General features: G+C 42.3%; 6 protein-coding genes and 1 non-coding gene across 15 annotated transcripts; 3 read left to right on the forward strand and 4 right to left on the reverse strand.

The window, feature by feature from the left end:
- Positions 1–2,291: 2,291 nt before the first annotated feature.
- Positions 2,292–2,363, reverse strand: trnap-agg (transfer RNA proline (anticodon AGG)). Its single transcript has one exon. It is a non-coding gene; the product is annotated as a tRNA-Pro (tRNA).
- Positions 2,364–3,417: 1,054 nt separating this feature from the next.
- On the forward strand, positions 3,418–10,315 carry spred3 (sprouty related EVH1 domain containing 3). Its single transcript, XM_068713805.1, has 6 exons — positions 3,418–3,564; positions 5,257–5,422; positions 5,590–5,758; positions 5,846–5,907; positions 6,036–6,194; positions 6,692–10,315. Exons 1-6 carry the CDS (start codon positions 3,554–3,556, stop codon positions 7,697–7,699), a joined length of 1,575 nt encoding a protein of 524 aa, XP_068569906.1. The 5' UTR covers positions 3,418–3,553; the 3' UTR covers positions 7,700–10,315.
- A 769-nt stretch (positions 10,316–11,084) lies between these two features.
- On the reverse strand, positions 11,085–19,570 carry dhx34 (DEAH (Asp-Glu-Ala-His) box polypeptide 34). Its single transcript, XM_068713815.1, has 16 exons — positions 18,580–19,570; positions 17,616–17,927; positions 17,102–17,356; positions 16,893–16,995; positions 16,397–16,614; positions 16,120–16,294; positions 15,669–15,862; positions 15,464–15,565; positions 15,077–15,343; positions 14,632–14,805; positions 14,392–14,497; positions 13,608–13,714; positions 12,667–12,933; positions 12,247–12,438; positions 11,511–11,655; positions 11,085–11,376 (listed from the first exon to the last, which is right to left on the reverse strand). Exons 1-16 carry the CDS (start codon positions 19,270–19,272, stop codon positions 11,234–11,236), a joined length of 3,453 nt encoding a protein of 1,150 aa, XP_068569916.1. The 5' UTR covers positions 19,273–19,570; the 3' UTR covers positions 11,085–11,233.
- Positions 19,571–20,460: 890 nt separating this feature from the next.
- On the reverse strand, positions 20,461–31,618 carry st14a (ST14 transmembrane serine protease matriptase a). Its single transcript, XM_068713824.1, has 19 exons — positions 31,212–31,618; positions 28,609–28,768; positions 27,993–28,123; positions 27,808–27,878; positions 27,131–27,297; positions 26,943–26,978; positions 26,127–26,361; positions 25,479–25,621; positions 25,282–25,385; positions 25,042–25,154; positions 24,820–24,956; positions 24,629–24,733; positions 24,420–24,527; positions 24,211–24,327; positions 23,511–23,633; positions 23,118–23,301; positions 21,865–22,136; positions 21,321–21,457; positions 20,461–20,991 (listed from the first exon to the last, which is right to left on the reverse strand). The coding sequence occupies exons 1-19, from the start codon at positions 31,251–31,253 to the stop codon at positions 20,833–20,835; spliced, it is 2,544 nt and encodes an 847-aa protein (XP_068569925.1). The 5' UTR covers positions 31,254–31,618; the 3' UTR covers positions 20,461–20,832.
- Positions 31,619–32,962: 1,344 nt separating this feature from the next.
- Positions 32,963–84,179, reverse strand: aplp2 (amyloid beta (A4) precursor-like protein 2). 5 transcript variants are annotated; one of them, XM_068713835.1, is made up of 18 exons: positions 83,871–84,177; positions 58,955–59,128; positions 57,085–57,214; positions 51,566–51,678; positions 49,589–49,812; positions 49,176–49,369; positions 48,533–48,700; positions 46,367–46,500; positions 45,964–46,038; positions 45,454–45,612; positions 44,486–44,614; positions 41,662–41,761; positions 40,760–40,933; positions 40,032–40,067; positions 38,252–38,334; positions 37,131–37,208; positions 35,474–35,629; positions 32,963–35,206 (listed from the first exon to the last, which is right to left on the reverse strand). In XM_068713835.1, the coding sequence occupies exons 1-18, from the start codon at positions 83,940–83,942 to the stop codon at positions 35,105–35,107; spliced, it is 2,301 nt and encodes a 766-aa protein (XP_068569936.1). In that variant the 5' UTR covers positions 83,943–84,177; the 3' UTR covers positions 32,963–35,104. The 5 variants fall into 5 exon arrangements, with proteins under 5 accessions (XP_068569936.1, XP_068569954.1, XP_068569966.1 ...); XM_068713853.1 differs by lacking the exon at positions 37,131–37,208 and having other exon boundaries at positions 83,871–84,178; XM_068713865.1 differs by lacking the exon at positions 48,533–48,700.
- A 5,701-nt stretch (positions 84,180–89,880) lies between these two features.
- prdm10 (PR domain containing 10) lies at positions 89,881–101,404 on the forward strand. Of its 4 annotated transcripts, none has more exons than XM_068713887.1 (23): positions 89,881–89,905; positions 91,015–91,150; positions 91,474–91,635; positions 91,944–92,003; positions 92,087–92,191; positions 92,550–92,724; positions 93,218–93,459; positions 93,934–94,134; positions 94,483–94,555; positions 94,901–95,018; positions 95,117–95,237; positions 95,333–95,602; positions 95,966–96,310; positions 96,651–96,806; positions 96,900–97,079; positions 97,169–97,279; positions 97,462–97,662; positions 97,788–97,931; positions 98,159–98,329; positions 98,552–98,689; positions 98,789–98,990; positions 99,101–99,198; positions 99,923–101,404. In XM_068713887.1, the coding sequence occupies exons 2-23, from the start codon at positions 91,079–91,081 to the stop codon at positions 100,109–100,111; spliced, it is 3,534 nt and encodes a 1,177-aa protein (XP_068569988.1). In that variant the 5' UTR covers positions 89,881–89,905; positions 91,015–91,078; the 3' UTR covers positions 100,112–101,404. The 4 variants fall into 4 exon arrangements, with proteins under 4 accessions (XP_068569988.1, XP_068569980.1, XP_068569996.1 ...); XM_068713879.1 differs by lacking the exon at positions 89,881–89,905 and adding an exon at positions 90,120–90,178; XM_068713895.1 differs by lacking the exon at positions 89,881–89,905 and adding an exon at positions 90,189–90,543.
- Positions 101,405–101,947: 543 nt separating this feature from the next.
- On the forward strand, positions 101,948–106,182 carry si:ch211-151h10.2 (uncharacterized protein LOC567699 homolog). 2 transcript variants are annotated; one of them, XM_068724875.1, is made up of 9 exons: positions 101,948–102,110; positions 102,841–103,099; positions 103,188–103,252; positions 103,546–103,684; positions 104,764–104,882; positions 104,969–105,149; positions 105,414–105,497; positions 105,583–105,678; positions 105,750–106,182. In XM_068724875.1, exons 1-9 carry the CDS (start codon positions 101,974–101,976, stop codon positions 106,095–106,097), a joined length of 1,428 nt encoding a protein of 475 aa, XP_068580976.1. In that variant the 5' UTR covers positions 101,948–101,973; the 3' UTR covers positions 106,098–106,182. The 2 variants fall into 2 exon arrangements, with proteins under 2 accessions (XP_068580976.1, XP_068580983.1); XM_068724882.1 differs by having other exon boundaries at positions 102,844–103,099.
- Positions 106,183–143,452: the final 37,270 nt, after the last annotated feature.

Below are 143,452 nucleotides of genomic sequence, written 5' to 3' on the forward strand. Positions count from 1 at the left end.
CAGGTTATTACAAGACTTTCTGTAAAAACGTTTGCTCCTCTAACTAATGTGCTCAGCCCGAATGTCATTTTTAAATTTTTAATTTTTTTAAAATATCAAAGCACTTTTGGTTCGGGCTTCCATTCTGGGAGCCTTCTACTTTAGTCTAGCCTTTAAACTCTCTGTTTATGGAATTGATTTGGGTGCTTGAGCTGTCCTTCTCCAGGATGACACATTGGGAGTTGAGCATCTTGTTTGCTACGACCCCAAGAAGTTTGACTGCCATCATCACCATTGCTTCACTATTGAGAAAGAAGGTTCTTGCCCTAATCCTTGCCCTTGCACACTTCACTTTGGTGTTTCCATAGGTTCTTCCAGTACTTGGTTGTGGTTTACACTGACCACAACCCTTTGGTGTTCTTACATAACATGACCAACTCAAATCACCATGAATCTACTACAGGGTCTTAGCTACATGTAGCTTTCTCACTAATGTATAGCTCTGCTTAGATATAAGTGTTGTAAATAACAGCTTAGATATTTACTTATTATTTAAGTGGCTAATGTGTAATTTCGGTAAGTATTATGTTGATTTTTTAGATTGCTTAGTGGGCAACTTTAAGGGTAGGGTTGTTTTATCCAAGGACATTGCTTTCTCTGTCGGTCTGCAGGTCATCCAGGAGCAGATTCTTGTCTACCAGCCCTAATTGTTGATGCATGGCACCTACTCTGGGTGCCTGAATTCAAAAGCCCCTCCTTCACCCAGCAGCAGTCTTTCTCAACCACTCTCCCTGCCAGCTGGCTTGGAAAGTATGTTCCTGGTATTGTTTATGTAATAAATTCTAAGTTGGTTGATTCAACTTTGTTCCTTCCTTCATGTTGCTTCCCTTGAATCAGGGCTGTAACAACCTGTCCCTAAGTTATGTCGACAGCACGTCTTGGGGGAACAGGACTGATTCACTGTAAATGGGTGCCAGTGACCCTCAGCACAAAGCTGTGGGTGTTCCGGTCATGCTCAAGTCTACGGCAATGCCCTGCCGCTGCTGCAATCAGACTCTACTGTATGTGGTTGGCTAGAGGTTATGCAGGGATGTTTCTGGGGGCTCGCTGGAGGCAAGGAGGCACAGGAGAACCAGAACCAGGGCTGAGTGGTGCAGACTGTCAGACCTGTGCTGCAGTAAAATGAAAGGTTTTCCAAAGGGACTCTGTTGCTCAGAAATACTTCCACTTTTGTCCACAGGGACTGCCAAAATCAACACAAAATGAAAGTTCCTTGTAGTAGCTTTAATATTGTGGCGCATATTCCTAAATTAAGTTTTGTTTAACCAAACTGCCTCAAACTACCTGGCTAAAAGACAACCAGGTGGGGCAAATGGTATTTTGTTTGAAAACTTTTGTTTCTGGGTGCCTGGGAATTTCTGTGCCATGTTTATTCAGCTGTCTTGTTGTTCCCACTGGGACATTGAAGGTAACAGAGATAATGCACATAGGCCTACCCAAAACACAGAGTGAGGGGGGTGGTGTTGGTAAAGTGAGATGAGCTACCTTTACATCTTAAACTGTCCATGCATAAATACAAGGAAGTGAAATGCTAGAGTAATGAGAGAGTTATCTCTATTGCCTTATATGTTATCCAAAAATGGTGATAGTAACATCTATAAAAATATGTGATCTAAAATATCCTTTAGATTTGCTGGTGAATCACTAACACCTCAATTTGGTCATCAGTAATTTCATAATTAAATCTCTAGTGACAAAAAATTGAATGGGTCACAGATCAATCATAATGCTGTTTCCTCAATGAGCCTTTTGTAAAATAGCATCCTTAGGATATTTATTATTGATTTATTGTTGATTTCAAGCATGATTTATGTTCATTTTGTGATATTATAATGGGCAACCATGCAAAATTATAACATGATTTCATTTAGATTTGACGGTAAACGTGATGACATCCAAAAGTAGCTGTATTTAGTTAGTATTATCTTTTTAGTATATATTTACTGTTTCCGTGGATAACATGTTGCTTTATCTCAATCATTTCCCAATTTGGGATTAATAGAGTACATCAAACCAACTGTCTATCCGTAAGTTTGTACAATTGTGTTATAAAGGCTGTACGGTGCTGAAATATATTTGGCTGTTGAAGAACGGAAGGAGCCATTTTAAAAATGTAAGAAATTAACCTAAACAATATGGTTGATGGATTTGATCCAGAAAATGCTGTCTTATATTGAATATGTTGCCAGAACACCACAATGTTGCTTTAGATTTGGCGATTGTTAGTAATGGTCAAAGACACAAGCTAAAGTGGGCTCGTCCGGGATTTGAACCCGGGACCTCTCGCACCCTAAGCGAGAATCATACCCCTAGACCAACGAGCCATATAACTCTGCGATTTTGACGCAGTTTTTGACCAGAATAAACAAACTCTCCTAACAATTTGTCAAGAATTGTTTGGGCATTTACTTCTAACCCACTGCGCACCGTAATATATTATGTTGTGCGTACGCAATGTATGCTCATTGTAGCCTGTAAGATACTCTTTACTTTTACAGTGGATTCCTGTTACAAATAATGTGTGTAATTCTTACGCTAGTTTAATGTTTACTGGCAGTAAAATGGCAAGATGTGGAGCACAATCTAAAAACAACAATACAATATCCTGACAGAAATGCGATATCAGGTTCGTAGATTTGAAGTTAGGCTAAGTAAAGTCAAAGTAACATAGTGTAACTTTATACTTAGACTGGAGTTCCGCAGATGCAGTTTTATTCGAATAAGGGCAGTGATTTCATCTATGAATAAGCCCCAAACGTCGAAGATGTGTCTTTATTAGACCCAAAAGAGGTATCGCTGTCCATGGTGCTGAAACCTTTGTTGCTGACAGGACCAACGCTAGAATCCTATGGGGCACTGGTTTGTGTTATTTGTTGTACAGTTGAGAATTAAATAAGCATAGGAACACAACAATAAACCCAACTTATACTTGTTTAAAAAAACACAAATGCTAGCAAAGCTGCAATGAAGGGCAAATGGTATTTTATTTTACCTATATTTTATGTTGCTCCATAGAATTTGTTTGCCCCGTTACTCTTTTTCATTTTCAATCATTTAAAATGACATGGACAAACCCTATAGCACACCCAAAGCCACGATGCTGTCAATGATTAGTGCGGATGTGTTGGCACAGGGCAGGTAGAGTGAGAAAGAGAATAAGCGAGGGAGTGATTTGGAGCGAGAGGGAGCGAGAGAGAGAGAGAGAGAGAGAGAGAGAGAGAGAAAAGGAGGGAGGGAGGGAGAGAGGGAGAGAGAGGGAGGATGCTGCCAGCGGAAAATGGCTGCTGCAACCTCAAGCCTATCCTGATACACCGAAACGACATCAAGGTGGAGAGAGAGAGCGAGAGGAAGAGAGAGAGGAAGAGAGAGAAAGATTAGGAAAATGAGAGCAGATAGAGAGAGAATGTGAGTGAGCCTGTGAGTGTTTCCTGAAAGGAGGATAAAAAGAGAGAGAGAGAGAGAGAGAGAGGAGACCCTGGGGTGGGCTGCTGCAAGCGGCGGGCAACACCGAGCCATGGAGGGCGAGTAAGTCCTTACATTTTCATTTTTAACATTGCACATATATATTCAGCCATCCGCCAAAACGGATAGAAAGAACGCCACCGCCATCAATGTTACACCAATCCAGCATCATGCACTATTCTCACAATCGGTGCTCTTCAATTTAGCAGGCTGCCGAGAATAAAAACACCATTACGTAGTCTTGAATCAACAGCATACACCCCATTTCCGATATATCCATGCCAATATGTGATAAATGTTAAGCCACCTACATGTGGACCTGTGCTTTTAGACGACTGGCACAAAAACCTACACGCAAGAAAAGAAATTACAATAACAACATATTACACAAACAACAGAAGCTATGCAACAATTCAGAACTAAATGCGTGGTCAGCGATTGGTTAAAACAGTCACGAAATAAGTCAATGTATAAAATGTATGGGGAAAAAAAGCGAAATATGGCGAGTTTGGGGCCAGCATCGCGTCATTCAAGACATGGCTACAGTCAAACGAGGGAGGGATGGAGGCGTTGTGATTTTTATCAACGTGTCTCGGGGTTTCATTATGATTTTTTAAAGCCAAACTTTATGAATGAAATGTGATTTTTTTCTCTCTCGCTCGCTCTCCCTCATCCTCACCCCTCCTCTCCTCCTTCCCTTTTCTAATCGGCCCCCTCCCCCCATCTCCCGTTTCCATCCTCTCACCCACTCGTTCCCTTTTTCCTTCCCTTTTTCACACGCGATTGCATTGTATTTAGGCCTTATACACATTCCGGCGAAACAACTAACGCACAGCGCGATGTCGAAGCCAGTCTTGCGCTACCCCATTCATAAAAACATATAACATAATATCGGGGTGTGTTAATGAGTGCGTGCAGCAGGGGCGGAATGGAGAAAAGCAGCGCCTGGGAAAAATAATTGCAACACTTAAAATTCAGTGTGATTTGAAAATAACAAAAAGACGCGTCTGTGCCTGCATTACATGCACATGTCGAACTGCGGTGCTGAATTATTCAGCCGATTGGCGAGGGCAGAGCTTCTTTTTGCAAGAATGCCGGGGCCTCTGATGGCGAATGGGTGCGTTCATTGATACATCTATCTGGGAAACACTCATTCTTCCTCCCTCCTCCCATTTGGCCGTATCTATCCTCCTCAACGCTGGCTTTCTTTCTATCCATTTGCTCAATATACTTCCTTTATTCTCAGTGCATATAGCCCACAGTCAGTCCCAGGTTTAATTGTCAGAATTATGCTCCTTAACTTAATTATGCATAAATAACGCCAAACCACAGTGTCCAAATATTTCTTGATTTTACATATTTGTTTACCATCACCGCATGCTAATTACAGGGTATTTACCTCAATCACGTGATCATAGATTGGTAAATACTGCCCTGACTATAGGGCTACTCTATGATAGGCCTTTGAGCTGTCACATGTTGCAACGCCAATACTCATAGGCCAAACTGTCAATTCTGTCTTCTTTGTGTGAATTTCATCATGCTATCTGAGAGCTGAAACAGTTGCTTCACACTGTAATTAATACTGCATTTTTGTATTGTGCAAGCTGATCACTTTTCTCAACTGAATGAATGAATGTGCGTATCGGTGCATGCATGTTTGCGTGTATTTGTGTGTGTTTGACAGTGCAGCCTATATCATTGCGTTGTTTAATCAGCCTGGGCCTCTGCTCACTCTCTTGGCTTCCCTGGCAGTGTGCGTGTTCGTGCAGTGGTGATGACACGTGATGACTCCAGTGGCGGTTGGGTGCCCCTTGGAGGTGGCGGCCTCAGTCATGTGGTGATATGTAAAGGGCGGAGTCATGACGGCAGGGGGCGGAGAGAATACATCATACGTGGAGAACGGCTGCGAGATCGAGCAGTGAGTGTGTGCGTGTGTGTTATGGCTGTCTTTGGTGCCACATTGCTCCTCAATGCCACCTAAAGACTGTAGATTCATGCTATGTGGGGCCATGATTTGAGGAAACGCTACGTCCTGGTTGGTGAACTAACTTCTCTTGTTGCTGCGATTGCCATTTGTGTCTCTAGCCGGTGTTGGAGTGTGCAGTGCAAAGGGGGCTAGTGTACAATAAGGTGAACCCCATCTTCCATCACTGGCGAGTAGAAGATCGAAAGTTTGGCCTTATGTTCCAGAGCCCTGCCGATGCCATCTCCTTTGAGAAAAGGCTGCAGCTCGTCATAGACAAGCTCGACAGAGGTAGAGATACACAAGTCACATATAAGAACTTTCTCCAGTTAGGTTCGAATTGGCAAAGCCTAAATCCTCTCTATTAATGTTATCAAGGCTCTGACTCGCCCTCGTCCTCCACACCAGAAGAGGCCGACACTGAGGATGATGGACAAGCTGTGAGTATCTGAGCAGTTTGTCGGTTGAGCATTTATTCTCTAGAAAGGGCTCATTTGCTCTGCCACTTGGCCCCCCATGCCGTTATTGGTGTTTTTTGACTTGTGGGATGACGTGTAGCCTCTGCCAGTCTCATACAGGAAGTGAGTCGTCATCCAACAGCAGAAAGGAGATGCTTCCCAAACCCATCACCATAGTGACAAGCGAGTCGTCGTCTACCTGCTTCGTACGGTCGGAAGAATTTAGTTTTGGATCCAGCCATGCTGTCACAACTCAGACACCTGCTCAGGTAACACCTGCCGCTCCGAGTCTATTATTGGTTCTTCATTGTGATAATAAGATGATCAAAGGAACAGACACATGTTACATTTTTCAGTTAATCTGTCACGTTACATGTTCCTGTTACACTTGTGAGCTCCATTGATGATTACTAAGAATAGTTCTTAAAGATGTGGTAACCTCCTTGGGTCTTTGGGGTTCCCTTGGAAAATCAGCGATATTTGAAATTTAGACATTTAGAGCAATAAAAAAGAGATGGGAGGTTGATTATTTCCACCCCTCTGTCTCCACCCTAAGTCCACAACTAGACTTTTATTTATTCTACATGAAGTAATGTTCAAATTGAAACAACCCACTGCCATCTCATAGAATAAAATCCTATCTAAATTGTGGTTCTCGATCATTTGAGCTTCTATTCGTGCTGTGCTAGAGACAAAACCTTCTGTAACTGCTGCCACGGTACACACTGTTCCTGACTCACTCTGTAATTCTATACCCTCTCCACAGATCCACACTAGGCCGGGACAGCACCAGCTCTCACAAATGACGGCTGTGTTGAATCCGCCAACACCCCCACCCCCGCCTCCTGCTCCACCTACCCCTCCTGTGGGTCAACCAGCCTCATCTCATCTGTCCCCCCTCTCACCCACTATTTCTCTGCTGGAGGAAGGGGACCTACGCATTGTGGATCCTTGCAAAGACCTGTGGGGTTCTCGAGGTTATGAGGACTACCGACGGGCAGGGGCCACTAGGACTATGGTTGGGGGGCTGACCGGGGGTGTGGTTGTCAGTGGTGGAGGGAGCCTGCAGGACAAGTCAGAGCTGTGCGTGGTTCGCTTTGAGAAAGACCTGGCAGGAGTGGGGACGGCAGGCTGTGACGTGACGGTGAGCCTGGACAGTAAAGCTTCCCAGCGGCTGTCCTCGTCATCGCCCACCTGTATGTCCATGCCCAACGCTGTGTCAGGCTCGTCCTCAGCTGCCGGCTCACCCCAAGAGACATGCAAAGGATCACCCTCTCCCTGCTGCATCCACACCTCACTGGCCACGCCCCGGTCGCGGACTCGTAAGAGAGGAGGAGGGGCCAGCAGCGGTGGGAGCGACCCGGGGGTAGTCTCCCCCGACGACGACAGCCCGTGTCCTCAGGCCTCATCGTCATGTTCATCACGCTGTGTGTACTGCCGCTCTGTTTTCAGCGTTTCGGAGAACGGGCGGGGCCGCTGCAGAGATGCCCCAGACCCGGCCCTGCACTGTCTGCGCCAGTGGACCTGTGTGTGGTGCGCAGAGAGTCTGCTCTACCACTGCATGTCGGACTCTGAGGGAGAGTTCTGGGAGCCCTGCTCGTGTGATGACTCGTTGGGGGGCCACCCGCACCCCCTATGCTGTGCCCGCTGGTTGGCCCTCCTGGCCCTGTCGCTCTTCGTGCCCTGCATGTGCTGCTACCTGCCTTTGCGCGCCTGCCTGCGGTGTGGGGAGAGGTGTGGCTGCTGTGGGGGAAAGCACAAGGCGGTCCGATGAGGCCAGGCTAGGGGGTGGGAGTGGTTCCCTGGACCAAGGAGGTCTAGGTGTTGGGGAGAGTATCTGTCGGGACGCAGGAGGTGGAGCTTAGCAGGTGGAACACTGCTCTCAGTAGACCCAGACCTCCGATGTGGCCCTCCAAAGCCCCACAGCCTTCCACTGCATTCCGCTCGTTCTCTTTTCAACCTGGGGCCTTCCTCACTGGTCCTTGCCTGTTGATGGTGCACTCAGACCAGGCTCTGTGGGAGTCATCTGGAGCCTTCATAGTGGATTTACTGAGGGTTGGCTGATCTAGAATTAGCGGTCATAGACTTTATTACAGTAAGAGAGTGGCAGAGGCAACGATGATGTGTACACTGTTTCAAATGTCTGGTTTTTTTTTATTTAGAAAGAAAAAAACTAAAAACTAAAGATGTTTATATATATGATTGTTATAATTTCAATTGGTATATTTTATTAAATGTAAAACATATTGACAGAATCCCCCAATGGCACACACTATCACGTATTACAAACAAGAGATCTTGGGGAAGTTATTTGTTTCATGTTGGCCTGTTTATCAGTCAGATGAACAGATGTCACCCTTTACCTCTAATTTTACCTCAGATGTTACTCGACCCTGGTTCAGAAATGAAAAGAAGGAAGGGGAGAGAGGTTTGGAGAGCGTGAGCATGAGTGAGTGCAGTCTTCAAGACAGTACGATCATCTGAAACTACTCGTGTTGTTTTTTCGGTTAAAGTAGTAGACCACAGTGGAAGGAAGGTTATCAAATGCAAAGGGACAATTAATGTTAAGGGAAGTTGCAATGACAACCACAAAGACTTAAAAGTCATAATGTGATTCATTATGGTCCTTTGTAACCAAACACAAGGTTATTTTGTTTTCTAAAAAAAAAAGAAAAGAAAATTAAGAATGTGTGTCGAACATTAAACACCCTCACTTTACGCATTGTTTTTTCCATCTTTCCATGTATTTTCAATATTAATAATAGAAAACATCCCATCTCACCACTGTACTTGTTGAATCAGTCAAGGTGCTTACAACTGAGGCCTCTGAGCGAGTCTATTCTACCTAATGTACACAAAGACCAGTACAGTCCCAACCCCAAAGAAAAACAAAACAGGACCCCATGCTTACCAATCTGCAGATGTGTTTAGGCCTTTGGATGAGACGCCACCAAAAAAAAGATGAAGTGCAATGAACAATGTATTGAAAGAGTATTTTTGTACCAGTCGCTCAAGTTAGGAATCGAAAAAAGTGTTGGAACTGAATACTGTAGTGTGTTACTGTGTTCGATATCAAGCAGAAATGATAAATAGGAACACAAACTTGTCTTTGAGCAGCAGCAGCATGCAGCTCACATGTGTGACATTTACACGTGCGTGCTGTAGTATGTTGACCCCGAGATGAGAAAAGAGACACATTAACTTGAAAAAGGTGAATGGCGGTAGGTTTTTGTTTGGGCACAGTGGCACATGTGTTTGCTGAATGTTGCTTGAAGTATGAAGTCAAAAAGCTGCTATTTTAAGTCCTGTCCTAACCCTATTCAAAGTTTCCCGCTGCCTCTTAGCAATCGATGAGGTGGTGTGGTAAAGTCAAACAGACCTTGAAGTTCTTACTCCACTCAAGGTGCTGAGGAAGCTAAATAGTGTGTGAGGAAGGTTTTTGTAAGTTTATAACTGGGCTTAAAGATAAATTCACCCCATTTAAAAAAATAAATGGTGATGTACCTTGCATTTCTGTGTCTATTTTGCTGATTGGTGGTATATTTTTCTACTCTAAGTAAATAACTGACCATGGGTGGATTTAAAGCAGCTAAATCACAGCTCCAACTGATTTTGTCCACACAATGTTTTTCAGAAATCTTAATATGTCAATGAATCTAAGAGCACAGGCTTTTTGTATAGCCTCCCCACACCAATGTTTAACAATCATTGAAGGTAAATATATATTCTAGAAGAGGGAGAGACACCAGATGCTCTACAAAAAATAGCCTCTTGACCAAAATGCAATGCATACATAAGATTCATAAAATCACAATTTTTGTGAAAAACGGAGGCTCTAATATCAAATACTGAATGCAAAATGCTTACACCTGGTTTTCTTTGAGTAGTTGAAAGATTTCCTAAAAAAAAAAAATAACTCATGAAATGCACTGAACATCACAGATTGATGATATCCCAAGAGTGTAGAGAATCTGTTGGGGGATTACTCTAAATCCTTTCAAATTTAATTTGAGAATACTTACAGTACGCTCAGTATAAGGAAGTCACCTGGTAATCTTTGAATTATGGCAGAATGAACCTTTCAGAAGCTTCACCAGATTATTTACATTTTAGGTTTAGCCAAGAACTTTTTTTATCCAAAGTGACTTAACGTGAGTGAACAGGCAGTAAGTAGGGTTCAGAGTCAGGACACACAACTGCTGATGAACACGACCCTTGACCTCTCGGTTATGGGACAGTCATCTTCACTTCGAGGCCAGCCTGCCAACATTGTCCACTTAAAAAAAAACAAAAGACATGCTGTCACAATGGCAGGAAACACACACTCAGTCACCAGACTGCCATTCCCTGATCCTAAATTAACCCCCCCCCCCCCCCCCCCACACACACACACACACACACACACACACACACACACACACACACAATCCCCACAAATCTGCAATGCATAGACCTGCACACAGACACACACGTTCACTCGATGGTGCAGATATACAGAACTAGTAAAGCCATTGCACACAGTTTGCTACTTCTGGTTCAGAAATGGTGTTAGGGTACAGTACTGACAGTCATGCGGTCACAATTGCAGGCCCCATTCTTACATCTTAATAAATGTGCCTTTTGATTTGAGTAATCAATAACTTATGATTTTTAAGTAACTCTGTGTTAAGTACTATTTACTTTTTGGGTTATTGATTTCTGCCAATGTGCATATTTTCAAATGTACGTATTTATTAGTTTCAAAGTAATTAATGAGATATTACCTGTTTATTTATTTATTGAGATATTTATTCTGATTTATTTTTTTGAGACAGGTTTTTATCTTCCGTGCTGTCTTACTTCTGACTTTGTGCCAATGTGCTGCTTTGAGGTGTTACATATCGTGGGTTTGTATCATTATTAAACCCTCACTCTATATTTTAAATCAGTGTCTTCTTCTCTCTCACATGTGCATGTCATTAACTTACTGTGCCTTTTCCCTCACAATGGATGAAAGTTGTGATCTATAATCATTCAACAATGCAAGGAATTTGAGAATAATTAGGAATTTGTTGTTTTGTTTGGGAGAGTAGATTTTACAAATGTGGATATTTCATAAAAGAATAGAACTGTGGAGAGGGCTACTGAAAGAAATACACCTAGTGACCATTATAGGAAAGTAATAGCACTTTAATAAAATTCCTCAAGTACAAATGGGAAGAAGAACGGTGACACAAATGTTACAACAACCTCATTCTATGAACTCAAATCTGTCCTTGCCAGAACAGACACATGTTGTGAGTAGCTGTTCTTTAGATGCGGAAGTCAGTTACTTGGCAGAATACATGTGCTGCCTTTTGTGTTTGAGGATCTCAGTGGAGGTGAGGGTCAGGTCTTCATCACACACGTCACAGTGATAAACTCTGGTGAGACTGGACACTGAGGAGGAGCCTGCCTTTCCACCTTCTGGCTCTGAAAACACAAACCCACAATTAGCCTTAAATTATTCATCTCTTACCAAGTGTCAAATCAGCTGGTGTATGTGTTCAAGTGATCGAACACCAACAGATACCTCAAAATGAATAGCAACATAAGGAATTGCTGACCTTCCACTGGCTGCTGCTGTTCTCCTGCTGGCCTGCAGGAGGCCTCGTGCTGCATGCGTTCCAGAGGAGTCAGCGGCATGTAGAGGTCACAGTTAGGACAGCTCCAGAAAGTGCGTAAACACTCACTGTAGAGATCCTTTGAGTCCTGCAAATTAGAAAGTGGAAAACACAAAGATCAGAGACACGTTTTGTCAGATGTGGAGATCAGTTTGTTTCAAGTTAAATGCCTTTAACAAGGAAGGCTGAATGATTTAATTACAAAATTCTATATATTACTTCAGGGAAAAGCTTAACTAGCTAGCAACTATTTTGTTAGTGGTAGATATTTTGTTGGGGAGTTAAACTCTTCGGTTTTATTTAATAGTAACCTGTATTTATTCAGGAAAAGTATGTCGCCACATGACCCTGTTTTACATTCATACATTAGCACAATACTTCACATGGAAGCTGATCTGTTCAACCTGTAGTCTGATGTCAACCAGCAGCTCTGCTGGGGCAGTTTGGTTCAGCTGTTGCGGTAATGTGGAGCCTCAAGCTGTAACATAAGTTAAGTCCAGGCTACTTCTTTTCAACATCGACCTCTACCAATACACAATTTCCCACAAAATAAACATAACGGGAATTTCATATCCAGATGTGGGACAATTTTGCTAGCAGCTGTAACATTTATTGTCCATCTCTTTCTAACTTTTAAGAGAAGGCTTGACTAGATTGCCACCGTTTCAGACAGACTTACAGCCAGACAGTTGTAGTTGAAGAAGCCGGCGACACGCAGGCCTCCTTTAATGGGGTCCGGCTTGGCCTCGACTCCTGGAAACAGCGGGTTTACATCTGGAGCTTTGGTGTCAGACAGATCAGACTGAGACCGAGGGCCGATGTACAGGTTCTGGGTCTGGAAAGCTGTGAGTCGCCGTAGGCTGTAAGTTACCTGGGAAGAAAGGTAAGAAGTATGTTATTAATAGAGTATATTAACAGAGAATGTAAAATGTGAGTCACTGAGAAATGTCAAGAAAGGAGAAATTAACAATATTGACACATACAGTAGTTCACACATAACCAGTGTTATTTGCATCAAGAATATGTGTATAGTGTACTTTTCAGGCCCGTTTCTGGGGTGCTTGATACTGTAACCACCAAGTCAGCACAGCATCACTACCTCATTGTACAGCAGGAAGCGGACCAGGCCTTCGCTCAGCTTCTCCATGACTTTGCGGGACACCCCCTGGACCGCAGGTCCCCCCATTGTGCTCTGTCCCAGCTGGGCCAACAGGAGGCGCTCCCACTCAGACCGGAGTGAAAGAGCTGTGGACAGCACCTTCAGGGCCTCCTCTGGCTCCCTCAGCTCCAGCTCCAGCCAGCCGTCCACCACCAGACGCGTACAGTCAGCGTTGCTGTCCACAGAGTTTGCTACCAGCAGCAGAGCCTAGTGAGCACACAGACATTTAATACTACTGCATGATGCATGAGTGGACCAGAGCTGGGAATATGGGAGAGATCACAATACAAGAAAACAATGCCTAAAACAATGATGGTCTGTGACACACTATGAGTTTCACATAATATAGAAATATGTAACTATGTAAGTAATTCACAATATAAATATTTGTGTCTAAATCTAATTATAAAAGTAAAATCTGGTGGTCTACTACAGGTCACTAACATGCCATGAACAGCAGCATTCCCAGTTTGGATCCGGCTCTGTAATCTTTGTTTCAAGTCATTTTCCTTTTCTCTCACTGATGTACAATAAACAGCTTGTTTGCATTTTCTGTCCATCTGTGTAATATACCCTTAACATGGAAAACATTTTTTCCCTAATAGGAATCATTCTTATACTACATTTTCTCATTATCACAGACATTTCTGAAATGAATATGTTTTAATCTGTGAAAGAGAACAAACAACTCAACTAGCCATCAACAACCTTGGTGCCGATGTATCAATAACGTTAAATTACTGGAACCAGTGAAATGATTATGGATCACATTATTTGACTACTTAAACATAATACAGAACTTTATCAGAGTTAATCCAAGACGATTCAAAAAAACCATTTAGTTGTGGTGGGAAGGGGCACATCCCACATCTGGTACTAACTTGCAGTGCAGGAACCCGCACGCAGTTGGACAAATATGGCTTGTTGGTCTCCAACAGAGTGACAAAGGCTAGCAGCTGGTGTCTGCTGCTGTCCCGCCTGTCAGGCCCTGCCGGCAGGAAGCAAAGACAAAGAGGGAGAGACAAAAGAGACATGATGAGATGTGCACAACAAGAAGAGTGGAAGGAAGAGACAAAACAAAAAGACTTCATCAGTGGATCAGGAGGCCAAGGAATAGATTTTACACAGAGCAATTTGGAGTGCATTACTTCCAATACAGTTGTTTAACTGCAAACACAGAATACCACTGCTGTTCTTCAAGTGCAGAACAAGCAGTTGGAAAAGATGTTGGATTAAATGGGCTTGAATTTTAAAGAAACATCACAAACAACCGATGTGATCTACTCTAGAATTAAAAGTAACTTCCAGAAAGAAAATGTTTTGGTTAGTAGCTGATTAATAATTAAATAATTCAGACAGTGCTTAAAATCATTCAGATATAAAGTGTGAATTGTTAGTGAGTTTAAATTAAAGTTGAATTTCATAAGTAAGGTTGATCTCCCATTGAAACTTAAAGGTGTGTTTTGTTCTTATGAACAGTAAATGTCTACAAAGTATGACTCTGTTTTATTGCTGTTCATTTTCTTTTCCCTTGGGAAAAATTGGAATTTTTTTTTTTTCGTGTTACCTTTTAACGTTGTGGCTTTCACAGCAGAGTTATGAGTTTTGAATATACCTAAAAATCTACATGTAGTACTTTTGAAAGAAGTCGTTCGAGATGTTTACCAATTTCTCTGGTGTCATCCTCAGGCACTTGTAACACCTCTGGGTCGCTGGCAAACACACCGGTTGGGTGGATCACCACTCCCTGCTTATTCTTTGTGTGAAACACCTATACGTTGTAAAATCACAAAGGAAAAGTGGACCAATACGACATTATAGAAACAACTGGTTTACTGACACACACAGACTTTTATTGTACCATCTAAACTTAGAAGCTAGGGTGGGTGCAGCAGGAGGCCTGACCTGGTCGGAGTCCTTGCGGGTGGAGTTGTGTTCATCGGGCAGTGCCAGCTGAGGGTAGAGGCCGCGGCAAAGCAGCAGCTTGAGCAAAGCCTGCTGGCGGGAGGACATGTCCTGACTGACGCTTGCCGCCTCCTGCAGCTCTGACACGTTGTGACGCAACTTGAACTTCACCTCCTGTTGCAGGCCAAACAGCACCACAGAGAGACCACTGATCAGTGTAACTGTGCCAAACTTACACAAAAACACAAACATATCCACCTCTGTAAAGATGACTATCTTAATACTATTAGTGCTGGCCTTTTAACAACTGTCATACACATTTAGTATCCAGTCAAGTATACCTCAAAATAGCACAAAGAAAAGTGGACAGAGTTTCAAGTTGAGTGTTAAATGTTGGTGTTGAGGTTTAGGGTGCTTTGTGTGTAGCAACCTTTTTCCATGTTACCTGTATGTCCAAGTTCTGTCCTGATCCCCCCTTGTCCTTCTTGCCTTTGCCGGCTCCCTCTGTGTCTGATCCTGAGGAGAACTCTCCGTCCTGGCCCTCGTCCATCCTCAGGACTTTACGTCTGCTGCTCTCCTGCTGCTCGTGTTCTCTCTTCATCTGATGCAGCTTCCTCCTCTCCTTTAACCTTTCCCTACGCTGCCCGCGGTCACCACCAGAGGGAGTGCTGCTCTCCACCAATTCCAGCAGGCCGTGGCTCCTCAACAAGTCCTGTGAACCAGAGAGGAAGCTCATTAAGGTAAAATAGTGATCACACATAAAAAAAAATTGTCAAATGTTTTTTTTTTTTTTTTTTTTTCCAATGTGTGAACTACTGTGTCAGTTGCCTACCTTGAACTGTCTGCGTAGGTTGACCATCTCGTATAGACGCTGCTCCTCCAGGCCTCTCCTCCTGCACCACTTCCTTGAGCCACCACCTCTCTCTCCCTTCACCTGTTGATGAACAGTTTTAAGTACAATAAGACCATCTTATATGATATCTGACTATTCTGTTCATGTCAAAAAGCCAATGTCAAACAATGTTTCCATTACTGACCTCCACCCAGGCATTGAAGGTGTTGAGCAGGGTAAAGGGGTCCCCGTGGTTGCTGTGCAGGGGCTGGCGTGCTGTGGCACAGTCTGGGTTGTGTTGTGAGCTTCGCAGGAAAGGCGACTGAACACTGAGGGCTGCTGCTACTGTCAACACGGGATCCACCAGGTTAAACAAAGAGCCCAGCACCAGCATCTTCCCTGAATGAACACAAACACACACACTTACCTAAATCTAGCTGCTACTGTATGTGTTGCATTTTTAAACTCCAGTACATCATGGACAAAGTTATTGATATTTTGTATACTAAATTTAAGAGAAACCAAGACTGAAATTATGCAATTTAAACTTTAATCAACTGTTTACCACCGTTTTGTGTTCTGTTGTCAGCTTCATGAAAACAATAGATGAGACAAAGAACACTAAAATACTACGAGTTTGGTGAAAGGAATCTTACCTATGACCACATCCACAGGCAGTTGTGCCAGCAAACTACCAATAGAGGTCAGTTCAGCGCGATTGTCCAGCGCTCCCTGCTCTTTCAGATAAGTAACTGCAGTCTGGATACTAGCAGCTGGAGGTGGATCGATGAAGATAAAAGAAAGTGGATCTCCAAGACACATGCTCTTCATCTGCAGAAACAAGACGGCATGAATAAAGCTAAAAATGTAACTATGGAAATTGAAGAATTAAAAACAAGAATTTCCATCCTGCTTTCTATGGGGTATCGTTACCTGAAGAATGAGGGAGTCCAGAGCCACTCTGTGGATTTCAGGCACCGGATAAGGTGCGAAGGCATCGTAATCGGACTCAGCATACAGGCGGTAACACACTCCTGGACCTGTGCGACCGGCTCGACCTTTCCTCTGCTCAGAGCTGGCTCGGCTGATCCAGAACTCCTGCAGACGTTGCATCTTGGCCTTAGGATCAAAGCTCATCTCCTTTACCTTCCCTGTAAAAGAATGAATGACAAAACAATCCATTTGTGTGGGTGTTATTCTACTTCTGTGCCGTGTATTGTTTTCCCCCTTCTTTACTATTTAAATTTCTTTAAAGTTAGAAACCATTTTCCCCCCAAAATTCAGCATGACAGATTTGGTATCTTTTACATTTTTGGGATCTTTTGGGACAAATATTGGCTGCACAAAATTAGGTTTGTTAAGATGGACCCATTGGTAGTGCCAGTTAATTAAAAAAAAAAAGTTTTTCCCCCAATTACTACTGCCTTACCTGAGTCTACGACAAAGCGTACTCCATCTATTGTAACTGAAGTCTCAGCAATATTTGTAGAGATGATGCACTTTCTCACTGCAGGAGGAGAAATGTCAAACACCTGAAGAATAACACGATGGCAGAGAATTAGAACTGGTAAAACATATCCAACATATCAGATTTCAAACATTGTATGTCCACTCCAATCCAAACAAAGATGACTGTGCCTTATCCTGCTGGGCCAGTGAGAGCGTGCTGTGCAGCGGCAAGACAATCCAGCGACGTGTGTGCGTGGCATAAACCTGACAGGCCTCCTGGATGGTGGAGATCTCCGCCACACCACTGAGGAAGAGCAGCAGGTCGCCACGCTCCTCTGGAGGGTAGCGCTGATCGATGCCCTGCAGGATGCGCAGGTAGGGTCTGGGATCCAGTTTCTCTGAGCGCGAGGGCTGCTCCTCAGTCGGAATGGGCTGGTATATCACCTTAGTAAAGGAAACATGAAATATGAAACCCTGAAAACATTGAAATGTTCATTTTGGAACATCATTACCAAATTGAATGCTTAGACTACCAAGAATATATTAAAACAAACATAATGAATATTTTCAACCCCTGTTTTTGTCATTGAGTCCATTGCTTAGTGCATTGGTCTTTGAGCATGCCTACATCAAGGCCCAGAACACTAATATCTTCAAGTGAGATTCATATTTACATCTGTGATGGCCGCTGTCCTCTGCTTACCTGTATAGGGAACAGCCTGCCTGGTACCTGCAGCACAGGAGCACCACCGAAGTAGTCAGAGAAAAGTTTGATGTTGATGGTCGCTGACATGAGGATGAGATGCAGGTCTGGGTGGTCAGACAGCAGGGAGCGCAGGACCCCAAGAAGGAAGTCACAGTGGAGGTGCCTCTCGTGGACCTCGTCCACGATCAACACCTGGTACTGAGACAGCGTCCTGTCCTGCTGGATCTGTCGGAGCAGCAGCCCCTCAGTCAGGAACAGCAGTTTGGTGGCCGGGGTCCGGGTGGTCTCAAAGCGTATCTGGTACCCCACCTGTAAAACATGACTGCCTTTTGTGAGCTTAGCACTTTATGCGTTTACTGTCGAGTTCTGCAAACAAATTAAGAGACTATATTTGACTAAAACTGCAAATGACAATTTTTGTATTACTTTATACGCATGCTATCTATTTGATTTTCTGGTTGTAGCCCTTACATTTATGGAGTCACAGGAATATATTCAAATTTCTCTTGGTCTTTAAGATGTTGTAAAAGTACTCGCATTACTCAGTACTTAGAGTGGCCCCTTTCAGAATCAGATATATTATATTATTGGATTATGAGTGGTGATGCATTAATGTAATATACTGCTGGGTAGCTTGTGAATACCCCGGGATCAATAAAGTCATCTTAATCTATAATAATACATTTGTTAATTATATTTTGTATTATTGATCTGCATCTTGAAAGTAACCAGTAAATGTCCAGGTAAACTACAATATTTAGGACAATATTTCCCTCTGAGTTATAGTGGAGTAGAATTTTGAAGTAGCAGAAAAATGTAAGTACTCAAGTAAAATACAAGTACTTCAAATTAGTACTTAAGTACATCACTTGAGTAAACGTACTTAGTTACTTTGAATCTACAGACTAGCTGGAGCTTCAACAAAAAGGTAAGAACCTTCACTTGACCGTCCATGACAAACCTTTGAGCCGTACTGATTGAGACTCTCAAAGCTGACCCTCTTCGCGAGGGATATACAGGCGATGCGTCGAGGCTGAGTGCACGCGATGTGATTGAAGCCAGCTGAGAGAAGATACTGAGGTACTTGGGTGGATTTCCCGCAGCCCGTGTCCCCCGCCACCACAACCACAGGGTGAAGTCGCACCAGCTCCACTATCCTGTCCCGGTACTGGAAGATGGGCAGGTTCTTCTGCTCCCTGCGAAGCTTGGCCAGCTTTCCAAAACTCTGTCTCTGGCTGAAGTCCAGGAAATGCAGGAGAGCCAGGCGGCAGTCTGAGATCTCCTCACTGCCTGGACCCGAGGATCTCTGCCTGCCTCTGTGCTCTGACTTCCCAAGGCGCTCCTCGACATCCCTGGTGCACACAGATACATTGATGCGGTAACGAGCGTCATACTCTTTCGGAAGGCTAAGGTCTACCTTTCCCGTGCCAGTCTTCCTCCCGTCTTCTCTGTCCCCTTTTGCTCCTGACCCAGACACGTCCCTCTTTGTTTTAAACCTTTGGAAGCGGTCAAAAAAAGACCAGAACTCTTTGTGCTCCGGGCTTCCAGCCTGGATGTAGTCATGTCGGCGGAAAAAGACCTCGTCCAGCTGGGCTCGGCACTGCGGGCTGTCCCAGTCCCAACTCCGGCTGTTTCTCCTTCGGTCTGAGTCCATATTTATTGTAAAATATGTTACTCGCTTTCACCACGGAGTTTTTCCACAACAAATAAATTAAATCAACATATCTACGGCTTTGCCAACACGTAGCAGTTAAATAAGCTGCCCCGTCTAAATTGGATTTCTATAACTATCGATTTCAAACCATTTTTAATGTTTTGAATCCATGTGTCTGAAACAGACAAAGCACGAGTCCTTAACATTGTTTTGAACCTCTACATCTATGATTACTGGACAATAATATGTTAAGACTGAAAGAAAAGAAACACCGATGAATACAAATAATGATAGAAACTGCTGCGAAAACCAGGGGAACAATAATACGGTGGGACCGTTTCCGCTCCGTTGTTAAATATGTTCCGGTTAAGGTTAGATTCAATTATTTTTGTTCCGGAGTTGAGTCAAATATGAATACAAATGTCATTTTTTGTAATCAGAAACATAATCCATTTAATAAAAAATGTAACATAATCCAATCCTTTTGGACCATTCAAAATCAAACATTGAACTGTCTTGTTTAACCGATTTTAAACTCGAGTTTAAACTCCAAAACAATAGTGGTGCTACATGTCACTATGAGTGAAACAACTATAAATACAATATAACAAATTATAGTTCTGAAAAAACATCCTGCTGAAACAGACACACATGGTCTACTTCATAAACATATGGCACAGTGAACAAAACAATTAAAATATGAATTCAGTTTAAGTAAGGCACAATGCAATGCAAATAGGTTGGATGTTAAGTAAAGTGATCAAAAATCATAGATGAAATTCAGATCATGAAAAAATAAATGCAAAGAATTGGAGGTTATATATTAGAAATATTTTATTTAAAAACATCTGCTATAAAAACACATTTACACAGATTCAAGACAAATTAAACTGGAAAGCTAACATTGTACTGGATGGAATAGAGGTCATGTCATCATATTAAACACAAAAGTTTATACTCAAACAAAACCTACTGTTAATATAAAATGCCATCCATGATGAGAAGGGCAATGCTTTCCAAAGGGAACAATCACATCACTAATACGATGAGTAAGGTACCAAGCCATAGGAGGTAAGATGGAACGAGCTTGCTGTAATTTAGTTTTTTAATTTACAAAATTCAGATCAAAGACAACAAGGAAAACTGGCAGGACATTCTTATATCTACTGATGAAACTATACAAAAGAGTGCAAGGATGCACAATTTATTCGTGAACATAATAATAATAACTTTATTGTGTACATGTGTAACAATCACACCTGAAATCTATTTCATGTGCGGCACATAACATTGTTAAAACAAGCTTAAAAAACAACAGCAAAAAACAACGCAAAAATAAAACCTTTATTTACATTTAAAAACATTTCATCATCCCCACCCTCATAAAATCACAGTCATAAAATCTGTTTCAATTGCTTTTCCACTGCAGCTGCGACTGGGAGTCAACGCTACCACATCAGCTGGAAAGTCAAGAGTGGTGAAACAACAATCCGTACTTTGGTACTTGTCATCAGTCTGTGTTCATGTCAATATGACCTTGTTAGACCATTTTGCAGTGGTCTACACTCCTGTCTTTTCTTTGATCCATCCACGGAATTTGGTGACTGTTGTGTAGACGCCAGGTTTGTCCCTGCGGCCACAGCCATCACCCCAACTGACCACTCCTGCCAGGAACATACGACTCCCGGACGGACTGGACAGAGGGCCGCCAGAATCCCCCTAACAGAGACGAATACAGGTACATGTGAGAGTTACTACATGGGGGCAGTGTGGGGCATTTTCTTGTCTCTCTGCTCCACATTTTCCTCCAACACCACCTCCTTCTCTGCAATTGTAAAGTCAGAAATGTTTTTTTCTATCCCATGTTATCAATGCAATGAACTGAACATGCCTAACAATTATCACCACAGTATAATTAACAGTTACATTCCTAGCTAATTGTCAAATTTGCATGTTGATAAAGTATTCATATGCCTTATTTGGTAAAACATTCTGGGAGAAAGCTGAAACAATAAGAAAGAAAGCAGGGCAGCATGAGGTTCAAGTACCTGACAAGCATCGACTCCTCCGGTCAGCACTCCGGCACACATCATCCGAGTCGTGATCTGCCCTCCCATCAAATTGTTGCACACTGAGCTGTTGATGAGTCGGACCTGGGCCCTTTGGAGCACTTTTGCAGCAAATCCTGAATCACAAAAACAACAGAAAGACACCATCACGCTTATGTTGAGGTCTAAATGTCATGTCATCAGGTTGGGCCTCTAAAGTAATAACGGCAGGCCTTCATCAGAGAAAAGTTATAAAAGATATAAAAAGATGTATTAGCACCTACATGACATCTATCTGTCAGCAAATATAGAGCTACTGCAATTAAAATATTTTAGCAAATTATGAATACCCAGTATGTAACAGAGCATCACCAAACAAAATTTAAAATGTAAAACATGTAATTGAATTTTGATATTCTTTCACTCACTGGATAGTTACTTCAACTTAAGTTTAGGTCTCAGCATTTATTAAAATGTTTCAGTATTAGTGGCTACAAGTATTCATCAAAATGAGAAATACAGGGTTTGCTTTATGAAAACTCACCTCCTTCTCGAGTGGCGCCCCAGCCGGTGATCCACACAGTGCTACCCGTTGAAAAATCATGTTGGGGAGCCGGCATGCAGATGGGCTTGATGTAATCCGAGTATGTGACAGGACTGTCCAGCTCCATTAGGGCGATGTCATTGTCATAGGTGTATGCGTTGTAGTAAGGGTGGGATATGACCTTCTTCAGGTTCTTCTTCACCACGGATGATCCAATATTCCCCTGAATGTGAAGGCCAAGGTAAGCTTCCCAAGTGCCGGGCTGGGAGAATCTGAAGACATATACCAAAACAAATCGCAAAGTTCATTCTCATTCTACGAAAACTACAGACAGGCACAGCATGTGGCACAACCGTCACATGAAAAAATATGTATAATAAACCTGAGTTAGGCCTGGCTGTTCAGATCTTGTTTACCATTACAGTTAAATTGAGGTGAGCGTGGAGTGTAATGTGATGACTCAGACTGCCTGCAAAATAAACTGAATGTTTAAAAGCATTTACAATTGTGATATAAAAATCCCAGTGTCCAGTCACCTTCAGAGAAAATGCATAAATATCAACCTACATCAGAATATGTTCCGTGTAAAGACCTAAAATATGAAGATGCTATTTTTGACGGCTCTAAATTGAGCTTCCTGTGATCTAACACATGCACAACACACGTGTGTTTCCAGTAAAAACACAGATGTCTAAGGTATCGCTTTGCATGTGACAAATTGTTTACGGTATATTTAAAGTCAAACAATTGAACTGCATTAGTTATTTTGTCCCAATGATTCAAAGAATTTAAGAAGCTCTAGAGGCCTTTCTAGTATAACACCCACAGTTTTTGTGTGAACAGTATATTTAACTGTATTTAAAGACTATTTAAGCTCCCGAATATAGATAAAATATTTGACATAAATTAAGCACTATTAGTTGGTATTGTGGAGAAAACTATCATTTGTCTACACATGGCTCTAACATAATGTGTCCTGCATAGAAATACATTGATAGAGGACTTTAATGTCATTCTACTGTTGCAATCTTTTCAAGTTAAGAGCATCTGAAAAATATCTGCTAAGTAAAAGTTTAATTTTCACCAGACATCTAGAAGTGTTTGAGCTGCCAAAAGATCTCTTCGTCTCACTTATTCTGAAAGAGCTGCGAACGTGAGCTCTGATTTGACACATAATGCCATATTGCAAAAAAAAAAAAAAAAAAAAAAAAAGGATTTCTAGTGAGAACATAAAACACAAAGTAAGATGCTACCTTGTTCGACCGTCATCTTGCACACAGTGGGCAGCAGTGACCAGCCACTTTGGACTGATGATGGCCGCTCCACACACGTGACCGAAACCTTTGACGTGGAGGCTGACCTGCCAGGGAAACTGCCCTTCATCTGCATCCTCACCGCCCACAATACGAGACGTCTTGAATATACTCCTCCCGCAGTCTGCAACGTAAACAAACAAACAAACAAACAATCAATCAATCAATCAATCAATCACTCACAGGGCTGGCTTGTTGCAGCTTGTTGTCGTGCCTGGAGTGGTTAGAAGTTCACATCTGTTTTGTCATACAAGCTTAACAATGCAGATTGCGATAATAACTAGTTTGAATATCCGAGTACATGCACCCGCTGAGGTTTTCATTGGGACATACCGCAATTCTCCTCGTCAGATCCATCTTCACAGTCCGGTGTGTCGTCACATTCTGGGTTCACTTTACTGATGCATTTATTGTTTTTACATCTATAAGTGAGATCACTGCAGCTCACATCAGTGCCTACAGAGAGAGGGAGGGAAGAAAATTCAAACTATGAAACGGGCCCTGTATTAATTCCTTAAATGTAGGGGGAAAACTCCTTTCAGAATCATCAATTATGTGTTCCCTAAAATGTATTCGTCACACATGTACAAACATTTTAAACTGATAAAGACATCTTCACATTTGCACTGCAGTGAAAGTTGTTTGAGAAAGTATTTCTGACCACTTGTGGGCTGAAGAACTTTGCAACAAGCAAAAAAAAAAAAATCGTATCGCCGTTTTAAAAGAATATTACGGCTAACATTTCCACAAACAGTAGACATTGAGCAACGTTAGGATTCATTTGGAGTTATGTTTGTGTCCACCTGATGAATTTAAGTAAATACACACCCTCATTTTATCTCATTTTATCCCTGCTTTGGTCTCCACCTCCTCCTGAGAGAAACATTTGGCTCTTTTGCAGCTACATGCTCCAGTTTGTTCATATATATTTTTATTTATGTCTGCCCTTTAGTGCTGAGCAGATAGTGTACAGTAGGTGTAGAAGTGACTTATGTCTGGAAATATTTTTTGCAGTTTAGAAAAGGAGTCTTACTTCTCCCACAGTCGAGTTCATCTGACCCGTCCCCACAGTCGTCTCTGCCGTCACAGCGATTCTTCTCGGAGACACATTTGTTATTCTTACATGTTATTTGTCCGGATTTGCATCCACCTTAGAAAACAAAAGAAATAGACAGGCATGAGACAACTGACCTTTCAAAGCTCATGTAAAATTCATCCTCCATGAGTACAAACAGGTCTTACCACAGTCCAGCTCATCTGTGAGGTCTCCACAGTCATCTACGCCGTCACATTTCCAGAACATGGGCTTACACAACCCATTCTTACAACTGATAGCCGATGAGTTGCACTCTGGAGGAAAACAGTTAAACTCACTTTGTGTGCCAACAATGTAGAGAATAATTACACTATTGATGTTGACTACTCCTTCAGAGTATAATCCGAGTACTTACTGCAGTTTAATTCATCACTCATGTCTCCGCAGTCATTCCAGCCATCACACCTGAGTGCTGTTTTAACACAGCGCAGATTTTTGCAATGGAACTGCTTTGGACAAGCTGTGGATGACATGACAGGGTTAACATGAGATACACACTTGCTTAGTGTCAAGAAATAACCATTATCTGAATGGGGAGTCACTTACGGTCTTTGACGTCAATGGCCTCATACGATGCCTCAAAGCCTCGGTCCACATAGGAGGCATCAGAGCGGAACGCCACGCTCATTGTGTTGGTGTCGCTGGTTTCCGTCAATGTTCCGTCAGGCACGTCTCCGCACAATCTGAGGATGACGTGCACGGGTAGTGAGACATCTGCTCTGTTATGCAATTCCTATGTGGTTTTAAGAGATACAAGCATGGACTCACTTCTTTCCGTTGACCTCCACGTAGTCCTTGCTACAGTCCTTAATCTTCTCCTGCCCGGGCTCAGACAAGAAGAACTTTTTGAACGTCACCTTCACCGCCTTACCAGCAGGGACCTTAACGATTGACAGAGACGAGTAAAAAGTTACTGACATGGTGACATGTGACCTTCGGAGGAGCATAACTGAACAAAACACACGATACAGCTGTGTATAACGTGTCGATTATGTGCCGTCGTCTCACCTGGATCGACCACCGACATGAAATTCGCGGAGGATAGTAATTTGGGAAGTTGGGAGAAGTGAAGGTGCCCTTTTCGCCTGTCAGCTGGCCACCGCATGTCGTACCTGTTAAAAATATATGTTAGTGTCAGCATTTGTCCAAATATCAAACATTTATAGTGCAGCTCATAACAAAGAGGTTCAAACATTAATCCCTACCTTTAGTTCCGCGTCGGATTTGTGAGATTTTTGCTCTAAAACCTGGGTAGTTGTTCTCGTTATTTGAGGCCATCGTCACCAGCATGACATTGCCAGAAGACAGAAAGGCCAATGGTTCACTAGGCGAGTAGTACCCACACATCCTGAGGAAGAAAAAACAGGCAACATACATTTTATATATGCACTCTTTCACTGATATGATGTTACCTAGTTTCCAATTTGGTTTAAATTGGCAAGAATGCCACTAATGACTTTATCTTGCACACATGAAAATGCCTGTAGAGGTCCTGGTGACTTTCTGACTACATGTGTTGTTGTTTTTTGAATTAAATGGTTTGGAAAGAGCAATCACATTCTCATATTCTTTCATCTAATTTGCTCCCATATTTACACTCTAAACTATCATGTCGCAATTCTGATTATTCTGTGTCTTAACCCAGGCAACGATAGGCAACTGCACCTTTGTATGCAGTATAAGTGCACATCAGAAACACAGCATCTGACCAGCAGAGGGCCTTACATACTAGATGTAGTCCTCTCTATCCCAATTGAAAAATATGCCACTGCATGAAAATACGAGTACAGAAGGCAGGTGAGTTATGTATCTGCTTGAAGCTGTATTTAGATGAGACCAAAGGAAAAACTCACTCTTCCATAACGCTGCTTTCGATGGCCACCAGGGAGTCGTAGATTTTGAGAAAGTCATTCTTGCAGTTTTCTTCAAGATTCATCGTATCAAACTCAAGCTTGATGATGTAGCCGGGGTCTGCTCTCAGCTGCCACTGGATGAAGGTGTTCGGAGGATATGGACTGTTAGGGAAGCCAGGCGACTGGATCTGCCCGATATGACTGGTCTTTGTATGTTCTGAAAACTTAAAAGATTCTGAGACAGAAACAATGACTTTGAGGGGTGTTCCCATTCAACTTTGTAAATTACAGGACTGCAGTAGCCCATCTACCTCAATGCAAATTAAATTACAGACTGTCAAACTTATTCTGATATCACTGGGCATGCTCAATTGCAACAGCTGTCTAATTTGTACTTATAATTTGTAATATGATGAAACACTGTACTTAATGTAAACAAGTGACAATGACACTTTTGCCAAATAGAGAGAAGAGTTTCAGCCCTGTACACTCCTTTTAAAATCTTTAACAACAAATTGCATGCCCAAATATGGCTCAACTACATGTTTATCATGCCAGTCAGACTCCTATTTTGTGAAGAGTATAAATTACATAATTTCTAATTCTTGCAGGGTAGAAAGATAAGTGGCAAACAAAAACCTATTTGTTATCTGCCAACTATATGTCAGAAGAATGTAACAAGAGACGATAATCAATAATGATTTCAGCTATGGTAACATGTTTCAAACCCCATGAACTATGTGTTAAGACACATTTGCTGTTCTCTACTTACATGGATGAGCTGTCAAAAATAAATAGATTAAGATGAGCACTTACTGCTGAATGATGTTGAAACCAGTCGGGGATCAAGTGCTGTGAGATGAAACACATGATTAAATGAGGATGCTGATAGCAAAACAGACAAAACTTGACATTCTACAACAAACAATAAGCAAAACAGCATGATGGATTATGGACTGAATCACAAACAATGACAGTTTGGCCCTCAGTTGCTTTGACTCTACCTGAAGATATCACATCTTCAAGGACCAGAGAGTTGCTAGGTCTGCCAATGAATCGCTGCTCTTTGTCCACTAGCTTCTCCAGTGTAGACATGGCTTTGTCAACAGATGCCTCTTGGCCCGTAGGGACATTGAACTCGGACAGGTAGTAGGCAACAACACTGCCTTCACTGAGGGCAATGAGACAAGAATTAAATAGTGCCGAGGCGGCGGCCCTACTATAAGGGTCAGACAGATGTATGGCTATATCAATGCTCTTATTAGTCTTTTATCAAATACTGGAAATTGGTCTATGGTGTATGTAATATACCATATCTAATAATCTCTTCCCAACCACAGCTATGTAAAAATGGTCTTAAAAATGTGTTCTTCCCAGATTGTATGTTACAGACTGACACAATTTAAACTACACTGAAGTGAAAAAGTAAAGGCAACAGTAAACCCAATCTGTTTCTGGTGATGGAAATCTTCACATTGGCATTCAAAATCTTCTGAACTTTCAATTTAAATAACAGACAATATTGGAGATTAGTTGGTGCTATTGGATCTGCATGCATGCACCACAAAAAATAAAAAAATGTCATCATCCAGTGAGCTAGTTTTCCTCCAAATGTCCTTGTTTATTGAGATATCATGCTAATTAATACACAAAGGTAGAGGTAATAATGAAGGAGCCTTACCTGAAAGCCTGAACTTTGGAACCAACATAGTATTTGGCCAACTGTGGACTTTTGAGATAGATGGCTTTAAGCTGAAAGAGACAAGAGCAACATCGCAACAGAGAATGAATGAATGCGGTTTGAAAACACTGAATTTCATTTTCGAGGAGAGAGCAGTGTTGTGGAGGCCTGAGCAGCAGTCTCACCTGTGAAGTCACTTGCTTCGCCAGCGCCTTGAACTCAGAGCTGTTGGAGTTCTCGTAGGCATCTTCGAACACCTGGTTGGTGATCCGCATGGAGCCGCTGTACATCTTCTTGAGTCGCACATCTTTACGGACTGCAGGATCACATAGACAAGACTGAGGATACACACCCACACTCTTACTGCACAGGAGTTCAGCCTATTTTTATCTCTGAGCTGTGGTTTTGTTAACTTTTATCACTAATGTATCAAAAATCTTTCGATTTGTGAAGTTTTAAGTCTCCCAGATGTACTTGTTTCAACTGATGGAGCTTTAACCCCTCCTTCTAGCTTTCTAATCAGACAGAATAAACTGAATTTAACTTGCCGAAGAACATTCATCAAACACTTGAACGTTCTTAAAAATATATTTCAAAACTGAATAAAACCAATCTGGCAAATCTAAGAGCTCTACAGAGGGCATATAAAAAGTACATATATGCAATTTATCACAAATAATTTAAACACTAAATAAAAATGACTTTAACTTTGAAAAATAACTGTGATAGGGTTACTTCTTTGCATCCTTTTTCATTAACTGTTTGCCATTATCAAATTAATATCAAGGAAGGAGTTCTTACAGTGGAAATGCCAGACCAGCAGTCCGGTCATAAGAGCAATAACAGCAGCAAAGACCACCACACCGATCACAGCCCCAACTTTCCCCGGACCCTTTTTCTTCTCAAGCTTTTTGTTATCCGATGCTGGCAGGAACTGGACCGAGGTGTCCCAGTCTTTGTCCTAGAAGACAGACAGACAGTTTTATGTATGGATGAATGACGGACACATACAACTGAAGGGTCTATATTAAGATATTAAGAATATTATATTAAAAATATATTAAGATAACTACAACCTCAAAATATTAATTCCAACCATTTCACTGGAGCGGGAAGACATTTGTGGACATAAAGCTGCAAAGAGAAGAGTTTCAACTCTACCGGAGTAGATAATCAGCTGAAGATAAGTGACAGCAGCAGACAGCAAGTAGGTACTTGTGTATTTTAGGAATGCTCCCAGCCTGGGGTGACCTACAGAATTAGGTCATCAACCAACTATGTTCTAATATATGACAAAATGTTTTTCTTAGACTGTTGGTTTTTTTTAAGGGGAAGAAATTGGAGCCGGTTTTCATTCAAAATCAACTCATAAAACGGAAAGAACCGTTTCAGTGTCTGGTGCTGTAAATGAATTAGAAGGAAACTTCACGCATGAGTCACAGCCCCGTGGTTACCTTCAAGAGGTGAGACGGAGGGGGAGGGAGTACAAAGGTTTCACCATGTAAAATCCTGTCAAACCGGCTGGGAACAAACCACTTGCTGATCTGTAGTGGAACACAACAAGTTTCTTTGTGTGCTCACTGTACTGTAGTAGAAAATTAAAAAGGTCCTTGTCAAACTGGACAATTTCACGGGCAAACAAAAGATCATCTTAAAAACTATGGGATGTTTCAAAAAATTCTAAAAAGATTCCTGAGGCTTTGAGATGTTGTGCCTGCAAGTTTCACAATGACAAGGTGCTTATTAGAAGATCGCCCCGTAGTGCAAAACTACAACTCCGTTAACTGTTTCAATAACCAAGGACAACAGTGTCTCTGCTTGTATAAACCTGATACTCCAGCTGAATGAGAATGAATTATACTGCAACTATGACGACAAGCATTTGTCTTAAAAGAGCAGGTTTGACAGTCATTTCCATTTCAACATCTCATTGCAGAGTCTGTGGAATAGATATAGATATGCATGGCTCTGTGTTGTTTGTTAACCAAAATATTATCATGTGCGTCACACATTAACTGCCCAAGGTGGGGTTTTTTATGTTTGTTTTTTTAAATACCAAGCTACAAATTAAAAAAGGGAAACAGATTTTAAGTTAGTCAGAACACCTAATCTACTTATAAACAAGATGGAGCTTGGTATCATTTTTAACCAGAATTGTGACTTATAACTCTTCAAAGGAACCATAAATATTAACTGATTACATTTTTGTGAGCTTTTTAACAGTATTCATAAAGTTCAATCAATATAATTACAATTAATTAAAAACTAAAATCTGTCACACAAAAGTCCTTAAAATGTCAATTACCAAATGTGTCCACCTTTAACAGAAATCTGGTTATTAATCTTGGTGACAATAGAAATGTAAATTTTAATACAAACTAACAGGTGTTAGTGGACAGAATTGAAGGACTCAAGTGAACGAGTCACAACAGGGCGAAGGAACTTGGAGAAATTCAGGCGTCAGGCCCTCAATGCCTGCCTGCTTCACTAGTGAAGCTCAGGGAGGTTCTACAGAGAGAATCACTATTTGAAAAAGGTTTGATCCAAAGCTTTGAGTCGGTTTAAAGCTTCAGGGTTTTGGAGTATCACTTACTTCATACTGCAGGTGGTAAGATGCCTCTATACCCCCCCCCCCCCCCCCCCCCCCCCCCATTGAGCCAACTTCTCGGAAATTAGGCACCATGCAGAGAAAATGAGCAGGGCGAGTGCAACCTGTTACATTTACAAGAACGTTTGGTAGAAAGTTATAGCATGGGACAAAGGACAAACGATTTTATTTCTAATATTTTCTGATGAACTACTGCTTTTACTTGAATGAAAAAAAAAGATCTGACATATGCATCCTATGGATATCTATCACAATGTGTAGGCCTGTATTGATTTCATGTATCGAAATTACACACTCTTGGGGGGTTGTGTAGTATTTGCAAATCTAAAGATTACATTTTTGGGCTTTTTTCTTTATAAAACGTAGGAAATATACAAAATTAAACTCCTGGCAGAGGCTCTAACCAGAAGCTTGTGAGTGCTGGATTTCTTTTTTTACTTAGTAACATGTTTGTCCTAAGGCAAAACATACAGTGTTGTGTGTACCTGTGGAATGAACACACAAGTGACCTTTCTACTTCATGTCTGACGGTTTTGCTATGGGAAGGTTCATTTTCCTAAAGGTCACACTAACTTTGACTGATCTTTTAAATTAGACTCTGCATCCGTTTGTTTCACTTCCTGTCTAATGCTCGCTACTGTCACATAAATATGCGCCAATGTCAGGAAAGCGTGTCATTCAGGAAACACCCAAACTCTTTTCAAACGGCATCAAATCAATATATAACAGGGTAAAACAAAGCCTCGGCCAAGTTAGATAACCTATTGGCTCTACAGAAATCCTACAAGTTTCTTACCGACTTCGGGGTGTATCTCAGTCCACTGTCCATGTAGTCCATCAAGTCACAGCTATACTGCTAAGATTAAAATGAAAAGGCTCTAAAAACACGTGAACTACTTCTTCTCTTCTTGTTTATTTCCTGTAGTAGTGTCTGATGCGTCCACAGGCTGTTTTACGAGGTGAACCTACAGGCCTTTGGTCACCGAGAGATGGTTCTTGTGTTTGTCAACGAATTCAAACTGCGTGCACAAAACAAAAAAATCTACTGCGGTCAGGTTACAACGAAGAAATATGTATTCTGGTGTCTTTAAAAGAAGTCTGCTCTACGGTCGATGTGCTCACAAATGTTTGTCTGGCTCGAATATGTCGCCCGTGGTTCCAACGGAGAGAAACTGGACGAGACGGCAGAGAAAAAAAACTCTTTCCGAGAGCTTCAGGTTTCTACAGGCGTGTCTCACCTGTCGTGACTTCCTGTTTACCTGCCACAGGTAGGTTTTTTTTTTTTTTTTAATGACCCTTTATGGGAAACGACTGCAGAAAAATGATGAAATAAATAAAAGCACGCAATGAATTCCATTAGAATACTGACAGTGCTTGGAGTTCACAATTTGTTGTCGTGTTTCGAAGCATTTATAACATTATATATCAGCCTGGACACAATTCAAAAGCGCTGATTGATTAAAATACTAAAAGATATGTGAAGTTGAATATCGGTTCCTTAAATATTAATATGTATTCATGTTGCGATGTGTGGACGTACACGTGTTCAAATTGCTTGTGATGTGTGTGTAGATTGGAACAGGTATTTGTGAGTAGCCAAATTACGCACAAATCGATTTTTCATTTGAAGATCACACATCTGTGAGCATTTTGACTAATTTAGACTAATTTCACACTATCAATCTTGAAGGTTTCATACAACCTGATTTGAGTATCAGTACTATGACCGTATCCGCGCTTCTGCTACGTAGATTGTGCAATGATACGATGACTCACTCTTGAATCACCTCTATTTTTGTTACATTCATGATGAGCCATAAGTTTCTGTCTCATAAAATAGCATCCCCCTAAAAACGGAAACCCCCCCTAATCTTGAAATTGATCAATATTTCTGTAAGAGCCATTGTTGTATTGTTTACCATTTTTTGTATTTTATTTTCATTGCAAAAGTAATTTGTGTTATGCCCTTTAACATGTTTAATATACAATATAATGAAGGTAATTGGTCATGTTGCAAAATATGCTATGATGTGTGTTTTCCTCTATTATTATCCTCTAGTCTGTCCTGCTATTGGAAGATTTTGGGTTGACTCCTTTAAGTGGGTTTATTGCAAGTTAAGTTTCGATGGAGCAATTTTTCAGACCGCAGATTGTAGACTGTATGTTAGTTATTGCCAGCAGAAGGTCGGTTTTTGAAAGTACATTATTGCGTATGGATAACTTTTTGTTTGTTTTTGTTTTCATGGAACAGACTACTTTTCACACTCTACGAGCCTCATTTCAGAGATTGTATTACTCCGCAGAACACAGGCGGATTGATACCACAAGGCAACACTACTTCTTACTTCAATATGAGAAACATGAGACTTAACAAACATCCCTAAACAACTTGAAATAAATAGATGATTTCTTAAACGAAAACGAGGCTTTCAGATAGTGGGGTGGGCATTTTCTTTTGTTGTACTTACATACCAAACAATTTTGTCTGTCTGTCTGTCTGTCTGTCTGTCTATCTATCTATCTATCTATGAAAAGATGACACATCCATATGGAAGTTGTGAGTTTATTGATGTGTATCCCCCCTGTAACCATAAATCTGTTTCCATTGGTGTCAATCTTTTTTTTTAAAATCACTAATATGCATATTATATTAGTCCCCAGTCCCTTCCCACAATCAAGCAGGTGGTTACAAGATTGAAGCCGTTTGGGTGCATAGTGAGACAGTCACATACAGAGATACTGTCACAGGAAGAGGAAAAAATAGAAAACAAGAAAACAAACTTAAAAATATATATCATATCATTTCATATAAGAACAATGCACACCACAGGTAATCCTCCGAAAAAAAAAAGCCATGATTGCAACATCAACTATACAGGCATACAAAGATACAAAGACAATACTAAGAGAGAGAGAGAGAGAGAGAGAGAGAGAGAGAGAGAGAGAGAGAGAGAGAGAGAGAGAGAGAGAGAGAGAGAGAGAGAGAGGAATCAGTTTCGCCTAGTTGTTTGTGTCATTCTCTACCTGTAAAAATACACAAGTCAGCTTCTTTTTGTTGCTCTCCAAGCCTTGTCTTTCTATGTGTCTCTGTCTGCCTGCACAGCCCTCCAGCTCCAAGTTTCCTTCAGTTGGCATGGATTCAGGGCCGGCCCAAGCCTTTCTGGGTACCCAAATCCCCAAATCCAGATTGCAAAAGTCCCCTAACTCCTACAATAAGTTTTTAGTACCCACCAGAATTATTTGTAATAATCTCCAAATGTGATAGATTCAGGTACAGAAATAAAACATCATTCATTGTTTAGCATTTGTTGTTATCCAAGAATTATTTATAGTACCCTCAAATCTACAAAAATGTGAACAGTTTGACTTAATTTGGGGGCTCCCTGGTGGCAGATGGGCCCTAAGCAGCTGCTTATGTTGTTAGTGCCTCTGTGCCGGCCCTGTTTTGATCCATCAGACTGTTCTAAGCTTTATGACCAGCAAAGCAGTTGCTCCAAAAACGTGTGTGTACATTATCCCCAAAATATCAAAGCAGTTTTTCTGGTACTTGGTTTTTGCTTCAGATAATTTGTGCAGGAAAAATAAACAAAACAAAAACAACATTTGTTTGTAGTATGTCATCGCCCGCTGTCACAGTGTTTGTGACAATGCATTCAAAATCAAAGCCACATAGGAACCTGTCAGATACATAGTATGGAAAAAAAAAAAAGAAGCTTCCAAGATACATTCAACTATGTAACACATGTCAATAGGTATTATTTAATCTATCGATTTATACCGTTTCCCTATTGATAAAAGGTTGTGTTTGTGTGTGTAGTGTGTAGGAGGGGATATATTATCACATTCACTTAGTAAGGGGTCAGAGTAGGTTTTGTGTGATGTGTTTGAGCTGGGGGTCTGTGCACACCTTTACCTTCCCCGACTGTCTAACAGTGTGCCTGCAAACACAACTCATGACCACTAAGCTAAGAACCCTAAACCAACTCATACCTCTTTCCTGGAGAAAAAAAAAGGCGGAATAAAAACATCTATTCTTATATATATTTGAACTGTATATGTATATTTTGTCTGTTATCATAACAAAGAACAGAAAGTAAATGATTCATGATTTCATTTTTTTTTCTCAGTTGTTGTTTCACTATACATTTTAATTGGTACAAAGAACCTTCATATACAAGCAATCTATTGAGAGGAAGAAGAACAAAATAAAACACCAATTCTTTTTGAGGAAACCATCAGAAACTGCATGAATGACACTTGCATGATGGAAAACTAAAGTGTAGTCTGGTATGCTGATTTGATGATGGCCACTCAAAAACATTTACATTTTGCTTGATTTGCCTTTCTCTTTCAAAAATAAAGAAAATGTCTGAAGAAATGTTATACACCTTGATCTGAGATAGCTGTATTGATAATTACAAAGAAATCTGCAGAATCACATTTTACATAATGCAAAATGGCAGATACACCACCTTCTCAAAAGAAACATGATCAAAAAGAGCTCTATAGTACAATAGTAGCAGTAGTAGAAGTAGTAGCATTATTTAAGGATTGTTTTGAACAAACCAGTAAATGGAGTTTGGATGTATGCAAATTATTTTAACAATAGCATGTGTTATTGGTCAGTAGTATGTTCCCCCTTGGTTGCCGTCCTCTGTCAGACTCCACAGTGCCGTCTGTGGGCTCTGGTTAGATCTGCATCTGCTCCAGGTATTTGTAGGTGGGGTTTTCGTAGCCGTGGTTTTGCATTTTGCTGAGGTGGCGTTCCTCTGGTGTCAGCATCGGGTCAACCTGTGAGACAGACACACAACACTCTTTTAATGGCTGATTTATTCAGGGGAAGAAAATGCTAACAACATGCTGTGTGTGTTGTATGCAAATGCTGCAGAGACAATAATATAATTTGCCTTGCATTATCCCATGCCCTATTTACATAAACCATGATAATTTAATGTAAATCTGACACTTGAAATAAAAGAGCATTAAGAGCACTGGTGTGTGCGGTTCACACCCTCTGCTCAAATCCTCACACTCTGCTCCAAATAACAGGTGGCTTACCTCCACGATGCCATGACTGATGGTGCCATATTGCCTCTTCCTCAAAAGCACCAGACTGATCACAATAACAGTTGCTATGGCCACTGCGATCACCAGCAAGCCAATCAGTGCACTGCTGCCGAAGCTGAAGTCCTCTCCCAGGGGGCGGTAAGACTCCTAACAGGTTGAAATGGGTAAGAGGAAGACAGAGAGAGCAACAGTGAGGAGACAATACATGCGCAGCTAACCACTGAAGCAATAAAAAGTTATCTTTGCTGTTATAATGAAGACATCGTACATGTATTTACAGTTTTTGTTATCATGCTGTTATATAACAATTTGTAATAAAGCTTCAACCATCTAAGAAATGTATGTGAACTCTTACTCTCATATTTTTAATATTCATTATGACCAAGGAGCATGACAAGTTTAATAACCAAATTTAGGCCTGTCACAGTAACTACTTTTGATGAGCGCTATTGTAATAAATAAATAATTGCGATTAATGATGTTATTGCCATTTTATGCCACTAATATAATGCTAAATTAAAAGCATAATAAGGCAAGTAGCCGCTTTCAAAGAGCAATGAACTTTTAATTCTTCAGAATATTCAGAAATCAACAATAAACAATAAATAAAATGGACTCTCGGCTCTTGTTAATAAAAATGCGCAATGCCCAAGTCTTAAATCTTGTTGTTTATTCTGGCATCGTGTTGGCGACATTCTTATTTAAAAAAACAGCCACGTAAATGCAAGTTTTAATTGAGGTCAGAAAAAAGGTCATGTCCATATGTAGTATAAGTAGACAACGTAGTTATCGGGCCTAACCGCATTTTGCAATTTGGAAACATACTGACACAAACTATCTTCTCGTGTTTGCGGCTGCTACTTCTCTAACGTGCATGACGTGGATCTGCTTCAGTCGGACTCAAATAGAACTATTTGCAAGGATTTCTGTGAATTTGAAGTCTTTTTGCAATGCTGCAATAGGCTCGCACTTCCCATCTAATTAATATTGTTTTTGCTGGAATCTGTGTTCCCAAATATCTCCAGGGGAGTCTGTGAGTGAATTGTTATCTTGATCAATGGTCATAATGAAAAGACATAAGATTATCACCCAGGTTGACAAATACAAGATTTTCCCTTTAAAATATAAGCCAATGTAAGAAATGATCGACTTGTGATAGTGTGTACACATGCATGAAATGTGTCTTTGTGGAAGATTGCGTAATATCTTGGCCAATTCAGTAAAAACACACAACCACAGTCACCTACACTCATCTTCACAATGTAATCTGGCACATATGACACAAACTAATCATATGTAGACAGCCACTGGGGAATCTTTTTTTACTGCTCATTCTCACACATAAACTGAGCACACTCAGTTTGTGTGGGTTCACATTCATCGTATCATATCACTGAGATTTTAAATGTGTACATTCAGATACAATCACATAACAAACATGCTCCCATGCAGAAATAACCAAAACATATTAGCCTGAACAGAAAAAAAACGAGAGGGGATTTGTGATCTGTTCCCAATCTGTGTTTTTATGTTTTAATTCCGCTGCAGAACTAGTTTATTTGCACACTCCCTCCTTCTTTCATCCTCTCCCCACTACTGATGACTACAGTTCCCCAAAGAGCCCTGTGGAGGGCACCGCTATACTCACCAGCTCATCATCATGCATAACGCTGACTCTCTCTGCACTGTAAACCACTTCTTTAACATCCAGAGACTCATCAATCACCTGTCAACACAGACAGGGGAGCCCAGGTTACACTCACCACAGTGCGTGTGTGAGATAGAGAGAGATAGGCAGGCGGAAAGTGAGAGGGTGTGAATGTGCAGCGAAGTAAACTGTAAAGATTATCTGTGTTTGGGTGATGATACACTTGGAGCTGTCTTGTACAGACTGGAAGGAGAGAGGGAGGGGGTTTGCAAGCATCAACAACAGACTCTCATCTAGGCACACAGTTAACATGTCTTTCTAAACAGCCACTCATTACTGAGAGCTCTCATCTAAAGAAGAAGCGTTGTGAGTGGAAGTAGGTGTGTTCAGGAGGCAGAATTAAAGATCTGCTGTTTGCAGAGACAGAGCAGTCCAGAGTCTGTTTCCCACGGGGGGGAAAAATGATCACGATAAGACATTTTATTTTTTTAACCTCAGATTGCGCCGTCTAAGAAGACTGGCACTTCCAAAAACGAAACATGCATGCATTCAAAAACTTGCACGACTCATATTCACACACAAATACACAGCTTTGCAGTTGGGTGTTGGATTAGCATGCGAAACACAGCACACATTCTGCAGCCAAGCATAGTTTGAAAATCCAAGAGGGGGAATAGTGTGTCTGACGAAGAAAGGTAGCATGCGATGACTGCGGAACAAAGTGTGGAGTTGATCTGAATGAGGGTCGGTTGGCAGAGGCCAAAGAGAGACACGCAAATAGCCCAGTGTGAGATAGTTGTAACTATGACAACATAGTTACTGGAATAATCTGACTGATTAATGTTGAACTTAAGAGAGCTATGTGAAAGCGTTGTATGAACTAAATTAATGACTCAATCATCAGCTCAATTGCTTCGATCTGAGGTCGAGGTAATGAAATTAAACTGTCCAGAGAGTTGTCTTTTTTAGAATATTTAACAAAGGAAATACAATTAAATATCTTTGCAGAATATCACCGGCTTTAACAATGCTGCTCTCAGTTCACGTGTTAAGCAAGTTGGAAAGTTAAAAAAAGCTTTGAGGCACAAACAGAATGATAAAAGTGACAGCGAAGCTCTTACCACATTGTTGCTGATTTTGGGTTTGCTGTTGATGATTCTCTCCTCAGCACCTATCAGGCCGTCTAAACCAGACATGGCGGAGCCTGCAGGAGGTGAAGGAGCGCAGTCAATAACAGCAGAGCAGCACAAACAAAACAAACAAAAGGGGATGGTGGTATTGATTGTGGACAGCTGCACATAGATATCCAGCTCTTCTCCTCACAAATGTCACGTCAGTCTCCTTAGTGCACTGGTGACAACAAAGCCCTTTCTTCCATTCTGCACAGTGTGAGCACTGTGACGCCAACATGACACTGACCATACATTTTCTACAAAGGCCCTCTCACAAGGGGTGGTTTGCATAAAGCTGCTCTATAAATACCTATTGACTAATTAAATTAAACATTTCTAAACAATTAGAGGTCATCCAGGTATTTTGTATCCCTCACTTATTTCCAATTTCATGGTCAAAACTCTGCATCACTGAAGTTCCTCATCTAATCCTTCATAGTTAACAAAAAACTGTGGGTTTCAGTGAGTGGCTGAACCAAATATGCATGTTAGATTGATGGCTTCTGGTATAGGCATAGGATCTATTAATATACACACAACAGATAGTTCATGATTTATTCATGGCATTAGAGAAGAGAGCGTGAGCGGGGTAGTGAGGGCCGGGTCCTCCTGAATGTACAGCAGCAATGAGTCTGGCGTTGACTTATTGTCTGCTGCTGTTGCTAGTCAGCCAAAGCCAAACGCTCACGGTTAGTACAATTGCCTTTGGATTACGCGAGGAACAATGATGTGTATTTGCAATCCTCACTCAAGCAGGAGTGACGTCTGAAACTCTGGCAGGTTATCAGATGGTACTGCAGGGTGCACATAGTGTCGCAGCGAGCCACAATAACACACAGCACAATGGGAGTGACCTCTACGGGAGCAATGTGACCTCTCATCTGAATGGATTTGAAAAAGTGCTGAAACAATTAGTCCATTAATCGACAATTAATCACTTATAGGTACATGTGTCAAATATTCACTGGGTCAGAAAGTTGAAATTCTTGCTGCTTTTCTCTCTTGTTCTCCATAACTGTAATGTTGGACTAGTAAAAATGCAAAAGCAGCAGCAGAGGGACAAAGTTCTATGAAAAAAACAAAACAGCAGAGGAAGTTGTGCATCAATTTAGGTTCAACAACAAATGGAAGGTGTCTCTGTGTTCACTGAGTAAGATCACAGGGTTAAGCCCAGATCAGACTAAACAGGTGATGTAACCACATCGCTGTCTCAGATTTTAGAGGACAAATTGGGGCAATTAAGATTGGGCTGTGGGTCAGCAGCGGAAACACTGAGCCTCAGACAGGGCCACTAAATCACACAGCTCCTGTCAGAAAGAGGGCGACTGATGAGGGAAATGAATGTGCGGGAGGAGGAATAATTAAGCAAGGTGGTTTGACAAATGCACTGCGGACGGGATGACAGCGAACACACGACTGGAGAGTCTCTCTGAGAGGGGAGCTGGCTAGGACTGTTCTCTACCACTGCTTTGCTATTCAGCATGAGGTGATAATCCTAGTATGATGAAAAGCAGAAGAGCAACTGAAACCCAACCACGCAGCCCATGTGAGTCATCAAAAAAAAAAGGAGAAAATGAACCACCAGATGGCTTTTGATAAAATAGAAATGGTGGGAGAGAGAGGATCCCAAATTGCACCAAAGGAAAGGAGAGCAGTGGACCAAAAAAGAAGATGGGAGAAGGAAGGGGCAGGGGGCTGCAGAAAAACAAGACGCAACAGAGGCACCAACCTTTCTTGAAGGCACGTGGGGAGTCTGATAGATCGCCTTGGCGTTAGAAATGAGCAACAGAAAAAAAGAACAGAAATGGGGAAGGAGAGAAGAGAGTTAACTTAGGTGAGAAGAGAAAAGGCAGGATTATCAAGCTGTGTTAATTGAATAAGAAAAGAGTCCAGCAGGAAAGAGTCTGAAAATAAATTTGAGACAACCAAACTAAAAAAAAAAGGGAGCAATTTCAAAATTGGCTGGCTCGGTCTCAGCCCTCTGGGGTGTTGGCATGTGTACCAAATGTTCCTTGGGGATTTACTTGTAATTTGCCTTCCATCTTGCCGGAAGCGTTCGATCCATTACTTTCTTTCCTCTCGTTGAGTATTCAATCTTTTGTTTGGCAGAGAAGTGACAAAGATGAGAGCCATAACTGCTCATTTATTACCCAAAGCTTTTGGCTCCAGCTCAGCACCAAAGCCTGAGGCTTTGTGCATTTATCTGCACTTCAGTAGTGCTGCGTTTAAGGCCACAGGGAACTGTGCATGCACAGATAAGTCCAAACCCATGGCTCCACAACACATTTGCATCGGCATAAAACACATTGTAAACCTATTCTCCCTCACTGTGCAACAGTTCTGGCGTGCTTCGTCACCAATCTCCTTCAGAGAGACTTATGTGTATGACCTATTGTTCTCCACACAGCCACAGTGTTGTTCATGATGCTGCTTGTGACTGGGGCTGGAGCTGCTCACCCTCTGGCTCTAAACGGGACCCCAAGGATGTGACCTGGAAGGGCCGGTAGGGCTTGCCCTCGGAAACGGGGACCTCCACGCTCTCCTCTGACGACACGGTGACATCTGGCTGTGATTCAGAGATAGACGACAGGAACTGGTCCATGTCAGCTTTCTGCTCCTGGAGTAACTCGTCTGCAGAAAAGGGCAAATGAAAGAGTATGAGATGGCCTGTCACATGCTAACACCTGTCAACCATGGCAGCAATGTGTAAAATGAGAGTTTCACCAATTATTGTTAACAGAGCTGCTGCTGCAAGAGACGTCTGTTCCCATTTCTGCTAACTACCAATTACTATTTTTCTGAGAGCTATTTTCCATGTAAATCTGCACATCTCCCACCAGGATGCTGCATGGTGAAAGCTGTGACCCAGTTCTGTCACTGCACCCGCTCCACTTTAATCTGCGCTGCAACACCATGTTATGGTTCTTTTAATGAACCAAAATACCAAATTGCCTGTCTTAAATTGTAGCACTGGAAATAAATCCATTCCAAATACAGTTTCCAGCTTTAGATCTAATTGTAAAAACGAGAGCTGGTGAGCAGAGACCCTTAAAAACAAAGCGCAGTAGCAGTATTATATTTCCTTGCACAAATTCATACTGAGAAAAAGACAATGCTGTTCTCTGTGTCTATGATAATTGGTTTCCAGACAGTGCTGAAGCTTGTCTACTAGTCTCCATCTAAATTTGTGTTTCTTTTTGCACGAAGAGAAGACAGGGTCAGAGGAAATGTGATGTATTGGCTTTATCTGTCTGGCACACGTGCGAATTCCATCACTGTTTTCATTTCACTTCATTTTTATTACAGCACACTGTCCCTCCTCCAAGCTGCCTTGGGGCTTCTGACTGAACATGACTCACCAATTTCATCCTGAATTTCCTCAGCCACATAAGGTACTTTGTAAAGCAGAGAGAGACTCTGGTTCATCCTCTCCTCGATCACACGCAGGTGGGTCATTACCTGGTGTTGGAAAAACAGACAAAAAGGGTGTCATATAACCAAAATCCTGCTGTATTTTTATGATGACAACAAAGTAAAACTGCTTCACTGTACAGACATTTTTTTTTATTATGGATAATTAAAAAAAAAAAAAGACAAAATGTTCCGATTTACATCCAGGATGGCAGCAAATTATTGTCATTTTAGATAAAACTTAATTCTAATTATTAATGGATGAATTGTTTAGTCGGTAGAATGCCATAAAACACAGAAAATGTCCATTGTAAGTTTTGTCTTTCCAGGTCCATTACATTACATTACAGTCATTTAGCAGACGCTTTTATCCAAAGCGACTAAAATGATGAATCATTCATTAAAATTATTGATGAATCATTTTATGGCATATGACAAATCCATTAACTGAATAATCTTTTCAACACTAATCCATTGAGTGATTTGCCAACTATTAGAATATAACATTCATCCCAATAGAATTTATTCAGAAGCTAAGATTAATAAATCAGAAAATACACACTTATCCCAGAAAATCCCCCTGAAATTCTCTTGAGTTTATTGCTTAACTGGCGAGGATACAAGTTTTGTCACCTAATAGATTCACAGATTACAGTCTTGGCTTTCATGTTTGGAGATTTGCACAGAGAAGCAGGAAAAACATGGTGGCGCGATGAGATAATGCATATGAGAAAATTGAAATTTATCTTCAGAAACAGGTGTCAGCAGGAAGAGAAAATACAAACCAAACAGAAAGATGAAGAACAACACAACAACACATATGATAAAGGAGACAGCAGATGATGAAGAAGCAGAAGAAGAAGTTGTTATGCATGTAGATCCTTCATTTAGTAAACAACATCAACCATTGCCACATGTGCAAAATGAAAACAATTACAATTTGGATTAATCGGTGCAACCAAGAAAAAGACTTTACAATTTCATATATGTAATAAATGACTATACAGCACACATTTGAGGACAGACAGCTAGCTGTTCTCTGACCAGAATATAAATGTTCTTAAGAGAGAGGGTTGCACATGTTCACAAATGTAAACACAACCGTCAGAAATGTGCTTTCTGCTCGAGAGCATATTTTCTTAAGATGAACTCAGACTCGCTCGCAGCCAACCAGCTTGCAGACAAGTTGCTGCATGTGATATTCAAATCAGTCTTGAGGCTCTGAACTGACTTGACAGGATCTACTGCCTGTCAGTCCCAATGATCACCAGTACACTCTGGGTAAAACAACAAACTCTTTTGATCGAACGGATACAAGACTTTGTGTATTCCAAAAATTCTCCAGTCTCCTAAATATGGTTTCTACGAGCAATATGATGCTAAGAGAGGAGGAACATTTCCACCTTTCTGCTGCCAAATTGGTTGGCAGAATATGAAAAACTACCAGCCACTGACAAAGCTGACCAGCTCTTGGCAGTTAACTGGTGTTTATTTCCCACTATGATGATTGACTGTTTTAATCTTCCAACACATGGCTGCAGTGCACCAGAGCCGGCAACAGATGGCAATAATGCACCTTTTCCCATTAAAAGTAAGCCGCAGCCCCTGTGGCATCTTCCTGTTGATGTTCAACAAACAATCCTCATTATGACGATTATATGTCCCAGTGTTGGAGAAACCTCTCCTAAGCTAAACAGGTCAGGCTTTTATAAAAACAAAGAATCATCTTGATCCCAGAAAGTCACATAACACAGTTATATAAAGCCCAGCATGCCCTCTATTTACAAAGGACTCTTTGTGTAATGCACTTATAAGTCACACGTCAAATCCAAAAATTGTTGCAAACACTGAAAATGCAGATTTGAACATGCTGAAGGATTGGCTGGGTGAAGAAATACACAGGAGCTTGACAAGTAAACACTGCTAGAGCCCGACGATACAGATTGGCTTCCCATGACTGAGCACAGAGGCTCACCGCCTCCCAGATCCTACGATTCATCCAAATAGTAACCCTGATGTCCCTTCCCCTCCTCACAATGTTGTTTCATCCATCTGCTGTGTTATCTGTAATGGTGGAGGATGACTACAAATGGTGTCGAAGGGCTCTGACACAAACAGGCGAGTACATCTAACAGAGGAGCTTCCAGCCAAATCCCTGTGCAGCGGCTCAGAGTCCAGCATTATACAAGACCTGCGCAATGTTAATCTTCGGCTGAGGCTTAAGTGAATGAAACACATGCCCTCCCTCCGTCAGTTGAGCCTACTCACTCCTCCTGGGCTTCAACTCAGAGAAACGCACACTCTTTTTACCTCCTACACACTTAGTAATAGGGCAGAGAGGAGCAGGCTGAGACATCATTATCCCTTCCCTGTCTGAGCGGGAATAGGAGGAGTGTAGGATCTTGAGTGGCTCTGCATGAGCTTTCAGATTTAGTGACACAGCCTCCTATACAGTTTGTTGAAGCTATCGTTGAAATGATGCAAAACTTCAAATTATTGGAAGGTACCAATTAACCAAATTGAACTGTAAAGACCTAAAGGACTTCACAGTTGATAATTAATTGTATAAATCTAAGATAATTAATTCCAACATAAATGCCAAACATATGCTGGTTACAGCTTCTCAAATGTGTGGATTTGATGCTTTTCTCTCTTTGTAAATAGAATATTTAGGAGCTTTTGATGGATGGATTGGACAAAACAAGCAACATCAAGACATCACCTTGGGCCCTGGCCATTTTCACCAAAGTCAAATCCGGATAAAACACTGACCTGCGACTTCATCTGAGCAGCCTTCTCAGGATCCACAGCCAGGACATGCTGGTAGTGGCGGATGGTGTGTTGGCGGTCCTTGTTCTCTGCGCGGACGTACCTTCTGAGGGCTTGCAGGATGCGGTGGGGCTGAGCGGGACATGGAGTGGGAAGAAGAAGGGTGGTTTATAGTGTTGGGTGGTGAGACAGCCTCAACAAACATGTCTGTGTAATACTGACTCTTCACGAGATCAGTATGATGTCTTGTGTCGATATACAGTAAGTGACATGACAGCAGTTTCTTCTCTGAAGTTGTATCAATCAATTGTTCTCTTCTAATTTCATAGTTATTAAAGTCATGTTTATGTTCTTCCTTTTCATGTCTTCATTAAGATTTTAGATTTATTTGATTTTAGTTAATAAACCATGAAACGATGAAACAATATGACTCAAAAACACTTAGCAGTAAACACATTTTGTGCTACTTGAGATGAAAAATAACTTTAAAATACATTTTCTTTCCCCCACACTTTCATCGTCAAATGTGAGGTGCAAAAAAAATCTGTTATATGACATGACATAAAGTCTTCACACCACAGATGAATTTTTGAGGTGTAACAGAAGCGGGATTATAATTTAGACCTCTTTGGGAGACAAGCCCAACACTGGTGGTTAGAGAAGTCACAAGTTCCTTGAAACAGATTGCCAAACTGTAGATCAAAAGACTATTAGATAAAAGGATTATAAAAAAACTTAACACAGAGATTATAGCTGTGGGTTCAAATGTGATTGACTTTGTGCTCATGGAGGATTTTGGGTTGTGTGTTTTTCTAGATACAGCAATTCCTTCTCGATAGATATGTCTGATGTCTGATAGCAATGTGTGTGTGTGAATGTGAATCACACTGAGGGGAGGGAAAAGCAATAGACAGACGAAGAGGTGAGGAGAGGATAAAAGATGAACTCAGAGGCCAGTGTGTGGCATTTACCCTGGGGGGGTCAGCCTGCAGTGCAGCCAGGTAGTTCTCCAGGGCCAGACGGCGCCGGTCATTCAGCATGGCCTCCACCCGGGCGAGGTGAGTCTCCACCAGCTGCTGCTTCTCGCTGGCTGCCTCCTCCTCCAGGGACTCCACCATGGCTTGGAAGTGCTACAAACAAAATCATACACATGTATAAATATGTATATGCACCCTAAACAGTGTGGCATAACAAAGCTCTTTTGAATTTTTGTTAAAAAAAAAAAAAAAAAAAGTAAATACGTCTTCTGGTTTCACTCATGTCGCCTCTTAGGCTTGTCAGGGGAGTTGGGGACTCATTTAGAAGTCTCCCCATTCAGACAGTGCCCTAATTTAGCCTTAAAGCGATAAAGATAGAGCAGCCAGGGAAAAGTGATCTTTAATGGCACAGGGAGTGAGGGACCTAGGGCCTGTAAGCCGTCATATCTTACCTAAACAAAGGGACAAAGGAGGGACTCCCGGGGGGAAGGATCAGTGTCTTACCTGGATCAATGTCTGCCTCTCAGCCTTGGGCAGATTCTTGGCCTGGCGATCAGCTTCTTCCCACTCTTTTCTTACCTGGCGTGAGAGAAACGGAAATGAAGCCGGATGCAAGGTGTTGCTACTGCACCTGTTCACTCAAAGTGCGTCCAACAGTGATTTTTGTAAATGTAGATGAATGGAAAAGAAAGCCTTCCATTGCACAAAGGAATACTTAGCGATCAAACCGAATATTCTCTTAGGCAGAAGCTCCTCTCAGCTGTTTTAAGCTGCATCATTGTGCACTTAACACTGAAACAGGAACCTTTTCCTGAATGGTTGTGTATATTATGTTCATATTGTGCAATTTAGCACACAAATTTTACATATTGCCTCTTTAATTAGGGGAGCGGTGTCCTCGACTCACCCTCTCCATGCGGTTGCGGTGCCTGATTTCCAGCTGCTCCTTGGCCCTCTGGAAGCGACTGTGCTCCTTGTCATCGGCTGGTGTCTCAAAGTAGATGTCCACATCATCAGTGGGCTGAGGAGTCGGTGGCATGGCTGCAAATTCAGAAACAGATGGTGAGTGGACAGGGCTGCAAACTGACAAACATGCAGACAGACAGACAAACACAGATACAGACAAAGAGGCAGACTGGCTGATCCAGGCAGACGCAAGTAGGCAGAAAGACAAAGACCGAACGACAACTGGGAAGAGAGAGAGAGTGAAGAGAGAGAGAGAGAGAGAGAGAGAGAGAGAGAGAGAGAGAGAGAGAGAGAGAGAGAGCGACAGAGAGAGAGAGTTTAAAGTGGAATGCAGATTGAAGTTGGACAAAAATCCTCCCAGAAGCACTGCTCTCATTGGCGTTCTTCCACCCTCAGTAACTCTGATAAATGTAAAAGAATCTGACAGTCTTTCCTTTTGAATTCCTTTCATCTTCCTATTGGCTTTCTGCTGACAGATTGCGTCTCCAACACTAATGGAAATATCTCTGTGTTTGATGGCTGGGTCATCTGGGGCGAAGCCAGAGGGCTCTGTTCTGGGTTCCTCGCTATACAGTCACGCAGGACTCACTCCCTGCACCGCTGCAACTCGCAAAAACTATATCGCTCCAGGCTTGCAAACAGGAAGAGACCTCATCATTTCACCTCACCATCAAAAACAGGAGGCACAGGTTAACGGATAAACGCATAGCTCCTGCTCTGACCTTTACTGCTGCAGCTCCCACAATTTGTTTTATTTTCTGACATGCAAAAGACCAATTTTGGCCATGAACTGCGTTTCAACTAATTAAACGTGAGTCATTGTAAAGTGCAAAAAACTGTGATTTCTGACATATGTTGGGGGTTCTAGCTAAAGTAGTGGCAGTGGTCTGTGAGCAGACAGACAGGTTGTTTACAGGCAGACAGACAGAAACAAGAAACAAATGGCAGGACAGAACACTGACAGGCAAACAGAGAAGAAAACAAAAGTCTAGCAAGTATGTTTGGAATTTGCATGCATATGAATGAACACTAAATTAAGAAGGAAGAAGGTGTTTTTGGAGTTTTTACTTAAATTTATCCCAATTGAAAACTTACTTGGGAGTTCTTGACCTGTAGTGATAGTTGGGCGTATTATTTGAAATTCTTCAATTCCAATACAATAGTTTTGTTGCAGATACGAAAATCATACTTATTTCAATGCATTACTATGAGCAACACAAAAAGGCAGCTGTAGAAGACATTGGCCTCAAGACACAACAGTCTAAAATTGACAGAATCATGATTAAATATCACATGATAAGTAAGTAGTTACATGATAAGAGAAGAGTATGAATCTGACCAAAAATCCAATGGAACAGCACATTGGTATGAACAAACTGTTCTTTTAAAATAGATATCTCTGATATATAGACTTGCTTACTTTCTGTCAGATATAGTTAGTATTGACAGTTCCAGTTTAGTAGAAAATTAACTAAAACTAATGAGCCAGTGTGTGCCATAAATGAAAACATTAAGATTTATTAGTGAACATCTGGATGCTAATTGACATTTTATTCAGTGATACAGTGCTAAACTATTCATTATTTAATCTATTGACAGAAAATAAATCAGCAACAATTTGGATAAATTAAAGTTATCTATCAAGCGAAAACACCAAATCTTCTAGCTTCTTAATTGTGAATATCTGGTACTTTGTTTTAAATAATTTAAAAATAGATATCTTTGAGTTAAAAAACGTTGGCCTGACAAAGCAAGCAACATGCAACATTATCTAGCCGAAACAATTTAAATTAAAAATAACTGACATATTATAATGACTAAAAATTCTCATTAGTTGCAGCACTTAATGTATCAGTAAATAATAATATAGGAAATTAAAATGATCTTGAGTGAATTCAGTTGTTGTGGAAGTGACATGGTAATACCAGCGGTAGTGATTTGATGAGTGACAGCTAAAGACTGCAGAACAGGTGTTCTGCTTGTAAGTCAGTGACAGACTAAACCTAAATTATTCTGAAGTGTTTTCAGTGAAGAGTCTGCTGCAAAGACACAAACAGAGAGAGATAGAGGGGTGTTGTCTAACCAGCCTCTGTCTGGTGAGACTTACTCAGGCGCTTGCACACGGCCATGCAGTACTCCTCTGAGTCGAAATTGTTGCGGTTGCCGGCACAGCCTCCGTATATGAAGCGAACACACTTCCTTTGGCTCATGTCGAAGTGCCAGCGGGGCATGGAGGCACGGCAGGGGCCGGTCTCAGCCTCCAGGGTGCACACCGCTGCCAGGGGACAGCTTGTTAGATCATCTGGCCGCTAGGGGCAGCACTTAATTCCAGTCTCAATTACAACACACTCAGAAAACTACCACCAAACACTCCTTACCTACATCTACAAATATGATTAAACAAAACAATAATAAAAAAAAATAAATAAATAAAAAATACCAGAGCCACTTCATTTTGTACATGTGCAGGAATTGGAGGCAGTTTGGCTACAAATGAGGCAGGATGATTTGTCCTTGTACTCTGATAAAGCAGCATGGTAGTCTGCTGTGACCTGAAGAAAGGGGTATTGCTGATGCATACACTTATCTAATTACAGTCTGGCTGAGATTTAATCATAACTGCCTATAGATTAAAATTTAAAAAGGTTTGATTATATTTAAGTGGCAGGCAAAGAGCCAATAAGGGAGAGAGAGAAAGAGAGATAGAAGGGAGGACAGTACATTGTAATTTAAAACTACTCATTACAAACCTTTCACTTCCTGCAGAGTCTTGTCCTCATCTTGGATCTCTGACATTTTGCTGCTCTCTTTCTTCTCATACTCGTCCTCCTTATCTGCCTCCTCGTCCTCATAGACATAGTGGTACTCCTCCTCATCTTCCTCGTCTTCGTCCTCGTCCACTGGCTCCTCCTTTAGTGTGGGCTCCTCATCAGCTGGTGTCTCACTGAGGAAGGGAGGGAGGCGGAGGTGATTGAGTGAAGGGGTGGAGGCCAGGAAGAGGAGTGATTTATCAAACAAGCCCGAGCAGCTGCCATAGGTCAATGTCACGACACTTTAATTCATCCAGATGGCCAGTAATACCTGCCCTTCACAAGAGACGGGATATCACGTTCGAAATTTCAAAGACATTCTTTGATCATGAACAGAACCACAGACTGCTCACCTGTCCTCGACGGCATCCTCGTCATCCAGGTCGGTGTCGTCAATCTCCTCGTCCTCTACCTCCTCCTCTTCGTCCTCGTCCTCCTGGGAGGGCAGGGAAGGTGGAGCGGACTCCCCGGTGCGAGAGGAGGGGCAGCACACGTACTCGGTGCCGTGGAACTTGTCAATGCCACAGGGCAGCAGCATGCCGTAGCTGTGCAGCACCGTGGAGCTCTTGGCACAGGCCTGACAGGGTGGAAGAAGTGAGCTAGTGATGATATCCACTGAACATGGGCACAGGCGCTTCAGACTGATGAAGCTGCTGTGGTTTCTAGGCCTCTTACTACTTCATAGTATCAACTTTAGCTTTGACAAGGTGACATTTGTTTAACCTTTATTCATCAAGGGAAAGGGCTACATCGACAGATGAAGGAGCGTGTGAGTCACGGTGGGAGGAAGATGTGGAGGTTTAATTAATCCAGTCACATGATATTGTTGACATGTTGCAGTAAGGTCTCTTGGCTTTTGGTTTGTATAGATTTGAGAAAATAAAATACCCCGATTTAAAACTCTATTATTCAATATTTAATTATTCATGACTTCATGAATCCAAAAGTGGCGTGTTCTTCTGCAAGAAGACAGTATTCCCTGCAGTTTATAGTAAATGATGTCCTCTTGTCCAAAGCACACAACATGGTTTGCATAAAGAATGTTACTTTAAAGTCAAATGTTCACCTCATGGGATTGTCATGTTTTCTATTTTATCCAAATTTCAACAATTTACTTGATAATATTCAAATAATGTAAAACTGAATATAAAAAAAAAACACAACAAAAAACAACATTATCAAACCAACAAATAAGGTTGAATGTTTGTTTCAATTTGTCTGGCCAGCTTGATGACAATTATTCATCAAATGTGGACCTTAGCTTTTTGAGAAACTTGTCTTTTACTTTCAAGCCACAAAGCTGCAAAACAGTATGTACACATCCAGCCCTAACCAAATATAACTATCTAAGGGATATAGTAAAATATAAAGTCAGAAAAAATCCCTGTTTGGTACACATTTTCTAATGTGTGTATTTTATTATTCTATACCTGTGCATAACTTTCAAAAGGATTTGCGTAGTGTTTAAGCTTTTATCGTGTATGCTAAGTGTCTTAGATCTTTACTAAGACAGCATTCGTTATCTTTTAGGTTTACCAATCTTGGCAGGTGTATACTAGCTATCTAGTGGTAGAGAGTCTATTTGTGTAAATCACTTGCATCTATCCACCTACAGAATACTAACATACAAATGATTGAGGAGCTAGTTCTCTTATCACATACTGACTAAAACCATTAATGGGCCACACGTCCAAAATGGCATGTAGTCCTTTAACTGATGTGCAATTTTTCAACAATGCTGTGCCTCACATAGCAGCTGAAGGCTGCTGAGAAACTGCCTGTTTAAGAACTCAGTGTCAGTTGGTGAGGGAGCTGAGATTGTTTTGGGAGTCATTTTTCTTACCAAGATTTTCCTGCTGGTAAGATTTGTTACTACTTGGCTGAAACTAATTTGTTATTGAACGCTGGTCGTTTGAGATGTCGCATTATCTAAGGCTGCAGACGATACTTGGATTTGTAAGAGTAGTCAGGAAGCACGAGGCAGGGAGAGACAAGAGCAGACTGTCGTAGTCAGAGTGGCCCCCAGGGGCCCGCTCTGGAGCTGCCCATGGGGGATTAGCTGCGTTACAGCCACAACATTAATCTGATTAGGAGCTGATTTGTGAGGGCTCCCAGCCAGCCTGTGATCAGAGGCCCTCAGAGACTCACAGAGACAGGTGGAAAGGTTTTATGGAGGGACTAGGAAAGATTGGAAAGTAATGAGAGTTGATTTCTAAAAGTCAAATTGATGCTTAACACTTCCTCTTCCTGCATGACTTTTGTTTTCCATTGCACTGCTATCTCGGACATTCAGCCTCCCACTGTTTCCTGTGCAATAATTCCTTCCTTACCTCTTTGGCCACACTGTGCCACTGCTGATGGCTGACGCACATGTCCATACGCTCCTTGTGGAAGAACTTGCACTTCTCTGGAACCAGAAGCACGTCACTCACGAACTCGCCAACTGTAACAGCAAATCACACGGACCAATACGCCTGTTAGTCACACCACCAATCTGTCCAAAAAAGAAAAAATTACTCCCCTGCCAGGTCACTGCTTAACAATAGAGCCAGGGTTAGAAACAATAAACCGTCTAGAGGGACTAAAAAAGGAATAGCAGATGAGATGAGTGGAAAAAAGGGCATGATTCAATAATTCATAGATGCCTGGTCCTTTACATTTTATTACCGCAGTATAACAGAAAGGGCATTTGACACTTGAACATCTGCCAGAGCACCTGAAGCCAAGAGGGATTCATCCCTCCTCTGTAGCCAAACCTATAACTCTGCAATCAAAATGGCAGTGGAGAAAATCAGGTTTCACACTGTGACTCTTTTAAGGTTGTCTCCCTGCAGGTCAATGATATCATTTGCTTGATGAATTCAATTGGGAGATGTTTTATTCATAGAAGGAGCTGACGGAAAGCAGATCTGGGGAAAAATAAATTACATGAAAGGTATCTTGTGAATTCCTATGAATAGCTGCTCGTTGAAAACCATGTGTGTGTGTAAGCATATGGTGCAGGGGTCATAAGAAAGATTAAAAAGGACAGCGATTGCTTATTGGCTGGCAGTGTGACGAGACGCTGAGGGAGAAACACTGCCATCAGAAACAGATGGAAATCCAGGCGGAGAGAGGAAGGGAGGAATAGAAGGTTTAGGTCAAAGTCCAGATCAGAATGGCCGAGGAATGGGTGGACTGAAAACACACAAATGAGGGTTGAAAGGTTTCACGACGAGGGCTGGGAGCCGTCCTATAACTGCTCATTTAGTGGTTTGCCGGGACCTCGGCCTGAGGCAGAGCTGCTGGATCACTTGGTATGAGCCAGGCGAGGCAGGCCGGCAGAGGGTGAAAAAGCAGTGTTTTGGAAAATGAGAGGGTAGGATAGGAAGAGGAGAGAGCTGGAAATAGCAGAGGGCTCAGCAGCTGCTTCTCATCTCCGCCCAGGAGATACAGTAACCACCTCACACAACCCTCTCATTCCCCCAGACCCTCGTTCTCCTGCCCCTCTGCTTTGTGTCCACCACTGGTGGAAAGGGACTTAATACATTTACTCAAGTACTGTACTTGGATACAGCTATGAATGTTGTAATTGCAAATGCTAAACATTGTTTGGTTCCAGCTTGTTAAATAAGGATGTTTTTGGTTTTGGACTAAAACAACACATTTGAAAATGTCAGCTTGGGATAAAAATTGTAATGGACATTTTCTGAACAACACTCATTTCATTCTCCTAAACCTACTTTTAATTACATTTTAGAGGGTAATATTGTATTTCTATTCCATTTATTTGGCAGCTATATTTTCTTTGCAAATGAAGATTTTTAAAGCTTATAAAATATGATGCATTGTTATAGCTTTCCTAAACTACCAACAGTATATTAAGTAGTTCAAATTACCTCAATCTTGACTAGCTGTGGCATTAAAAGAGTATAATAGAATAGAGTAGTTAAAATAACACTCTGAGTGTCCATTCTGCATGTGTGCTTTTACTTTTAATAATAATCCTCCTTTACTTTATTTATATAATGAACATTTTGATTGCATGCCTTACTTTGTAATAGAGTCATTTCACATTGATTTATTGCTACTTGTGCTTAAGTAAACATATCTGAATGTGTCTTCTTGCTGACCTCCCTCCCTTCTCTCCTCACATCCAGAGAAGCACAAAGACTGAGAGAGAAACTGACTCCCAACAACCTTCAGCTCCATATCCTGCACACCGGATACTAACTGATTCATTCACTCACACGCCGTCTCTTCATTTCATTTCATCTCTGTCTCACTCTCTCTCCTTCACAGGTTGCTTTGGTTGTGAGGTAGTAGACTGGGTTTCAAGCAGACGCCATATGCAGTCACACTGCAGTGGGTGATGGATGGTGGTGTTTGGAGAGCAGCTGTGCCTCGCAAGCACTCCTGCTCGGTGTGTTTCTGCGTGTGTGTGTGTGTGGCTGTGCAAGTGTGTGTATGAGAGCATATACTCCTCTTTCTCTGTGACCTCCTCTCCACCTACTCTATTCATCCGCCTTTCCTTTAACCTTCCGTCTCTCAGACACCCTCACTAACACTCTCTAGTCCCCAGAATTGGCTGCACCGCCGGCATCTAGGGGGTAAGAATACACTCAGTGTACCAATGATACCTTCAGTACTGAGAGGCGGTGAATTAAATTAAGCACCAACCAAGATCTGCTCATTGACAGCACGGCTATTGTGTTTCAAGGACTTTCCAATGGAAGCCTGCTGTAATGAAATTTTGTGCAATCAGTGTGAGATCTGAAAATGAAAGTGCACTTAATGATTCAATCTGTAATAGATTATATTAAATCCATATTATGTGTTTCTCAGTTTATAATCACACAATACTGAGTTTTTATTTCTTAACATTAAAGATATCAAAAATCTTAAACAGTATTTTGAAATATTATTTAATGTAGATGTAGTTGTTGTCTAGTGTTAGTTCTTGCCATACGGTTTGAGAACGATATCAGGTTCCAGTCTCGTGCTTTGATTTTTGTGTGGCTACCCTTTTGTTCACATTTGCATCAAAGATTGTGCCTTTAAAGTAGAAGACATCTGATCCGCCACCATGAAAGGACTAAATGGAGGAGACGTGACTAAAACCAGGAAGAAGCTGGAGGTTGATGTTACATAATAGAAAGAACATTCTCATTGGATTCCAGCTCATGTTAAGATCTTTTTTTAAATCTTTTAGCAAAAATCATTTTTAAACAAACAACATCTAGCCTTAACCAACACTGTAGCACTCGCCCAAGTCTTACCTTTAGCTAACCTTTCAAATAAGGTTAAATATGTGATACTGTCACATAATCTTACAATTGTAAAGGAATGTGATCACATTTTTGTCCACAACACTATATCAAATTTCAGGCTCATTTCAAAACATTTTTAGATGAAAAGGAGTGCGTAGAGCCAGAGGTGTGGAGCTCTTAAAACAAGTCTGAGTTTGTATTCATTATCACCTTATTCACAATCCCAAGACCCAGCCCCTCTGATGATATCACGAGTTGTCATGGTGTGCCCTGCACCTTCATTAAGTCAACAGGCTTAGTCAACAGGAAAGGCAAAGTATGTGTCATGTCTGTAAATGTTACAAATTTAATTCTCATCAAAACCTGGCCTAAAAAAACATCTACGGGGTAGAAAGTAGCTCAAAGGTCAAGATCAGAGCTAAGAATAAGCCTCAATATTCTTGAAAATGTGATATATTGAGCTACCAACAGCAATAGTTCTACATACAAAGCAACAGAATTTTAAATATAAAATTTGTCTTTTGAAAGATCTATATAAATCTGTGTTTACCCAGAAAATGTTTTTTGCATGACCTTTTTCAACAGGAAGCTGCTGCAGTCTGTATTGTCCCAGTGCATTTCCCCCACAATTTAAAAGTCACACAACTGCCACTGACTGTTCTCACCATTCTAGACATAAAATAGAATAATAAAAATAAAAATAATCCTCTGCTGTTGACAAAGACATCATGCTGCTGGGATTAAAGTGCCATGGGACAAAAACCACATTCATTTCCAATGCCATTGTTTGGGGACAGGAAACAGGGAGGGATTGTGGCTCTGTGACTGAGCCTTTGCATGGAGAGATGGGATACAGCATAACCCATCTCTCTCTTTTTACACTGAGCTCCTTCCTTTGCACTTCCATTATTCATATAAACCTATTAACTTGACATGGGTGCTGGTCTGGCCCTTTTAATCACATCCTTCAAGCTGGAGCCCACCTCCCTTTGGTCTATTTTATTTCTTTTTGATTCTACTATAATTAATGTACACTGATGAATATTAGGCAGAATCTCTGATGTCCACTTTTCAGTAACACTATGTGAACATCACAAATAATGAATAATTCAAAAGCACTCCTCGTTGAACTTAATATGATAGAGAGGCCTGACAAATACTGAGCTGCAGAGGTGAGGCACGGTGAGGTGGCAGAGGCATGCCGTGGCGCGTAGCATATGATCAGAGCCCTCCAATTAGGCCCCTTACATGCTCCATTACATAATTAAGCAGAAACCCTCTCAATAGCCTTCTTCTCGCCAACACCTTGTGTTTATCTCTTCTTCTCCATCTGTCTTCTCTGTTCTCTCTGTCCAGACTCCTCATTTGCAAACCAGCAGAGCAGCCGAGAAGGCCTTTGTAATTTGATGAGGCATGAGTGCACAGACTGTTAGCAATGATGACAAACAATGTGCAAGAACAAGTAATGAAGCTATTAAATTAGTTAATTTGATTCTTTTAATTACATGGTGTAGTTGCTGAATCATGATCAGAGGTCTTGGTTTGTTGGATGCAATAGTCGGCCACAGTGAAGACAGAGGCTATCAGGTGTGGCAGATAGTCTGAAGGAAACAGTTTCAGGATGGAAGATGAGAACAAACTGAGGGAATTCTGGAGGCCGTGAATGAGAATGCATGTAAACTTTTCTCATCTGTATTCCTGTCTCAGCCACAGAGTAGCCACTCCAGTTGTGGTGTTTGCTGTCCCATGAATTTCCCAAAAGCCTCCTCTCTGCGTTTGCCAAAAATGCTCTTGAATGGTAGCCCATTTCACAGTCCAGTGCGACTGCTAATGGCTTTTTCCCCGGAAAGCGGCACAACTCAATCAGCAAGAGGCTTTCGGACAGAGGAAGGGTGCCGGGAAGTGTTTGCAGCAGAGAGGAAGATGTTTTTCCTTCCTGACATAGCTGGACAAGTACAAAGAGGAGTCTTGTTTCAGAGCTGTATTTCTCTGTTATTGCAATCCTCAGAGGCAGCAGGCGTGTGCTGTGGTTTTGTAAGTTAGGGAGCACAGAGACATGTGGCTTGGAAAGTCTTCGGCTCTATCTGACATTTAATAAACCAGGACATAGCCATGTTGCCACTGTTGATTACAATGAGGCTGCAGGAGACAAAGGAGGGAGAGAGGTGTGTATGATAGCGCATGCGAATGGAGAAATGGGGAGTAATAAAGCAGGCCTCCTCACAGACCTCCCTCTCACTGACCCTGTGTGTCTGTGTGAGTTTATGGCCACTGTCTGAGGGGGGAAATAAGATTGTGCTTTATTGCTCAACAAGCCTCCCCTGCAATAATGCCCCCCCCTTAGGCATCCATTCACATTAGCTCCCATCCAGCCGGGATCTGCCCTATCTGCAGGTGAAGGCCAGGATTAGTCATCTGAATCAGACCCGATATTACTCTTTGCCTATAGCTAACGCGTATCATAATCTCTTCTTTCTCTACATGGAATGGAGGACCAATATAGAAGAGGGGGATGGGACACACTTGACATGAAGGGTCATTTACAGCCCTCAAATTGGTTTCCCCCGGCCCTTGAACTACTTATGAATGTAAAAGCTTACCTAAGCATTTGTAAGGCACCACAATGTGGGCGTGCCCTTTGCACACCTTCTTCTCCTTCTTGCACCAGTTCTCAATTCGAATTGGCTGGTTGGCTTCCACTACGTTTGTGATTTGGAGCTCGGGATACATCTGTTGGAAAAAGAAACAGAGAGAGAGTACTAAAAAATAAGAGAGGTATTTTGTATGTGTGTGAGAGAGTGAGAGAGAGGTGCGATAAGTGGAGCTTCAATAGGATTCTTTAAACCATGCTTTATAGTCTCTAGATGCCATCTGCTCAACCATGAAAAAGCACACAATTTACACTTTCCCCAAATGCCATCAAAATGTCATCAATAAATGTAACTGAAGCTTGTAGGGAAGGCTCTTTGAAAATATACAACCCTGCTTTTTTTTCTTGGACAGCTGCATAATAAACTGAGATACCAGCAGCCGCTTGGTTTAGGAGATGCAGTAGGAACAGATAATTAAGAGCCAGAATATCCATGTCATGGAAAAACATGTCATGAAAGACAGCTAGCAGCTAGAGGAAATGACAGTTACAGGGACTGCTAATTGAAATGCCACCCACTATACTTTAAATCATGTTTGTCTTTCAGGAACAGCTCAATAGCCTCTAAGATGACAAATCACAGTGAAATGAAAACTGACTTTTTCCACCTTAGTTTCCACCTTAATTTCTCAAAGTAATCAGCCCGGTCTCGCAGAATTACATAAAATGGCCCGACCTGTTAACAACACATTATGTGGTGGTGGCATGTAATGTGATAAAACTACAGAATGTAGGCACCACAAAATGGCAATGGCAATGTAAAGTCAGTCAGGATCCTTTTTCGGGGTGGACACACAAATTAAATGCTTCCACATGACTATGCAACAGACATGTTGAGGTAGTATCACACACTGAGAAAAACTATGGTAGACGAGTCGGGAAGTGGATGGGTCAAACCAACACAGGTCATTCAATCAGGAGACCGGTCTTCAAGACCGGGATTCGCGTCCCAAAGTGTTGTTGTGAAGTGATGCCTTTGCGCCGTTTTTCCTCAACCTAGCTAAGTGGTTTTGTTGACTATAACGTTCATTTGAAAGTGCTGAGTGACACAAAAAAAGGGAAAATGTGTGTCCGCGTACACAAATCAATAGATTACATTTTGTGACTATTTAAACGTACTGCCGTGAGACTGGGTTGATATAATCTATCGCCAGTTATTTTATCTAATCCCAAAAACTGAAAACAGGGGAAAACAACTAAATGCAAAATCTGCCAGGACCTCTCAAAATAGAATAGGGGCAGCTGTGGCTTAGAGGTAGAGCGTGTCGCCCTCTAATCGGAAGGCTCCTCCAGTCTGCATGTCAAAGTGTCCTTCAAAGTCAAAGTGTCCTTGGGCACAAGATACTGAACCCAAATTGCTGGAAGTGTGAGTGTGTGTGAATTTCATGGCAGCCTCTGCCATCAGTGTATACGTGTGTGTGTGTGTGTGTGTGTGTGTGTGTGTGTGTGTGTGTGTGTGTGTGTGTGTGTGTGTGTGTGAATTCAGTGTACGGCGCTTTGGGTGATCAGAAGACCAGCTAGGTGCTATATATAAGTCAAGTCCATTTACCATAGACAAGTCAAGCCATAGCAAATGTGCTAGTCTTAAGACTTAATACTCAATACCAAAACAATTGTAAAATTAGTGAATTAATGATAATTGCACCTCTGTATATGGGTGAGGACCTCCACCTTCAATTCTCCCTAAAGTAATTTCATTGGCTGTGATGACAACCTACTGTTTCAGCCCTTTTATAACTGGCTTTGGTGCTTGAATTTCACCACTTCGCTGAGACCGATAGGATGGAGATTAAAGATGTGTCTGTGTCACAGCGACTCACCTCCTGGCAGTACTGCAGCACACCCTCTTTGGTTCCGACGCAGCTCTTGGTTCCAGATGGGTCGGGTTCCCAACGGCCTGTCTGAATGTTGACATGCATGTTGAGCTTTCCGCAGAACATCGCCACCTGTGGCTCCGCCACAGCAAACCCTGTGCCTGCATTGGCTGCTAGCGCCTGTAGAAATACAAAGGGAGAGACAGAGAGAGAAATGGGGGTTAATGCAGTCAATGATTATAGAGCCCATAAAAGCTGGGTAGTATCGTGGCTAACTTGACTTAAGAGACACTGTCTACCCTATTCGCTTTTCTCATAAACTTCTTTAGGGAGCCTGAACACTTAAGTTCATGTACTGCAACGGATAACTGTGCTAGATGTGATGGAGCAACATCAGAACTGCCTGTCAACGCTTGGCTGCTACTGTGACTCAACGCTGCAGTGCTGAGAGCAGAGGGGCTCAGACAGGAGACAAATTAATTGCACCTTGGGAATGTTTGGCTTGGTTGATGGTTAAGCGAGTAGGGGTTTGATTAGATTTGTGCACAAGGCTTTTTGCTCTGGTGCCCATTGAGTGACTGAGAGGCTGTACACAGAGAGAAAGAGAGTAGAAAAAGAAACTGCAGTCCTTCATGCCTCACAAAGCAGGACATTTTAGTTGAGGGCAGAGCTTCGCTCATCCAGGCCTCCTGGGACCAAAGTCTTTCAACAAAGAATGGATCATTTATTCTTCAAGGTAAACACTGATGGTTCTTCATCCACTATACTACTACTGTGCTGTACAGACACATGTGAACAGCAATGTATATGATGTCACGAGATATGGCTTTTAAGACACTACAGGATTTGTTGAATAAGTTCTGTGATTTACTGCCAGAATTCCCCATCATTTTTTACCTCCCAACCCGCTGAACATGAGAGGAAATCTGCTATCTTTCCCCTGTTGTCCTTCCTGTCATCATTTACTAAGCTCTGCAGTTCCTTCAACAAGCAGGGACCAGGAACACCCTTCAATATACAACCACTCTGCATTGTAAATGGACACCAACTGTCCAAAACTACTGCGTAATCAGCAGTGCTAGCATCAGTCAACTCATCAGCTCCTCATTGAGACAATAAGTCACGACCTGCTAACACTTGCCTGATGCTAGTGGTGTCACAGCGCAGGAAACTCTTATGAATCAGTGAGGCGATGTAGCTGTGGATGCCAAACTATTGCAAAACACACACCAGGGAGCCTCCAGACAGGAAGTGGAACGGAACTGACCCCCTCTTGATTGTCATAATGTCATCAGGCTGGGTAAACAGGCTTCAGCCCCACAGAGAGATCAAGGGAATGAGCGCGTGGAGTGTTGGACTCAAATGTCTGACCGAGACGCCGACAGAGGGTGTCCTCTGCAGCGCAGAGCCAAGGAGAAAACAGCTGAAGTGGAGTCTTGAGTAACAGTGTGCTAGACAAAGCTCTCCGTCTAATTCTGTGCAGGCTCCCGGGCTGATAATAGGCGCAGAACAGAGTAGAGCGAGGACAAAACAAGTGCTGTGTAATCAGCAGTTGGCTGTAGCGTGTGATGAGCCGCAGAGCCAGCCAGAGCTGTGTCTGCACGCATCCACATAAACTGAATACAGCTCCAGCCACATGCACATATTCAGCCGCACAAGCTCATTGGTGCCCGTGCAAACACATATAACACGCTATCATAAAACACACAAAAATGCATACAACGCATACACATGCACATGTTCATTCATGTAGGCAAGCAAACACAAACTGGACTTTCTTGATTTGGTCCGAGAGGCACAACAGCCTCAGATTCAACCTCATTTCCCCTTCTTCCACAATCTCCATGTCTTTGTGCTGTACCCTTCCCTCTCTGCACCACCATAGGCTTGTTTGCTTGCCTCCCTCTCATTCCTTTGTGAGATTGGCTCGGGGTGTATGAGAAGCAAAGAGGTGGGGAGGAAATGAGGGACACAGAGAAGCACGTTAGGGAGGAAGACAAGGGAGGTAGTGACAGCCTGACCACAACTAGATTCTGCGGCCGGGAAAAACAAGTGTTGAAGGCTTTTCTACGCCCCTTTGACTGCAACAGGGAGATAAAGTCTCAGTGTGTCTTGAATTCATCAAGCAGTGGAGGCAGAGCGGAGGCGGTTTATACTACTGCCTTAAATCTGCAGTCACATGCCTGTTTAGTACCTAAGAAAAGAGCTGCTCTAGGTCAGACATGCACAAAGAAAAGCGCCATGGGGAGTGTGTGCGTGTGTGTGTGTGTGTGGGGGGGGGAGCTGAGACCAAAAAAAGTGACACACACAGACACAGAGGGCTTGAGGGGGAACAACAGGGCTGAAGAAATGCATCTGTCTGTGGTCCCTGTCTCATCACCAGAAATACCTGAACCAGAGGGATGGCTGGCCAGTCACTTCTTCACAAACAAAGACTCACGCTACTGTAGGAGAGACAATCGACTTTATTCTTGAGACATGTTTAGAGTTTTGGCCTCATCTCAAAACTGACAGTTTTTTCTGGGTCGTGACTCAGTCTTGGATAGCCGTGACTAGGAAATTTATTTCAAGACGAGTGGAGCACACAACAAATGTCACCCTCACAATTTTTTTTACATCATCCCAGACTGATTTGTTCCGTCGGCCAGCGAAGGCCGCTGAAATGGAATCAGAAGAAGAAAAAATGAGAAGAAATAGAAGTTATTCTGATTCAGGGGGAGCTTTGGATGAATACAAAGTGCAGGCCACAGTAAAAGCTGTGCATCAGAGTTTTAGTCTTGTTTTTCTTTTCGCTGTGATTTCATGTTACTGAACTCCTCCCTAAAGGTCACATGAAATAACTTTGACAGTAATTTGCTTCCGCGGTTTGTCATGTTTCCACATGAAGCAGAGGTTCGGGGGCGGGAGTGACTAAAGTTCAGAAGTGGGACACAAAGACTGAAACAGCCTTTGAGGATCACTTGTCTTCTAGTTAGGTAGGTCGATCAGTAAGCTGCTGATGATATTGATGATCCTAGTGCAAACCAACACCCAGGTACACACATGTAACTGTCAGTGCTAGTCAAGCTCGAGGGTTTTATGTGATGGGAAGGGTTGGGTGGATTGCCCAAGATCTGTCATCATATTTTACTAACTGGGATCAAAAAGATGAGTCATCATCAACATTTTGACAGGTTACGGGAGGAGAGAAGGGTGGAATGTGGATGTAAAAATACTTCCAGAAAAAAAAAATCTTTTGCGATTTAGTCCACAGACTGACAGATTTCCAAAACATGGGTAACAACAATGTATTTTCATTGACTGTTCTGCTTTCTCTTGATTTACAGCTCTTGTTTTGGTCTCGAAGGCAGCATAGATACACACAAACACATTTACTGGAAAAATATGGCGCCACACCAAAAAAAACATAAGTCATCGAGCATCTATCTCTCATTACTGACTCACCATGAGATGTTATATCATGTGTAAGTGTGAACACCTGCTGCCCTGTGGAGGTTTAGCAAGTCAGAGGGAGAGACAAAAGAGGGAGAGAGGGAGTGGAAGTTGGGAAAAGGGAGAGGCAGTAAGTCAGAGGAAAGCACTGACGAATAGGGTAAATAGACTATGGCAGCAGGCAACATGCGCTGATTGGCTTATGTCCCATCTTGACATATTATTGTCAAATGAGCGGGGACTGTAATGCAATAAAGAATGGTGTGAGGCGGCGTGAACGCAGGAGAGACAGGTCTGCCACTGCAGACGCTTGTCAAAAGCTATGTGGGTTGAGGATCATTTTGCTCGTTTTCACTCTTTACTGCAAACAAACCAGTCTGTTGCTGCTTTCCCAGTTTGCCTCAAGCACACAAAGATTTTTTATTAGCCTGCTCTGTGTTCTGAGCCAAGTTTCACATAAAACAAGCTAAGACACGACAGTGCTAGTCAGGAGGAAAACAAAATGCATGGAGCATTGCCCCCCCCCCCCCCCCCCCCCCCCCCCCCACACACACACACACACACACCCACACACCCACACACACACACACACACACACACACACACACGTTAGAGGTAAATCTGTCTTCATCTTCAGTGGAAAGCATAACCCTCCAACACAAAGGAAAAGAGTGATGTTATTTTCAGTTACAGATCATTTGCTGTCTACATCTAGTCTATTTCACCATCAAGCCTTTTGTGATTATTTCCCAGTGAAATTAATTTCTTGCTGTGGATGATTGACAGTGAGCACAGTGTAAATGAATGCATTCATCACATGAGAATGCTGAACGTCGGTGCAATGAAATAACGCTAAATCAGAGAAATTTAGACAGACCCAAATTAAGGCTTAACATTTATTGTGATAGATTATTCAGCTCAGGCAACTTTAGAAGCAGTTTTTCTGTTTTGTTTGAATAAAAGGCAGAAAACGGTCTCTTCTAAAAGATTCAAAAGGGAGGAAGTGAAGCCTGGTATCTTCAACAATGCTGATTACATGCAGTCACCAGCAGAAAATGACTACAACTACCGGCTCAAACTTACAAACAACACACAAGTAATATTCCCTAATACATTTTTACAAAAATCCTCCTGGACCGGTATGGGTCAGTTATTACACGACCTACCACACAGCATCTGGGCAAACTCCAAAGAGGCTAATCCAATCTGTGTGTTTGTGTGTGTATAATCATGTGAGTGTGTGTGTGTGTGTGTGTGTGTGTGTGGTCTCAGGTCAATCAATCAGGGTAGCATGAATAGCAGTGTATGAGCTTGGGACACACTACAAGAGGATAGTGAGAAAGGAAAAATAAATAAATGAACGCCATGATGCTCAAAACACCTGGGCTTGAGCCCTTGTGATGATCCTCCAAAACAAACAGAGCGACTTTGAAATAGCCAAAACAAACCATACACGAAATTCCTCTGTAACAGTCTAATGAACTGGTTGTGCCTGGCTGACATTTCTGACAAACATAAATTCTGGTAAATGGCCTGCGTTGCATACAAAGCAGCTCCACTGTCAACTTGTCTATAAACCTTGCAGGCCTCACTGAGCGGTGGCAACTAGACTAATTTTGGCAGAGGTATGGTGAAGCCATCCTGACAGTCTTATAAAAGCAGCTCCAGAATGAGGCACAGGTCAGGACACGTGGGTTCCCAGAATGCTTAGTGTCCATGTGACTGCAGAGAAATGCCTGGCATCGTTAATCCACCTAATCCGTCCCTGTAGTGACTTAATACTTAAACAAGATAGGCAGTGGTGAGAAAGCTACACACACGTACTTCTGTATATGATCTTTATTTACAATATGTGTAGGCATGAAATTAACATTGATTTCCTTTTGTTGTTGCTTGCAATAAAAAGCGTTGACGTGTATGAGGGAGCGGTGTTCCCTTCGATTATGTGTAGTGCTAGTGTGTGGAGTGGAGCAATTAAAGCATTGTTTATTTCTTCATTAGGTTCTATTTCAGTGTTTGTATAACAGCTTTTTGAATTGCACGTTCTTGTGTTTATTGCTTCTTAAAAACTAAATTTCCCTGTAGGATAGTTTAAAAATACAATGTTTACGATGTAATGCCTCATAAAACAAAATATATATGCAGAGGTTGGATCAATAAATACTTTGCCATGTGCTAAGATTTCTGATTGTCTAAAGACACTCCCAAAGTTTGTCTTGATGCTTTCAACTGTTCAAAAACTGAGGACGGTAAAAAGGAGATATTCATATGCTTTAATAGCATCATTACTGTAAGTAAACAGTAGTCCAGAAGGATGTGGGTCAGCCTACTGCCAATGTTTGACAAAGGAAAGAAAATGTTATACAGACTTTGGTGTTTATTGTTTCTCACATTTAAGAATTCAGAGAGAGTGCATTGATTGCAATGTCAGTTGACATGAAAGCTGCTATGCTGTCGTTGCAAAGAAATGAGCCGTTTCCTACCACTGTAGGTGTCCATGCTGCTAAGCACAGCATTGCATTTGGTTAATTTTGCTTTGTGAAATTTGTGGCACAGAATAATCAAAGCACATACATGTGTCATGGTTATTGGGTTCATTTCCTGTTTTATTTTGATAGTCACTCTCCTTATGTCCTGTTTTACTTCCTGCCTTTGTCTTTTTTCCCGCCTTTTTTTACTATCTCTTTATCTTTATCTTTACTGTCTGCTTTAGTTGCTTGTATCTTTGTTCCAGCCTTGGTTTCTAGTGTTTAGTTTCTTCCAGTGTTTGATGTTCCTGGTGTTTAAGATTTACTTGACAACCTAACAGGTAGAACAATTAACTCATTGACTGAACAGTTTAGGGTCACAACTAACTAACATTGTCATTATTGATGAATCTGCCAATTATCTTTTTAGATCAACCGATTGTTTACTCTATGGATCGAAACGTTTGAAAAAAATGTCCATCGCAACTTCCCTTAGTAGTCCAAGGTAATATCTTCAAATGTCTTGTTTTGTCCAACCAACACTCCCAGGAATCTGAAATATTATAAGAAATGATTAATCTTCTCATTTGAGAAGCTGTATCCAGATATTGTTTGGCATTTTTTCCATCTAGTTTTGCTGGGGAAATAGCTGTAAGATCAATTGGTTACAAAAATAGTTGTTGAGTATTTCTACAGGTCTCTTATCTAATCGTTTCAGCTCAAGGACAGTTAAAAAGAGACTTAAATGGGCTAGTATATTAGCAGTATATTACCCAGTATACCCATACCAATGTTTGTCTAGTCATGCTGGATCTACATGATCTATTTTAATAATCTTAGTTGTTATATTTTGAAAATGTGACTTTTATATTCATGTCTTTTACAGGCCATCATACATGTTGCCCAGCTCAGTAATGGAGGCCAGTATTGGTCTTATATATCAATATCCAGACACACACACACACATGCCAAATGAGGTTGTGTCACATTGGTGTGACTCCTCCCAGAGGTGAAGCCGATAGGAAGGCCAGGGCCTGAGCCAGTGAAACCATAACTACCCAAACAGCTCACCAGCAACAGATGAGAGGGGGGAGGATGTTCAGCAACAGACACACTGGGACATTTTCCTACTGACCAAACACCTCCACCACCTCCCACCCTCAAAAGGGCAGACAGTAAAAACAGAATAATAAAAGGAAAAAGGTGTCATGTTCTTAGACTCTGAATCAAAAGGGCAACCCCTCACTGCAATGCAAATGAGCTCCTCTGTGTCAGTGAAATGGCCTTTTGTCTTCACCATTTGAAGTGTCCCGACACTGAACTGGAAAGGCCCTATGAGTCACTGCTCCCACAGTTTGGGGAACAGTGGAGTGCAATCAGTGCCACTTTCCCTCCAAAGAATACAACATAAATCTGTGAAATTTACAGTACCACATAAACTCAGTGTGGGGTTCCTCTTCTTTAAAGAAAGACACTTTCTACTTCTGGGAAAACCAGTCTCTTCAAATAGAACATTCTAGGGTAATGTGCATAGGTGTTTTAAGTACAAATAATAATAAATAATATTAACATTTTCATACAGTTCAAACACATAAATTGTATGAAAAAAATCTACTAAATGTGTTCAAAGGGACCATGAGATTAATTTCATTAAGCTTGTGTGTGTCCTGTGTTTGCCAGAGTTTGAGGTGACAGAGAGATGCTCCACAGAAAGCTAACCATAATGTTACTGTTCACTAGCGGTCACCTCTGCTTGGCTCATTAACTTCCCATCATTCATAGCCAAACGGGACCGGACGGAAGAGGAAAGTCTGCTGTGCCTTCTGCCCCGAACTGTCACGGGGAGCAGAAAAACACTGGCACGGCCCTGACCTGCCAGTACCAGCCTCGGTTCAGACGGTAAACCTATTTGTAATCCTTTCCGCTAAACCTGTGCTTGATTGAACGTGCCTTTGTTAATGAGACTGTGTGGAGCTGTTCCAAAGTGTGAAACACTGAATATACCATTGACGCAGCCGTGTCCTATACTTCAGAGGGGAAAAGGAGTTGATGGAGCAAGGAGAGTTCAAAGCGATGAAGGATCTGAGGGAGACGCAATAAGGACATTTCTACATCTTTGACTCATATCAGTGGACTGTTATTAGATTAGCCTGCCACCTACTCAGTAACTCAATTCAAGTTTGGTACTATTTGATTTCAACTGTACTGTTAAGTGCAAGCACACGTATATTTGACTAGATCTAGTTGTCAGCATTCCTGAGCAGGTCTACCTTAAAAGCAATAAACTGAATGTGCTACTCCTTACTCTATGTATTGCTCCCACAAATACAACTAATATAACTACCAATGCTAGTACAAACAATACAAATTACTGATATTATTATCATAATAAACTACAGTGGAAACCTCTTGTAGTGATCACTGCAGTCCGGGTCAAATTGATCACTTTACTTTTCTTTTGCTTTCTTTGTCATGCAGAATACCATCTAATTGACCTTTGTATACTTAACACATAAAGTAATGAAAATGTCATTTAGAGAATTTTATTAATGGTTTCAAACATGGCTTCGGCGGTTTCAACAACAGCTGCTTTCCCTGTGTGTATTTGTTTTCCGTCTTCATCACTAGCGGCCATGACTGTTTCTCGATGTTTGAGTAGATAACACAAAGTAACCTCAGGAGCACCAAGTTTCACTGAAACATATAAGCGGTTGATCACTGTTACCGTGATCACTAGTAGCGGTTTCCACTGTATTTAAATGAGAGAACACACTGGGGTTATTACTCCAATGTTCAAATACACACCGACGGATGAAACGATCCAAATGTTTCCCCAAAGGTAAATTCCATCTCCCAGAAATCTCTCTGATTCCCATCAGGGTGTTTGTGGCCACCTTTGTTGTTGTTTTTCTTTATTGTTTTTGAGAGCAAGAAGACGTATAAAGTCATTAACAGTCCTTGTTAGTGGTCCTTGTTTTAACTATTTGAACTCTGCAAATGGAAACAGAGTATAGTTGTGTATTAACTGCAAAGTAAAATTGGATTCTCTTTAGTTTAATTGCTTACTGGTGTTAATATTCTACATGTTATTCAAACCTTGAAATAAACCTGACTAACAGTTTCCAAGGCAAACAATGATTGAGCTGCAACGTGAGATCACTGAGCATCGCCCTAACGTCGCCATGCTCAGTGAAGGGGGGTGAACAGAAGCGAGACATGTTCGTAATTAAGCCCCAGTTAGAATATGGGTAGCGGCTCGCTTGTTGCAGGCTAACAGTTGTGGTGATTGAGTGGCGTAGGTCTGCCTGTGTGTCAGGGGGAGATAACATGGCCTCTCTCTAGCTTACAGCGAGCAGACGTGAATGACAACTTGTTCAAATGGCCCATCACTATGGAAACCTTCTACAAAAGCATCCCAGCTATTCACACAGAGGAACATTGGGGCTGCATGAAGAAAGAGAGGCAGAGGGAAACAGAGTGAGAGAGGAGGGAAAACATGAGGGCGAAAGAGAGAAACAGATTGAAGAAGTGGAGCAGAGAAGAACGAGGGGAGGAGGGAGAAGAAAGCAGGGAGATAGATAATCAGAAGCTCACAGTGACAGCGGGGGGTAGAGAAAAATAAGAGGGGTGATTCAAGAAAGACAAAAAAAATAATGGAGAAAGAGGGAATGAGGCCACAGTTGTGAGGGACTGGCATATGAGACAGATGGGAGGCGTAGTGACGAAGGCTGTGTGAATGGCACAGAGGACAACACTCACAATAACAGCTGCTCTGCCCTGTTTGGTGCATTTAGCAACACCGTGTCCTTGCGTGCAAACACGAAAATGACCCTAAACTCTATAGGTTTGCAAATATCTCCCCTGACACACCCACACCCACATATAACAGACATACAGTACACAAAGCTTTGTCTGTGCTCAGTCCCCTCCTGAACAAACAAACTGTGCCCATTGCCATGGCAGTGTGCATCAGTTTGTTCAGCAATGTCGCTCCTGAACCAACTGCCGCTTGTGTCTTTTCAAATATTTACAAGACAGTAAGTCTGTTGCATTATTAAACTTGAAACAATATTTAGTGGAAACATGAATGGAAACAAATTCAATGAAACAACATGGATGCTCTCATGTACTTGAGTCAAAAATGTTATTGTGAATTGTATAAATCCATGACAGGAGTGGAAAAGAAATGGTCTGGATTAAATTACTGAAGCTGGAGTTCCTGGTAACGTCCATTGTGACTTTTTGTGGCCAGAAGAAACCGACTGCAGAACCACTTCAGCTGTCAAAGTGAGACAGCATTTCTGAATATAGTCTGCTTTTGGTGAGTTACAGAGAGCACAATTGGTAGAACTTAAAAAAAAAACTGCTTCTACTGTTTGTCCACAAACCATGTTTAGGGTCCAGTTGTTGAGCTTTACTTGGTATTTCGGTCCACATCAGCTCAACAATACACAGTCAGATCGTAAATATCATGCATCGACTTGTTGTTACAATTCTAGTTGGAAGGTGAGGTATGAGGGATTACAATGATTGGGTGTAGCAATGAGAGGGTGGCACATGGTAAATAGTTCAAGTCTCCGTTATGTCAGTTCCATCTGAGCACACGTTAACAAAGACAGAAGTACTGTGGGTGTTTATTTGATTCATGTTTGCTCTTAATAGCCGTTTTTTGTCCAGAGCAAGCATTTCAGAAATACTTGTATGTATTTATAATAGTTTACTCTTATCTCACACTACCAATTTCACACAAAGCTTCCAGTGAGTATAGTAATGTCAAGCAGCAGGGGACCCGTTAGTGGGCCTTCACAGTCACTTCACATTTTCAGTCTAAGCCTGAAAATTCATCTCTTAAAGAAGAACCTCATGTCACCCTCTCACTGCTCAATCACATCCTCTCTCTGTAATCTTTATTCCCTGCTTGCTATAAATTGCTCACATAAAAAAAAATGAAGCCATCGACATCTCTCTTTAGCTCATTTTCTTCCCTATCCCTTACACGCCTCTCTTAAAGGATAATCGTAGTATCACAAGAACATTGTAGGGGCTCTGTCACTCCACCCACCCCTGCACTCTTTAATGTAGGCTGCTTGTAATCGTTGTGATCTCGTAATTATTCTATGAGTTCATTTTAGGTGGCCGTGGATAAGAGTGTCAACTAAAAGCCTGCCATGTAATTGTAAATGTAGTGAAGTGGAGAGCTACTAGGCCTAGAAGAGTCAAAACACTGTTAATTAGAGCAAAGCACTGTTTTTTCGTCCTGTGGCACACTGCCTTCTCACTGGGGAGAAGGTGTGTCTGGGCTATTTATAAGCTCCAGTTGGTGGGCCAGTGGGGTCTTGTCTTCCAGGCCTGCCCTCGCTAGTAGAGCTTTTTGCGATTAAGAAATAAACACTCAAAAACATGAGGATTCTGCCACCTTTTTTTGTTAAGTGGTATCATCCTAATTAAAACCATATTTCATCTTAAGAGGTTTTATAAATGAGAGCTCAGAATGGATTTTTAAGGCAAAATAGAGCTTACGGTAATATACTTTATTCTCCTTTATGAAAAATTCTGTCAGAAGTCTGATTAAAAAGGGTAATAACCTGCTCATGTGGCATTCATTTATTTTCGGTGTCAAATTAAGGATTCACAGTGATTCTGATGTGCAATGGTATGCTGTCACAGCGGGTTCACACTGCGAGTATCATGGTTTTAGAGTGGGTAGTGCAGGAGCCTGGTAAAATCTATGAAGTTTGTGACTAAGAAATATCAGAAATCTAATGATACATGTTGTGTAAGTTTCGGTATTATCTTTAATCTTGCTTAATTTTGATGAGTTAACACATCAACAGTTCTGCAACCATTGTTTTGGGGATATTTACAGATGGAGTCATGTAGGCCAGGGTTTGTGTGTGCTACCTCTGTGACACATGGTGTTGACAGCTGCTTCTTTTCATCTGCCAGTGATGAGCTTTAGGAGGCGTTTACACTAAATAACAGCCTGTTATAACAAAGGAAGGGGCTGAGTTGGGGAGGGCGTGTCACTTCAGGTACCTTTAAGAAGTCCAGTTTAAGCAATAAATACATGAGTTAAAGGTTTATCAGATGTCAAAACACTGCACATTATAACACTGACACAGGATGTCACAGCTCTGGAAAGGTATCACTGCTGCAATCTTTTGTTTTAACAATCACATGGTTAAAGGTAAAGTATCGCAGTCAAGTTACACCGAAGGAATGTGCGTTTGCACATATTTCATTGTCCATTATAGCTCCTTGCTGAATGACTTTGCATAAAGTTGACTTAGCAGAAGTTGAGACTGTGAATTCACAGCTTAATAAGTAAAATTCTTTGTGGTAGACATCCTAGAGAAGTGTTATGTTCCTGGAATTTTGTGAAAAGTGAGGTTTTACTGCACGAGCGTTTTTACAGAGAGACAAATCAAAGAAGCCATTAACTCATGCAAAGTGCAGCTTTGTAATGCAGGTCCAAGTGACCAAAGGGCAGTCAGTCATGGGAAAAAACGTCATTTGGTACAGATAGCTAAGCCACTGTGTCATCACAGGGCAAAGGTCCTCACTTCTCCTCATTTTAATCTCTTTCCCCTCCCTCACTTTACATATTTTTTCCCTGTGACACATTTCCTCACACACCGCCGCAGACAGACAGACACACAAAGCTGCTGTTCAGATGCCTGCTTGTGAAACGAGTGCCTTACGGCCGACATCGGCATGCTTGCTGCATTTTGTGTTTCAATACTCTTATATTCTGAGGGCAGGGGCTGCCAGTGATGCAAGGAGAGCAGGGCAGAGCAGAGCAGGAGGAGACCGAAGAGCCATTTCCCCTTGGGCCCCTCTTGACACAGATTTCAGCTGCATGCATCTCCCTGGAATATTATTCCTCTCCGTCCACCTCTCTAGCCCCATCAAACACAGCCTTGAGGGTCAGCCGCAGCCATCATAATATTGCATTTGGTTTTCCTTGCCTATCTGGTTAGATTAGATACAGAGAAGATTGGTTTCTGGCTGGTGGGGGAGCAAGAGTCAGAGAGGACAGGGAATGTAGGGGAGGAGGTAGCAAGGGAGCAAATTTGTTTCGATTCTACTCGGGGTGTACTATTTGCAGTATATGCTGCCGAATTTGGGAAGAGACATGTCAAGTGAGAGCAAGGATTTAACTGCAGCTTCCTCGTTAGTCCAATCACTGTCATGTCCTGTTGGGAAAGTGGCAAAGAATGCAGGAATAAAGATGGGCTGAAGGGGAGAGGCAGGGCAGGCGAGTCTGACTCTTATCCAATAAAACACAGACTCTGCTATTGGCCATCTCAATAATTATCCATCATGAAAAATGTATCTGCTTCTCCCCTGTGCCAGCTTGTCCATAACAACGAGTTGTCACAACGGCGGTAAAAAGAGAAACAAAAACAGCGCAAGGCTCAATAAATTGTTAATAGCTACTTAATTGCGGCAGTTCTGACTGGGGGGTTATTAGAGGCTTACTTGAATTTGAGCGAATGTCAAATGTCTGAGAAAATACAACAGAACGAGCCAAAATAGCAGAGTTAAAAGGTGTGCGCTGTTGTTTCCAGAGAAGGTTGGTCTATACAAATTAAAGTCAGTCAACAGAGAAATAACTGATAACTGTGTGCTGCAGCGATAAAGAGATAATTACACAGAGGGTTTTACGCAGAGCTTGTTGTTTAGTTGCTAAGCTACGCAGGTGCATGATTGCATAAGTGAGGCGCTGGAGTGTAAAAACTATTTCTTGCAGGAAGAAGATAATTGCTTTTCTTTTTGCGTTAATGACTCGAGGATTGTGATGATTGAGGTCCATTTTCTTGCAGCAGCCTCACAGCTGCATGGTGTGCTGGTAATAGGTTTGAGCATGCCCTGCTCTTCTGCAGGGCTCCTGTCAGTACAATGACCCATTCTTTCCTTCTGCCCACTAAAAGCCCTTTGCATGAGCGACCTCTCCAATCCGCCATCTCCCTTCTTTCATCTCTATTCACTTTGAGCACTCTGGATAACTCTTTGTGCACCCATGTCCTCTTGCCTCAACTATCTCTATACATTTACCTCTCTCCACCTGCTTCTCTCACTCTCTGTCTCCCTCTCTCAGATCCATGTGAGCTGTGGCGACCCTCTCAGCCCTCTCTATCCGGGCTTACCGTCCACGTGGCATAGAGCGGATTACATTCTTGACATCATTGTGCCAGATGTTTATGACTAAAATAGACAGAGCAACTATCCTCACCCCTAACGCAAACAATGCATTTAGCCAAAACTCAACACCACAGTTCCCATTTAAGCTTGAGCAGGTTCCTCTGTTTTAATAGGACAGATTCCATTTTGCCTAATGATCTCTCCTGCTTCCTTTGTCTCTAACGTCCACCTATTTCAATTGGAATCAGAGCTGCTGACTTCATTACATTGTTCAGGAATCTAAATTGACTAGCTTTCTCTTGTTTTCACGTCATTGCTTGCTTGCTTGCGCTTTTCCATTCTTCCTCCTGCAGCATCTGCTCCCAGCTCTCTCCAGTGAGCCGGTATGGAGATCAAATAGCCGATAAGCCACCCACTGTAACATACACATTAGCATGATTAAATTGGCCATTGCCTGTCCATTTATTAAAAGCCTCTCGGTGCTGGGTGGGGGACCCATCCAGCCTGTGAGTGCAGTAGGAGCGGGACGGGCTGTGTGTGTGTGTGTGTGTGTGTGTGTGTGTGTGTGTGTGTGTGTGTGTGTGTGTGTGTGAGTGTGTGAGTGTGTGAGTGTACATGGTGTTTATCGCTGTCATGTGTGTGTCTAAGCCTGACATCACCACAGCAGAGAAGTTAATGAGGGTTGGAGGGTATTTCTGACAGTGCCGGCTTTCTGTGGTGGAATTTCAGGTGAGGTGACGAAAGGGGGCCTGTTGGGAAGCAATAGCTGGGCGGGAAAAAGTAAACGGTGGGCCCGGCTCTGGCAGTGGCTGTGCAGGAGATTTAGGGCTTAGGCGATTGTTAGACAGGGCTCAGTTTGTTTTGAACTATGGGCCTGTGTTTTCCACGGGGTGCTTTATGTGGACACCGACTCTTCCCCCACTTTGTACTGCACTCTCAGCAGTTTAAAAGAGGAGGATTAGACACAGGAGTGTGCCTCTCTCTCGTCTGTCGGAGAGCACTGCCTCCTAATCTCTGGCGCTGAGGAGAGGGGATTTGGAAGAAACGACCTGCGCTCACTTCTCTTGCTTCTCTTCCTCTTATACCCTCCAAGTTGAGTGAAAACACAGTGCCGCATCCTTCCTTCCATCCTTCCGCCTGTCACTCCTACTCCCGCTTTTTCATTTTCCTACTGGATGACTCTACGCTCATCAGCATGCAGCACCACGCGGCTGCTCCTCGAGACCAGGCAGACTGGCAGACAGGCAGGCAGACTTGTCAATAAAGGAACAACAGTAACAGGGCATCTCAGCGAGGCCTCCAGCCCTGTCACTGACGTCTCTCTCTCAGCTGCCTGGACTCCCTCAGTTAATGAGCACGCAATTGTTGAGCATGCAAAAGAGAAATTAGGGAGGCAAGGAGGGAAAAAGTGGCCATGAGGTGAGAAGTGTAATAGAGAGTTAGTAGAGTGAGAGAAGAGGGAGGTGAGGGAAGCACAAGGACAGAATGTTCCAGTGAACAGAGTAAGACATGAAATAGATCATTTTCTCCTAAAATGTGTGCGCAGTAGAGTCAGTGACGAGAGAAGAGGGGACGAAGAACACTGTGTCTAAATCAGACGGACTGTTGGGGGAATGCTGCACAGTGGGAGCTGACATTGAGAGCAGGCGGGGGAAAGCAGTTTCAAGGACAACATGGAAATATCACATTTAGTCACTATAAGGCAGCCATGAATTGTGTTGAGGGCATGCTGGAGCAGGACACCCGCCAGAGAACTGCAGGAGAAAGAACGAGATCAAGGACATGTAATGTTTTCCAAGATCTGACAACATGAAATGATAGCAGGTGACAGATGTGCTGCATGATAATGCTGAAAGAGAGGAGAAATGTGTTGACCCCACTAGTACTGGCATGATAGCAGGGGTTTGACTTTGATGCCACAACTAATTTTCGATTCTACAAAACCACAGCAAAAAAGTGCAGACATCAAGCGGCGTGCACATTTTACTCAGACATGTCTGGAACACATTGTGCACCATCCGTCAAAAGATTTATGGACGGAAAATGTATCGACAATTTTGATAATTGCTTAAGTAATTCATCAGACAAAAACACCAAACGTTTGCCGTTTCTTAAATGTGAAGCACATGGTAAGCCATGAACTCTGAATCTTTTCGTCAAGTTTTAACTGTGAGACAGCTTTTAATATTCACATATTCAAATTTCACTTGCACTTAAAGGCCCTGTGGAGGTGATGTAGAAATGTTTTTTCAGCTCGCAGAACACATTTTTGAGAACATTTTAAACGTGTAAATGTTTCTGTTCAATTTCAAAAATAATTTTTCATCACCATCGTACAAGGCTGTATTACAATTTTCAGTCATAGTGACAACACTCAACCACTCTGATTACCACTTGGAAATAAGTTATGGACGGCAGCTGAGTTTGACACCGGTCCCTGCATGCAGTGCCACTCTCCCACGACCACCCAAGCTGATTTTAAATGAATCTGTGCTCTGATTGAGCTCCCTGCTCCTTTTTCTCCCCTGCAGACACCGAGCAGGGAAGCAGAGACAAAGCCTACGCGTCTGCATTAGCCTGTGATGCTCCGGGCAATGCAAGGGAGGCCATCTTTACCAGGAGAAAATGATGGATGTAATGTTGATATGCTTATCTGTCATTAAACCCAGCTCTACCCTCCCTCAGCCTCTCCCCTGGGGGAGGGGGGAGGGATTTCAATCAGACTAGTGAAGAGTATAACTCCAGTAAGACATGCTGAGGCCAACAGCTAATCAGTCATGTCTCTATGGAGAAGACACAGACTTCACAGCAGGAGCATCCGTCTCTGAGCCTTTCTACTACACTCTCTTTTTGTCAATCGATTAACCTTGCTCCACCTCCTGCATCTTTCCCTACAGAGTATGGCACAATTCGGACCCCTGCTCTGCATGCTCCTACTTCTCTGGGAGATATCCCAAATCCAAATCTGCACAATGACAGCGACTGTGAGGCTGACGAATCCCTGCACCCTCGCATGACTGGGCTGCCTGTCAGCTCCCAGGACCTCAATAATAGCGCAGCGACGCTAAATAGGCTCCTGAAACATAAGGACGGGATGTGATGAACACTGAAGGGAGCGGTTGGAGGGTAGGTGGGGAATGTAGGGGGTGGAGTCCGGTGAAGGCGGCTCGCTGCTCAGAAGGCTCTATAATTAGCTGCAGAAGATCAAATGACTTTTAATGGGTTTGTCTGAAAACAGCAGCCTATTTCAGATTTCCGCTTGGAGCTATATTCATATCTCATCAAACTAATGGAATTCTCCAGAGCGCTTGATTGGTTTTTATCTCAGATCAAAATGGCTGATAGAGGTGCATGGCTGCAGCTTTCCTGAGCTGCAGCATTGTAATGAAAAAAGAGCAATATCGGGGCACTATTATGTGGATGTGTGAAAAGTGGAAATGGTTGTAACTAAAAACGTACGCATGGTGTCAAGTGACATTAGTGCTCCTTCAGCTGTGAGCACTCAGAACTCATGGTTTGATGCATCATTGTTGCTATAGGAGTTATTTCCCATGAATGTTTCAGTGCAAATGGTCTTATAATAACTTATCATGGCAGATAATGGCAACTTCTACTGGTCATTAGTTAGAGAATTAATAAGAGAGATACTACAAGGATAATATCAGGGTCATAGCTCAGCCACTGCCTGATCTGGGTGGAGGGAGGTCTGGTGCAGACTGCTAAATATGCTGCCAACAATTAGGCCTTGAGCGTGCAGTAACACTCAGCACACAAACTGACACACACAGTGCAGTGGAACAGGCATGGTGAACAGTCTGATGCAGAAACACTTACTAATTAATCGATTAGTCAATCAACTGGCAATTAACTGATCATTTAAAAACATTTTTATTAATCTGTTATGTCATTGATCAAGCAAAAATGCCAAACATTTACTAATGTTAGCTTCTCAAATGTTAGGATTTGCTGTTTTCATTCATTTTATGCAATTATGAATTGTATATCTTTGGGTTTAGAACTGTTGATTGGACAAAACAAGCAACCTGAACCTGATAAGCTCTTCTGACAATTTAGTGAGTTTGAAATTTGTTGAGATAATAAACAACAAATGAATCAGTGGTGAACATAATCATTACTTGTAACACTGCAACTGTCTGTTCTCCCTTTATGACTCCTGCAAAGTTATTGTTCTTGCTCCTTCAATAAACTGTATTATTAAAACGTATGTACAGTGGATGCAGGGGAAATAAAGGACTGAGGCAGAATAGGGAGTTGCAGCACATGCTCTCAGCGAAATTATACGTGTCATAATCTGTTTGTGCCCTTTATTTCCCAGGGTTTCCTGCTAGCATTCAAGCTAAATTAATTGCATTCATTCAGTCATCTGATGTTTTCTATTTCAGACTGAGGAAATCATGCCCAATGAATTCCAGCCAGTTTCTAACTAATTTACATTTTGCCTTCGCTGTAAATTAAACAATACACAACCCTTCTTATTATTATCTGTGAGGGCAGGGAGGGGATCTGCAGGCTTTAGCCCTTCATGCACGGACACTTCTCACTGAATGAATTACAGTAGGAGTTTAGGAATAGTAGAGGAAAAACTCAAAGAACCTTCAGACATCCAAGGCGGAATGCTAGCGTCTCCTGTTCCCCATAGATGAAATCTCCCCCTTGTTCTGTCTGTGTCTCAAGGACCAACCTACAGAGTTGCTGTTTGTCCTTGGCCACCTTCTCCTTGAGAAAGTGCTGTATCAGACAGGCTGCTAACAGGGCCGTCACATAGCTTGAGTACCAGCGGCGGCAACAGCACAGGCCTCACTCTGGGGGTATACAGTTACACTGCAATGCTTCCATCTCTTTCCATTCTGACATTTTCATTTCAGCCCACTCTCTTGAGGACAAAAAGGATAAACTCTAGAAAAAAGAAACATGGACTTTGTGCCACCATTGGTTCCAGCCTGGATGATACCATTTCCGCTACAGGCACAGGGGTAAAAAGAGGAGGGATATGAAGGAAGCTTGATAAGCAGGAAGATGGAAAGGGAGGGAGCTGGAACTAACATGCTGTGTTTTCCCTGGCACTGAATGGCGTATTTGTGCAGCATTGCTCAGCAAAACAGAGCAATACAGCAGCCAGGCATCCTGCCAGTCATCCAGCCCGCTTATCAAGGCAAGAGAACCACCTCCTTCCCCATCCTCCTTCAGCTATAAAACTGGCACTGTGTTTGTACCTGGACACGCAGATAAGATAAGAGAGGGACTTCCATTGGCTCTCAAATCACCACAAAAATCTGACACCTCAATCATGTCCTAAAGCAGGCTGAACATGATACCAAGACAAAATACATAAAAAAATCGAATGGCTTACCAGCGCGGTGCATGCATATGCAGAGAAAATAGGGATGGACACGTCTGATGGACAAAGATGGACAAACAGACCCATCCACACACTCAAGCTCTCACACGAAACAAATCAACAAAGTGCTAAGAAAAGACATCTATTATAACTGAAGTTTGGAAAACTAGGTCTGATTTGAATGCTCTTGTTCGACAATAGAGACAAAATTCAGGTGAAGATGGGTTCAAACAACCCTTGAGTAATTAATGCTCATACATTTTCTGGTGCAGTTGAGCGGGAAAAACAGCAGGAAACAATGTCTACAGTTAAACTGGGTCTTTGATTATTAGCTTTCTGCCTCCATTTGATTTCACTTTGTGTGCAGGGACAAAAGGCAGACAAATCAGTGCACAGGCCTCGCCAGAGCCTGCATATCACTCACTGATCTTACAAAAATGAGAGCTGCACACCTGAATAAGACAAGGAGAGGGACAGTAGACACAGTCTTCCTCACATGTGGATAGACGGGGACTGAAGAAGAGACGGGCGGGGCCATAAGCAGAGGTGCAGGAGCACTATAACTCATAGATAGCACACCAGATATTTTATTCATGGGAAGAAAAACCCAAGCAGCAAGTGACTCACTGAGCTACAGGGACACACACACACACACACACACACACACACACACTGAGTAGGGGGGGTGACAGGGTTTAACCCACCTACGCTGACTGTATTCTTATTCTCAAACAGAAAACACATTAAAAAATAAAGTCTGAAATGGCACGGCTCCTTTCAAAGGGATTTAAAGGAGATGTTTTTGTCGACTGAACTAGTCTCTCTCTCTCTCTCTCTCTCTCTCTCTCTCTCTCTCTCTCTCTCTCTCTCTCTCTCTCTCAGGAAGAGAGCCTCTCACTGCACAATACAGCGAGCCGTTTGCACTTCTGGCTATGCATTCCTGAGCACTCTGGCATATGAACCGACAAAAGGAATTCTCATGCAGCCGTGTTGAGCCAGGCCATTGCCCAAAACACAGACTCAGGTGTAGTGGCGCTCACGTTGGCTGCATAAACACGAGGAGGATTGTCATGGCTGTGCAGATTGGCCTACATATGGCAGGAGGCCTGGTGCAACTTAAGCAGTGTGCAGTCATGAGTGTGCCGATTTGAACCCACTCACTCTGCGCCGAGTCCCCACCGCCCAGGATCTCTCACTGAGAAAAAACTGGCTAAATATGTGATGAGCTGAGCTGTAAGAGGATTTGGGCAGACAAACACACACATTGTGGAGGAATATGCAGACACACAAACATGCAATTCCAGTTGCAGAAGAAAAGGAGGCAACTACGCTCACTTCGGATAATTAGAGCGCACGCAGACCCTGGGAGACAAAGCCTGGCATCGTGAGAACAAGGCTCACCATGAGGCCTCTCTATTTAAATCCCCAGGATGAGCTGAGAGTGTGTCTGCCGATGGAATCGCTCCAGGAGACATGCACGGGCTTGGAGGAAGAAACAGCCATGGCAATGAAAAGAAGACGGAGAGACAGACGGAGACGGAAACTGTAGATGAACAGAGTGGCAGGAAGGTGTCTTTGAGGAAATGAAAGGAATTCTCTGGAATAAGGGCTTATATTCAATCAGACATCCCTTCCTACCGTTAGTCATAGAGCACAGATCAAACATCAATGTTGAGCAAACACCACTGATATTACGCGCAGGTGACTCACATTGTTCTGTGCCACTTTGAAGTCAGTTTCCCTCTGCAGAGCTTGGAAATGAGGGTTTGACTGTGGGAGTGGGCGGGTGAACTGAGTGAGCGTATGGTAGGGCGTTGGGATTAGCACCTTTCCCTTTGCAGATCTATAAGCACCCAGAGTTTCTTGTCGCTAAGAGGATTCACTGGGATACGGGGCTGTCCCTCTCAACAATTGAAAGCAAGGTTTTAGGCGCTAATCTACAAATTCAAGGCAGAGTGAGGCTGATTCTCGGCTGATGGAGCACATGCTGCTGCCTTCAACTTGATTGACACGGCAGACCGTGGAAGTCAAAGAGGTAATCGTTACGGCTTAGGAGGGGAGAAGAACAGCATACGGAAGGCTTTAACGGTGCCCCACCACCCACGATGATGTATCGAGAGATCGCATTATCAAATGCAAGTGCTACTGGTTGTTGATTTGGGTTTTGTTCAGGCTTGAAACGTCACCAACACTCTGCTTTTGCCCTGGTGTCCCCTCTGTATCTTGATAACCTCCCAGCTATTCAGGGGCACACAAAAGGCTCTCATAGGGAATCACTCAGCCCTGCTAACGGACGGCTCCATAGCACTCGCCTCACAATCACAGCCAACTCTGGGCATTCATTCACGTGCAATTGTTCACTATCAGCCCATATCCAGAGCAAATACAGACATGGGAGGCACACAGGAGCAACTTTAATGCTCGCCTGCGATCACACACAGCAAAGCACGCACACACAGACTTAAGATGATAAGAGGAAAACTGCTGCTGCAAGAGCACTGCAACCAAAGCGCTATAAGCACAGCACCAAAGTCATTTTTGCGGTTGTGCTGAACAGATTTTTTTTTTTCCTTCTTCAGTATTCAGCATTTCTGCACTTTTGTTGATTGGATCTGCTCGTCCACTCCTCTCTGACTTGTGCATGTTTGCAAACAGACCCTAAAAAGCCAAAGTCACTCCACCAGCGTGAGTTAACACTGTGATTTTTAAACAAGTCTCTTCTATACAGGCTGTGATGATATATTTGACACCAACATTATTATTTTATGACAGGCACAAAAATGTGATGATGTGTTGCATAGCGCTCTGTCTTTTTTACGCTGTGTGTCATGGCTGTCATAATCTCCTGCTTGCTTAAATCAGCAGAGAATAAAATGTGCCGAATGCATTAACTGTTCCAGATTTTCTGTATCCATTAATCCAGTGGGAGTCATAACAGCGAATGCCTCAGTATGATGCAATTCTCTGGGTAAACCCGCTATGTGGTTCTTGCCTGCGCCCAGTTTCTAAATTAGCTTCAGAAAAAAATACAGCTGCTCACCCTGGATTTTCCATAGGAGAGTGAAATTGAAATAAAAGAACATCCTTGTTTTTTACTGATACAAAAAGGGATATTAAATCATAAAAAGGCAAGAGCTAGAAATCACCGGGGCAAAAGCTCTTTTGAAGCCACTGCAGACTTAAAGCCTGCGACACAGAGATGGTCAGATGAGGGGGGAGGGGGGGACGACAGCTGAAGAAACAAAAGCTCAGGCCCTCTCACAGGTATCTGACAAAACAAAACCGTTTACACAGCTGAGGTAGCTGGCTAATCCCAAAACGCTTGAAAAGGAGGAACTGCAAAACGAGAGTGCCGCTTCGGTCCGATGACACCTCGACAATCGCAGATGAGGGACAATGGGAGGAGAGGGATTAAACCATCCCTGACCAACAGTGAGTGCGTCTCTGAGGACCTCTCACCGGCTCGTAAATTCAAGCTCAAGGTCCAGGGGAGTGCATTCAGTCAGCATGTCAGCACAGCAATGTCTACCTCAGCTGCGTGTCCACAAGCTCATCAGCAGGGCCCATTCGGCACACACCAGCAGCTTCACTGACAAACAGCAGCAACAGCAGGCCGTTGTTTTTTGGCTGTCTAGTCCTGACATGGTTCAACAATTGAGAAATGTACAGAAAGACTTTGGCTGTGTTTGCATCCTGGCTGAGAAAATGACATGTTAATGTTTAACTTGCTGCTTTGTCAATCTGTCATGTAATTTAGTTGGAATGTAACCAGACATAAATCAAATGTATAGAGTCATCTCTTTGGATTTGTTGTCTTCTTTCTCAAACTCAAAGATGTTCATATTTGTATTTTACCAAACAGAACTATCAGTTGTTTCTTTATTTCCTCTTCAATACTAAGTCTTCAGTTTCGGTGTGCATTTGGAGGCATGTGCCAAAAAAAAGAAAGGATGTGAATATCCCTATTCTATGCATGTGATGTTTTACTGCCAATATAAAAGCCATATCAAACAAAGAAAAAAGCCTTGCCCTTCAGGACAGCCATTGATTAAACCACAGGAATCCTCAGCATGCGCCCCAAAGTCAAGCCGCACAGCAGCCACCATATATTTCTCAATTTAATCGGGGTGACTGATCAGGAAAATTCATTGATTTCATCCATTAATCATCTCAGGAGAGTCTGTCCAGTATTGATCAGCATGTCTGTGCGGTTAGGAAGGCAGGCTGTGAGGAGGCAATCATTGCAGAGGGGACAGGTCCTTGTAGAGAGAGTGCAGCAGCTGCATAGATTTTGTTGGGGACATAATAACCATTATTTCCCCCCACACAATGCCGCCCGATATACCGCCTCAAAATGGCCGAGGTTTTTGTCGCAAATACAGGAGAGGGAGAAACATTGCCGGATAACCACTTTGCACAACAGTGCCTGGAGGAGACATCTTGTTAAAATGTTTTGTCATGGTTGCTTCAGCAGTGAGCAGGAACACTTGTGTTTACCCTGTTGGGGGGGGGGGGGGGGGGGTGTTTGCTCTGAAAATGGGTGCATTGTTATCCGATGACACACACTTGCAGGCATCAGTGTCCACAGGCAATAACTGGTCAGCCAGCAGGAACATAGGACAGGTAGGTAGTGAGTGTGTACACGTGTGTGTGTGTGTGTGTGTGTGTGTGTGTGTGTGTGTGTGTGTGTGTGTGTGTGTGTGTGTGTATACAGGAGGACCTGCCTATCTAACAAATAGACTCTTGGGCAGTGTTTTCATGGTTCACATTGTAATAACACCTACAAAGACAATTAAAGACACTACTGAGTAAGACCAGGGGCCAACCTGTTGACACAGGAAAAGCTGGAGTTTGAATACCTAGGTAAAGGATTTCCTCCTCTCTGTTTAATAAATAACATACATGATGGACACAACTGGTACAGGGAGCAGAAAGTATGCAGTTTATGATCCATTGCAGAAGTCCAACGTGTCCCCAGAAGCCTGACAAAGCTCCTGCTGTCTTTCATTTGATCTCTGCAGCAAACCCTGCCATAATTCTTGTTACACCTCCTTCCGGCCGCACATTGTTCAACTCCCATCAACAAACTGCAATCAGTGCTCAAGAATGAGGAGAAAATGACCTGACAGCAAGCGGATTCATATGGAACGAGCTCTGATTTCAGATCCGCCTTCATGAGCACGTTTAAACCCTTTGCAACCATATATCTAAAGTGTTGTGTAAATCCTGACATTGGGCTTCTAACGGAAATCAATCAGATGAATTCCGCTACTTGTGCGGGATTCTTGTCGAGGGGAAGAAGAAGTCAAAGCCTGGTGAAAATGTACAGTTACACCAGGCGAGATAAAACAGTGTTTGTCAGATCAGAGAGCTTAGCCACAAACGTCTCATGTGAACAGAGGACAAATATACAGGCCGAAGAGATTTGCTTCTGCGTGAGCAAAACACGCTGATGTTTTGATCCGGGCTCAGACTAAACCTGCACGAAATAAAGCAGAGACCATTTCAGATTACATACCTCTATGTAGCCGGACAGCGCCGGGACCACAATGCCCAAAATCAGGACGGATATCACCGGGACTGAACCCATCTTCCACGATCTTCGGTTGTGCTACTGTTAATAACTTATATCCTGGGAGAGCTCAGCGCGTGAGGCGACGTCCGGGGGAATAAAGAGCAAACCGAGTCCTGGGGAATAATCTGATAATCTTTCCCGGAGAGCGGGACGAGTCCTGCTCCGCTTGTTTTGTTACCCGAGCTCGACAGAAACTGTTGGTGGCAGACTGAGTGTCGGTGTCCTCTGGAAATGTGGACTGTGAGTGTGGTCTGTGTGGCTGCTCTGCCTCTGCTGCCTCCTCCCTCCTCTGGCTCATCGGATCCACACGGAGCAGAGCGCGCTGCGCCACCAGGCGGTCGGCTGCAGGAGCGTCCATCAGACACAATGGAGCCGGGACTCCTGCTGCGATAGTAGGTCAGTGACAAAAGTCTATATGTTAACATCTGTTTCACGAGGAGCACGTAGAACTACAGTCAGGTATACTGTGCTGAAGTACACAGTTGTGGGACTATTTTCGTTCTTTAGTCACTATATGTGATGTTTTATTTGCCACATACTCAACATATACATTCTGTAGTGAAATGCTTTGTTGCCTTCCAATAATGTGCTCGACATAAAATATCACAAATGCAAGATACAGCCTGCAACAAAAGTAGCAGAAATAAAAACGAGGTAGGTTAAGATAAGATAAGCCTTTACTGATCCCTATAAGGACATCTGTGTGTTTCAGCATCACAATGACAGTCTCTTAGAGACAAGTGTATTTTACTGTAAATATGTATGTGCTTTTACTTAAGTAACAATTTGAAGGCAGGAAGTTTACTTGTAATGGCGTGTCTTCATAATGTATAATGTGGTTTTAAGTAAAGAGTCAACATACTTCTTACACCAATTCTGTTTGTTCAAGTGCTGCTGAAGAGGCAATGCCATACTTCTTTTTTGGGAAGAAGAAGAAGAACGGTGCTTTCAAAGAGTTTTCTTCTGAAAGAAACCCATTTGATTCTAATTCTAGTGGATTAGACACAAACATATTCTGGATGTTAAAGACTGAGTAAATGATTCAACCAGAGGGAACATTTTCTCTGTTTTGAAGGTAATGTAATGGACAAAGATCTCATTTTCTTGTTCAATTGGTTGTATTAATAGGGATGTTGCACACATGCGCGTACACACACACACACACACACACACACACACACACACACACACACACACACGCAAACAAACAACACCATCAGCCTTTTGTGATTTGATTATATTGTCTCCAAGTCATTTCTTTTCTTCCTAATTTCTCAGTTGCATTTTTCTCTGATGGCTCATTGAAAAAGGCGTCCTGTAAATTTGATCGTTGCTTCAGGAATGGCACTCAGAGTGGTTATTTATTTTTGAAACATCAGCTGGTGGACCTGTTTGAACAAGTTGAATTTGCACACGTTTGTTTGTCAAGTCTAATCATGGGATAAACAATTCAGAAGAAAACAGAGTAGATAATAGCTCACAGAGAAAATGGTCAAACTCTATTTAAGTGTTATTTTGTCTTTTCTTTGGCTATAGGAAACAAATAGGCTGCAATGTGGCGCTCATTTTCATTTATTGAAGGGATCCAACACCACTTTTCTCTCAACAGTCTTAAGTAGCTGCACATTGATCCTAAACAAACATAATGGGATTAATGCAGTTTACTAAAGTAGTACAATGGTGTCCAGTATTATTCATAGGGTGTATTATAGAAACTTTCCTTAATCATGTAGTTAAAAAGCACTCTAGTCAGAGACGATTTTTCTAATTTCTACTTTAAAACGGTCATAGATAGCATGTGAGAAGTTAGGGGAATAATTCCAAGAAACGCCTATTAATGTTACTAGTCATCATTAACTCCTCAAACTCAGCTGTTCTGTGTGATTTACAGTTTTGTTCAATTGCTTGAACACTAAAATGAAACGTAAAGCACAATTATTGAGACTGAAACTCAGAGAGCAAAATCTCCAAAACTCTGAACACATTTTCTGCTTTTCACCCAATTTGCAATTCAACACACTGCACACATTTCTACTGAAGACACAGGAATCTGACATAAAGTCACATGTTTAGCATTTCAAAGCACTGCCATTCAAAATGCCACACCTATAGACCAATTGGCCAATACTAATTGCTTGATTGTCAATTTGTAAATCAGGATGTAAGCACTTTAAAAACACCACAGGTGAGTTTCTCTTTACAACAACAACGGAAACCAACAGAGCAGCGAGAGGCATCTTTTCAAAAATGTGTATTAGCAATAGAAAAAAAATGTAATTCATGTTTACTTTTTTTGTTTCATCAAACGTTTTGCTGTGTTTATTATAAAAGCACGTTTGTATTGACTCTTTTTTACAATGTGGAGAGAAATACACATTTTCACCTGTGTGCTGTAGCTATTAGTCTTGTGTGCTGTGTTAGGTCAATATATTCATGTACTCTAACAATTTCGCTGAAAAATCTAACTCAGACTGTATCATTAGTAAAGTAGGAAGTTAAACGTGTTTTAGATTGAGCACTTCAGTGTGTAACTGGTTCAAACAGAATCAGATCGAATGAACAGTGTGTGTGACATTGTTTTTTAAATGTAAATGATTGTATAGTTTTGAATGAAGTGTGTCATTTTGCAAAATATCTGAGGTGTCCCGATACTTGTGTGTGTAGTTGTGTGAATTGTGTGTCGTGTTTTATCAAAGTGTTTTCAAAATCTCGTAAAAAGCAAATACTCGATAGTTGATTGAGTATATAACCACGAGTATACACTGTGCCTTCACATAGTAATAGTGAGTAGTGACACTATCCTTGCTTATAGTGTTTTAACCGCAACTGGAGAATAATTGTAGTTAGTCACTGTAAAATGTAGTCTCAAACTGTGATTAATAAAAAATAATTGAAATGATTTATTTCTGATTGTTTGAGCTTTGTCTTATTTAATTTGAAAGTATTCACCAGAAATAGTCTGATTCCAGTTTGTATTGATGCTAGTTTCGTTTTTTGTATCTGTTACGATAGCTTGTTTTGTCAGACTCTATTTTGAAAGTACTCACCGGAAATGGTGGTATGCTGTCATTTCTATACTATATAACATTAATACACAATTAGTTCCAACATAATTATTTGTCCATTGCATGCATGAGCTAACTTCAAATCACATGCGTGAGACAATTTGTCTAATTTCAGAATAGAATTTAGAGGAAATGGTGCATTGTTACAAAAACATTTCACCGCAGGTTGATAGCAGATCATCTCAAGTTGTCAATCATGAGAATCAGGACATTCTGATGTAGCATTTCAAAGTATATAAATAAATAAATACATATATATTATCAGTATTAACATACACAATGACCTCATGGCCGTGTGCTATTGTAAACTGATTGCTTCAGTTTGGCAACTTTATTTTGGAAGTATTTACCATAAGTATACTGTCATTTCTCCAATGACGCTAACTTGACGAAGTTAATGTTGCAGTTCTCTGACCATCAGAGAACAATAAACACACGTGAGTTAGGTGTCAGTTAACTGTCATGGCTTGTCATCTCCATGGTTTTACAGAAAAAATACTTTTTACATTTTACATTATAAGTAACGTTACATAAGGTAGAATACAATAAGGTAGAATACAATAAATAAAACTTGTATTTTATTTTTCTTATTGCCTGTACAAAAAACCTCTGAATACAAATGAACATAAACAAGCAGCTGTATTTTTAAGGGTGTTCACCAGAAGTATACTGTCATGTCTACACTAACGCTAACTTGACGAAGTTAATATTGCAGTTATTCTCCGTGACCACCAGAGGGCAGTAAACACACGTGATTTCGGTCAATCTCTTTGCTTATCTCTACCTTTTTACAGAAAAAAAGACTTTTAGATATACAGTATACAAAAACAAACATTGTAACAGCATGAAGACGTCAGCACAAACTAGCAGTGCTATTACTAGTAGAATACAATATGACAATAGATCAAATAACCTTGGTTTAATTTTTCTGATTGTCTGTCCTAAAAAATTATAGTAAAAGTTATAACCACAATTAATAAACCCGTTGGCAGCAACGCTCACTGCTTCAATATATTATTATTAAATCCCGATGTTTATTTATTTATGTTTTTAATTGTTTTGTGACGATTCTAAGCGCTTGTTTTGGTTTTGTCACTGTATTTTGAAAGTACTCAGCGGAAATGGCAGTATACTTTAATATCTGCACAATATTAACACTAATAGAATTCGTTCCAACATAATTATTTGTCTTTATTGATACTTCTGAATATAAATGAACATAAATAATCAATTTGAAGATATACGATCACTTAATGAACGTTTTTACCAGTGTATGTTGATGAATGAGTTTGGCAACTGTATTTTGAAAGTACTTACCAGAAGTTTACTTATGTCTGCACCAACGCTAACTTGATGAAGTTAATGTTGCAGTTTTCATCTGTGACCACCACAGGGCAGTAAACACACGTGATTTAGATTTTGGTCAAACGTCAATTCATGAATATCTACTATACATATTATGATCTCTACCTTTTTGTACAGAAAAAAATACTTTTGAATGTACTGTATTTAAAAATAAATAGTTTTACAGTATTATTAACGTTAGCTTAAGCTAACAGTGCTACCCTAAAATATAATAAAATATAACAGTAGATCAAATAACATTGTGTTTCATTTTTTCTAAATGGTTTACTAAGAATGATCATTTGACTAAGAATGATCATTAAGTTAAAACCACAATAAATAAACACGTTGGCAGTTGCTTCAATATATGATCATTACATCACGTCTAGTTCTATAGCTTTTACTTATATATTTTTAGATCATTCTGTTCACTTGTCACTGTATTTTTACAGCTCTCAGTGGATATGGCAGTTTGAGATCATGTCTGTACAATATTAATACAAATGCAATTAGTTCCAACACAATTGTTTGTCTTTATTGACACATTTGAATATAAATTAACATAAATAATACATATTAAGATATACGATCACTTGATCGTTTGTGCTAGTTTACTCAGATTACTTCAGTTTGGTAACTGCATTTTGAAAGTATTAACCGGAAGTTTACTGTCATGTCTGCATTGTTGCATACTTGACGAAGTTAATGTTGCAGTTCTTCTCTGTGACCACCGGAGGGCAGTAAACACACGTGATTGGAGTGAATGAGTCCTTAAACCTAGAAATTAATTAGCATTTTTGCATTTCCAGTTCCCTCGTCTCGTAGGTCATGGGTGTTTTTAATGTGTGTTTTGGTTAGATGCCGTAAACATTTTGTTCTACAGTATAACACGTTTACGTGTCCTAAAGACAGTTGCTAACAGTTCGCTAAATGAGACTACAAAACGTCGTCACGCCGACCAGCTCTCCTCCACAGCCTTTTAATATGTTTGTTTATAGCATGACATTAACTTTTAGCGATTGCATTCACGCTTGAGACATGGTAAAATGGGTGTTCAAATTTGTAGATTATCATGCTGAACAAAACGTGTAAGTATCATAAAGTTTGCCACAGAGTTTATCTTCTGCAATAATCCATCGTCCAATCGAAAAATCCCGTTGGCTTTTTGTCAAGAGAACGAGTGCATGCTGACTTCCGGAGTTGGCCCAACGGATATATCCATCGGTTCTATTGGTTGGCCTACAAAAATACGTCATCCCTGCACCACTGCAGATTGAATTCCATTGGACGACTTGTGTTTCATTTTTCCGATTGGCTAAACTTAAATAGACCATTAAACTATATTAAAGATTAATACACACATTTGCAGTAACATCGTTAACCGCTTCACTATATATTATTAAATACAGACAGCAATACATACTGTTGTATACTGTTTTATTTTAAAATATCCCGAATTGTTTTAGCCCTTGAGTAAAAACCGCCAATCAGAAGCCGCGCTCCATGGCGTTGCCAGGCAGATTATGTTAATATATGCAACGCAGCCGTCTCTGCAGCTACCATTCTGAGGTAAGAACAACTTGTACGCTTTCCACTAAATGTAACAAAACTAGGATTTGCTTCAAGACTACTTGTGTAGCTCGACTCCTCGTTAGTCTCTCTGTTGATATACATTAAATGAGCGGAATGTTTTAGCGCAGTTGAACCGGTAGAAAATGTGTGTTTTTTTCTGTGCGTCTCTTCTGATATCACTGTTGTTGTTAGTCCCACCCAAAATGGAGCCCGGTCTTCCTTGTTCACAGTAGTCTTGAAGGGCTGGGCTCAACTAGAAATGGGGGACGGGTGGGTGTACCCAAATAATTCGGTCTTTTGCCGCTTGAAATCGAACTGTGTGAAACATCGCAGAATGCAGTCCAGGTGCTGGGGTCTGTGAAGTGATGAGTAGCTCTGAGGTCGGCCTTACTTTGGGACTATACGGCCGGAATGCTTATGTAGCGGTGCGGTGAATGCCCGGGTTTCTCAAGCGCTGGTTTGTGTGGTATGGTCCAGTTGGGACTGAGAACCTGCGGGGTTAAAATAGGGGGGATTGGCTTTTTTATTGAATATACCAACACGATTTCTGAATGAGTTTACAGAGTGGTGATTTTTCCCGGTGGTATTTGTGCCGACATGCGGCTGTATTTAGACACCGTTTCCCGGACTGGCTCGTGAGCAAACGTTAACCTTGTTTCTCCTCGTACCCCCGCTGAGAGTCCTGTGTGACCGCTCATAACACTGAGTGTCATGCTGCTTTATTTTGGCGTGAACGTCCTGTCAGCCGAGCATAACTGTGTCTGGAGAACCCAAAATCTGTGCTGCAGATTGCACGTGGGGTTAAATGCAGTGTCACTTTGCTGAGAGAGAAGCTTCTGCAGTGCCTCGTTATTGCAGCCAAACAGCTTTTCTGTGTCTCGTGCATAATATGACTCCGATGAACCTGTAACAGTAGAGGCTCCATTGCATCACATTGTTTAAAATCACATATTGTTGCGTCATGATTATTAAGCTGATACATCACCTGGCAGTCTGAAATACATATCTAAATCAAGCATCCATGTTTTACATTGATCACCATGTAGCATTATTATTATTATTATTATTATTATTGTTATGATGACTGTCCTCTTGTCTGTTTACAGACGTCTCTCTCCAGAGTGAAGTGATCAGTGACGTGGTTGCCGATAGGCCTGGCAACGTGCTGCCATGGATACCAAACAGGAGCCATCGTCTGTGTGGAGTCAGACTTCTGATAACGATCCAGCCAACGGCACACAGGTCTGAACCGTCCCTGTAGGGCTTTATTCAACCAGCCATTAGCAGCAGAAAAGAATACAGCACACTTGAAACATCAGAGGACAAGTCTCACAACTAGTCTGTTAAACACTCACCAGATGCATCCTTCTGTCCACTGCCCAGAGTTTCTACTGTATCCCAACATTCACTATCCACATATATAGCTTTAGTTAATAGAATATAGTGGGATTTTCCAAGTTGTGGTTCCTTACCCTCAGAAAGGACACGAGGACAAGAATGCACCATCATTTGTTCAACACTACTATGTCAAGGGAGGGTTAATAAGGCCTTTGTGTCTCCTGCAGGTGCATTTTGAAGGTGGCACAGTGGCCCAGATCGTGTACAGTGGCGATCAGGCGGACCGGGGACAGCAGCAGGTGGTTTATACAGCAGACGGGAACTCCTATACCTCTGTAGAGTCTGCAGAGCACACACTGGTTTACATTCACCCTGCAGATGGCACTCAGGTAAGAGCATGAATATTTGTAACTGATATTTTAAGCATGTAGATGACAGAAGAACAGCTTGTATTGATGGGTGGGTTGGATTGTTGGGTTCAGTGTTTTGTTCCAAGGAGGGCATGGCACATAGTGTTGTCATTCTTGACCGCATGTTTGGCACATTTTACCAAAATAAGCATTAACCCTCTCAAGAGTTTCATTTATTTTCACTGTCCTGGTTCAAATGTGCCAAGTATGCATGAATGAATATGTATATTTCTTAGCATGCACTCGGCCCTGCAAGATTACAGCTCAGTATTAAACTTCTCTTTCAGACTGTTTTTGCTGACCAGCCACAAGTGGCTTACATTCAGCAGGATGGTACAACGCAACAGGTGAGTTTACGAGGTCGTGTCATGTCGTTGCTGTGTGCCACCTGGTTTCCTTAAACCTTAAAGCGATGTATTCTCATTTGCAGGTCACAGTTTTGCTGCCCAGTGGACAGAACATGAATGCTGCCAATCTGCATGTTCTCAGTAATGTAGCAGAGGCTCCCCAAGCTATCCTGGAGCCAGTTTCCCAGGTGAGGATATGGCATGACGTCGGCATGTGATGAACAAATAAAATCTTCATAAATATCACGGGTTAACGTTTTGAATCATGTCACTGTCAGTCCCTCAGAAACAAACAGTAGATGGATGTGTCTTGACTAGACAGCCACAATTTGTTTTTGCATGCACAGAATATCATGAATAAATATTCTCCGGTAGTGTAAAACTATCCAAAGACACATTTATTTAAATTTTTTTACATTTTGATTGCATTGTTACATGTGAAGAAGCCTGGAGATGAGAACTTGTCAGCGTTTCTCACGTAGAGATGAACAGAGCAATATTGAAACTGTGAAATGATCAAACACACATACACACACACACACACAGGAGCAGCTGTCCGTGTCCAATTCGCTCCCCTCCATGGCTGACATCACGGACCCCCCCACCAGTCCCCTCGGGGCCACAGACTCCACGGACGATTCTGACGAAGATGAGGATGAAGATTCTGAGATGGATGAGTGGGAACCTCGTCTGCCTCAGTCGTTCAACCCTCACAGCCTCTGTGAGTGAAGTCCTCCACAGTCGTAATGCAGTCGTCTGCTCCGTCAGGAGTCACTCGTGTAGAGCACACACAGAGGATGTTGAGTCATGACTGTGGAAGTGATGGTTTATTTAATACACTCGGCTCACTGACTCGCATAACACAGTCAAAATATAGAACATTATAACACGCAAAAAACAACTACAACTGGTCTTGTTCTGTACTACAACATTTGATTTTTCTTGATAAGCAATGTAATCTGATGTTATAATTTTCAAGTCACAAATCTGCCAAATTGAAATTTCATTCAGAACAATGAAAACGATCGTAGCTCCTTGAATCAGAGACGTTATGTTGAGTGGCTGTGGACACTTTTTATGTAGAAAAACACAAAGTAGAGCAAAAAACGACTAACAAATGTACTCATTAATTTGATGTGTGTGTGTGTGTATATATATATATCTCTGTTGTAGTGATTGTATCTTATTGATCTTTTGTTTGTGTGGCTTCTCAGGGTGTGACGAGTGTAATAATGCCAACCCCTCTGTGTGCCTGAAGCACGGCCCTCTGCACCCCATCCCCAACCGGCCTGTGATGTCCAAGGCCCGGGCCAGTCTGCCTCTGGTCCTCTACATCGACCGCTTCCTGGGCGGAGTATTCTCCAAGAGACGCATCCCAAAGCGCACACAGTTTGGTCCGGTGGAGGGACACCTGATTTCACAGAGTGAACTGCAGGACCACTACATTCATCTCAAAGTAAACCGGCGCTCTGCACGACTGATTTCTCTTTGATTGCTTTTAAGCTCTCTGTTGTTGCGTAGTTTTCATTTTAGTATTTAGCTGCAGCTGAGTAAAATGTTCATGTGAAAGTACATCTGCTATTTTCTGTACTAAGAAAAGTATATTTGCCCTTCTGGTTAAATATGATATTCTGATATTTGATAGGGATACTTCAAAATCCAAACTGTATTTGTGCCACTTCTCATTTGGAATAAAGTAATCATAGTTGTGAAATGATTGCTTTACAGAAAAAAGGCAGAATTAGTAATAATAGTGTAATAATATTTACTGTAAAAACAGTAAATATATTTCTGTGAATGAGAGCGTTTTATAGGAAAGTGCTGGGCGAGTAAGAACTGAGGGAAACATTGTGTGTGTATAAGCATGTGCAGTCTAAGGATGCCCTCTCTATGTCTGATCTGTAGTCTGTGTTTCTGCTTGTTGGCTCAGCTGTGCATGCTGGATGCAGAGAAAGATGGAGAGAAGTCCGATGACATGTGGTTGGACCTTTCTGATGAAGACAGCTGTAACTGGATGATGTTTGTGAGACCTGCTCAGAACCACCTGGAGCAGAACCTGGTTGCCTACCAGTACGGCTCAGAGATTTTCTACACCTCCATCAAGAACATTCAACCCAAACAGGAGCTCAAGGTCAGTCCTGTGTAGTTTGTGTGATGCGTTGTGCATACACTGTGTAATATAGAGATACACCGATGGCTTTTTCTTGATTCAGATTTTTTAAAAGTCTTACCTGCCACAATTCACATTAGTCACACCATTTAAAAAAAAAAAAGACAAAAGTTATTTAAAGAATCAATAAATATGAAAATTGAAATTCAGTTGTATGTTCATAATAAAACATTGCCTATTGAATACCTTTCAATAGGCTATTGAGTGAGTGAATTGGGTGGGTGGCAGAGACAAGCCAGAGCTGAAAGGAGAGTTAATCAGTCCCAGTAAATAACTGATTTGTGATTTTAATGATATTTCCCTCTGCAGGTGTGGTATGCGGCATCATATGCAGAGTTCGTCAACCAGAAGATCCACAATGTTACAGAAGAAGAGAGAAAAGGTGAGTCGCTGCACATAATACTTAATATCAACACCATCTATTTCTTTTACTTATTTACCAAACTTACAACACTCCTATTGTTTTTCGGCCAGAATGCTCAGAGCAGAGCACTGTCTGTTAGATAAAATTGGCTATACTCTGTAGCTGTTCTGTTTTTTTCTTCAATTTTGGTTATTGTAAAGTTGGTCTTTAATTCCGATTGGCATTAAAAAAGGTATTAAATCTAACTTGCCTTGAGCTGTAGGAACCCTTTGTGATGACATGTCCCATTACAAACTGTTACAACAGTAGGAGAGGTCAGTAGTAGTGGTTGTTCCTGCTCCTCACTCTCTGTTGTTCCTTCAGTGCTCCGGGAGCAAGAGAAGAACTGGCCTTGTTATGAGTGTAACCGCCGCTTCGTGAGCTCTGAACAGCTGCAGCAACATCTCAACATGCATGATGACAAGTTAAACTCTGTTACCAGGTAAAACCTCTTTTCCTCATCTTATTTTACATTTTCTCTGTTGTTTCTATCACATTAGAGCCTAAATGACCAGATTCACTGTTTCTTTCCCCTCTCAGATCCAGAGGCCGGGGTCGAGGAAGAGGCAGGAGGAGATTTGGCACAGGAAGAAGACCGGGACGCCCGCCTAAATTTATACGTTTGGATCCACCAGTCGACGCCGGTGGGGAAAAGACAACAGTAAGGGACGCAGTAATACGCACTGTGTTGATTAATCGATTGGTTGATTGGCTCTGAGAAATTGTGATGGAGCTTTCGTTCCTTTTTTTAATCAGGAGATGCTGGAATTGACAGAGAAGCCACTGGAGGAGCGAGTGGACGGAGCTCAGAACGGGTTGACGGTGGTGGAGATGGAGTCGGAGGCAGCGCCTGGGACTGAGGCAGAGGGACAGCTTGTCCCTTCTGCAGGGGAGCCGGTTTCAGAGTCCGTCAGCCCGCTCTCCAACACGGACGTGCCTGTTCCACTGAAGGAGGACCCAGCACAGAGCAGCCAATCGGACGGCCACCTCACCTCTCAGGACATGCGCCGTGCTAAGAGGATACGGGTAAGACTGCTGTGTTCAGCAAAGTGCAACAGTGTTTTAGATATGTTTGTTATTTGGTGTCATAGTGGCCATGTTGGCTTTACAACAGTGTGTCTCTCTTCCTCAATGCGTGCTTCCCTCAAAGATGGATGTGCAGGTAGGTAGGATCGGGAGGATGGCAGAAAAAAACCAAACATTTGCTTCAGAGATTCCTTTCGTCATTTTCCCATGGTGTTAATAGTCATGTGATATTTCTGGATATTCCCCCACCTTGCACACTCCACTGCATCCATCAGCCTCATCCCATGTCAGGGCAGATCAATGACAGTAAACGCTGTTGGGGTTTCCTGCTAGTAGTTCCTCCCTCTCTTTTGTCCACCTCAGAATGCAGCGCTGCAGCACCTTTTCATAAGGAAGAGTTTTCGTCCTTTTAAATGCACCCACTGTGGAAAGGCCTTCCGGGACAAAGACAAGCTGGATCAGCACCTGCGGGTCCACGGCCGGGACGCCTACGCTTTTTCCTGCCACATTTGCAGCAAGACCTTCATGAGTGACTCGGCCCTGGAGGACCATCTGGTGGTGCACACGGAGAACCGCTCCTACTCTTGTCTCTTATGCCCGGAAACCTTTGAAAGGCTGGACCTGCTCAAAGACCACGTAGGGATGCATGCTGTGAACGGCTGCTTCACCTGTCCCACCTGCAAGAAGACATTTACCGACTTCATCCAGGTTAGTAATAAATGTCTCTTTGACTCGTTAGAACCAGGCGCTATTCTGAAAGGGTCTGATAAGTGAAGTCAATGTGGAAGAGCCTTAAACATACCATCCAATATCCAGCAGGGGGTAAAAATAAGTCCAATTGTATAGTAGTCTGTGATAAAATGACTCTACTGCTCACTTGATTTATTACCTCAGTAAACATTGTAAACATGAGTTTATGGTCTCAATCGCTAGTTTTGAGTCTTCTTCAATACAGCTGGTTAGAATTAAGCAAAGAAACATTCGGTTTTGAAATAGTAAATTGACTTATTTACTCAGATTTCAGACTACAAAATGTTCTCTTCCATAGGTGAAGAAGCATATCCGCTGCTTCCATTCAGAGAAGATCTTCCAGTGCCCAGACTGTGAAAAGGCCTTCTGCCGGCCGGACAAGCTGCGTTTGCACATGTTACGCCACTCTGACCGCAAGGACTTCCTGTGCTCAACATGTGGCAAACAATTCAAGGTAATAGGAATAGATGGAGCATTGAAAGATAATATTAAGTAGTAAATAGACATGTCAGTTCTTATGTGACAATTCATTTCCTGTGACATTAAGAGGAAAGATAAGCTGCGGGAGCACATGCAGCGCATGCACAATCCCGACAGAGAGGCCAAGAAGGCAGACCGGATCCATCGCTCCAAAACCCTCAAACTGAAGGTGCCCACCACGGACTTCGAGAGCTTCATGTTCAAGTGCAGAGTGTGCATGATGGGGTTCAGACGCAGAGGAATGCTGGTGAGCAACGAGTCACAGAAAGCTGTTCGTTTGTTGATAAGGAAGTTGGAGATGTTCCAGTACACTTTGCTTTATTTTTCTGGTTACAGGTCAATCATTTGTCCAAGCGTCATCCAGAGATGCGTATCGATGATGTGCCTGAGCTCACGCTGCCCATTATCAAGCCCAACAGGGACTACTTCTGCCAGTATTGTGACAAGGTCTGTTCCCCCATCCTGTCATGTGCACTTTGAGTTTCTGGAGAAGATTTGTCATTGTGTTTTTTTTTAATCATTTATGTATTTAAAGTTCATGCCTTGAATCAAACATGCAAACTTCACCTCAAACTCTGAACCTGAGTCTTCAGTATATCCATGAATCAATCTGATGGCTCTCTGTGCAGGTGTATAAAAGTGCCAGTAAGAGGAAAGCACACATACTGAAGAACCACCCTGGGGCAGAACTTCCTCCCAGCATCCGTAAGTTGCGTCCGGCTGCTCCTGGTGAACCAGACCCCATGTTGAGCACACACACACAGCTGACTGGCACCATCGCCACTGCACCGGTCTGTTGCCCACACTGTGCCAAACAGTACAGCAGCAAGGTTAGTATGAAGCTCTGTCAAAGATGTTATAAATATTTCTACAAAGGTGGACTCATTCACACTTCTATGCCGCATCTTGGACAGTTCCAGATCCCGGCTGATAACTCTCTTTGCTTGTATCTCAGACTAAGATGGTTCAGCACATCAGGAAGAAGCATCCAGAGTTTGCCCAACTCGCCAACACCATCCAGGCTCCTCTGACTACAGCTGTCATCAGCAGTGCTCCTGCAGTCATCAGTGCGGACGGCACCACAGCTGAGGCTGTAGTGGTAAGAAAGAGTAGCAAACATACATGTTGAGCACCAACGCTCAGTGGATTTCTGAAGATGTGTATTACATAAACACAAATTGGTGATAGTAAAGTACAAAGCCACACAGTGTAAATAAATGTTAATGTTATAGAAAATTGGACTCGGCAGCAGAATCAATAACGAAAGAAAGGGGATCAACTCATAAACACCCGATATTAGAACTTTATGATTTATTTTCTCCACAGACCACAGATTTGCTGACTCAGGCCATGACGGAGCTTTCTCAAACACTGACCACAGACTACCGCACAGCTCAGGGAGACTACCAGAGGATCCAGTACATCCCAGTGTCTCAGGCAGGAGGCAACCTATCTCAGCCACAACACATTCAGCTGCAGGTGGTGCAGGTGGCTCCGGTAAGATCTGGGATCTGATCTAGGATCTAGATTTGTTTTTTTTAAATTTAAACTTTGAATTGCCCATGAAAGGCTGACTCAGCATTTTAACAATATCCTGCTCTACAATCACAGTACTACACTTTGACATCTGGGAGCTGCCTTGTATACACACAAAGTTGGTTGTTCTGTGGTGGATTGAGGTAAATGTAAGAACATACTCATTTATTCTGTGTTTCACAGGCTTCCCCCCCACATTCCCAGCATCCGACAGTAGATGTGAGCCAGCTGCATGACCCCCATGGCTACAGCCAACACTCCATCCAGGTACAACACATCCAGGTCAACGAGGCCTCAGGCACTGGACAGGGTGCCAGCCAGGTAAATCCTCAACCCTCTGACTCTAATAATAACACACGTTGTGGGTCCCATAATGTTAAACTTGAAAACAGAATATTGCATCTCTTCACCCTCTTTTAGGTCACCGGTCAGCCTCTAAGCCCCACCTCCCAGCAGCCCAGTCAGGAGCTGAGCCCCACCCAGCTGACCCCTGTGACATTAGCTCAGAGCCACACCCTGCAGACCAGCAGCACCCAGCAGCAGCAGCAGCAGCAGCAGCAGCAGCAGCAGGGGACCGTGCAGCACGCCTACATACCCGGGAACTGGAACTATCGAGGCTACTGTGAGTTGCACGAATGCTCCCATATCATCCACTCAGACTCTGTATGTTTTAATGGCTCTATACTGTAAGAATGCCTCTCAAGTTAATACGTCAACTTTTTACTGTGGCAGCGTCTGAGATCCAGATGATGGCTCTACCTCACACGCAATATGTGATAGCTGAGGCCAGCACTCCTGTATCTGGAGTCAACAGCAACCAGGTGAAAACGGTGAGTGAGTGCTGTCTGATACCTGTTAGATTAAAGGGACAAGTACATTTGGCTGTGGTTTAGGAAATCACTGTGATGCCATTTCATATATTTACACCCATGTTTTTTATAGGCAAGGCTCACACTGCAGGTGTCACTCGTTCAGACAAAAGCTCAAAAGTTCTTGTTTTTTTTTTTAATGCAAATTTCAAAATATCAATACGTGCTACATGGAAATGTAGTAAAAAAAAAAAAAGCAACAAGATCCTAAGCTAAGACCTACATGGGACTATTTAAACACATAAGAACTTGTCACTTAACAGCAAATTTATCTTAGATTGAAGAATCTATGAGGAAGAAAATGGTTTGCTGCGCATCAGAAGCTTCTTTAATTGTATATTCTGCTATATACTTACTGTAAATTCATAACTGAATTTACAGAACATTGTAATATATATATATATATATATATATATATATATATATATATATATATATATATATATATATATATATATATATATATATATTTGTTACCGTATATTTGTTACCGTAATATACAGTGATAGAAGATCCTACTCTGCATACACATCTTTGAGAAACTTGTATGCTACCAGATGTGTGTTACATCTCAGACAGCAAAGAATGAGAAATGAGCAAACATTCTGAATTGAACATGGTGGCTTATGGGACCAAGTGAACCCTTAGTTGTGGAACTTAAGTCGTTCTCATCCCTGTCCTGCAGACACACTACGTTATCTCAGAGAGTCAGCCTGAACTGGAGACTAAACAGACTGGTCCTCAGAGTACAACCCAGGGCCACGCGGAACATCTGGAGCAGCAACCGACCAATCAGCAAGCCACCACGCAGTACATCATCACCACAACCACCAATGGCAGCGGCACTAGTGAAGTTCACATCACAAAACCCTGAAGTGTACTACGATGAACTTTGCAAACCACGGACTGATCCTGCATGTATACCTCAGCAGCTTGTATGCTCATTAATGAACAAACACACAGTCGCACATGGATACATACGGCGCTAATATGGGGATGACTTGATGACCAGCACAGTTTTATGTGTCTGTAAGATGATGAATGAGCTGTTAAATTGCAAGCTGCCAGAACTTTGTGAGAAAGTAAAGTTAAGAGAGTTAAGTTAAGTTTTGATTTTAACAGAATATGTAAACAAAGACTGAAATGAACTTGCTTTAAAGACACAGCACTGGAAACATTTTCATTGAAACTGACATTATATTAAATACAGGGTCCTGTACACATTTGGAAAGTATGGACCATAAAAACAAACGTTTTACAGCCTTACTGTGTGAGCTACTGAAGTGGTGGAAATATTTTATTGCTCAGTCCTTACACATATTCGAGTGCCCATTTTACATATTTGTAAAGTTACAGGAATTTCTAAAGTATAGTATTTATAATACAGTCCTGGAAAGAAATACAGAACTGAAAAATACTGTATAAAACAGTTTGCCGGTAGGCCTTTCAAGCAGGTCATTGTGTTTATGCCCAACACCATCTGTTGTGTTGTATGTTGCCCTATTGTTGCTGACCTCAAATGTGTCCATTCATTTCCTTTAGGAAGGCCTCAGACAATTTTTATTCACGTAGTGGATTGTCCTAATTTCTCCTAGTTAAAGTGTTACAATTAGAAACATTAGGACAGAATCACATGTTTGCAACTGAACAGCTGAGGAGGTCCACATACAGTGTTTAAGAAAGATAAGGGCTTATTCCATTGTATTAATCTGTTTATTAAATACAAAAAATATTGCAAGTACTTCATTTGGGGCTGGTGCTTAAAGAACAGCATAGTGTCTTCGGGTAAAGAAGGGGATATTGCCACTCAGCATGTCTCATATTTCCATCCCAATATGGTGAGAAAAGAGGAAGTTATTCAGAAGGAATAGCTCAAACCTTGTGATAGCAATCACCTGCCTACTGTGTGTTCATGAGCAAGGCCTCTAATGCTGGAACTTATAGTATTACATTAATTAAGTACTTTTAAGTTACCCTTGAAGACCACACCGGTTAATACACAAAATCTAGGCTCTTGTAAAATGCTGTTAATGTGCCCATAATTTATATTAGTCTATAGACTTGTACAATGTAAAATATTGCAGGAATATTATGAGACTTTGATCATGTACAGTGGCAATTTTGTCCTTTTGTCTATGTGTTGAGAAATTAAATTCTTTTATATCTGCACACTGTGTTTTCTGTTCAATCCATTATAAAGGTGTTGAACTGTCTGTTCGGGTTCATTTTCGGATGAATTGGGGTCTTGATCTGTCTGGATATTATTCTTGCTCTCACTGCTAGATGGCAGCATGGCCACAGAAAACAGGTTTTAAGGTTTTACAGCATTTTAAAACTGACTAAAACATTACAACGGAACAGACAAGTGTCAACCTTAATCATGTGTGAGTGTTAATGATCTCCCATCCATTTGTGGACCTCTCTCTTTTGATTAAGGTTTTAATGCTATTCAGATCCAACAAGTTGTTAACATGGTGTGACCTAATAATAGCTTGGTGACTCCCAGTGTACCTGGGCGGAGCAGGGCTTGTCCTCCACACAATTGTGATGAGTATGTTTCACACATTCCTTCATCGATGGAAGGTAAGAAAACGTAAAAAGAAAACACCGCCTAGATTCAACAAATAGTCCAGTAGAACCAGTTCACCAAGCTGAAGTAATCACATACCAAGCAGGTGTATTGTGTCCAACTAATTGCGCTGGTGCACTTTCAAACAGCATGTCTGTGTTGCTTCCATGACTTGGTTGACAGTTTGCCACCCCAAAAGTCGAGGGGGTACAGGACAAGGAGGGAGTCCGGGCAGTAAATGGATGAAGGAGGTAAAGGAGGACGAGGGGGGAGAACCAGCTGAGAGGAGGCAAACACGGCAGAGGTAGGTAGATCTGTGTGTCTTACCTTTTGCTAGCTTTTGAGTGGCAGGAATCTGCTTACCTGCTGCCACAGGGGAGAAGGTCTGAATGAAATCTGCTCAGGTATGTTGACAGCAAATGTTTTCTTCTGCTCCATTAGCGAGACATCTGTCAACATGGTACACCTTTGCGTTCACGTCTACTAGTAATGAGCTAAAAGAACTGAACTGACTATCAATTACAGTACATTGCTGGTTTAGGGAGAAACCTCTGTGACTCAGCTGGACGCAACAGCTGGTCCATCATTATAAATGCATGTTGTGTGGCAGAGTATTGTTCAAAACTTTATATCAAATTCCAATGTGGATACTAAGATTGACCAAGCTGTATGAAAAGTAAAACAAAAAAAATCTGTAACTTTCCACCTCATGTCATGTGCTGCTATAAAAAAACATGCCTAAGACTTGAGTCATGCAAGTGCCACACAATGTTTTATCTAACTTTAATGCAAATTAAGGGGATGTGTTAGGGACCATACCTCCCAAATGAGATCCAATATGAATCCTAAAGTGAAATGACCTTAAAGCTTCACTAATTCTAACAAAATGTCTGTCTGAAATTTATATTTTCATGACAGGTTATCCCATTTAACAACTAATAGTGTTCCCTTTAATTTCCAATAAAGCAGTTCTCACTCTCTGAGTTGCTTTTTAACAGTTTGTTGTCTATCTCTCTGTTGCTCCATTACTCCAGCAGTTCAAACCAAACACCAGCTGTTCATCAGCCACAGCAAACATCTTGGTTACAGACTCTGAGGACACTGAGACAAGGCTGGTATAGTTTTGCTTCAGTAGGTGTAGTGTGGTCAGTCTGCCAGATGGAGGTGACGGTGCACCCCTCTCTGTTACTGGTGGATGTGTGCTGGAGGGTCCTGTTGGTGTGTTTGCTGTGGATGGTTCTGGGAGGTTGTGTCCATGTCCTGAAGTGCTGCCTGAGGCCAGAACAGAACCAGGTGAGCGCAGCGGCATTAACTGAATCTCATTTTACTCTGTTGTTGAATTTCTTTGTGTGTTTATTTGGTGAGTTTGCTTCAATTCAAGGGGGAGTGTCCACTGAAGATGCAGCAGGAGGTTGCTGCTGAAAACAAGAATTACCACTATTTATGGTGAGACTTCATTTTACAGCCATTCCTCCATTATATTATACATTATTTGGGGATGTTTTACAACATATAGAGACAATTTGGACAAAAGACCTTATAGGCCAGATATTATCTTAGAACACTGTAAGCATCAGGCATCTCCTTGCCCCAAGGGAACCACAAGTTGGCCAACCCCTCACAGCATAAAACAGCTTCTACAGATGTCCATTTTAAAATCTGCTATATCCATATTTTTTTGAAAAACCTCTAATTTAAATGCACCCAAAGTAACCTACCGATACATATTATTCCTCCAGGAGGTTCCAGTCGAGGAGCCTGGACAACGACGTTCCTCTGGCCCTTGCCCTGGCTGACAGCCTGCTGCTGTGTGTGCTCCAGGAGCCCCTTTTAGACCCCAGTGTGCCCCACATAAAAGCTCTCCTCTCCAGGCTGGAGGTAAGAGGGAGGAAACCACCTTTAAGAAGCAAACTACCACACACACACACACACACACACACACACACACACACACACACACACACACACACACACACACACACACACACACACACACACACACACACACACACACACACACACACACACACACACACACACACACACACACACACACACACACACAGCAGCCTCCAGCAATACCTGTCATCTCCTGTGTTTTCACTCGCTCTTTGCATGTAGATCAGTGTGAAGTCTTTGTTGGTGATATTAATTCAGAACTTATTCTCAGGCATACACTGATATTCTAGCCCAGGGCAATACACACTGCTGCTGTCTTCTGCACTCCGAATCAACCAGATTGGCAGAGGAGAGACATTATAATTACTTGTCTCCTTGTGTATTTCCTGTTTGCATTTGAGCACTTACCATGAATGTGGCTCTATGATAGCAGTGTCAGTGATTCTGTTAGCCTGTTGGTTTAATATTCTTTAATCTAAGCTGCAGGTCAACATTTTTATGGGTAGAATATCTCAAAAAGTAATGACCAAAATCTGCGGTAACTTTGTGAGTTTAATGCTCACAAAAGTGCTGTCATGCTGGGTTAAGAACCCTGTCCTCGCCTCCTGCATCAGCCTCAGGCTTACGTTTTTGTGCCATGAACATTACAATCTCAAAAACCCACTAGTAAGACTTAAACTATTTTGACGAGATGGAGCCGTTTCCTTTTCTTTCTTTTTTTAGAATGTTCCAAAAATGTATTATTTAAATGACTATTTAAATGACTATTGCAGAATCACTATCGATTTTATGTGAAAATAAATATTTTCACATAAAATATTTCTTTGGACAGTTGCATGTGTAGAACAGATGTGTCAGTGGAGAATGAATATAAAATTCAACAAGTAGATTCCAACACACTGTCCCCATCTCTTGACATTTTTATGTGAGCATTATAAACGCAAATAAATTGAAGTTATGACTTTCGATGGCTCATGATACATATTTTGCAGAGGAAGTTTTAAGAACCTCTACCAAACCAACCCACAAAACTCTCAATCTTCTCTTTTTCACTGTAGTCAGTGTGTCACACACTTGAAAAGGCTGATATTGGGTCAGAGGCGACGCTGGAGGATATGGGCCGAGACTCTGTACTAATAGAGAAAGTGAAGCTCATTCACACATACCTGCAGCAGAGGTAAGTTTCAACTCTAGTGTACATGCCATTTGCTTTCTTGGAAACTTTGTTCTGTTGGATTAATATCACACATTCTCTTCTGATAGGTCGAGCTCACTGTGTAGACTCGTCCAGGTGCAGGGGGATTTTGAAGCCATTGTGAAGGACATGCTGGAGGACCTAGAAGGCCTCTGGGCTCAGCTGGAGGAGCTCCACACTGGGGTCACTCTCACTAAAGAGGGGAGCCGAGGCCACGGAGACCTGGCCTCTGCCCAGACAGACACAGAGGTAAGCATGTGTGAAGGTCTGTCCGCAGTTGTGTAGTACTGGTATTATAGTGTACCAGTGTAACGTTAAGTTTTGCCTATATGCTGTTGATATAACACATCCTACACAGAGGTGATTCAAAAGGCTTACAGGGAAAAAAAGAAAGCAAGAAAAAAAGTATAAAGTAAAATAAATAAAAGTACAGACAAGCCTACAACGATGAATCATTGACATGTTCCTTGTGCATTGAGTGTTGTTTGTAATACTCTTATGTCTTTGGCAAAGACTTTGTTTGCAGTCTTGGGTCACTACAAGAACAGACTTCAGTGTTGCCAGGCTCACCTGAAGGAAAGCACACAATTAGTGCAGGTAAAGTTCTCCTCACTCAAGAAAAGTCAACTTCTGATATTTTCTGCTGTCTTCACTCAGAAATCCCCTCTGCCCTGTCCCACAGGAGTTAACATGGCGTCACACGCAAATAAGCAACAGTGTGAGCAGCAAAAGTGAGTCAGTCTGGCCAGAGCTGTTGCTTCAGTCCAACATTGAGCAGGTACAATGAACTCAAACATTGTCCATAGGTTTAGAAACCCACCAGGACTAAAAACTCTTCTCTCTCTGCAGTTTGACAAGGTGCAGGAGAGTTTCATTACCCTGGAACAACAGACCTCTACGTTCCAGGCTCACTTGGAGGGACTTGGAAAGGTGAATCAGGAGGGACACACAGGGCCTCTCGATCAGGCCAATGGGGCCCATTCCTGCTCAGTTTCTCCACAGACTTCCCTACATCTCCAGAATGGAAGCACAACTCATGAGAAGCACCGTAACTCGACCTCTGCATCCACATCTGTCTCCTCAAAGGAAGTCGACAAAGACACAGAAATCAACAGTTTTCTCTCACTGTGTGAGAGGTCAGCTCTGCAGTTCACCTCCAGTATCGGACGCCTGCGTAAATCTGGAAGGAGGAAGTGAATGTTATCAGACTATACTTGGTATATGCACCAGAAAGTAAATAGAAATATTTTAATTAACAATGGAGACTATATTCAAATGTAGATCATTTGCTGGTTGTCTGAAAAAAAAAAGATTATTAAAAAAAGATTATTTATTGCTTTCTATGTTTCTGTGATACACATTTTTTTCTTACATTTTTCATTTCAAAGACAGTGATAGATAGGCGCACGCACAAGCAGCTTTTTTTTCATTTACTAAATTTCAAACACAAGGGGGCACACTTTCACCAGTTATGACAAATATAAACTTTTGTCTCAAATCACCTATTCAACATACTTTACCATAATATCAAGCCATTCATATACCCTATAGGCATCTCAAATCTCTGTCTGCAATAAGGAACCATTACCCAGACTTTTTCCTGTCAATCAACTTTATTTGAGGAAATTGTTGAACAGGCTTCTCAAACATATGGCCCATAAATGGCCAGCCACAACTTGTGTTTGAAGAATCTCAAGCGATGAATGACATTTAGTCATGTTTCATTTACTAATTAATTGCATCACCCATCCTATTTGTACTTAAACAGAGTAATGTAATATTGGATCTGATGATTTTTTTTGTTAAGCCACCACTTGCTTTTTTTTAACCAATGTTAAAGTAAAAACAAGTTTTTTTTTTACATATTTATCTTTACATTTAACAAGCACTTTCTTCAAATGTGCAGGAGCAATAGGTTTCAGGTTAATTCTGGACTTTTTACTGTTCCAGAACAATTTTTTTGTTCGACCTCGAGTGGCAATGATGACTTGGGCTTTTCAAAGCGGGGATATTTTAGGGCAGAGGGGGGAGAGGAAGGGGGAATTGGAGGTCAACGCCGGAAGCGTTTCTGTTATTACTAAAAACTGAGCAGCCCTTTAGACCTTTTTGAAAGACATGAATGTCTTTGATCCAAATTCAATTACCCTGCAGCGCCGACACTGATGGCATGGAAGTCGACATAGTTTTCTCCACCAGAACCTGACTTTTCTTACCGGACCGAACAGAAATTCTGATGAGAATCAATTCATTGCTGCCATTATGTGCTGATTGTAGGGAGTCTGTACAGTATGCATGACATGGATGTCATTTGACCATGAACGTGCCCACCATCTGCCAGATCCTGCATCTGTCCGATTCCCTCACACTGGGGCAGTGATTGGAAGAGGTGGGGCCGACCCCTGGGGAATCTGGGATGAAAGGAATGCAAGCTGAACGCTGCAGGATCCGAGCTGTCACAACACCGAAGACACAAACACACCATGTCTGGACAGATAGAGGGACGTAAAGACTTGGAGAGAAAGATGTGTTTGGTAAGGTGAAGTTAGTTTTTAACCTAGTGAAACATAGTGACAAGAGCTTTTAATAACAGCAATAATATGACATACCACAGGAATATGTTGAATTTTTTCATGAATCAGTCATGAATACACACATAATAGTCTTGGAGGCTCGCTTAGAATAACAATGACCACATTTGCTTTGAGGTCCAATAGTCAAAAGTAAACAAGAGAACTTTTTGAATTGAGTTATTGAGTGCTTTAATAAATGACTAGAAGGATTAGGAGTTGATTCTATGAAGTAAGAAACAGTGCCTCAAATACAGAACAAGCCCTACTTCGCGAGCTGGTGGGGAACATCCCGGTCCTGTCCAGATGAACTCATGCTTCACATTGCTGGCATGTGATGTCATGACCAGCAGAGGGAGGGCGTCTGGGAGAGCAGGGCACCCACCAGCTATCTGCTCGCTGACAATGTAAGAGTAAGCTAATGAAATTACCACAGGCTTTGTTTAGTTACACTAAAACGTTGATGACTAGCTTCCTCATGGGCCACTCCAGTCCTGGAGGAGAGGATATTTCAAAGCTAGCTCAAGTGTGTGTTGTTTCAGAAAATATGGTTCATGGCAGAGGTCAATCCCTCACCTTATCCTGACAATTACTCAAGATCGTGTTTCACTGGTGTACACACAGCACACATTTGTGCTGATCCCTCCTCTGATGGCACTGCAAGACATCATACAGTAGTGTGTACGCCTGCTATCTAATAAAAACAAACTCAAAGAACTTGTCACAAAACTCGAGAGCACAGTAATCCACTTTAAATGCCAGTTAAGGATTAGGCACAATGTTAATGTGCAACACTTTATTCAACAAAATGTAATATGTATCAAACAGAGGAAACATACACAGTGCCACCAAATAAAGGCAAGAACAACCAAGAACACTGTAAAGAATGATAAAGTGTGTGTGTGTGTGTGTGTGTGTGTGTGCGTGGATGGTGGGGGTCCTGTTAACCTTTTAACTTAATGGCAGTGACGTTTCCCAGGTTGAGATATGGCATCGGCCTGTCAAAAAGGCCATGTGTCTTCATCCGATTATCTGAGGAATGTGACAATGATATTCCCTCTACAATATATCACACAGCAGTGAGAGGTAAAGCAGCTAACCTAAAATCGTCAAAATCACATTTTGTAAAACACCTTATAAAGGGATGAAATCATTTCAAATTTGTATCCTGTTTCGAGACAACATAACTTGTTTTACAGGTTCTCTAGAAATGTCAACATAGAAACATTTAAAATAAAAAAATACACTGAACAAGTCTGTTTGTATTAGATCTGCAATAATGGCTAAAAATGACTTGTTAAAATGGAGATTTTGTGTAGTGTTCACAATCACAATAAACAAAAGGAAAAAAGGTGTTTATGATGAAATTCTTTCATCTTGTTCTTTAAAATGTTGTTAATGTGAACATTTATATTTTGATAACTTTGTGGGGCTGTGATATCAGTAAGAGGTACCAAATGCTGAATACAGAAACAAAATATTTTTCCAACATATGGTTTATACAAGTCCACCAGATACATCACTAACAAATGGGATTCACATTTGTTTTAATGATGAAATAGTTTTTTTCTTCTTTTTCGGTGGTGAAACATGTTTGTGTCAAACATGAACAACACATTTTTGCTGGTGATAGCACATTTGGTTATAGTCTACATAAAACCACCGAATGTCTGCATATTCCCTTATTTTAATTATAGCCAAGAACTGTCAAATTTAAGATTTTGTACAAAAAGCAAAGACCTTCAGGTGAATCTCAAACCAAACGCGTCACTTCTATTCACGGGCCGGACACAGATAACGGAGAGCCACCCCACTTTTAACCAGAGGCTGTTGGAAATGGAATGGACAGCTGCACATTGAGACAAAACATCAAAACACCAGCCACAGATGTACGCAATTAGCAACATGGTAGACATTTGGGGAGCAAAGGTCCATAAACTCACATGTTATTATGGTTGATCTAACATTGCTGGAGGGAAGCCCACACTCAACAACATTAATGGGCTTTTAGTTTGGGTTGAAAACATTCCACTATCCAGAATGTACTGTCAAAGAAAGCTTGACTCACAAAATCTTTAAGGTTTTCTATTCTGGTACTAAATCTCATAGTGCATGTGTATATGTGTGTGTTGGTGAATGTGAGTGAGAGAGCGAAACAAATAGGCTCAACGTGGTTCCAATCATTGGCAAATTCTAAGCTTCCTGTTTGTGTAAATATTTTCTTATTTTGTTTTTCCAAGAGAGCAGGGTAGAATAATCAAGCCTGACCTCTGTGCCCTGTTGTTTCCTATTCGTCACGTGGACGCGGCTCACCTTCTGCGTCGACCCGCCTGAGACCAGAGGTAGGAGCCTGTCGTGACCCCTCGCTGGCTGGTGGGAGAGGTTAGTCAGAAATGGATGGACTCTCCAAAGGTCATGAGCAAAAGCCACTGATACCAATGGATAACAGCTGTGAGGGCAGTTTAAACTCAGCACAGCCAACTTTTTGAACTCTATGCAAAGTAAAAAATATCTTCTTTCAGATATAATTTATCTGCTAATATTCCATTATTCAATGGATTGATATGGTATAGTTGCAGAATATATTAGAACAATGAGTTACACTACATTTAAAAAAAGAATAAAACGCACGTTAAAATCTCACAAACCTCTTCCAGATATAGCTGTCTGCAACTTTGAAATATTACATGATAAATCTTTCAGCCCAGTATGTTTCTCAGCTTTTTGGAATGATGCCCTTAAAATCTCAGTATCTTCTGCATCACATGGCTTTCATCTTTCATTTGTATGTTCCCTGAGTTACCAAACGTACCAAGAGTTTGATTTCTCAGTATTCGTCCCAAAGACATAATAATCCAAATGTTCTTGAGGCATCTGCAACAAAGATGCTGTGGCTCTGAACTCTGGCTTTTTTGCTTTTGGTTGCTTGTAAAATTCACCCTGCACTAACATTTACTCTAAGATTACTCTCAAAGAAAATACTGGTTTATTTTCTCCGTTCAGTAAGAGACACTTACGTCAATAAATTGACCATAAATGTTTCTACTGTCAGATTTGGCGAAAATGTACCAGCTTCTCAAACACTGTTCTTTTTTTTTGTTGTTGCGTGGTTCCATTCTGTCCCCTCACCTCTCAAAGCTGGAGCTTGTCCCTTCAGTCCTCTGTATGAGGCACCGATGTGGGAAGCAGTTCTCTGAGGAAAGGCTAAACAAACAGGCTGGCCCAGGCACAAAGAGTCCGCCACTCAGAGACATGTGGCAGCAAAACCCTCTCAAACCCCCCCCCCCCCCCACTCTCACCGCACAGCTCTGAAACCCTCACACTTCTACCAGAGCAACACATAGGCTACTCTGACCATGGAGCCAAGAGAAGGAAAAATGGAGGAGGAGGGGGAGCAAATTCTGATTCCTATTCACTGAATGTCACCACCTCACAAAGGGGACCGCATGACACTGCCACTAAATCAGAGTTAATGGACTCCTTTCTCAGTCCTGCGAACATGACAGGGGGCGTGTGTGTGAGAGTAAAGGGGTGTGGGAGAGGGACGGGGGCTGGTGAGGGTGCCTGTTTGCCCCATTGAAGGGGCACATGGGCCAATGAGCCTTGTGTGATATAGTGCCAACAGATTGGCGAGGGAAGTGTGTTTTCCAGGGGCATTAAACAGCTTGCCCAATCGAAAGCCCCGTGGCTCATTCAGCACTCGTTTGTTTAGAGCAGTCCATAATTCAGAGGATGTACTGACTTGCTGCTTTCTATGAATTGTGAGTGATTTAAAAAAGGTGAGTGTTAATCATATGGTTTGTTTGACTGTTCTGTCAAGACTTTCGGCACAGCTGATTTGTGTGTAAGAAGCAAAACAACATAACATCAATCACAAGCCACTTTAAGAGTAAGCACAACGCTACACAAACCATGTTGGTGCGAAGGCAATCCATCAAACCTAAAGTGAAGGTAGAGGGCCTACCATCCACGGACGGGCTTGTGAGGCGATTGTTGATTTGCATGTGAACACTTATTTCACAATGAGGAGCCAGACTGGGGGACAGCAATTTCGGAGCCGTTTGTTATCTTCCCAACAGGGCAGAACCTAACACGACTGAACCCCTCCCACCCTTGCAACATCGCGCCCCATCTCGAATGCCTGGGCAGAGATGAGTGAAGATGGCATTGGTGTCACTTGGCAGGCATTCATAGCCGCCGCTCCCCCCGCCTTGGACTGCACAGGGGAGATGCGGAGAGACATAGGCGGAGAGACATGGAGCCCCAGGTACCGACCTCATTAGCAGATAAAAGCAACCTTTCCCCATGACCCCTGACCCCTGACCCCGGAGGTTGCCATGGAGCCTTCCAGTCGAGGCATAGATGGAGCATGCTGGGATTGCTCACAGCAGGATAATGAATATGGGCCGCTGTGAGAATTATTAAGACCTACCCCACCCCCTCCTCTCTAATACTCAAATCCATATTCGTCCACTTCATGCCCTTCTGAGCTGAAGTTGTGCTGGAGCTCCCTCGCTTCCTGCTTTGTTTCTGTTCAGTCGCCTTCATACCAGTCAAACAGTTAAGCTCATTACATCCCTGAGTTCACCTATGATGTGCAGAGAGGACAAAGTGTGATAGTTTACTGAAGTATGCAATAAAAGGATTACCGGCAATTTTTTTCTCTGCTTGTTTCTTCTCAGCTCATGTATGGTGTTTGTTATCAAGCGTTATTGTTTTGTGGTATTGTTTGATACATGTATTTAGTCATGAAATTAAAAGAGATTGTACATCTGCAGTCAGACTGTTGAATTTTTTCTTTCTACTTCAGTGACTTCCTTTTTAAAAATATAGCATTTCTGAATGAAGTGGTATTTTTGTGCTGTATCTGCTATATCCCATTTGATTAGTTGGTTTTTCAGGTGTGTTTTTCTCTGTGAAACACTTGAGGAATGAATTTTAAAAAGTACTATACAAACAAACGTTATTATGCATGGGAATGTGTTCATACAGTATATAGAACCAAAGAGGTCTTAGATTGTGTCCTCATACTTTGTGCTCTTAAAGGTAAAGCCTTTGTGTATCAGTATGATACAGAGCGCGTTACAGAGCGCGTGTTCACGTATGTATCTGTGTACGCATGAGTGTGTATGTGTGGTTGTTGGAGAAAGAGGAGGGAGGGGTTATATCTTGGTCATGCTGACTGAGTTTTATAAGCTGTGGCTAACCCCACTCCCCACAGCTGACTGAATATTAAATAAACAGAGCCAAGTGGATGAATTCAGCGGAGTGAGTGCTCAGGCTGGAGAAGCACTACTTCACCAGCGCGGGGCCTCCCCCACGGGGCCCCCACATCAGCCTGTCTTATTCTTGGCAGCTGCAGTGGAGAGAGGCAGCCTATGGGGTAGATGGGGTGTGTTTCGGGTTGTGTACAAGGGGGAGGCAGGGGGAGTCACCTTAAGACGAAGGGGGAGGTGGATGGAAGGGAAAGTTGGAAGAAGTGAGGAAAGAGGGATGTAGGCAAAAGAAAACTGGGGGCTGGCGTTTGTTGCTGCACAGCTGTGGGATTAAAATCACTACCAGCAGCAGAAGAAAACTTAGCATTTGTGTCGTCTCTGGCAAATTTTTCTAGCGGTTTTGTAGAGAGTTGGTGGAATCTGTGAAAGTAAGGCAGTGTGTCAGCCATGAACAAACCTCCTGCTGGGAACACCACAGGCCCTCATGCTTAATACCATATTGCTTCTCCTGTCTAATGTTTTCCGACTTGAAATTTAATATTTTGGAATGTATCTGATTCCAAAATGAATAGACAGTGATGCTAAAAAGACAATAACAAATTAAATCACAACTTTCATTGTTGTTTCAAATGCATTTGAGTTGGGGTTGTGATGTGTTGATTTGGCCTTGTTTTCTCTTCTCTAGCAGGTACATAATTGGTAGGCGGGGCCGTCCACTTAGGCTGACAGGGAGCATCTGAGCCCAATGTTCTCAATCACTACATAAACTGCTGCCGAAGCCCTCTCAGGTACACTCTCTCCATGTTGCTTTGTTTGATTCCCTTATCATTTTCCCCGTGAACCCCTGCACACTCAATTGGAACGTTTCTCCTTGGAAGCAATTTAAATCTTTTTGTATTTCTGTGAATCAGAAGCAGTCGAAAGTAAGAAAAGCACAGGTGTAATTCATAACTTTAACAGTAGCTATGTCAAAGTCGTTCCAAAAGAGCCAAAGGAACGCACCTTTAATGAAAAGTCTAAAAACTCCACAGTGATAATAAAGCCTATAGCTTAAACACAGTAGGCCTTTGTCACAGAAGACGTTTTGAAATTTTGAAAAGTTGCTGGTGTAAATAAACCAGGAGCCTGCTTCAGTTTCAGGCTCCTGGTTTACTTGCATGTAAACCAGGAGCAACTCACATGTTGGCTCACTGTTACACATAGCTTACAAGGACACTTAGATACAACACACATTAGTAACACTTGTGCTTCATATGATAAGTCAAAATGTCATTGTCTAGTTAAAAAACACCAGCTCTCTGTCACATGTAAACATTTTCTGGATAAATAAACATAATTGGACCTCTGCATTTAACCCATCCTAAGCATTTAGGAGCAGTGGGCTGCTGTAAAGGACCAGGGGAGCAACTTGAGGTCATGTCTTGTTCAAACACACTTCAGCATGGAGACAGTAGGAGCCACTCCTACCTTCTCGATCGACAGGGTCATTTAGAGGTACACACACACACACACACACACACACACACACACACACACACACACACACACACACAAGCTACACACTGCTCCGTCTGGAACCCCCTCTCCACCCCTCTTCCCAAACATTACTGATTCACACCCTTGAAAGTTTCCTGTGTTGTGTTGTTTTCATCTCACAGTTAAAATAAGATCTGTGGCTCAACCCCAGATTACCCCTCCACCACCATCAATACACCCAATGCTTTACATACACACACATACTGTACTTGGTCCGTCCTTTGGGAACCCAAAACCGACCACCTCAGACCGTGAGTTTAGTCATTCCAGACAGTGAATAAAAAGCATTTGATATCAAGCTCCTGCTTGATTTATAAGGCGCTCCCACATGAACGCTATCGAGTCACAGCGAGCATCTGGGCAGGTCATGGGAGACATTTTCTGGATGGAGTGAATCCGCAGGGCTCCAGCCTCCCACACCCTGATCTATAAACACAGCTGTCAGTCTCGTGTCTCCTGTCATTGCCAGCTCTTGTTTTATTCTCTCCTCTTTCACATCATTCCCCATCAGCATCCTCCTCTGTTGTTAGAGGAAATGGGAAACTTTTGCTTACTTGCTGACTGAACTGATTACGTAGCAAAGAAATATATTTGCGATGCTCCCAAATGTCTACAAAAATATCTTGCCAGGAATATACAATGCTGTGAAGCATTGGCCATCTCTAGTGACTCACACCAAAATCCAGCGAAGCACATAGTGAGAGTTCAGCTAATTAAAGCCAGCGTCTGTGTTTTTTGATGAATTGTTGTCCTCTTCATATCCCTCCCTAAGTGTCCTCCCGAACTGTGCTTTAAACCTCCCACAGAACACTACAAACATACATTCACATGCACCCATAGACACACACACACACACACACACACACACACACACACACACACACACACACACACAGCAGGGCAGGTAGGGCTGTAGTCAGGGATATGGCGTTTCATCTTGACCCCAGGAAAGCAGAGGCACGAGTGCAGCTCATTGGTTTTCAAAGGGTGAATGAAAAAGGAAACACAAAGATTGAGAGTGATAGACAAAGAGAGAGTGTATTTGTGTGTGCGGTGAAGGAAGAGGGAGAACGAAAGAAACGGTGAGAGGAAGTAGGGAGCTTGCTAAAAACTCCATGCGGACTCCCCACTATTTCCCTCTCCTGCAGCCCCAAGCAGGTCGGCGTTGCCCTCGCTCTCCTTGTGTGGTCCAGAGCTCCAAGTCATTCCCAAACAATCGACATTAATCCAGGGAGCGAGGGGCCTGGAGTACAGTGCTGCCAGAGCACCCTCAACCTGGCCTGCACTGACGCACGCTACACTACACCCACAGACACACTAATAGACTCATGCAGCCTTTAATCAGGCTTGGTAGTGTGTTGTGTTGTACAGCATGACTGAGCAACATCATACAGCACATCATGACAAATCTTCATAAGCAAAGTGCAAGTTGGGAGGCCAGTTGTAGAAGTAAAAATGTGAATTACAAATCACTTTGCTGATTCAAATCCTTTCGTTCAGTTCAAAGATTGACCGACTACATAGTTTGCTCATTTCTTTTCTTAACTAAGTGGTGGCATTACTGCTCCAATGCTCTTCAGCACGTACAGCAGTAAGTGAACGCACTGCGGTCAGTCCGTTGCTAGTTCAAGTTACGTTCAATTCAGTACAAAACTAGGCCTATATAAGCAGTGTGTATAAGCTTAATAGCTCAAATAGCCACTTATTTGTGACAGTAATCTTGTTTTGCTTGTTTCAGTGGTTTTTCCTATTCTTTTAATGAGCTTGAGGTACAAACATACAGTGTTTCACGGTTGAGCTGACAACAGTGCTCTCAGTTACCAGTGAGGGGAGATCCACTGCCAAAAGCTACTGATTCGGTCAGTGACAATGAGGATTCAAATAATTTGGTTTGAAGATTAAGTGTTAAAGATTGGACACCTTTACTTTGATGTCTAATGTTCCTGGTTGACCCTACTTGCCATAGTTTTTGTTCACACAGTTCTCCTGTGCAATGAGGGAGTATCTCCATATAATGTGGTTTAGATAATCTGGTTTGACTGTTTCGTTCAACATGTCCGATCGTCTAACTGCTCACGTTTTGACTTTGCTGTAGAAATGTCACTGTGCACCAAGATCTCAAGTGTCACATGGTGCATGCAAAGATGTACCGATACAAATGATGGCCCAAAATAGGAAAACTTAGACCCATCTTGTAATAAACCACAACTGGAGACCATCTTACGATAGGATCACACGCGCCGCAACACCGGGCCAGGGATGTGAAGTGGGGGGCTTATGGCCCCTTCCCCACTTCTACCGCCCTTGCTTAGACCACACCACCCATCTTCTAACTCAATCTTGATTAAAAAACTACATACCTGTAAAGTTTTTTGACGGCATCTTCCAATGTTGAGATGCTATCGCAGTGACAAAATCTGTCCACATTCAGACAGACAGAACTCTGTGGTAGTTCATGGTACAGCCGGTGTCTCCAGGACCACATTTTGCCATGATGACACACAGACTCCCACTGTCGTGTCTGATAATTATCCTTTAAGTAGGTCTTAATACTATGGCTTTCAATCATAGAGATGCTTAATATATTAAATATCATTTAAATTTTCATTTCCTAGATTTTGATGTCCTGCATTATTCAGTTAACACCTCTGTTCTTGGGTCATCTCTTTCTATTCCCTCATCTATATTCTGGCGCTTTGCATCAAGATAAGAGTTTTAAGGTTGGTTGTGCTATCAGCGTCTGAGAAGTGCTCTCATAGCCCAGAACCTGCCTCACTCCCATCCTACCCCTTCACTCATATGCAGGCCCAGGCATCTGGGATTCGCCAGCATCGTGTGCTGCGGCCTGTAATGTGTATTTCTGGCAGTGCTCAGGGTAAATTGCTGTAATCAGCCATCAGCCATTACTCTAATTCAGTCATTTACCTGACTTTACACATTCATCACTTTTAAATAATTCTAGGCACACAGATGATGAATTGGAGTGTTTGTGTCCCCCTCCCTTGACCTCCTTGCTGTAACAGTCTAGAAAACACATTTTTCTTGGGGGACCAACTGGACTCCCCCTCCAGCCTCTTATAGACTAATCACCAGCTCTGACCAGCCATTAGTCAGTCAGTTCAGACACCCTGAAACTACCTCCGGTATCCCAGCCTCACCACACCATGCTCCCCAGCACACAGGCCCGCTCTGACCAGCCATTAGTCAGTCAGTTCAGACACCCTGAAACTACCTCCGGTACCCCAGCCTCACCACACCATGCTCCCCAGCACACATGTCCGAAAGTGGGTGTGCTGCTGGGAGGTTGGCTAGTTGGAGTTGTTGCAAGGAACCAGGTCACTAGCTACCTTATGGCTATTACTGTAATTACAGTTGGCGTTGCAATACAATTAGGGAGGCGGTGGGAGGTGAGGGAGTTTTGGGTGAGACAGAGGGGGTGAGTGAGTAGGGAAGCCGGAATGGGAGGAGGGAGCAGGCGATGGAGTGCTGGATTGAATTGTCAGTCCAGGTTATGATTAGGAGGCCCAGATGCAGCCATGTGAGAAATGAATTTCATGCCTTTTGATTCTGCGATTTCTTCTGGAATGTATGGGTTTTCGCTGCAGAGAGAAAGGGAAAGAGAGAGCTCCTCAGACGGAGGACTAATGTAACTCTTTGTGCTTTGACGCAGATAGATAAAGGGGATGAGAGGCCGAGCTTCTTCATGGGGAAGAAGTTCTGCTTTAATATCCTCCTCAAATGTATTCTTTCAGTTAGAAGTGAAAAAATTACAATTACATTTTTTTAAATGCTTTATTTGAATGTATTTTATTTTAATATCAGTTTAATATTTAATGTATTTTATTTCAGCATTGATTTTTGTTATTTCAGATATATATTAGCTGTTATTGTAAGGCACTTTAAATGTGCATTATTATTATTATCAGTATTATGAATGTAATCATTATTTCAAAATGTAATCAATTGTATGCATCAACAGAGTACATTACTTTAACTTTGCAGTCAAACATGTAGCGCTGTGATATCCTTAAGAAGTTGCCCGAATGTGACCCCTCAGACAAAGCCGTTTTTGTCTGAGACGCACATGAGAGGTTACACAACAAGCTAGACTAGTTATGTGACAATTAATCAGGAACTTCAGACAAATATTCCCTGGTGTTTTCACAGGGATGCGTCAGTTTGTATTTAAGGGCTGAGTCTGAAGAAAAGGCGGGAAGCATTATGTATCCCTCACTGTGGGAACAATAAAGCCCTATGTACACTTCTCTCCCCTTTTGACTCCTCATGTGAGCACATGTTTTCCATTAATGTTTGGAGTGTCAGCAAAATGTGACACAAGGAGAAAGCAGGGTGTCTGGGGAGGGTGCGGAGATGGGCTGCCAGGCACTATTTACTCTGGCTAGCTGCAGTTGTGGATACCAGCCTGAAGCCAACTGCCAACCTGCCATCTCACCAGCAGCTTCCCGCCCCGCCTTCCTCCCCCACCCTGCTCACTCTCCTGAGCCAAAGTTGGTCGTAGACTGCAGGATTACGTGGACCAGACAAGAAGTGGAGATGCTGGCCAAGTCATGAGAGTCATGAGAATGAAAGCCTCAAGGCTTTGGTTTATTTGCAGTTATCATTTTTCGGCATAAAAAGAAAAGAAAACATCAAAAACTATACAAATGAGAGCTACAGTTCATGGTTCAGTGAAAGTGATTAAGACAGTTACAGTTATTCCAAATTACACTGCATTTCCCGTTATTGCACAGTGGTGTTGGAATAAATGATGCTTGTATTTATTTGTCCTGACCAGAGGAACCAGAGCGTAGAGGCTGGAATTAAGAGTGAAGGGTGAGAGCGCTTTGGTTGAACACACTGCTTCAGCCTTTTTTTCCCTGCAGCTCTAGTCCAGTGCACAAAAAAAATCCAAGATAAACAACTGAGCCAGCAATGTACTCTCTAAAACTGTCAAGGTTTTAAAGCCTTGATAGAGGTATCATTGAATATAATAAAACAACAGCATGAAATATCTAGCAGTATTGTTTGTCAGAGCAGCACTTTTACAAAACTTAGGTGATATAACTGTCCACAGGAGATATCGTAGCAATGAATTAAAATACTAACAAGTTATGCTGGAGGATTTTCACTACAAAAATAGTTTTTTTCCGAGCTTGTAACCCAAAATCAGTCTAGATGCATGTTTTTCAAGATAATGCTTTTTTGTGGAAATTTTCTCCAGTCACTGTTTACTCTAACCAACCTTCTGCTGGTTACTCTTAGGCCGTGTCCACACTACTACGTTTCCATTTTAAAACATATATCTTTTGCTACATTTACACTGAGCGTCCACACTTGGCCGGAGTTTTAGAGCACCGTAAACGGATACGTTTGAAAAAGCTCCCGAGGATGGGATAAATTTGAAAACTCCAGGGTTACCTCCTAGTGTGGATGGCGTAAACACATAAGTTTGGAAGCAATGATGCCCACGCTCGCATTCGCTACCTGAATGGGTTTTGTCAGTCACGACGTGTCCTTCCCTAATTCGTCATGCCCCTATCACATGACCCTTTACCGAAAGATCACAAACAACAACGCCTTGATTATCGATCGACTGCCAGGTTATTTTAACATGGACGACTGATTACAAGCGTTGCTGATCTTGTTGTCTTTTCTAACAGCTGTTGTGCAGTTAAAGTCAACATTTTTGTGGAGGAAGCAGCTGTTTTTGAGCGATTAGCGAGTGGCGTGTCCAGCGGCATTATCAGCCCTACGGAATGGATGTCTGAAGTCACAGACGACTGACACAAAACAAAGGGACTTTCCTATTCTTATTAATGCTTATTTTTTTTCACACAACTATTGTGAAGTCCGCACACAGAAACTGTAAATGAACAAAAGCAGTAAGTGCTCTCCAGTATGACAGAGACTTCAGCCACCAGCAGAGCTACGAGTAAGAGAACAGACAACATCGAAACCGAGAGGAAACAAGTGAGAGATGTGTGTTGACCACATTAATGACCCATAATCTAGTAAACTTTGATTTGTGTGTTCATTTTAAAGTAAATTTGATGTGTGTGAGAGAGAGAAAGAGAGAGAGATAGAGCAAGACCTGCAGCATTGTAATTAAGTTTGAAAAATAGATCTTCTAAAACGTTCCACAAAATTTGTCTTAAGTATCAAGCACAACCTTTCATTATTAAAGACTACTATATTTTATATATATATATATATATATATATATATATATATATATATATATATATATATATATATATATATATATATATATATATATATATATATATATATATATATATATATACTATTTTTTAGCAACTAATCTACTTCCTGTTTACACCGGCACCCAAATGCCCAGTGTACGTGAATAGTCATGTGTTATTCATTTTCAGGCTTGTTAGTCTGGATGGAAATCATTTGCTGAAACAATGCTGAAACGCCCGTGTGGACGGAGATTGTTTTTGTTTTTAAACTGTAAATGAAAATGTGTTAGTGTGGATGTAGCCTTTGTCCAGTCAGTCAGAGGGTGGTGAGAGTCTGAGCAGCGGGTTCCTTAGGAGTGAGGTAGTGCACATGCTGTAATAGGGTGTCACAGTGAGACATAGTGTTGTGTCTGTCCATTGGGGACATCGCATCATGGAAAACCGAGCACAGAACTCATGCCTGTGCGGAGCTGGACATTTCGTAAAGTTTTCGGAAATGAGTCAACACACTCCCGAAAGCGTTTGTCACGCCCTCGGCCCTGTCTGCATCTCACAGTGTGGGTGAACACACAGGTGCAGATCACAGTTTGTGTGTGTAAATGTGTTCGATTGAGCATGTGGCAGTGCACAGGGTTCTGTTTGTAACTCTCCTGCTGGGTTTGTTAACGAAGGAGTCTTATTGGATTTTTTGGGTTGGTGCTGGGGCGTTCAGGAAAAGGGCGGGGTCTGTTCAAACCCCCTGAAGAGAGGAGAGATGAGAGGGACAACCTGGATTACCACTGTGCCCTTTTCTCTCTATTTCTCTGTCTTCTCAAGGCAGGGGATCATTGTTCGTATGAGCAAGGAGGCTGGTGAGAGAGCATTTCACGAGTTCAGCTTGTTAAGATAAAGGGTAGGTCATGCAAGGCTACACAAATTCTGCTTTGAAAGCCAATGGAAAGGGGATAATCTAGTGTAGGTCAGCTGCTATTATTCAAACCACAATATCCATTACGTCCATCCATGGACTTGTGCAAAGTTATTCTCAAAGGTGAATCACTGCTTGCTGAAAGAGCGCTAATAAATTTTACAAATTAGATTTTTATGACATGAAACTTATGAAACACTTGCGGGACTAAAGTCCACTGCAGATGAAAATGAACCTTACTTGGCTAGTTCATTAACTGAGCTGTTTACTGCCATGCTCTCTTCCTGTTCAATTAACCGACTGAATAAAAAAAATGGATGTTGAGCCTTTCAGATATGCAACGACAATGGGAAAGAGGGAGGTTCTGCAGATTTTTTTTCACCAACAAAAGCAGAGAAACAGAGGGAGACGTGGAGTGAGGGTGAATACAGGTTAGCTGTCCCTCACACTACTTCTCACCCTCCCTCGTTCCCTCTCCCTCCGCTGGGCTATTGTCCACTGTCCTCGACCTCCCCGTCTTCCGGCTGGGACTGGAGTTGTTCCCGATGGCCGCAAACAGGATTAGGAGCACCCACGGCTCCGGTCATTCTCTATGGATTTGGGAGTGTTACTGCAGCTTGGCTGGGCTATGGTACTTTAATTACCCCACCACCAGGGGGCCTCAGAGCAGCCCGGCGGGTAACAAATGGGGAGCGGGGGAAAAGCTTCTGTCTTTACATGGGAATAATCCCTGAGCCCCTCTCATCAGGTCAAGTTGTACTAAGCACTGACAACCAATTTTAACCCTGACTGCTAGGCTTTAGTGCACACTGCACATTTAAAAAGATTTATAACTTTACTTTGGTACCTGCTTTAAAAAGTAAAAACAAATAATTTAACTCTTTTTGTCAGTAAAGTAAATTTGTTACACAACTTTGCATTACATCCCCTGCTGGAGCTGTTGCCCCCGCGACCCGATGCCGGATAAGCGGTTGAAGATGAGATGAGAGATGAGATGAACTTTGCATTACACACTTCATAAACACATTGCAATATAGTTTTGCTACAGAGTGTGCAGGTCATCAATATTTTTACACGGGCTGAGGCAATTACATTTATTGTCATTTATAAGAATGTTCAAATACACCATAATGGATTGTTTTTCCATCAGCTGTCCATCATTATGTTGTCCGCACAAGAGAAGCTAAAACAAGAGCCTGGAATACATTCAAATCAGGGAGTAGAAAACATATAATTACCCATAATTATACATAACATGAGATTACGTGATATGTCGCAGCAAAGAGCTGTCCCATTTGTATGTACACCATTTCATGTCCTTACAGCCTCTCACAACCAACCATTTACCAGGTCACATCAGTGAAGTAATTGTCTGAGTTTTGTCTCTTTTTAATTTGTGTGATGCTACACTGAGTAAGACAGTCGTTGTGCCGGTCTGTCGGTTTGGACATAAACCTGTTGCTGATTTTGTTGTGCATAAGCTGTCATATAATGTATCTGTTCGGTAGCCTAAAGATGTTCTTTAATTCAATCGTCTTACTTTACTTTTTTTTACACAACTGCTTTTGCTTGAGTAAATTGTATTCAAGGTAGCAGTATTTTCAGTCTGTGTATGTGTGTGTGTGTGTGTGTGTGTGTGTGTGTGTGTGTGTGTAACATGGCAACTGTATCACGGTTTGTTTGTCTGTTGTCTAAGTGACAAGATCCTTGCTAAAAAGCAGAGCTTAGTGCTAGAGAGAGGAACATATCTTTGTTTACTTACTTATCTTCTTGTGCCTGTATGTCTACACCAGACCTGCTGCACCTGCTAATGATTGACAGACTTCATATGAACAGAAAGAAGATTCTTGTTTGTACAGCCAACTATGATGTCACAATAAGAGTACAGCTGTAACCATAATTGATTTTATGCGTTTCACGTTGTGTGTTGTCTTTTTTGATTTCAAAGAGATTCTAGCTTTTTTACTATTTAGAAGATGCCAAGGTGCAGTGTAATGAAAGTACATTTATGATCACGCTTTGTGTTTCATGGATGCAATATACAGCTTGAGGCCAACCTACAGAATGCCAACATCTGGACCTGACTTAATGTCACTGTTTGCTATGTGTGCAAGTGTATTTGTGAGTCTTTGTGATGGCATCTAGTGTGTGTGTCTGTGTGCTTGTGAGGGAGCTAGGTCTGCAGAGAGGGAGGCAGAGTGTGGGCACAGACAAAGGTAGGCCTGTGTGCCCCTTCCACTGTCGACCTGTGGAAAATTCCACGTCAGTGCTGTGCCAAGAGGCCTGGCCCTACGAGGCGGGACTCAGGAGGAATGTGAGAGGCAGACGTGACCAAGAGTGCCAGCATTTAACCACAGCCAGAAAGGGTAGAGGGGGCACGTCCTAAAGGGGCGGTCAATTTCAATTCACAGATTTGTCTTTGTGATGAAAAAAGGCGTGTTGTTTCCATCAAAATCAATAAAACCCATGTAAAATCCAAGATATTACATTATTTTTACAGACTCACCAGCATCACAAACATATTGCAACAGTACGTCTTTTAAATATAGTATAGGAAACTTTCATATTGGATCATAGTTCAATGCATCCAGGTGTGTTTCTGTTAGCTGTCAGTGAAATTCACAGGTCAAATTTTAGCAAAATAGATTCTGTCAAATGAAAAAGAGTAAAATCAATCCACTACCAAAAACACATTTTTATGATCCTCCAATGGATTTTTAGCTGGAACCAATAGTCAACGTATGCATGTAGGCTATGCATGTATGCATGCATTGATACATTTATGTAAATCTGTGTGTTTGTCTTGTAGTAGAGAGTATGCATGTCAGTTAAATGGCTGAAAATGAAAAAAAAACGTCTGAAAGTTAGGAAGAGGTCAATGTACATTTTTCGTCAGTAGTGGAAGATGGCCTGTGTTTGGAAATACTGTGATGTCCTTTGTCCGCTGTGGTACTTGTCTGGCTGTCCTGTGGCTTCTGGCAAACGCCTTTTCAAAAATTCATCTTTGTTCGCTCAATAAAAAACAGCTCAAAATCTCCAATCATGTCTCTATCTTTTGCACCAAAGCCTCATTTTAGGCAGCTGTCCTCAGGCAGTTCACCTGGTTGCCTGGCCCCAAGGTGTCAATCTGGACCAGGTGTCCTTTTCTACCCATCACCCCTTTAGTGAGGCATGTCTGACCTACAGGAAGTTGCCAAAATATCAAACCCCACCTGCACTGGAGGCCTGTATTTCCTCTAACCTCCATCCCCTCCACCCCTGACAGCCGGAAGATATGCTACAGTGACTGCAAACTTCCAGGAACTGAACTGTTTGAATGTGCAACTTCGCTAATGATCATGAGTTATTGCTTTGAACAGATATTCATAATGAATTATGAAGCATCATTAGGCAGTGGGGTGGCATAGTGATTAGAGAGCGTGTCTCTCAAGCAGAAAGCCCTGAATCCAATCATGTTAGACAGCAAGATCCCTTGGGGTGTCATTCTGTAGCTGATTTGGCGCTTTAATGGCCTCGTAGTGGTGAGGTAAGTAAAATGACGAGATTCTTCCTTTCCTAGAATATCACAAAAAGTGTGTAGGTGTTACTCATATGTCCCTTTATGGTCTTCTCAGATGTATATCTTTTCCAGATAATCATTTTATAGGCCAGTGATCAGGTGCTGTTGTATTCATTGTGGTGTAAGGGGTGCAGAGAGGAAATTGTCCTGTCTGCCAAGCCTCTGTGAATCCTGTCAGAGGCTCCACTGGGGCTACCGAGTCTCCCTAAATAAGTCCCAGGAGCCGCCAGGACCCTTGCATCTGGTCCTGCTTAGGGCAGCCCCCAGCCTCTCCCGAATAACAAAACAATCATTTGCTTTTGCTCCAGTTTTCTACCACAGCAAAGCTGCAGAGAGGCGCTAACACAAACTCCTGGGTGTGCTCCTCTGCCGTGCAACCAAAGCATGCGTGAAAACAGTCAGGGTTTGGAGAAAACACATGCGCAAATACATAAGTAAACACACATATAGAGACTCACATACACAATGGAGAGAGAAATACAAGGGTCAGCTTTGCCTTGCCCCCTCCCTTGTAGACATTCCTTGAGCACCTGCACTCACTTAATATTTTGGCTGGAGTGGAAAAAAAGCTCCTCTGCTCAGCGCCTGTCATGTTTGTTCACTGAAGGAAACAAGCTTGGTTTTAATTAGAGCCCATGCCAAGAGCTGAGGTAATTGCCACTCTGTATGTCTTGCTTTCTTTTTAAAATTTCTTTTCTGTCTTGTTGCCTCATATACTTTAAAACAGAGTTGCACGGTGCTCGAGCTTACAGAAAAAACAGCGTTTGTCTGAGCATGCGTTAATTCTGGGCAGTGGGTGCCCCTGAGAGTAGCCAGAGCAGTATTGCCATTAATAACACAGGACATATATGATGAGGAACATAATCATTTGGATAATTGCTGTGTTCATCCAAAACTCACCTCCCTGTGTCTAACCTTTTGGCTGTTTTTGGCCCAGACCAAGGTTTTGTCCTCGAGGGGTCCAGGGGTTCCGCTCTCACTTAACCCCCAATCCCTCCTCCCCCTTCTCCCCACCTGTAACCCAGCTGTGGCCTTGTGCAGCTCATGAAAATTCCCACCAAATTATTTTGACAAAACACCAACATCTGCAGCTGGAAGACTTCATTATACCCACATGCAAACATGCTCATTTATAGATGCTGAACTCTATTTAGAGTTATCGGTGCAAACATGCTTACGTATACTTACGGTGGCCAAGAAAGCTCAATTCTTTGGTTTGTGATGTGTACAGTTTTCAGCCTTTCTCAATGTGCACTGTATTTTGGTATGCTACATACAGTATTCATTGTCATGTGTTGTATCTACGTATTTACTTTTTTAAGATGCAGAGTGTTACCCTCTCTCTGACATCTTATGTTTCTCATGCGTTAATGCAACAATAGATGAATGTAAAACTTACAAAAATTTGACAGGCTCATCCATCACTCTGCTGCTCGGCTGTGTTTCATCACACTTTGTGCAACCAGTGACAGTGCTGAGATTGAGAAGCTGTGTTTGAGACAGGAAGACACTTTTGATTTGTCTGTCTGTCAATATATGGATGGGAATCAGGGATGAATTTTCTCGACAGGGCCTCAAATGACTTGAGCACATGCTGAGCCTTTCGGAGGGGCTTTTATTTTGATTTGCACCATCAGGGGATGGAATGGAGCCTGCTTGGTCTCTCTCCATCTGAGCCCCTGCGGACCCGTCATAGCCGCGCTCTAGTCCAGAGATGAGACGCCACAGCACTGATTTACTATTCAGAGGTTATTCATCGCCTGTGGATAAAAAGACAATTGAATTATGTTGTTGGAACAGCCAAGGCAGGGCCAGAGCAGTTCAGGACGGACGATCTGTATGAAGAGAGGAGGATAGATAGAGCGATATGTCTGATCCCCCTGATTGCTCCAGGCGACTTCCTGTTTCTCCGATCTGTTCTCTGTGCAGATGAAAAACAGAAACGGGAGTGCTGTTTGCAGTCAAGGCTGCTGATATTCTGAGATGTCAGGAAAGCTCATTGTCAAAGGTGAGACCTGAGCTTTGAGAACACAATTGTGCTCAGGTGTGTATTTCATCTCTAAAATGATATGGACAATGTTCGGAGAATGCAATGGAATACATTGTTTCCACAAATTGTTTCTTGGTTGTTCTACTTCCTTTTCCTCAATGACGTCATGCTGTTAGTGTTGACCTTCCATCAGTGCAGCAAAACTTAATAGCTGTGCAGAGAGTGGCCCACATTTTCTACCGTTTGTTGAAGTTAAAACCCTCAGTCATGTCTCAGGTGAAATAAACCACAAGAGACGCTCAATATGAATCGCTCCCCTGGCTCTGTGGCCACATTCTCCTTGCTTCTTATTAAATTACATTTTAATCACTGCTGCAAAAATGTCTATGCCAGATGCACTGAGGTGTTGGCAAGTCATCTGTTGATTTTGAAGGACAGGGATGTTTAACCCATTTCCCATCACCCATGTGGACTCACTGATATTAAATTGAAAATGCACATTGAAATCCCGGGACACTCACAGATTGCAAAAGTTTCAAAACATCAACAAATGGAAAAATCATTTAACAGCACGAATCTCTGTATCCAGAAGTCGGGTCCGTTGGGTGGCCTTTGCTCAGGGGGTGGCCCACCGTGGCATGTTATGAGTGTTGATTTTATACAGTGTGAGTATCAATTGTAACACCCCCTCCTCTGTTCGCCAAGGGGAACACAGCTCCCTATGCCCCTAACCTCCCAGGACACAGAAGGTGAGCTGGACACCGGCCCAGATAAATGTACCGTCTGCTCCAGCTGGGGTTGTGTCAGGATCTCCCAGGCGGTGTGGACAGGCCCGTCTTTGTCCAACAGGATCTGCGTGTGGTTCAGTATCTTAAGAGAGTCATAATCACATTGGCGATCGGGGTGTTAACAGGCCCCCACAGCTGTCAGAAAGCGATGCACTCTGGGAATGCATAACGAAGGAACCGCTGGCCCTCGGCGTGCGGGTTGCAGTATGTGTTAATGTCCGTACACACACAGCATGCATATGTCTATTCATCTCTGGGAGGTTAATATGGGAGGACGCCTCATTTCTTGTCCAAACACACCAACAGCTATGACAGCACATCAACAGCTTCATCCTGTAATTTGACTGTCTTATGAAAAGCATCTGTCTGGGACGTTGTGTCAAGGCATTCTGAGCGCTGTTGGGATATATCTCTGAACAAATGCCGAAACACAGTAAATGACTGGATTCAAAAATAAACATGACAACATAAAACAATATAATTTCAGAACCAAAAAACCTCAACAAAACATCATCTGCTTTAAATCAACCCAAAGACATTCTCCCTTCACCGAAGAGACATTTGGAGGCCTTTTGATGCATAGAGTGGCCCAAAAATAGCCTGGTGGTTAGGCAAGGGGATCTATAGGGCATTGCAAGGTTCCCTCTGTTCATGACCCATGCTAAAGTACCTCCTGTCCAGGGGCTGATTCATGAGCAGGGGTCAGTCCTTCAGAGTATATATCAGGTTCACAGTTTGTTGCTTTTAGCAGCTGTTATTGCATTCAAGAGACTGAGCTCCCCCTGCTGAATCACAGGCATGAGTGGAGGGAGGGGGACATTGCCCTCAAGGGCCCCAGCGTTCAGACAGAACAGGAGTCAGGACCTTCACTATGTACTACAACCCGGGCCAAGGCGGGGTTACGTTTTCTTCAAATCACACCCACACCAGACTGTCTCCAGGCTGGCAAGCAAGGCAGCACTAGGCTAGGTGGTCCGGCCCTGTTTACCAGCTTCAGCCGCACGCGCAGGCTTGTTCAAACAAAGTGGGTGCCTTCACAAACTTCTCCTCAGCCCGTGGACGTCATCAGGCAGTCGCGTGTTGATGTGGCCTTTCCCTGGAGGACCATCTACTGTGTCCTCCGGGGGGGGGGGGGGGGGGGAATGGAGAGAGATGTTGCCAGCTGCAGGACTCAGACCACAGCACCTCTCGTGCCAGTTGTTTGACCAGATAACTGTGGGCCAAAAAGATGGTGAAACCGCATCAAAATCTTGGCTCTGTGGAGGCCCTGATTAAAGTTTGGATCCTAAAGTCGAACCCTCCAGCCAACGATTCAACATTCTTTCACTCCACCGTACTGCCAGTTCTTTCTGTGATCATTGTATACAGTACACACTCTATCACCTGTTGCCTGCTTCTTACAGGTGATCCTTGAGGAAACCATGCTTGAAAGTGCAAAAAATATCTTATGGAAGAATGTCAAGCATGTTAATCATAATAAGTTTTGGAAAGTTATAAAATAGTTATGCAATGAACAAAAACTAAAACCTCCAATTGAACCACAGTCATTGTATCAGAAAGATATATGGTTAACAGAAAAAAGGGGGAAAAAAAGACGTTCATATTTTTGAAATTATTTTGAGCAACCTGATTTCCTTAAAGATCTCACTTTTAGCTCATCATTTAAATGTCAAACCCAAAGGATCTGCAAATCTTTCAGTTATTCGAATTAATCTCTGGGTAACATTGGGGAGAGCAATGCTTGATAATCTAAGAAGAATCAAAATGGTGTGAATTGTTCTGCCTTTACAGGTGCAACAAAACTAACCTCTAGGCCAGGGGTCTTCAATGTTTTTCAGGCCAAGGACCCCCAAACTGACAGAGAGATGGAGCAGGGACCCCCTACTATATACAGTATATTGTATAAAATTGTGTTTTATATCAAACTGGGCCTAGTGCCATGTATAAACATACCTTGTTATTGTGCTATTCAAATAATACACAGGTTCATATATTCATGTTTTTATTTTAAACATGTGCAAGGTACAGTGAGTAGGGTGGCCGTGCCACCCTACTCACTGTACCTTGTATGACAATCATGCATACTAGCTATTGAAATTGATGTTTTTATTTTAAACATAAATGTGGAAACAAAAATTAGTGATGACCGATTATTACCACTGCCATGCATAAACATACCTGTTATCTTGCATACAATACTGAACTATTAAAAATAATGGACAGATTCATGTTTTGAAGAAAAAAAAAATTGTCTAATCAACCAACAATTTCGCGGACCCCTTGCAGTATCTCCGTGGACCCCCTAGGGTCCGTGGAGGTACTGCAGGGAGGGCGGAGGTACCCTAGGGTCCGCGGAGTCGCGACCCTAGGGGTCGCGGACCCCCTGTTGAAGACCTCTGCTCTAGGCAAACAAAAACAGAAAAGTGAAGATTTCAATCAATCACACCCACACAATCCTGATAAGAGGTCCATCAGGCAAAATAAGTGAAAACGCCTGTGAAAGTGCACCAAGAGTGTGCCTGACCTTCAAATAACTGTCTTTGTTTGATGCAAGCCTGAACAATGTTTTAGAAATTGTGGCCAGTCGCCAGATTTTTCTTTTGGCATTGTACATCTGCAAATCATGGAATACGTTGATGTCCCTGAATCAAAAATAAGTTTCATAAATGTGTTTCAAATCATCCTTGTGTCCCGCTTGCAGAAACGCACAATTCCACACAGTTAACATTGGGAAACTATTGATTAAGTATGGGTTAGAAAAAGCTTGTTTGTGTTAAAATAATAAAATAACAATGTAACGGAACAACCGGAACAATGTAACTATAAATAAATAACAACAGACTGTAGTAAACCTTCTTACTTAATGTTGCATAACAAGCAACATTAAGTAATGTTAAACAAGTAACAATGTTACGCATCAAGTGTGAACTCAAACTTTACTTCTGGTTGAACAGTTGTCTTTTAAGTCCTGTGTTTGTTTGGACAAATGCAAAAAAATACCAAACATATCCGTAGTTTGCAAAAACGTACAATGTCAACATTTTTCCCTGGTGACTGGACTGTGCAAAGCCTATAGTTGAACATTCATGGGCAAAACATTTGAATAAAATGAAACAAATCCATAATTTCCCGACATTAAAGAAAGACAAATTCAGAAAAGTAGAAAGGTTTTTTTAAGGAGCCTGTATTTACTCTATCTTCAGACAAATAGTCTCATCAACAGAACCATATGACCTGCACTTCATCTCTTGAAAACAGGACCTTGCTATCAAGTCATACTGAAGCCTTTTCACAGGAATTTTAACAGCAGAAAATCTCCTTCTGGCGCACCACTGTCACTGATACCAGGTCATATCCATATCAGTCAAGAGCAGTTGAATGACTCATTAGTAGCTGCCATGAAGGCCACTTGGCTGCCCACTTTATCATTAATCAAAGCACTGTGTCCCTAATGGCAACCAATAGTGTGTAACAAGCAGTGCTATCTGAGTGCTTTGATCAAGCATCGGCCTGTTCTCTATCACTCAGCTGGACCCGGGTGGCCCTGGGTGGCCTTGTGTTGTAAGCCCTCTCTGGTCCATGGGGACAGGATTTAGAAAAGGTGACTATCTCAGATGTCCTCCCCTCCTCCATGTCGTTCTTCTGCCTCCCCCCCCCCCACCCTCCAGCACATGAAAGCTTTAAGAGGGCACGCTGGTCTGATCCCAGCCACTGACATGAATTTTTGATCAATGGCTGGTGCCTCTCTCTGAAGGGCCTTTTCCAACACTGCTCCTCTCGCCAGTCTCCTCACTCCTGATGGCAACCCCTCCACTCCTCCCCTTTCCTCTCACTCTAAAGCTTGGGCAACTCCAAATGTCAATGATGTTAGTTTAGCCATTGTACACGGCTGGCCGCATCTGAATGGGTGACTTGTCCCCAGGCCAGCCCCCTACAATGGCCTCCTTTCTCACTCTGACTTGTTCTCAGCATTTCCCCCCCTCCATTAGGAGAGGGCTCTCTCGCTGGCACTCTTTACTCTTTGGCTCTGCTGAGAATCCTGGAGCCTGAGTTAAACTGGAAGACAGGGAGAAGGAGATCAAGAGAGAAGGCCAAAAAGAGAGAGAGAGAGAGAGGGTGTGAAGGAGAGATGGAGGTTGGGAGGTCAGTGGGGAGGTGGACCGTGACAGAGCAGTAAGCGGTTTTATAACCAGAATTGTTACAGTGTGCTCTGCCAATAATTACCAGCATAGAGGAACGGCGGTAAATCTGGCTTTCACACACCGGCTAAGCTTGTTAGTGTGCTTAATCGGACAGGGAAAGAGTGTGTTGTAGCGCTGAAAGCTTTGGGGACTGAGAAAATGTGCACCCGCTTCCCTAATGAAGAGTGACGAGAGGAGATGGGGTGGAGAGGGGGGTGGAGGGAGGAAAAAGTCATACATGTATGGTGAATGTAAAGATCAGGATGGGTTGAAATTCCTCATCTGTGAGAGAGAGCACAGCTCAGACTGCCTGGATCGACTGTCATAGAGCTGAAGGGCAAGCATGGGTGTGGAGAAAAAAAAAAGCAGGGAAGAAGGTTGGAGCCTTTTTCTAGGAGGCAAACTGAGAATTATTTTTAAAAAATCTTTTGGGGAAAGTTCACATCAAGGTTTGAGTCAGTTGAGACAAGTTCCAGGCAGCAGTCTTGCCAAACCAAATGTCTTCATGACTTGCAATTCTCTCAGGTCTCTACCAACAATTAACATGATGGGAAATTTGAAGGTTTTCCTTTCAACGTTGTGTAAATAGTGTCTGTGCCTGTGTGTGTGTGTTTCTCAGAACTTAACAGGAACTCCAGTTGATTCTGTTATTTCCTTCCAGTCTTTCTCCTTTCTCCTCTTGTCTCTGTTTATTTATGAAGCAGATTCATACATTTTCAACCCTGCGGATGTGTCTTCGCCTCAGTTTGTGTTGCCCTGGGTAAATTTGCATCTATTGATGCACGCTTGCAAATGTGCAGCCTCTAAGATTATCCTTGCACTGAACAAGCCTTCAGAGCAGCCAGGCCTCAAACCTGTATTTCGTGATGCACGTCTGACGCAGGGCCTTCACCATCAAGCTTATCGGAGCTACTTCCTCACTATCATTACGCCATGCGTCACAAATTTATTTTAGATCATTAAATGAAAAACAATATGAAAGTAATATTTTCTTGAACAGCTGCTGGATGGGTCTGGTCGGACACACAATAAAACATACACAAAAACAACTTACCCCTGCATTTTTCTCAATAAGGTTTTTATAGATCCTGAACATCTGGAGTAGTAAGAGAAGTAACAAGTCACATATTGTTGCTGAATTTCTTTGGAAGGAATCAACATTTTGGCTTTAATTAATTATGATTATCTTGTATTTTTTCAAGTTTTGAATCTTATTTCATGCTAACTTATTCATTCAGTGCTTCATCATTCTCATTAAAATACATTTTCTATGATTTACTTTGGTCATACACTGATAATCTGTCACGCGTGTAAGAGCAAAGTGTCAAGTACAAACTGGTATCTGCAGAGATTCAGTTCCCAAACCAAATGCTTGTTATACAGTTGAAACATGAAATGGATGCCAAATCATTTCACAAGGACATTTCACAATCATTTTTTAAAAGTGACTTGGAAGAATTGCACATTTTCAAACAATGGCCTGCTTTCTGCATTACTTTGTGTGCTGCCATCCACTGATGCCTCATTGAATTGCTTGGATTTTTGCTGTCTGGGTGTCAGGTACGTCCACATCTGGAAGGCACATGCCTTCTGAGACAGATGTATGAGGGGTCAGGGGTCACCCGGGCCCTTTAATGCAGATTAAAGAAGAAAAGTGAACAACAGAGATGAACAAACCTCTGAAGTGGCTCCAAGGCTGGACAGCACTGAGTGAGACTCTGATCAGCATCACTCAGGTATACATGTGATGACAGGCTGGTTGATTTCACAAAAAGACAGGAAAGAGGCTGTAGGATCTGTCCAGGACAAACAAACAACTCCTATTAAACTGCATTTATGTGTGGTTACATTTATATGGGGCAAAAATCGGAATCCCATGCTTTAAATTCAGGCTTTATTGCAAAGTTCTTTTCTGCTACACTGAGTATTGTTATAACTTCTGACGGTCCTACTTTAAATATAGATGTGTTACGTGGCATGCTGCTTGTGTCGACTCTTTGTTCCCCCTGGTCCTCTGCTACTCGCTCTGCTCAAACATGTTTCTCTCTCCCTCCCCTAAATTCCCTTCTTTCAGAGGGAGGTCAGAGGCCAGGGACTGTGACCTACCCTGGGGGTGGGTGAAGGACTCACCCCTCCCTCCCTTCTTTGAGAGATGGGCCATTCCGACCCATCTCTTTATTTTGTATACACCTGAGTCCCTTATTCTCTCTTGGGTCAACTGACAGAGTGCAGAAAGAGCTGCAGTATCCAGTTTCCAGCTCTATTTTGGATAGTTCAGATCAATAAGTGCTCCACAGGTGGTTGTGTGGAGTCATTGTGCATGCAAAAAAAGAGGGAAAAAACAGCAACAATGGAAACTTATCATGGAGCTGAATATAAGTTTTCAAATCCAAAGGACATAATGGCGCCTGTTTATAACTGAATTATATCCATTTGTGTGATTACGTTTTTCGGAATATGTTTCTAGTTAGTAGTAATCTCTTTAAGTTTTCCACATCCTAAAGAGTGGTTTTGCCATCATTACCTGGTTCAGGATAGTTATTTCAGTTGAAGTAAGGCCTCAAAAGTAACAGATAGTGTATGATTGTCCTCTCCGCACTCATACGCTCACACGTTTTGATGTTGACAACCCTTCCTCCTCCTCTGCCCCCTGCCTCAACACTGGCACCCGTCCGGCATGTGTGTTGGCTTAGAGGAGTTTTCTGGAGCCTGCAGAAGAAACGATTTGCGTCACACGCCACTGTCTCCTGTTCGCTCGGTCCAAAGCAAAGTGTTGCTGGTCTCTGCGTGTGCTTCTCAAACACGTTTAAACAACTTGCCTGCTCTCCACTCCTCATTCCACATTTTGACAAGCCAATGTTTTTCTCAAGTTTATGTATCTTCAATTTGCCCCCAGTGAATTTTTACAATCTCTTGGTCTGTTCCAAAGAACTAAGATGATTCTTATGTCTGTAGCCTCTTTATATACAAATTTAAAAATCTGAATGGTATAAAACCGATTTCAAGTCATCTAGTTCAACAATTTCTTCTGTATTTATTATTCCATTTATTTTGTTTTTTTTCCAGCTCCTTATCATTCTTTGTCTCCTCTGTGGTTTTCTTATTGCTTTTCATGACGTATTTTGTCAACTTCACTTTCATGTTGGAACACATACTTTTCCTTTAAAGTAATTTGTGGCAATTTATAATTTTTCTCCAACTCTCTGTTTTGTGATTTATGCCTAAACAAATAAATCAAACGGATCTAAGACAAATCCAAATATTGACAGAGTACAGTACTGGAGCTGAAGTTAAGAGTCCTTATAAACTGTTGAATTTATACTTTTCATGAGTTTAATGAGCGGGAGATTCTGCCCTTAAGCTGGTGGCATTCCTTTGCTCCTCAAATGCAATTATCTTTCCCCATTTGTCTGTTTTTGTTTTCCTTGTCCTTGCCTCTTGTACTCATTTCCTGTTTTGAGCTACACCAGGCTTCTAGCACCCCCCCTCCCATAAGTATAGGAGCATATCTGTTATTTACAGCCCCCAGGGGCTACCTGTCATTCTCACCGCCCCATTGTGATTGCCATGGTGACACCCAAATTCCACAGAGCACAGGTCCCGACCCCCACCCGCTCCACCATAAAGCTCTGACCCCTCACCTCCACACCTGGGGATGCAGGTCACAAAACTTATTGCTGTTGATTAGAGACTGGAGGAGATCTAGACGGAGGCAGAACAAAACAGAAAGATTGATCTTGTTCTATGTGGTATTCTTTCTTGACTTCTTTACTTGATGTTTTTCTTTATTATAATTCATTACACATAATGAGATAATTACAATTCACGACAAAGTAATGGCCTTGTGAAAATGTCAAAACCCAGTAACTACTATGAATTATTCATTTTATTTGCCAAATTTCACTGTGTGGCCCTTCTAACCTCATTGAAACACATTTTGTAACGTCAAGGATTCTATTGTCATGAGGTTAAAACAGCACCAATGACAGCATGTGCAAATATTAAGATAGAGTAGATGATCATATGACTGCCTGCCCCAGCACAGAACAATTATAGTAAGTTTTAGAGTCACAATAACCACATCTATGGCCGTGTAACCTGCAACATTATATACGATTTAATGAATATAGATCATAAACATTTTTGAAAATATATCTTACTAATTAGTGAGCTTTAGAAGTAAGTGGACTTTGTAGCCTTTTCAACAAAGCCAGCCTAGCTGTTTCCCCGTTTCCATGTGTTTATACAAAGCAAACTAACTGGTAGTAGACGTACATGCATATGAGAGTAATATTGATCTTCTCATTTACCTCTGAGCAAGAAGATAAGAAGTCGAGAGCTTTTTTGAGATAAAAAATTGGATGCTTTCTTCAACACAATGCAGTATATGTTAAATATCTGAGGATCTGTTTCATTCATGTGTCTGTTTGCCTCTTTGGTCTTCTCGGTGCACCAGCCTGAATGTGTTTGCACATGTTCCTTTGTAGTGTGAGTGAACACTTCTCAAGCCGGTTATATCCTTTTTTTGCAACCTGTGTGTGTGCGTGAATAGGTGTGTGTCTTCAGTTCGCCATTGTAGCCCAGTTGCCATGGATACAGAGGGAGCTTGAAAAAGAAATCAGAAGGTGATAAGAGGCTGCATGCTGTGAACTCATGACCTCCTGTGGGAGGCAAAGTTACAAAGTTACAGACTGACGCTGAGTTTAATCTGCTAGCAAAATCACAAACTGTAAGGACATCATCTAATATCTTCCATTTAACACTGGAAAATCACACAGCATGGGTTTCATTTTCTGCGTAAGGTCTGACTCATGCTGCAACTGTTACTAGAAATTATGATATGTCGGACTGTGAATAAAGAAAAAAGGCTTATCCCGTTAACAGGCGCCATGGAAGTCTGTTGTGTGAATGGAGAAGAGATATGCACTCGTGCGACTGTTAACATTTAAAGTTGGGGGAATTAACCCTGCAGCCCCTCAGGTTGTATTACTCCATAATTACATGGTTTCATGCTTTCCTTTACTCATATTTAGCCATGTAATGGTTTACTCCTGCAAATATTTTGGCCCAGCTGGCGCTATAGTGTAACTGTAGAAGGGGAGCGTTGTAGTGCAGGGGTGCCCTCTTGTCTACTCATGAATGGACTATGTAACGTTCGAGAGAGAAATCCAGGCAGCCATAATAAAGTCATGGAGGGAACATATATGTCACATTTAGGAATTTAGAAATTAAAGGGGGGGGGGGGTGTATTAAACTATCACACTTATTTTTTCAGCCACACTATAAAATCCACCCTCTGATTCGTTCACACTGTTGTCTGTTCAGGACAATGGAAGACTCTGATCAAATAGTATATTTCCTGTTTTGGTTTATCCACTTTTTTTGTTTCCTTTCTCCAGTTTCCTATTTCCACTCAATACCTTTTGATATCTTGTGGGTTGTATGCATAATAATAATAATACTAATAATAATAATAATAATAATAATAATAATACATTCTATTTATCAAGCGCTTTTCATAGTACTCAAAGACACTTTTTTAAAATCATCATATCATAAAATCATCATATATAAAAGCTATACACTATAAAAAACATAAAACACACAATAATGGTCACACATTAAAAGCAGTTTTGAAAAGGTGGGTTTTGATTTGGGATTTGAATATGGAACGTTCAGTGCAGTCTTGGATGTGTTTGGGGAGAGAGTTCCAGAGGGAGGGGGCAGATACGGAGACGGCTCTGTCATGTCCGGTGCTTGGTCCTGGGTGGAAGGGACAGGAGGTTGGCATCAGAGGAGCGGAGCCGACGGGATGGAGTGTGGTGGTGGAGCAGGTCGGTGAGGTAGAAGGGGGCCTGATTATGGAGGGCTTTATGAGTGAGGAGAAGGATTTTGTATTCAATCCGTTGTGGGATGGGGAGCCAGTGGAGGTTCTGGAGAACAGGGGTGATGTGGTCACGGGAGCGGGAGAGGGTGAGCAGGCGAGCAGCAGAGTTTTGGATATACTGGAGTTTATTTAGGATTTTGGATGATGTGCCGTGAAGAATGCTGTTTCAGTAGTCGATTCTGGAGGTGATGAAGGCGTGGATAAGAGTTTCAGCAGCAAATGAGGAGAGTGATGGGCGGAGATGTGTTATTTTTTTTTTGTGAAAAAAGGCAGTTCTGGTGATTCGTTTGACGTGGTTCGAAGGAGAGGTTGCTGTCAAACATGACTCCGAGGTTGCGGATGTGTGGGGAGGGAGACAGAGTGGAGGGGTCGATGGTGCGGCAGAAGTTGTGATTGGTTTTAGTGAGGGATTTGGGACCGATGATGATCATGTCAGATTTATCACAGTTGAGTTTGAGGACGTTGTTTTGCATCCATGATTTAATGTCAGTGAGGCAGTTGGTGAGAGTGGAGTGAGTAGCAGGGGTAATGGCCTTTGTGGAGATGTAGAGCTGGACATCATCGGCGTAGCATTGGAAGTGGAGACCATGTTGACATATGATGTTACCAAGAGAGAGCAAGTAGAGGATGAACAGAAGAGGACCAAGCGCCGAGCCCTGGGGGATGCCTTGTGACAGAGGAGCAATGGAGGAGGTGCAGTTGTTGATGCTGATGAACTGTTGTCTGTTTGTGAGATATGATTTAATCCAGGAGAGAGCAGTTCCGGTGATGTTGAAGGATGATTCGAGGCAGGAGAGAAGGATGTTGTGGTTGATGGTGTCAAAAGCTGCAGTGAGGTCGAGGAGGACGAGAATGTTGAGGTGACCAGAGTCAGAGGAGAGGAGGAGGTCATTGGTGACTTTGAGGAGGGCTGTTTCAGTGCTGTGCTGTGAGCGGAAACCGGATTGAAATGGCTCAAACAGCTCGTTGGAGATGAGGTGGGCTTTGACTTGTGCAGCAACAACGCGTTACAGTATTTTTGACAGAAAGGAAAGATTGGAGATAGGCCGGAAATTGCTCATGGTGTCAGGGTCAAGTCCAGGTTTTTTGAGGATGGGGTTGACAGCAGCCAGTTTGAGTGTGTCGGGGACTGAACCGGAGCTGAGGGAGGTGTTTACTGTGATGAGTGGTGAGATGGTTGGTAGACAGTCCTTGACGAGATTGGATGGGATGGGATCCAAGATACAGGTGGAGCTTTTCATTCCTGTTGTGAAGGTAGACAGTTCCAATGGGGACACAGGGGAGAACTGAGAAAGGGGCTGAGGGGTGGAGGAGGGGTGGGCAGGTGGAGAGATGGAAAGGGCAGGGGAGGTGCTCAGGTTGCTGTAGATGGTGTCAATTTTTGTTTGGAAAAATGAAAGAAAAGAGTTGCATTTGTTCACTGTGAAGGATGTGGAGGTGTTGTCCTTGGGTTTGAGAAGCTTGTTTATTGTGGAGAAGAGAGCCTTTGGGTTAGAGGAGCCAGACTGTATGAGGTGTGAGTAGTAGGTGGACCGGGCTGAGATGAGAGCGTCCTTATATTGCTGAAGGTAGTCGGAGAGGGCTTGGAGATGGACTGTTAAACCGGTTTTCTTGCAGAGTCTTTCAAGCTGGGCTTTCATTTAGTGGAGTTCAGGAGTGTACCAGGGAGCTGAGTGTATGAATGTTTGAAGAAGCTGATAGCATAGCAAGGGTAAGACAGACACACCCCTAAACGTAACATGTTTTCTTGCTGCATTGCATAGTGGTTTACTCTGGCTTCTGTCGGTAAAGCATTTCTCTTCTAAGATAGATTTCTGCACATGCCTTTTAGTGCGTGTACATGCATGTGAGCGTGCCCCACTGGCTAGCTCCAGCCGCCGCTCTGCACTGCGCTCATACGGCGGTTACAGCTGATAACGGCTCTCCTACCGTCGGCGTTGTTGCGCAAGCTAACACCCACCTTCAGGTTCCCCCTCAGGTAAACACTGTCAGCACTGTTGCCATCGTTTGCACTGCTGAAACCGTTAGCTTCGAGGCACTGGCTCAGCCATCGCCATGTTGAGAGTCGTCGGGAAGACCAATTGTATGTGTAATAATAATGTGTATCAGTACAAAAAGGCAACAATATTCTCTTATAAAAATAGTATTAGTATCAAAGGCAATTATTACAGAAACTGAAAAATACCAAACTGAGTTCCTCATTATAATAAGCAGTAACCAAACTCTCTACATGTTATTTAACCATCTGTTAACCCATCTGTTGCATTTAAAAACTTTATAGTCCTGACCAGGAGCACTTCACAAGCTCTTTCCCCTGTGGAACAACTGGTCAGTCTTGTGGTCCAGATCTAATGGGGCAGACATTATTGTTGGCTGGGAGACTCGCCTGCCGATCTGACGCTTCGTGCCAAGACGCCAATCAGAATCCTCTGCTGCTGCTTTCCATCTGACTGCCATCCTGGCTGCTCCACACCCATGTGACGCCCACCTGTCCATCACTGTTTGTTTGCCCGTCTTCTGAGCTGTCCGCTGTTGGGCCAAACCACACAACCATCTGCCCTCTGCCTGGCTCCTGTCCTCTGAGACATGGATCATCAAAATGTTATTCCAGTGTAAACCTCAGCAGAAATACTGGAACCCCGGCGCTCTGGCACACTTCTGTATTGTCTCGGAGACATGAGGAGGGAAAGTTTGAAGGAGACTTCTGTAAGAACGATTCCCTCCCTGGGAGTCCTGAAGGTCAGAGGGCCGATTCATCTGTTGTAGAAACACTGGCAACATGTGGTCAGACACCACAACCCCTTCTATACCAACTGGTCATAATGTCTGTTACTGATGACTTATATTTACATTTTTGTACTCATGGGTACTGCTTTTATTTCTTATGCTTATGCTTTTATTATGCTTATTCCTACTTTTATTTATCATTTGTTATATTGTGTGTTTTTTTTTATTATTTTAGCATGGACTTGTACTTTTATCATTCTTTTAATTTATTTGCAGTTCATGGAATAACTGCTTTTGGATCGTAGTTTAACTCTTTTTTTTCCCTTTATTTTGTGTTTTCATCTTGTATTTGACAACATATGTCTACATTTTCAATATGGCTTTTCCTGTATTATTCTTGTACAGTACTTTTGAAACTTGCCTGTGTAGCCATACCATAACATACCATAGTATATACATGCTAATGCTTACATACATACAGTATCTGCAGTAGCAACTGTATATCTATTCTTTTCCTCACACTCACACCTTAGTATAGTTTGATGAATCTTTGTGTCATCACTTTGTGACTTCACATTACTGAAGAACATCTCTAACCCCTTTTAACCTAAAACCTCCCCATCAACCTCTTTTCACACACTCCTTTTTTGCAGTGTTTGTGCTCTTCTCTCCTCTGTTGTCTTTCTTTGAAAACAGCTTTCAATTTCCTGGGTAGCCGTCTTCAAAGGGAGCGGGCGGGGGGCGAGAGGCTGAGTAGGATGCCAGAGGCACAGTGACAGCTGGGAGGCAGGAGACTCCGAGACGAGATCAGAGGGTTCGAGTTTCTGCCCGCCACAGACACGCTGTCATTCTCTGAGCTCCTGCCCCTGTTGCTTTCACACACACACACACACACACACACACACACACACACACACACACACACACACACACACACACACACACACACATATACCAACAGACAGTACAGCTAAAGACAAACACCACTACGTATACATAAACAATTATACACACACAAACTGAAAACACTGAAAACATACAGTGAATTGTTCACAAATTAAAAGCTCCAACAAAGCAAACTTCACCGCAAACTTTCCCAGAAGCACCTGACATCGGTGGCCTTTGTCCCAGCAGCAGAGGTATTCTGAGGCTGCAGAGCTTTTATTCCCAGGTGATGATGTAAGTGTTGAGGGAAGAGCGAAAATGATCTTATTCAATTTACATAATGTGTTGACTTTGGAAATGATACCATTCTGCTGGAAGGAAAGCAGGACCTTTTCATTGGCAGCTCTCTCGCTTAACACATTTAAGTGATTAATGCACTCAAACTGACTTGAAACATCTGTCCTACTTTCACATCTAACTGTCTTTTGGAGCTGCAGTTGGTTTGCCCATTTGATATGGGTTTCGGCTTGTCTGCTGCGCTGTGGCTTTGTTGGCCTTCAAAGCCAGGCCAGGTAATGGCACCTTGGCTTTTGTGATGCTGCCACAAGCTCACAACTATGAAGAGCTTTTGAAGATTCTGGCGCCACATTACAACAGTATCTCTCTACTGTGTAATCATACCTTTCTAGTGGCCTGGAGAAAGAAATTACGCCCTGAAGGCATTGTTCTCACTGCCAACTCATCAATACAGACTGTTGGTCAGTGCTCTAAGGCATCAGAAATCAATGTACGGAGGCTCCATTTAGTGGCTGTACGCACTGAGCTCGATGGGAGGTGGTTGGGTCAAACAAACACAGGGCTTTCATCCAAGAGACCGGCGTTAGTGTCCCTTACAAAACTAAAAGTAGACGTTGACATTTTGTCACCTGACTCGTTAGTTACTTAAGTCGTTAGTTACTTAAGTCGTTAGTCACGTGAGTTTTTCGTCCAGCGAGTCTATAGTCATTCGCTAGCGACGTGAGTGGCTAGTAAGTCAGGTTAACGCCAACGACACTCTTTTCCGAAACCTAACTAAGTCCTGTGAAGGTGGAAGTTTTATTTTAAAAGGACACTATGCATGTAACGAGCGTATACCCTCACGCCGTTTGACACATTGGAAACTAACGCTAAAGGGTGCGTTGTGCGTTAATCTCCGATGCCAAGGGGCACTGACCAAGGTTCCAGTTGTGAGTGAGAATGTGTTGATTAAAGTGATGCCAGGCTGTTTTGTTGCTGCCTGTCATGTGGCTTGGCAACCCCTGGAGTGAAGTGACATCAGCAACCACAAAGCTTCCGTTTGCACACGAGCAGGAGCGGAGATAAACCAAAGAACTGTTTGGAAAGGCTCAGTGACGCTTTCCTAAGTCTCACCTCAAAAACCAGAGTGTTGACTGCTCTCGTATTCCCAGTACATCTCGCACTCTCAAGTAAAAATATGCAGGAGTGGCGGAGGACAACCTGAGATTGAGTATGAAAGAGAGAGTGGAAGAAAATGAGACAGTAGGGACTACAGCTAGAGAGGGGTGGGGGGTGGGGTAGTGGGGGTGAGAGAGGGAGAAAGAGAAGGGGGAATGGTCTTTGTTAATCCCTCCACATCTGGCTTCTATTAGGATGTGGGGGCCACTAAAATAATGTTTTTCACCCTACAAGCCTTTCTGTGCTATAAATTACCCACCAGCCACTGTGCCTTCCTGACTGAAACTCTTTCAGTGAGCCAGTTTTTCGTTTCTCAGGCAGTCAACTCGACTCCTCCCCCCCTCCTCTTGTCCTCTCTGCTTTCTCGATTTTGAAACTCCCTCTTAGCACCGGCACAGTAAAGTCAGGCCTCTCTTCCTGTCAACCTTCCACACTTCCTGTCTGTACTCTGGTCTTTGCAACTTTGCCGATCTCACTACATTTAGATTTCTTCCCCCCCATCCTAAAGAGTTGGTACATTGCAGCTTGCACATGGGCTAACCAATAGAGTAGGGCTGTGTTTGAAACTGATGATAATGCTGTGTCAAAAACTGCAGCCTCTTGGCCATTACAATGCTGCCATAGTGTTAAGCAAAAAAAAAACAATGATTA

Source organism: Cebidichthys violaceus, unplaced genomic scaffold (genome assembly GCF_023349555.1).
Source record: "Cebidichthys violaceus isolate CVI_PGR_0920_01 unplaced genomic scaffold, fCebVio1.0.p SCAF_1, whole genome shotgun sequence".
In the NCBI taxonomy this organism is placed as follows: domain Eukaryota; kingdom Metazoa; phylum Chordata; class Actinopteri; order Perciformes; family Stichaeidae; genus Cebidichthys; species Cebidichthys violaceus.

What these genes read in the sequence shown, in the direction of transcription:
- spred3 (XM_068713805.1), top strand. An exon ending in CATAGACAAGCTCGACAGAG is followed by an intron (nt 5,759 to 5,845) that starts GTAGAGATACAC and finishes AATGTTATCAAG; the next exon opens with GCTCTGACTCGCCCTCGTCC. An exon ending in CTGAGGATGATGGACAAGCT is followed by an intron (nt 5,908 to 6,035) that starts GTGAGTATCTGA and finishes AGCCTCTGCCAG; the next exon opens with TCTCATACAGGAAGTGAGTC.
- dhx34 (XM_068713815.1), bottom strand. Translation starts at nt 19,272, where the DNA reads ATGGACTCAGACCGAAGGAGAAACAGCCGGAGTTGGGACTGGGACAGC. An exon ending in GCAGGCTGTTCCCTATACAG is followed by an intron (nt 17,357 to 17,615) that starts GTAAGCAGAGGA and finishes TCCTTTACTAAG; the next exon opens with GTGATATACCAGCCCATTCC. An exon ending in CACTGGCCCAGCAGGATAAG is followed by an intron (nt 16,996 to 17,101) that starts GCACAGTCATCT and finishes GTTATTCTTCAG; the next exon opens with GTGTTTGACATTTCTCCTCC.
- st14a (XM_068713824.1), bottom strand. Translation starts at nt 31,253, where the DNA reads ATGGACTACATGGACAGTGGACTGAGATACACCCCGAAGTCG. An exon ending in CGAAGCAAGTGACTTCACAG is followed by an intron (nt 27,879 to 27,992) that starts GTGAGACTGCTG and finishes TGTCTCTTTCAG; the next exon opens with CTTAAAGCCATCTATCTCAA. An exon ending in GGTTTCAACATCATTCAGCA is followed by an intron (nt 26,362 to 26,942) that starts GTAAGTGCTCAT and finishes TTTCTGTCTCAG; the next exon opens with AATCTTTTAAGTTTTCAGAA.
- aplp2 (XM_068713835.1), bottom strand. Translation starts at nt 83,942, where the DNA reads ATGGGTTCAGTCCCGGTGATATCCGTCCTGATTTTGGGCATTGTGGTC. An exon ending in CGCTGTCCGGCTACATAGAG is followed by an intron (nt 59,129 to 83,870) that starts GTATGTAATCTG and finishes GTATTTCTACAG; the next exon opens with GCGCTAGCAGCCAATGCAGG. An exon ending in TGCTGCAGTACTGCCAGGAG is followed by an intron (nt 57,215 to 58,954) that starts GTGAGTCGCTGT and finishes TTTTTCCAACAG; the next exon opens with ATGTATCCCGAGCTCCAAAT.
- prdm10 (XM_068713887.1), top strand. Translation starts at nt 91,079, where the DNA reads ATGGATACCAAACAGGAGCCATCGTCTGTGTGGAGTCAGACTTCTGAT. An exon ending in GTTCAACCCTCACAGCCTCT is followed by an intron (nt 92,725 to 93,217) that starts GTGAGTGAAGTC and finishes GTGGCTTCTCAG; the next exon opens with GGTGTGACGAGTGTAATAAT. An exon ending in AGGTGGTGCAGGTGGCTCCG is followed by an intron (nt 98,330 to 98,551) that starts GTAAGATCTGGG and finishes TGTGTTTCACAG; the next exon opens with GCTTCCCCCCCACATTCCCA.
- si:ch211-151h10.2 (XM_068724875.1), top strand. Translation starts at nt 101,974, where the DNA reads ATGACTTGGTTGACAGTTTGCCACCCCAAAAGTCGAGGGGGTACAGGA. An exon ending in CTGCCCAGACAGACACAGAG is followed by an intron (nt 105,150 to 105,413) that starts GTAAGCATGTGT and finishes TCTTTGGCAAAG; the next exon opens with ACTTTGTTTGCAGTCTTGGG. An exon ending in AAAGCACACAATTAGTGCAG is followed by an intron (nt 105,498 to 105,582) that starts GTAAAGTTCTCC and finishes CCTGTCCCACAG; the next exon opens with GAGTTAACATGGCGTCACAC.